Genomic DNA, 131,873 nt, shown 5'->3' on the forward strand with positions numbered 1-131,873 from the left:
TGTGGTCATTTATAAAGCTGTTGGTTGGTTAAACTAATTATCATTATTCATAATAATATACTGGAACAAAAAGTCATAGCTGAAAAAGCGTTTCATTATTCAGTTTTTATTGATGTTAGACGATGATCCGATGCATGTAAAATTAATAAGGTGACGAAACACTCCGGTGGCCCCCCCACCTAGAAAATGAATCCGGCGCCACTGTGTGCAGATGATCTAAGCTATCTAGAGTTTGAATGACAGCAGATAAGTTTAGATAAATATTCAGATGTCAGGACATGGAAAGATTTAAAAACAAACAACAGAATTTTAAAATCCACTTTATAGTTAGTGAAGAGACGCTAACACGGGAGTGATGCTGTCTCTTTTTCTGGTACCAGGTAAACGTCGAGCTGCAGATTTCTGCAGATGAGCCGACACAGACTGGCCGATGCCAAAACAAGAAGAGTTACCAGAGTTCAACTTGCTGCTGAGATAAATGCCTTCATATCATTGTCAGAGTTAATGGATTTGAGCTTGGAAATGTTTCTAAATTGTGGGAAAAAATTTAGACAGTTAATCTGTTTATCAGATTTTAACTTATGGTCAAAAATTACACCTAGATACTTGACATTGGCTTGAAGATCAAATGATAGTGATTGTAGATGGGATGCAAAATTTATAGACATGTTTGAAGGGGCAAAAATAACTATCTCTGCTATCATTTAACTAAAGACTAGCCGTCCAGCATTTCACATTCTAATATAATTTAGGATGGATCTATCAGCTCTTGGGTCAACTGGTCAAAGGCATATAGATTTGTGTATCATCTGCGTAACAGTAAAATTAAATATTGTATTCATGAAAGATATGACCCAAGAAAAGCACGTGCAATGTAAATAGAATTTACCCCAAGATGGATCCTTGAGGAACTCCACAACCAACGCGTATTAAAGCCTCACATTTCTTTCTAAATGTTGTGTATTTAGAAAGTTTCTGGTAACTTCACAATTTGTTGCATTCCAGATTTTGTGCAAACTGTTAAGACGTGATGCAATATTTGTGTTGCAGTTTTCATGGCTAGAGGTCACTTCAGGTTTTCATAATAAAATATAGGTACAACGTCATGGTTTCTCCAATTATACTGTGGTAATTTGCAGAGGCGTTTGCGTTTTATCAAGTAGAAAGAACATACGTGTAATTAAGATGCTGTACATTTACATCAATTCAGACCTTTTAAGTTTTTATAGTTTGGGACTCACTCTTCTCTTTCTTTCTGTCTCTATGAAACAAAATTACTCACACATTGGTGGCAAAAATTAGGACCAGAAGAGTGGGTTGGTGTGAATCTTTCAAACCCCTACGTGTTTTTAACAAGACAATACAATGTGTTTTTTCTTTGAATATGCACATAATGGCAATGTTTCCATCTGTTGGTTTTCCTAGCACGTTTCACAGTCATTTTAGTTTTACACAAACACAAAAGCAACATAGAGTGAAATAAGAAGGAAAAGTGATTTGATCTTGGCTGTAAACTTCAAGTAATTACAGCACGCCTGAGCTCCTGCCTCGTGAACCAGCAAACATGCATCTGTGGGATGGCGGGGTTGTAGAGGAAGGTCACCTTGGACTCGTAGACCTGACTTTGACTCCAGCGTAATACTTTCTTTTTTCACTGTGCTCCACATAACAATTCATCACTGGAGGTTGTCTTCCTCATGAACTCCAGGATCTTATTTGTTTTATTCTGTACAGTGATTCTGACACTCACAAGTCCTAGGTGTCCTTTCGCTTAGGTGCTGGACTTGGGGTGAAATAGTTTCTCATGGATGGATGGATGGATGGATGGACAGCAGCCATCTTGACTCAGCAAATCATCTGGCAATTGTTTAGAATTTTTGAAAACCATTTATGCTGGGTGAAACAATTGTATGTTTTATTCAGTGTTGTTACTTGTGTTTGATCATTGCTTTATGACGACTGTTACAACTGCAGCCTCAGCACCACTGGATATAACAGACTATGTGCAGCACACTACATTTGTGTTGTAACATGAACGTTGTTCAGTTGACAAAAACAGCAACAAAAAAAAACTCACCACAAAAGAAAAAAAAAAGCTGAATCCTCGCAAACGCTGCAAAGTCAAACACATCAGGTCACTGACTTGGGTAAAAAACTCCCTGGAAAAACAGCAGACTTAGATGAGTCCATTTACAGACTTCACTCCAGTCAATAAATTAAATATTGCAAAAAACAAGTGGTTAAACACACTGGTGTTTGATATGTGTCTAATATATCCTATGTACGTTTTGAAGATGATAACTATGTTTGTGTGTGTGTGTGTGTGTGTGTGTATTTATATATTTATATATATGTTTTGACAGTCAAGAAAAATCCTGTAAGACATGCAGCCATCAGGGAGAAGGACAAATGTGTCTCGATGTGACTTCCAGTGATGGCTGGTGGTGACATTGAGTGGGTGGACTGAAAGACTGAGATGTACATTATAAAATTAAGTCCTGCTAGATCTGCAGAGCGTGGAGACAGACATGTGTTGAGGGGCTTGAGCCCTTACAACTGCTTGTAGTGCTAGTATTTTTTAGTATTGCTATTACTCTGTCTTTTCAATATAATCTATTTACTCGGGTGGGTAGTTTGTTCCATTTAAACATATGTTACTGGAACAGCATTTTCCCTTCGGGGTAAGGAAGGTATTTTTTATTTTAAACTTGGCTTCCACATTAAAGAATAAGGAATGGACAGATTTTCTATGGACTGGATTCAGAGGGGAACAGACTGGAAAATAACAATGAGCTTGGTAAGTTAAGTCAACCTTTACCTCTCGACTACATTTGCATTTCGGAAACTACTACACGCTTGAAAATTGAATGAGCAGAGACTAGCACCCCCTGTAATGAAATTCAAGGGTTTCACAGCAACACTCAACTCGAATCGCTTGATGAAGAAGCAGACACTGATGGGGAGGGGAAATAATGAACTCGAATGCCTGAGAGGTATAACCTAATTGGGATGGGCATTTTCAATCAAAACACACTTCCATTCAATTTCCGCTCTTGCTAGCTTACCTCTCTTGTAATTGCTTTGATTGGCAGTGGTCAACAGAAGTGGCGAGTGCACACACTGTTCTCCCCTCGTCGCGGAGTGACGGCCAGTGAGTATCAGCATGAATGTAATTCATCAGAACACTTCGCTCACATCAAAAAGTCATTTCCCGTTTGCTCAACATGTGACTGGTTGAAAATTGCATGTGCTCTTATCTCCTCAGGGGATCGTGTTGAGACATTTAAACTTGCCAGAAGGCATAGCTTCTGCGGGGACGACACAGAATTAGAAAATAAACTATTTGTGTGCGGTGCAGACTGGAGCACAGATTGGGTCGCATCTAAGCTCAACAACACAGACGTTACTGTCTGTAAACCCCCCCACCCACCACCCACCACAGCTTGGGTCAAAACACGGTCATTTTAAAGCAACAGTGCGGCATTTCAGCATTTCTTATCTGGCAACTCTGTTGAGCAGGGATGTCAAACCCAGTGACACAAGGGGGCCAAAATTAAAAATTTGGTCCTAGCCAAGGGCCAATCACGATCAATATTTGTTAAAAATTACATAAATTAACCTTGGTTTTAGATGTATTATGTCAAATCATTTATATAGAAATATCAATGACCTTTTCCCAGTTACAGATTATAAAGAATTTAGAGCAAACATGCTTTAATGAACACAGACAAATAGATCAAACTTCAAAAAGCACATCATTAGCAGTCATTTCTTACGCCTCACTCAGCTTTTAAATGAATTTTTAACATTAAAACAGATTTAAAAAGCCATCAACAAAAACCTGATCATACAGAAATTAAAACTTTATATTGTTGGCTTCTAAGTCACTGTCAAGAGAAAACTTCACTAATTAGGTTTAGTTTTTTTAAGCAAAATAAGAATCAGAGACTGGATCTGTCCCAGACTGGAGGGCCGGACCTGATGAAATCTAAACGTTATCTTGGGGGCCGGATGAAATGTTACAGAGGGCCGGATCTGGCCCGCGGTCTTTGAGTTTGACACGTGTGCTGTTGAGGAATACATTTGATAAATCGATGGACACATCCTTGATTGTTCACTACCTTGTATAAAGGTACGATGTGGTGTTTCTCTCTGAGGTTTGGTGCTGGAGGCACATGCAGAAAACATGTCAGATGAATTGTTTTTCAGAGGATAGACTGAATATATGTCCACTGAGCAGGACTTCCTCCAGAAATCACATGACTTCAGAGAGACGGAGATCAACCTCCTTACATCCCAGTAAAGTCATTAGTGTGAGCTTCTCTTTAAGTTCTTGCATCTTTGTAGCATAAAAACATATAACCCAGCCTTGAAACATGAACCAGGCATCCTTCCAAATAGGCTTCATTTAGGTCATGACTTTGTTCCTCACAAAACAAAACAAAAATTAATACTAGGTATTGATAACATGTAGCCCCACATTTATAGAAATGCTGTTTCAATACAGTTTTCAATGATTTTGGTTTCTAAAAAATAAGTATTTTCAGAGGAAGTGACTGACTAAACATGACACAGAGCTTGAAACAGGCTCTTATTGATGCTTTTATATACAGAAAACTTTTAGACAGTATTGTGTTCTTTATAGTTCTGTAATAACGCTTTCACTTTTGTTAAGCTCGCCGTAAAAAGCAGCTGATGGTGTTTTTTTCTCACTGCAAGTAAAAAGAAATGCTAAGAACAAAAACTGCTCTGACACATTTCTTCCATAGAAACCTGCAACACATTAAATTGGCACTGCTTTACAGCTTTTCATTTTTTTTCCTCAGAGAGCACAACAAAAAATTACAATGGAGAACTAAAGCTGCTTTTTTGACTCATGCCATAAACTCAAATTATGATGAATTTCAAGCTTTTGTAAGAGGCTTTTTTTGAGAAGCAGTGAGGCTCAAGATTTTACTAATTTAAAGTCTTATTTGAAGAAAAAAAAAGATTCCATCCCTTTTTATTACCACGGACAAGGTATTGTGTTAGTCTTCACTAATTGAAGCAAAACAAGAGTGGGTCTGGTCTGATATACGTCATATTGAGCAAGATGTCCGTTTCATGATATGAAATTAATGGAGTGAGGGAACCACCTAGGTTTCCCATTGATTCCAATAAGACAAAGCAGTGAAGTAAGAAGAGCATCACACCTGGCTTCATACAAACACTAAAGAAGTTTCATTCTCCAATGGAGTACACACACTCATAGAAATAAAACAGTGCAGTGGTCAGAGTTGTCGCCTCACAGTGAGAAGGTTGCAGGTTGGCTTCCCGGCTGGAGCCTTTCTGTATGGAGTTTGAATGTTCCTATTAAAAGCCCATGCATCTACGGGCTTTCTTTGTGTACCCTGGTTTCTCAGCATTTTCAGATATTGTCAGGATTTGGAGCAATTTCAGTTTAGACCCCAGAATCCAGACTCAAAGACCTCAGGAACCAAAAACCTTGTCTGTATTCAAACAGGACTTCAGGTAGGCAGGAGCAGAGCCACAGCAATATCACTAACTAAGAGGAGGAACAGGCTAAAGTAAGGGATTTTTTCTTTAAGGGATTTGAATTTTATTGACCCACATTGTATTTGTGATTATCGTTTTCTTTCCTTAAAACAACAATCGTAAATGTTTTATGTCTTAACTGACCGACCATTTTTAATGTAACAATGTTTAGAGTGCAGTGATGCCATCTGACATGAACTTTGCAAGAGAAATCAAAGGGAATCCGGAGATTGAAAGGTTTAGTCAATATAAAGGCTTTTTATGAAACAACCAATGCCAACTGGCAGCAGGCGGATACACAAATTCTGGGATAAAGCTCTGCACTGCCAGATTTATCTTTCTGTAGTTACCGGACAATGAACAGGACACTAAAACCCTTTGGTTCACTGCTGGTCAGTGGCTACATTTTGGAAGTGAGTGAGCTATAATAGCAAACACTAAAATTAACTCATGATTAATTCTGACCACGAGGGTTAAACTCACCCATGATTAGGTTCTGTGATAAAAGGCTCACCATGGGCGCTAAAACAATTTAGGTCATAGACTTGTAGTAGATATATTATATTTATATCAACCATCTTAAGGTCTAACTCATATTGACAATGCTCTAAATTAGGGGTAAGCAATATATCAAATGTAGGCAATGTATTTTGCATTGTATCCACATGAGTTGTCTTAAGTGATTTTCATCAAGTACAAAGTTTCATGGCATGTTTTGACAGCCTGCACTTAATTCGCTAGGGGTTTATTTTCTGTAACATGCTCCGAACACTGCACTTACGCCACACAACACACTCTCCCACCCATCGGAAAAATGTTCTCTGCTAACATGCTGTTTATGTATAAGGAGAAATGGCTGGCAGTTAGATGAAAAGTGCAAGGGGAAAAAAAGTAGACAGCCATAAATGAGCAATTAGATTTTGGATTCTTATCACCTGCTGCCACAAGGTAGCCATGTAATCGCCTGTCTCTGTGTGTAATGTCTGACTGTTAGCAAAATATCTCACTGACATATTGCAATGAAACTCCCTGAAGGTAATCACTGGATGTACATCTACAGAATATTAAAGTGCAAGAGCGGTTTTACAGTGACTTAAAACAAAGGGAAGGATTAAAAATACATGCAATGTTCAAAGCTTCTACTGACTGTCTTTCAGGAACAAAAAGTTTCAAAAGAAATGAGTTTTGGCAACTTTAGATCGGCCTGCAGAGGTTAATTGCCGAGGGGTCAGCAAAGCTGAATGCTGTTTTCTTTAATGCAGTTCTAAAACTAAAGTGTAGCAGTTCCCCAACGCAGAAGCTAGGGCAGCCCCAGAGAACCTCAACCTCCTGGCAGACGTCCCGGAAACCCTCTGGCCAGTTGAGAAGAAGGAGGCGGCCTAGGAGCCCTCAGGAAATGGTGCAAAACAGGCACTGCTCTGGACCTCCTCAGACAAAGGAGGACATGGACGGAGGACCTCCGGCTCTTTGTAACAGAACACAGAAAACTTGGTTGGTCGGAATGACCAGAATTTGGAGAATCGTCTCAGGAGGAATGATGGCCTGGAAGTTCCCAGACAACGAAGACCGAGTCCACTGAAAACTTTGTGGCAGCAAAGCTTTAGAGCGGTCACCGCCAACAGTACTGGACCTGCCTGAATCGCTAGAACTGCTTGACTTGCTGGGCTTGACAACACAACTGCGCTCGCCAGCTCGTTGGGACTCTCAGCACTCTCTGGGCTAGTTGGTACTGTCGGAACACTCTGGGAAGGCAAATGTGGACAAAGTCAATGAGATATGGGTGAACTCACCTTGAGTCTGTCCCTGACCCCCAGTACTCTGGGAACAGGCATGTCCTCCAGCCAGAGGAAAGCAGCTCCTCCATTTTTTGGCAGACCTCTAACTGAAATCTCAGGTCGATGTAGGCCTGGCACAACGCCATCTGCTCTTGACTCAGCTGGTTAAAATCCTTGAGTTCCTCGGGCTTGGCAGAGGCTAGAAGAAGGTCATAATCGGGCGCCGGATTCTTAGAGAGTGGTGGGACCATTCTGTCATGTCCAGGCTCTTGGGAAGATAGACGTATGAAGCGGACCCAGGATCAGAACCAAAAGCGTCTTTAATAAGAGATTCCAGAACTCACAGTGAGGAGAGAAAGCCTAGCCTTGGACTTCACACAAACAGAAAACGTGACTGGTGACATGAAAATAACACACAACGGTCCCACAGGGAAACAGAACACAGACAGGCTTTAAAAAGGCTGAGAACTAATCAACAAAACAGAGAACACCTGAAAACAATTACCAAACCGGTGGAGGACACAGAAGCTGAGAAAAAAAAGAGGAAAACAGGCTGGGAGGAACACAAAAAAACAATGGAAGAAGCTCTGAAGGTAAGTACAAAAATAACACAATGTGGCACAGGCACAGACAGGAAATTATATCAGTGCCTCCCTTTCAATAAAAATGTATGAATGAAACAAACTTTGGTAACTTGTGAATTTGGTTGCTGTTTTTTATCAGACTTTCCTTTCCCACTGCTTCAAAATTAAAAAAATACAACTATTGCACTGAAAATAGCATCATTCCGCTTTAATAATTATAAACGTTTACACTCCAGCAGCTTCAGTACAATGGTCTTTTGTCTTTTTAGGACCGTTTTTTAAATATAAGTTTAATCCAAATAACTTCATAGCTTGAATACCAAGGCTTCGTGGTATTTTATCTTCTAACTGATAGATGGGTCTTTTACCATAGATATAAACAGTCCTCTGTGTCGAGACAAATGAGACACAAGAAAAGAGATAATTCTCTGAATCTAATGCTATTTCAGCTTGCTGATTCGTATGGAGTTGGCGGTGTTGGGTGCCTCAGGTGATAACGTAATCGCTGCTTTGGTTGCCATGGTAAAGAAATGTTCCTGCTATGTTTAGAAAGTAATCAAATTCAGTAAAAAAAAAACAAATTAGACACAATACACAGGAAGCAGTTTTGTTAACTTGTTGGAACTAGGACTTCGCAACTTTTTTTGTCCAAGGTTGTCTTAAAAAAACACTAAATTCACATGTCAAAGTTCAAATTACTGAAAAGACTCTGCAAGCAATATTTTAAAGAGTTTGTGAGAGCTAAATGAGTCAATCTGTATATTCATCTATTTTAAAGTGTTGTATGTTGGCCATGCTTTAAGGCAAACAAAGTTTTAAACAATTATTTTAAATTAAAAAGAGAGACAGACAGAGACCAGATAAACGAAAGACTCGCACACGTGTGCTTTAATTTTAAATTCGGTCAAATGATGGCAGAAATCTGTGCAGCTGGTGGAGAAGCGAGATGAATGAAGTGGGACCTCTGCTGAAGCTGTTTCTAATACTGGTCTGTGGTGTTGTTTGATCACTTTAATGAGCACCTTACATAAAAGAAAAAATGTCTGGACAATAAAATGTGAAGTGTGTGTTTCCAATGTAAGCCAATTTTTCATTCTTAAATACAGTTTGCACAGTAAAAAGTGAAAAAAGCAATACACTTTGGACAACAATAGAATACCTCAATCATAGAACAGTACCATTTTCATTTGATTTTGAAAAAATACCATCTGTAGTGTCTTAGCAATTGTCTGTTAGGCCCTCTTGACACTGTGTGATGACCTCATTATGATGTAAAAAAAAAAAGAGCTAAAATGTGGATGGTCTTTGTAGGGTTTTGATGACGTCTTCAGGGGAGTATTAAGAATGTAATGAGGGGGGTGTATTGATGACATGGGGCTCATGTGGCCTGGGCATTAATAAACAACCTAGTGCAGATCTGAGACCCATGATGGTGGCACCATGACAGCATGGCAGGGTAGTGTGTAGCTGTATCCTAAAGTGGTCCATGGGAGTCGTGCCAGGACAGGGATCGGAGCAACAGTTGGGCGTACATGATTGCACCTTTGTGGGGACAAGCTGCATGCAGTGTGGTGAAGGCGCTGGAGACCGTCTCATGGATAGAGGAATTAGCGTTCAAGTCGTGATTGTAAAAGATGGAGAGTGTTGTGGGTTTGAGCAGAAAAAAAGACAGAAAATAAGGATCATGGCGGGTGCAGATTGAGATCAGCTAGGGTCCAGCATGAAACAGGAAATAACCTTATAGCTCAGTCACCTGAACTCAGAATACAACGGATCCGCTGTGTATTGGTAATTTTTCTCTGCCCCGTTTGCTTTACACCTTGTCTCTTGCAATCACCTTGCGATATACGGTGCATCAAATTGTGGCTTAAGAACATAACAATCACTTATTCATTTTCTGTCATTGATATATAATAAATATATTTACAAACAGGACTGATACTCAAGTCAACACTGCATGTGGTTCTCCATATTATGAGTGTAAAGGTGAATTAGAATTTGAGAAATGTTAACTAAAACATCAAATTTTACACATGTTAAAATCTCCATCAATTGGACAGACTCAGTGGCTATGGAAGTTTCCATCTCTCAGTTTTTTTTGCTGCTGTTTTTTTTTTTCTTGAGGTTGAGAGACAGGAAGGTTCTAGATTGAAGATTGACGATGAAAGATTTGTTTACTTCCTCCACTGTACGATGAGTCATCTTTTTTTATTGTTCTCTAAGCAATTGAAGACTCTGATACTATTAATACAAAAAAACTGTAATTTTTGAAGGACATTTTAGGAAGCATGTTCGACAAAATACGTACAAGAAAAAAACTCACCTAAACATTGTATTTGATTGTATGAGATTTTTGAATCATATTCTTTACCAAACACATTAAGGTTTTATTCTGGTTGTTTCTCACTGCAGTCACAAAAATTCCCCTCACCAGATTCGAAAAGATGAATTTGTCATGGTTTGTTTTGATTATTTTAATCACGAGTTAGACACTTTTGGTGTTTTGTGCTGTTCCAACACTCCTGTCAAACCCTCTTGATGTTCTCAGTCGCTCCTGTTCAACCTCCTCATTTTGCCACCTGTATCTCTAATCAACCCACCTGCTTGCATTTACCAATCACCCCCCAGTTCATTCACTCCATGGTTTTTCTCATTCCTTTGTCAGATCCTCTGTCAGGATCTTGCCAGGTCTGCAGCGTAGGTTGAAACCCAAAGAGCAGGCAGGCTCAAGGATCAAACGTAAATGAATTTTATTAAGGAAAAAGCTGACATGGCAGCAAACAAGAGAACTTACTAAATAGCAGGTCACGAGGAGAGAGAAAACCAGACGTGCCATATAAAGTTGATAATGCCCAACTAAAGAACAACAGGGAAGAACAGAATATAAAGGGAAAACTAATGAACTCGAATGACAATCACCTGGTGAGAGAACAACTTGGGACAGGAGAGACCTGAAACACTCAAACACAAAGGATTACATGAACATGTGACCCAGAAACAAAACCAAACAGAGAACACCACAAAAAGGTCAAAGGATGTAAACATAAATACAGATCCCAACAGATCTGTGTTTGTTTTTTTTATTTTTCTTTAGGCAATCTTTTGTGTTTGGTTTTTTGGTTAGGTTCTCACTTGTGTTTCTGTAATTCTGTTATCCTTGTGTTCAAGTTTCAATATGTTCCTGTATATTAGTGTTCCCTGTGCCTCCCTCTCAGTAATTTTCCTCAGTCAGTCTCTGCTCCTCAGTCCTGCCACGCCTATCCTCCACGCATTTCCCCCACCAGCCCCAGCTTTTATATTCAGTCTTTTCCATCTCTTCCTCAGTGGTTCACTGTCAGCTCATGCTGCAGTCAGGTTATGTTGTGGTGTCTCGCTATGTGATCTTTGTAGTTGTTCCTTGTAGATTTTGCTGCCATGTCAGCCTTTTGTTTTTAATAAGTTTGCTATTCTTTGAAGCTCCTTGAGTTTGCCTGCGTTCCTGATTCAGTCCACTACAAACCTGACATCCTCCAGTTAATTACTTTTGCTCCTGTTGTCAAGTTCACGCTCTTGCCCGTTTTATTAAATCTCAGTTTTGATCCTAAATCTCACCCCTGCTTGCTAGTATTTGGGTCCATTTCGCCACACAACTCGTGACAGACTGAGAAGCGATGGACCCAGCAGGCAAGACTGCGCCTGGCTTCACAGAGAGGGGCGATCTGTCACCCATCTTCTAGCTGGGTGAAGTGCCGATGGAAGCCAGGAAGCCGAGGCATGGCGCTGATGCTTGTTGATGTAGAGTAATGGGAGTCACCATTCTAGGGTACATGACCAGCCAACGAACCACCGTCCCCAAGAAAGTGTGACTCCTAGTGGCTCAACTCCACGCCATGTTCCTCGCTCCAGCAGCAGCTCCGGCCCACGCCATATTTCATGCTGTTGCCACAGCTACAGCTGTCATGTTCACAGCCACAGCCTGAACACTTCAGACCCCTAGAGCACCAATCCATCATGACACCTCCTAATAGCCTCAGCTCTAGCCCATGCTATGCTGCAAGCCACAACCGTGACGTACGCCTAATTGATAGCTCCGTCCACAGCTACAGCACCAGCTGAGCACCACACCACAGTCCAAACCAGCCACAGTTTGAACTGTGCCAACTCCAGTGACATTAGAAGCCCAGTTCAATGTCTGCTGATACCGTGGCTCCCACCCAGGTCTCTGCCAACACCACTACCCTTGCCCAGGAGTCGTCTTCCAGCCATGTCCCTTCCCTTTGGATCCCTGCCTGTTTCATTATTGAAACTCAGTTTTGATCCAGAACCTGCCACCTGCACCTGGGTTCATTCTGCCCCACACCAAATGACAAAATTAGAAACTGTTACATGATATGACAGACATAAACAGTCGTGCTTATACCTTTGTTCAATTTAAAACATCCATTCACTTTAAAATGGCTAACCTAACCTAACATACATGTTAGTAATGCACAGAGGGAACAAACAAACTCCACAGAGAGAGGCCTGCCCATCAATACCATCAATACGTCACACTGTTACTAACATTTTCTCCATCAACACAAACTAGCTGTCAGGTTTGCAGGTGTCCAGCTTGTGGTTGCTACATGTACACAAAGAAGCACCGGGATCTTTTGAGGATAGTGTAGTAGACATTAATGAGTGTTGCTGGCCAGTCAGCAGTTTGTGAATGTGCTATCACTGCACATTAGATTGATCCAAACAAGTCCTTAATACATTGCTTTCTGGTTTGAGGCACACAGAGTGGTCAAGAGGAAATCAATTGGCCTGATGGCGAACTGACAGGAGGGGAAGAGAGTTGGGGCTGAGTTGCTGGAAGAATCCAATAGGATTGGGTGACGATTGCCTGTGTAGTAATCACATTTTTATATGAAGGACCAATGGAAATTGGTGTGCCGGTCAATATCCAAACGAATCCATTTCAAGACTCTTTCCCAAAGCAGCAATTTCTTTAAAAAAAAACAACAACAAAAAAACAGCAAACTGGTTGCACAAAAATGTGTCGATAAAGGAAGAACAAGGCAGAGCTGCTGGTTGTGAATCGTTTTTGCTTTTGTACACTACAGAACAGAATCTGTAAGTACAGCAGGCAATCAACTTTGCAGCAATCAATTCAGATCTCTCTGCTACCAGATCAAATTTATGCTCATCTTTTTTTTTTTTACAAAAGTTGGTAAAATGAGTTTTAAATTGGCTCTTAGAAGTTTGTTTTGTGAAGTTATTGAAGCGTACTTCACTCCCTCTACAGTTATGCAAGTAAAACAGATGGAGACGTCTTGATTAGAATTGGTTCAGATAAAACAGTCCATGTGAATAAATTCAATACAAACAGTGCAAAGCTGATAGTGCCAGAAAGTGTCTGAACTTCACATAAAGCATTAGTGTCACGGGTTACTAGGTTTTTAAAGCAAACGCTCTAACGAAACCTTTTTTAATGTGTGGAAAAACATCTGTGAAAAATTCAGCATGGTCTTTTCTATTTCACGTGTCATTTATAAAGCCACTGTCTGTAATTAGGCAGGTGATCATGTAATTGCACGTATGTGAGTTTGCTTGCCAAAATACTCGTGGACAGGTGCCAAAGTCGCAGACAGTTACAGAAATCACAAGATTGCAGTGATGGGAACATAACATTAATGGTACTTGGTATTTTTGCTGAGTTTCATTAGTTGACATTTAGTCTTTTTTTCTCTTGTAATTGTTACTTTTGTTGGTTTCAAGTTATTTCAGTGACCCTTGGGTTTTCTGTTTGCAAAGTGCGGATCCAAAAGGCTTCTCCTTGCTTCAATAATTTATCTCAGCCACCTCCCTTTCTTGGTTGGGGAGCCATTTCTACTCTCTGAAATCTCAAGAATAAACATCATAATCCACTGTATTAAAATGATTGGCCACAGGAAGTCTCATCATTATTGCAAATATATTCAGAAATCCTTATTTTTAATTAAATTTTGTTTTACCAATATTCCCTAACCCCCACAGGTTTCTCCCTAAATAAACTACATATTTACTTTTTATATGTGATTCTCTGTTTAATAAAGAATTTTCTACCTGTGTGGGGGTGTAAAGAAAAACAACACACCTTGTCTTTAATCATTGCACTGTACTGAACAAAATTAATCCAAGGAAAGTTACACTCAGATACCCGTGACAGAAACGTTGAGGGGGTCTAACAATCAGCTCTAACTAGTGGATCTCCTGGCACATTCATTTACAAAGAGCGCTAACTCCTTTGGAGATGAGCTGGGAAAGTTGAAGACAGATGGTGTCACAGCATCTCTAAGCCGGTCCTGTTAAAGTCCTCTGGCTTGAAATGTTTACGACAGAGCTGAGACGACTCTGTAGCAACAAAACCCTCCCTTCTTACTGCAGCTTCCCATTGCCTCCCTTAATCTGAGTTACTGGGAAACCTTCAAAATGTGAAGAAATAAAACAGACAGAGCTTATGAGAGAGAGAGTTCACCAGTTCCTCCTGTTAGAATTTCATTGATTGCCAAATAACGTTAGCTACGATGACACAATGTTATAAATGGTCCAATAACCAAAATTATTGTTCAATCTGACTTGTGAAAGATAATCTCATGTGATCTATTTTTAATACAGCGCTGGTTATTGCAACCTTAGGCTGCACAAAATATAGTCATCGTTGCTTGCTCTGCATTTACACCCTTTGGCTCTTATGCTGCTGAGAGAGAGGAGAGACCCATCCAATATGGCGGCAATGCAGGATGTGCTCCAGCACGTAATGAGGCGTCCATATATTTATGTCTGTGGCATGACCAGACCTCAGCCAATAAGCCCTATTACTCTGGAATGTAGGCTCCATGATGCTCCACCTGTTGGTTGAGGTAGGCGTGTACCTGATTTATCCTTCTAAAGTAAACAAGACCCAGAGAAGTTAACTACTCTGAAGACGCCATTTTGAATAACTTTTCAGAACAGAAACCCTGCTTTGTTTCTCTCTAGAAACACAACAACTTAATCACGCAAAAGGTAAGGGCAACAACTACAAATTAATCATGAAACATACAAGCATAAAAAGATAAATGAAATGAAACACAATCAAGAAAAATCAGATCTGTTGCTGATTTGAGGTGGTTGGGTCAACGTTGTCAGCTCTGAGTGTCAGGATTTGGGTTTTGTTTGAGTTATTCTTTAAGTTTCTTTTGTATTGGGTTTACTGTCTTGTTTAGTTTTGTCTTTGTTCAGTTTTTGCTCCTTAGGTCTTTTGCATTCCTGTCATCGTTCACCTGTCCTCAGCTTATCACTTGCTTGCCTGTCACGCCCATCTTCACCTGCCCCAAGTTTGCAATCACTCACCTGTGCCCACTTCTCCTAATCTCCTGCAGTCTTTAAAACCTGGTCATTGTTGTCTCTCCAATGTACTGTCTGGTTTTCCTCATGTCTTCGCCAGCCTGTATTTTTGTAAGTTTGTGTTATTTCGTTTTTCTTTTGTTGCTGCCATGTCAGTCTTTTGATTTTGTTTCTTTATTTAAATAAGTTAGTTTTTTTTATTTAAGCTCTCAGTATGAGTCTAGGCGTTGGGTCCGCCTCACTTTCCAAACCCGACACTGAGTTGTCAGCTCATTTGTGAGAAGAGTTAGTGGTACAGCGCTTCACAGCCGAAGATAACCGCATCTGCAGCTCCTATGGGGAGGCTTCTTCAACAATGTTTAGATCAAAACGGCAGCTGCTTGAAAAGTTAAGACTCAATGATTTTTTTTTTTTTTTTTTTACAGAACGCTGCACTGGAATAAGATATTTAATGTTATAATTTTGCCTGTCAGTTGTAGTTTGAGAATAAAGACAGAAGAACAATCAATCCATTGCCTATTGTGTGTTTTTAAAGACGTAAATTAAAAGTTGCTCAGTAAATGTTCCTGTACAACCAGAGCAACCATGTGTTCATGTTCACACAGTGCGCCTCTCGGAGTTTGTTGTCCTAACATAAAAAGCCAGCAAAGTGGAGCATGTATAATCACATTTTCTCCTTGACTTCATCCATAATTGCTTATCAAAGGTTGATTAGTATTAGATGCTGTCGCTGGAGTCACTGAAGGGAATGCGAAAGACAGCAAACATTTTAATTAGTTTGGGCGCGCCGAGAAGTGATGAATGTTTTGTCAGTTTCTCTGTCAGAGAGGGTTCTGAACCAATATTGTGACACAGTGTTTTACAAATGAAAGAGCTGTAGCACAATTAAAAGATTCAACCCTCCGTCAAGAAATTTTTGTCAAACAAGAGTCCTCTTGTTACGGCTACCTGGAGCTGAGTTTCTCCGGTCGCCTCTTTTACTTTTGTAATCTGAATGAACCACAAAGCTCAAGTATTTGAAGCATTCAGTCGTCTTTCTCAACTAAATATTCTTAAGCTTTCTTCTTTTAAACCTAACACAAGTTTTTTTTTTGTTTGTTTGTTTTTTGCTAATCTTTAGTTTATGTCTCTTAAATTTCTCCTTGAGGAGGAAAATCCAGCAGCTAACAATCAGTAGTGATCTGAACTGAGCTGTGGCCTGCAGGAATATTGTACATTTAAAGCTTTATTTTGGCTTAAAATATTCCAACATTTGTGCAAACGCATTGCAGGTGACAATAAATCCACAATGAATAACGAATCATTTAACAAAATGGCAAATAACTTAAAGCAATAGATCAGATTGTTTTGACTTTGGGTTCTTTGGGAGCGTTCATAACTTGTAAAAGTTTAAAATAGTGTTTGCTGTTGTGAAAAAGGTTTTGAACAACCTCAGTTTGTAGAAGTAGTTAGCCAACAGTTAGACCAAGCGTGGCTAAAAAAATCAAGTGAGCTGTTGACGTCTTAAACCAACTTCAGTCTGCAGGTGTAAAAACAGCAGCAGCAGCAGCTGGCTGTGGCACCTTGGTGCAGCATAGAGCACTTCTTGCAGGAATACCATAATGTATCTGCCAGAACAACAGTGTAATGCAGAAATTGACAGCAATTGGAAAAAAAGGGGGTTGTATAAAAAGCTAGGAAATTATGGAGTTATATTAAAATGGCAGCAGTCAACTTTGGCTTTCTTGGTCTCAAACTAGACATTAGCCCATCAGTCTGGTCAAATTACTCACCTCCAGTCTAACTGGAGGTGAGTATTTTTGTGGTAATTGTGCTTGATGTGACTTTACCTGTAATAAAATTTCGATTTTAATGGTTACATGCGTGTTTATTTGCTTGTTTAGTTCCCATTAGCGGACAACGAACATGCAGGACTGGAATGATGCTTCCACCGCATAAACAACGGTACATAAAGCTGATACAGATTCAGGCTTCTTGCCTGTATATACAGTATTCTGCATGTGTGCGTGTTTAGTGAAAACGAAGCATCCAGCTAGAAAATTAAACTTTTTTTGTTTTTAACATTAACCAGCTGGATGCACAGCCGGTCATCAGAGCACTTAGTGAAACACTGAGATCTAGACTGTTTTAGAGAACATGATCTCCATTCTGTGTGCAGCGCCGCAGCCATGTCACACTTCATGGTGAAACGTTCCCAGTGGAGTCATACTCCTGTTTACTGAACAGGCTGAGTTGTGTCTTCATCACTGCAATGTGTTCTCAGCCCACGACACTGTTCTCCCTGCAGGAAAGGTTGAAAGACCAATAAATTTAACAAAAAAATTACAATAATTTAGTACATATTTAAATATACACAATTTAGAATGAAGTATTTGACACACCAGCTAGTTTTTCAATTCACATGTTTCAGTCAGACCCATTTTCAAGTTAACCCGCTGTCCCGAGTCAATTTGAACAACATTATTAACTTTGTGGCAACACTTTAAAGAGGGCCCTGTCATGATCGGATGATACAGAAAAGAACCCAGAGCGCAGACTCATGGCCAGAAAAATAAACTAATTTATTAAATAAAGAAAAACAAAACAAAGGCTGACGTGGCAGCAAAATCTAAACTAAATACAAAACATTAACTAAACAAAACATGAATAGACCTGTGACAAGAGATTAACCAAAGGGAGACGAGGAGGCACGAGCAAACAGGAAGGACGGCACATCAGGGAGGCAAAGAATGACAATGAAACAGCAGAGAGGTAGAGAATGTGACCGGGTATTAAAGGCAGAGGGCGATTAGTGGAAGTGGGCACAGGTGAGATGATTAAGGAGCTAGAGGCAGGTGTAGATGGGGGAGAATGGGGAAGAGAGAGAGAGTGACTGAGGAGAAGTGAATGGTGGCTGAGGCACAGGGAAGAGACAAAACACAAACAATAAACTATAACTGAAACATGAAGACAAAACATAATTCCAAAACTCAGATCCTAACAGGCCCTATTTTCTATTCCAGCATGACTGTGCCCCTAAACACAAAGCAAGGACTACGACGTGGTTGGATGAGTTTGGTGTTGAAGAACTTGACAGAATGGCACAGAGGCTGGACCTCAATTCTATCGAGCACCTTAGGGACTGCAGCAGGGGTCTCCAAATGGCGGTTCACAGTCCAGAGTCAAATAAATAATTAGATATTTATATAATAATTATCTGAACTCAGATCAGATTGTTAAATTTCAATGAAAAATATATATTTTTTACTTACGCGTGTCTTCTAGCGTTTGTGGGAATTAATTTCAAGCTGCGCTGCTTTTCTAGGTTTTACGGTAATTGGTGCCTTGTTCCTGTCCACAGGTTGGCAGCATCTCTGCCAGTCTGCAGAGGTACAAATCTGATAAAACAACACCACAAGCAAAGAAAATCAACAAGGCTGTCACTAAAACAGAAAACTTGAGAGACAGAATATAGGAGTTTCCATGTAGGAAACAGACTCTTGTGTGGTTATTCTTTCTGTGGAGAGTTTTAAACCTGTACGCTTTGGTTTTTAGACACAAAGCTGATTGTTAAAATCTGCTCTGGAAAACTGGAAAATTAAAACACAAATTATTTAAACAACCATGACTACTAAAAATCTGAACCTAGAGAGGTGTGTGTATTTGCTTGAGAAAAACAACTTTAGGCAGACTTTGCTAAATTTTAACTGAAGACCAGTGAACTACAAAATGAATGGGCACAAATGCCCAGAGAAACTCTTCAAAATCTTGTGGAAAGCCTTCCGAGAAGAGTGGAAATTGTGAGAGATACCAAAGGAAAGCAACACCTTACAGCCCCTGCTGGTGTGATGGTCCGGTGCAGCCAAATGCTTTGGTCTATACCGTGTATTTCTTAAAAAGTCTTGTGGTTTCTGATATATAGATAGGCAGAGAACATTCGCTGTGCTGTGTGAACAGTTTGTGCTAATCCACAAATGCCTTTTAATCTCTCAATATACCTCTCAGTCCAAATACTGAAGCCAAAGCTGGTTTTATATTGTTGGGCTCAGCAGACTGCATTGTATGGACGTACTCCGCTCTCCCAACTTCTGCTTTACTGCAGATAGCCTATAAAGACCAACAACAACTTAATCACCATCAGGAGAGAACAGAGAAACTGTTAACATGAGATGATATGCTGCCTTTCAGAGCAGAGGCTCACATTTCATCATGAGGGTGACAAGTTCCTGTTTGTTGGCTTCAGCAGCATGGTCGTTGGATCCAAAAAAACAAGTAGAAATCTGATAACTTCACAGCTTGGCTGTTGCTTTGTAAGTGTGTGTCAGTGTGTGTGTGTGTGGAAGGCGGGAGGGTTGTGATTTTGTTCTCAACAGTCTCCACGTTGCACACTGGTTGCAGGAATCAAACAAATTTTGGGGGGAACATCACGATAATTAAAAACGATGAGCCAACTTATTTACGGTTCCCGAAAAATGAAAAAGATTTACGCAGACAAGTCATTCGTTAATGTAACTCAGCAGAGGCATTACTGTGCTGCGAGAGGAGAAAATGAACCCTTCTCCAATTTAGGGATTCACACACAGGCAGTGGAATGTTTTATTGTTTGACATTAATCACATGTGATATTTGCCGAAAACTGTCTAATCTGACTGCTCCGACTGGTTGCATCACGTTCCCTTTGGTGTTTCTGCCAATAAAAGTCAGGATATGAATTCATAAAAAAATCTTCTGGGACTACAACTAGAACTTCATTATAAGCTGGTGCTGTGAGTTTTTTTTTCTTTTAAACTTTTAGAAATTGATTGATCAAATCATTTGATGTGTTTCCTACGATGGATGCGTTCCGCGTGAAATAAAGGGGGTTATTTTGACCCCCAGCAGGATGGAAAACCCCTACTTGAACCTCTTTAAAAATAGATTTAAATAACATCTGTCAGCCGCGCACATCTTGGAAATCCGCAAAGACGCCCCAGAGAGAAAGAAAAACACACAAGTGTCGACAAGAGAGTTCGCAGGCAACAAGAGCGATCCGCAAATTTCCTGCTTCCAACCTCATTACAGTGACAAATAAGCCCATCAACACATTACACTCACTGTCCCTGAACTAATTTCATCCCGGACAGGCCCAGGGACTGGTTGATGATGAGATTACGTGTATGACAGTGTGTCTCCAGCTTCTGTGAGTATGCCGTGTTTGTCAACACGCCGTTTAGTTATCGAGTTTGTTCTGAGTCAATCACCTGACTGAGGCGGTCCCTGGAGTGTCGCTCGGCCTGACTGACAAATCACATTTAAATGGTCTGTGTGAGCACAAACGCTGAGCCGAACTACAAGAGTTCCCAGAAAGGTTGGGTTAGACAGAGGGGAGAGGTAGTTTACAATATTTGTATGTGTCTGAAAAGCTGTTCTGGGTTATTTGTAATTTGCTTTTCAGCCTGGCCCAGGCTCTCCTCCTCCCTGTTCCTTCCTTCCATGAAGTAGTGGTCGCTGATTTGTGTGTTCGTATTCTCAGTAAGGGTGTAAAAGTACATGTATTCAGAGCAAAGTTGTTATAGTACAGATACAGGTACACTGAAGTACACAACAACTACTTTTCCAAATGCAAATAATATCTAACATTTTGCTGCCACAACAGAAAAAAAGCAGATAACCTATTTAAACACTCTTCATCAAACACAGATCAGCGTTTGGACGAGAGAAGCATGTATGGCAAGCAGTAACGTCATATAATCAGTGCTTTGAAACATCCTGTGTCGGGCCATTTGTACATTTACTGCATATCCCTGTCGTCGAGAGTCATTTTCACACACTAGGGCCCAGTTTACACAACAATGTTTTTAAGTGAAATCAAAACAATTCTGCTGCATTTCGGTTGGTTGTCCCAACCAATGATTCCCAAAGTTGGGGTTGGGACCCCAGACTGGGTCACTCAACTTACAATAAAAAAAAAAAAACGTAGTTTTTATACTATGCTTACACCATATTTGTTACAAAAACTTGAAATACGAGTCCATAAGTTGATTGGATGATGGTATTTAGTTCTGTTTTGCTTTCTATTTTACATCACATTTAGGTTAAACTAACTGAAACAAACACTACTTGTTTGAATGTTTTGTTGTTTAGTAATTCTTCAACAACCCAAGGCAGGGGTACCTGTCTGGAATTTATCAAACTTTCAGCTCAACACATGGCCAGTGGGACACAGTTTACAGTTCAGACTGAATGAAAAGCCAGTATGTTCTGGCTTTTTTATTTTATTTTTATTAATTTATAGTAAAGTTAGTTGACAACTCCTAACCTGTTACACGTGCCATGATACCTTAGATCACACGTGTCAAACTTTGTTCCTCGGGGGCTTGTATGTTTTAGACGTGTCCTTGCTTTGAAACACCTGGTTTAAATGAATGACTTGTGGACATGCTTCTAGAGAACTTGATGATTTAGTGAGGAGGTAATTAAATCGTTTTAATCAGGTGAAAACTTCCAGGACAGCGGCCCTTGAGGCCTGTGGTTTGACACCCCTGCCTTCAATTCTCCCTACTAGCAAGGTTGGTTTGTTTTTCTGTCTCTGCCTCTGGGAGAGTTTTTCTGGAAAAAATAAAATAAAATAAAGCATTCTGCATATTTTCTTTTTCTTTCTTGTTGTACCAAACTGGGATCGTCATATTGAGGTACATACAGGATTGTGACTTAGGCATATGGTTACACTCCTATTTCCTAGTAATCCTAGAGTTTGTGTTTTCTGTGGCTTTTTCCACAGAGAGGATTGACTTCTGTGGAACAAGAAATACACACCTGCTACTCACCTGCCTGCCCACTCTCCATTGTTGTCTCTCTCTCTCCTCTCCTTTCTGGACACCGGGATCTTCGCTCTCCGACTTTGCTGCGAGAAAAAAAGACAAAGATCACCTGAGTATAAACTCATACTCTGGTAAATGTGGAAATTTTCAGATATCAAGTGCAAGAAACTGATACTGAACTGATCCTCTTCTCCATCTACAGTGCGTAATGTAAATAAACGCTTTAAACATTTTCCCTTGTGTCCGTTCTTGTTTCAACACATGTAGTTTATTTTTCTGCCCATCGAAATGACAGCTGGACAATGAAACAACAAATTCTGTTATAAAAAGGTAAATATAACCTAGCTGCAGGTCACTTTCTGCTCAGTGTGAACTAATTTCGTTCTGCAGATTCTGTGTATAAAATCAGAGTTTCAGTTACTGATGTTGGGCCACAAATATCCCCTGCACACAATAACACATTTATCTTTTGTTTTTGTTTCCACTCATTCTGAGTAATGTCACTTACCTCCAAAATTGTGTTGTGCGAGGCAGAAAGTAGTGATTTTTTTTCACCCCCCCCCCCCCCCCCCCCCCCCCCCCCCCCACCCCCCNTGTTTCACCAACCCGAGCTCATTTGTCAAAAAGACGGTGATCTGAGGGCCTTGCCCCAACGCCGTTTGTCTTGTATTGATCGCCTCTTTGTCACACCTGTCTTTCTTGAAGGTGAGAGGCGCTCTCTTTTCTTTCAAGCTTAACGAGTTTGCTTTTTAGAAGCAGTCTGAGGACACATGAGTTGACAGGCACGATTTCTTGAGTTTACTAATTAGTTTGTGATTGACATTTAATATACATACAAGCGCAATTCATTACATGTTAATAAAGCCGCTCGAACACATTATCAATATTTTTAAAGGTTAAGTAAATTCTGTCTTTATTCCCACCTCTTTATCTTAGATATAAATGATCTGTTCTCAGTTGTCGTCATGCATGAAAGAAAGTTGAAAATCTGATTATCGTCTCCAGTAGAATTGTGTATTAGCGGCGGTTTCGCTGATGTTTGTGGCTTCAGTTTGAAGTTAAAGCACTTTTTTTTTTAGCCCATGTAAATACAGTGGTTGGATGATTAGCAGGTACCTCTGTGAAGTCCAATAATACATAAAAATGGTGGAAATAATAATAAAAAAAAAAAATCATTACATGCTTGTTAATTGAGATCTTAAAAAAACTTCAGCATAATTATTCTGCAATGCACAGCAATAAAATCTAAAAGGGATTTGAGAACAAAAGAAAAAACAAGCAAAGACGGTTTTCATACCTCTACCTTCTTTACCAGTCGATGTCTTCTGTCGTTCTTGTTTCCAGCGCCTCACACACCACCTGTTTTTCATTAGTAATCAGCATATCTGGTGACTATCACTATCGCTCCTCCTTCATCTTTACGTCCCTTAGTTTTACTCTTTGTCTGATTAATTTCCCTGTTAGCCTTTGTATCTAGTGAAGGGTGAGCTCTTTCTGGCTCACCTAACGAAGCCCGCTACTCATTTAGTCCCATTCATTGTGTCATTTGCAAACAAACCAGCTCACATGCTAGCTCATATAAGCGAGCTTCGTAAAGCTGACTTATTTATATATATACAGACATATTTATAAATTTAGTTTAAAGTAGACTTTGAATCTCAATTTCAAGACTGGAGTCCAAATGAATCGACAAAGAATTACATCAGTTATTGTTTGCAGAGAGTCTGTCTCCCTTTAATCTTACTGTCAGCAAGTAAAATGCTGTTCACTTATAATCAGGTGATCGACCCTCAAGCAGTGTTTATATACCTTTGAGCAGACAGTACATTTTTTTCTTGAAAACATCAGAATTGTAAGGTAGTGAAGTAAAAGCCGTGGAGGCCGTCACACAGGACCTCCACGTGGTTTACAGATGATTATTTCAATCAGGAGTCACTCCAAGCGTTCTCCAATTAATTTTCTTCCTCTCATTCTGGTGCAGGCTGAACTTAGAGTTTTATGTACGAAAAAATAATGTTTCATTACTGATTTGGCTTACAAAGATGTCTTTTGGCATTGGCTAAGTTGGAAAGGCGTATCAGTGCATTTATCAAATCAAGCTTATTTAAGCCAAGTGTTGCTGCCAAGGTGGGACTTTATCTCCCCCTCAAAAAGCCGTAAAAAAGTTTTTCACTTTTTTATCATGTCTTTGAGAGTCGACTGTAATACATTGTGAGCTAAGATCAGTCTTCTCAATATTATTTGCAGATGGTTCAGGATGCAGCTTCTCAGCTTATAACTGGCATGAAAAAGTGTGTAGTGTGCCATATGCCCACTTCTAAAGCCTTAAATGAAGCCATCTTATTTTGGACTATCTTCACATCCACACCTCCACAAGAAGACTTGTCGTGGTCTTATCAAGTCTTGGGTTTAGATTTTGTTTCTTTTTTGTTGTTCTTCCATTCTAGTATGCCTGATGGTTATACTGTAGAGCAAGTTCAACATTGCTGGATTTCTTTTAGTAAACTGACTTAACAGAGTCGAGAACTCCCCTTACAGATAATGGTTACTCCAACAGTGGTTCTGAACTTACTTATAATAATAATTATACATATAAACACCCAGCTTGCCCTGTTTGTTCCACATGGACAGTTTCACTTTCACTCCAAGTTTGGTCTCAGGTAGAGAGAGCGGCGAACCCAATGCGCAGACTCATCGTGGTTCCAGGAAATAAATCATTTATTTAGAATAAAAAGAAACAAAAAACATACTACAACAAAAATCCAAAATGCAGCACAAGTGACCAGACAAGGCAAGACATGGAAGGAAACCAGACAGAGCGTGAAAGTGACAATGGACCAGCAAGTAAATTGAGGAAATGACCAGGTTTTAAAGCAGACGTTAATTAGGGGAAGTGGGCACAGGTGAGTGAATACAAACTAGGAGCAGGTGGAGATGGGTGTGGCAAGTAAACAAGTGAATAATGACAGGAACACAAGAAGCAGAAACAATGCAAAGACAAAACATGAAAACAATAACCCCAAATACAAAAGAAACCTCAAAGAATAACCAAAATAAAACCGAAATCCTGACCCTTAAGTGCTCTACCAGAGGCCTGGGAGCTTAACGGTTCTCCTCAGTATCTTAGCTGTTCCTAGGACTGTGCTCTTCTGGACAGAGATCTCTGAGGTTGTTCCTGGGATCTGTTGGAGCCACTCTTCCAGTTTGGGGGTCACAGCACCAAGTTTTCCGATGACCACTGGTACAATCGAGGCCTTAATTTTCTCACAACTTTTCTATTTCCTCTTTCAGTCCATGGTATTTCTCCAGCTTTTCATGCTCCTTCTTCCTGATGTTACAGTCGCTTGGGACTGCTACATCTATCACCACCACTCTTTTCTGTATCTTATCTATCACAACAATGTCCAGTTGGTTAGCCATCCCCTGTTTGTTAGTCTGTATCTGGAAGTCCCAAAGTATCTTAGCCCTGCCATTCTCCACCATCTTAGGTGGAGTCTCCCACTTTGACAGTTGGACCTCCATGTGAGGTGCAGAGTGGTACAGTTAAAAAAAGCTCAGTCGCCAAGTCAAAACAGGCCAGTAAAACTGAAAAATACCTTAAAACTAAATGTCTGGCAGGACAAAAAATCCACAAGAACTCAGGTGTATGTCCACAGATTAGAAAACCAAGGCATAAAATGAATGAACAAAAAACAATGATTCAACAAAGAAACGGGCAGAACCATGGGTCCTACATACAAAAACATAATTAACATAATGAGACAGATGTAAACTGAAGCTCAGACATGAAGGAAGCCAAAGAAAACTGTAGTAGAAAATAAAACAGGAAGCAAAGTTGAAGGAGGCAGAATCATAATAGAAATAATAATACATTACAGAAATAAAAATGCAACCTACCTAACCCACAATGAAGGTCCACAAATCTTTGCAGGTTTGAGTTCAACCTCTGTTGCCATGGAGATCTAGTTGGGCTCCAATGAAGTCTCCTTTGTGGCATATGTGTGATCCTCAGTCATCCAGGACTCTGGGTGATAGGATCTCCTTTGTGATACCTAAAACTCAGACTTTCAGCTCAACAAAGCCATCTAAGCTGTTAAATCTCTCTTTGTAGAGCAACTTTCTGATCTAAAAAAATATTCTTTGAGTTTTCTTTTTGGATGAGCTTCCCCCCCCACAGTCTGTGACAGTTGTTGAACCAACCAAATTATTGCTAACAAATGTGAGATTGATAAACAGAGAATACTGAGTTTTTGAGTTTACCTCTCCTTATACAGTTCTCAAGCATATCCATATTTACTTAAGATTGCCTTTTCCCCTTTGGTCTTTGTCTGAAATATGACATTTAATTAGATCATCATCACCCATTGCTGAAGGTACAAGAATTAATTTGTCTGGCATGTTAGCAAAAATCTCATCACCCACTGAAGTAGTTTTACTGAAATTCTCACGCAAAGTAATCACTGAATGCACATCTACAACTTATTAACCTTTGGAGTCAACCCAGTTTAATTTATCCTAATTTATTCTTGATGTATTCTTATTTATTGTCTTTCTATATTGTACCTTTTCTTGCTGTTTTGATGTTTCAGTTGTACATGTAGAGAGCTTCTAACCATTCCAATTTGCCCAGTGGAAAATTTCAACCATGACCTTGACCTAGTGTACTGTGCAACACAGATACGTTTACTTTATGACAGGTCTATTACATTTTATGAAGGCTGTGCATCGCTTTTGCCCAGCCTCACTTTTAAAAAAGAAAGAGACTATTCAAAAAGCACAAAACAGAAATTAATGTTCCAGAAGACGCAGTTTTCTTGCTGTGTTCATCATCATCTCAGGGGAAACCAAAAGGCTAAGAGGCTGACAAGATGATAGAGGGATTGGTGTAAAAACATCAGGGTTTTTTTTTAAGACTTGCCACAAATTCATCAAAACCCGCCAACATGAAGGTCATCAGTCAGTGTAAGGAACATTGAATGCTCCTTAATGCACGTTCGCCTCTAAAGTCCCAAACACAAAAAGCATTAAAGGTTTATCAAAGGTTCACAGAGCCCTGGCCAAACTTATTCTCAATCAGATTACTTTGTTTTGTTTTGGGATGGTATCAACCTCTGCATCAGTGTTTAAATAGTCGCCAGGCTTTCATACAGGGAGGTAAACATGTTTTTTTTGTTTTTGTTTTACAGCCAGCTGAAAGAAACCTAAAGATGGCATCGCCATGGTGACCCTGCATCATCACAGACTCCAGATAAGCCCCGGTCAGAAACAATAAGGTGAGGACACGACCCCCATTAAATTCTCGCCACACATACATGCGGGCAGACACCATTTCCCATGTGGCTGTGCAGCCTCTCACCTCTCAGCGGCTTCACCCTCCCGCTGAAAAGGCCTCGGTTTGCACATGGCGGCACCGGCCGAGTTAAATCTCTCCTAATGTCCTGAAATTACCCACACGCAAAGCTTTAATAGATGTCCTATGTAAAAAGGTCAACCAGCATCAGACCTGACAGCTGTAAAGAGCGTCAACATGACCTGGGTCACATCCGGGTTTGATTCATCCCGGCATTGCTGCAGAGATCAAAGTGTGACATTCAAGCAACATACATGAGTGTCAAATTAAAAAAAAAAAAACATTAGGCAAGAAAATGTGTCTCACTGCTCTCTATGATTTAAAAAGAAAAAAGGCAACCCAGATTTCTGGAATAAAAGCTGCAGCTTCGCAATTTGAAGGTCAAGCCATCATTAAGACGTTCAAAGATATTAAATTTAAGATACGAAAAGAGCAATTCAGGTTCTACTCTGAAGGTGAAAGGGAGGGCCTTTTGAAACAGCCCAAGGGTGTCCAACTCAGGGCCCAATCCGAGGGCCAATCTCGATGAATGTTTACTGAAAAAATATACCAATTAACCCTGGTTTTAGATGTAATTTGTCAAAATATTCGTATAAAAATATCAATTATCTTTTTCCAGTTGCATAACTCGCAGAATTGAGAAGAAACATACTTTAATGAACAAAGAAATATGGATCAAACTTAAAAAGACACATAATTAGCATTCATTTCTACCATCGGCTTTTAAATTAATTTTTCTTAACAAAACATTTCATCACAATCCATTAAAACAGCTAAAAAAAAAGCCACTAATGAAAACCAGAACATACAGCTGCTAAGATTTAACTTTGAAACAAGAAGACGATACAGAAAAAGATAATATACATTAAAGATGAGTCGTCGTTACTCTGATACACATTAACTCAAGTCAGATATCTGATCTCATTTCTTGTCTGCAAGTTTATCAACAACAGCGTGTTCAGTCCCATTTGTTCCTCTCTGTTGCCTTTTCCACGTCTAAATCAAAGATTACTGAAACAAATAAAACTTAATTTCCTTGGCTTCAAAGTCGCTGTCACAGGAAGACGTCACTAAACAGGCTCAGTTTTTTTTAAGAAAAATGAAAAGCTATAGAGACTCGATCTGTCACAAAGTGGAGGACCAAATCTAATAAAATTTAAATGTTATCTTGGGGGCCAGATAAAACGTTACCAAGGGCCGGATCTGGCCTGTGGGCCTTGAGTTTGACACATGTGGCTTAGGCTAATATCTACATGTCGAAATAACACATACATTGAGTCACACTGTATTGGATTAAGAGTTGAATCCACATCGTATCAGTTTTTGTTGCTCATGTATCTAACAAAACAAATCTTTGTCGGTGTAACAATATATAGATCTTATTGGCTACAGCCCAGAGAAGCACAATCCGACTGTGGGGCCATAAGAGGCTCATTTTAAAACACATCTATAGACATGCCTGCGGCTGATTGAGATTCAGCTGAAGATATCACTGTTAATTGATTTTTTTTGGCTGTACTGTCAAACTGATGTACTGACATCTGCTAACTTTATAAACCTCCCAAACTGATTTAACAGCATTCAGTAGGGATGAAAAGTTTCTAAAATAACTGAATCTTTGAAGAGTTCATCGGTGGTGTCCAGTCCTGGTCCTGAAGGGCCACTGTCCTGCATGTTTTAGATGGTTCTTTGCTTTGACATGCCTGATTTGATTGACTGACTAATTAACAGGCCTCGGCAGGACTTGCTGAGGAGCAGGGGAACGTCTAAAACATGCAGGATAGTGACTCTCCAGGGCCAGGATTGGACACCACTAATCTAAGTGCAACAAGAAATGCAGGAAGTGAAGTATTTGAGTTGGTTGAGGTGGATGGTGATCAAACCTAAAGCTAGTTCTGCTAGGTTTCTTACTTTTTCAAAGAAATCATTCCTCTCCGCTCTTACCTGCTGCCCCGTGTTTCATCAGGCTGGAGGATGGCACCAAAGGAACGTTTTACTAACTGCATTTTGTATTCTATTGAATATATTATAGTTTAATTTTATTGGACTGACAGTAATTGGGTTTAATCTGGATTGCATGTTGTGTGCATGCATGTTTGTCTGTTGTGCAAAATGTCTCAACTCTCAAAAAGTAATCATTGGATGTACATCTACGTCTTTTGGAGTCAACCCAATTCAAGATGGCCACCACAACCAAATGACCTCAGCCAACATGAATATGTCTTTAATAAGTTTTACAGATACTGAGCTAAAACCTGGTGTGGTGGTAGCTGAGACTCATTTTTTACCACCTAATAGCAAATAATTACTTTTTAAATTACAATATTTTTTTAATAAAACCTGAGTTCATTTCAATTCAATTCAAATTCAAAAACACTTTATTAATCCCAAAGGTTCCAAAGTTCCAATGAACAAGCAGTATACAACAATGAGACAAAATCCCAAACTACCTGCAGCAGAGAGATTTATTGTTTTCTTTTAATTTATAGTTTTTTATACATTCACTCATTCTAACAAAGCAGCTAAAATATTCATGTGGCACTACTAGGTTGCAAGATCCTCCACGTAATTGATATATCAAAGATTTTCCCAAAACAGTTGTCTATCTTTTTCTTTGACGCTGCTTGCAATGTCCTCTCAGTTATCATCTTTTCAGCCGGGGTTGAAGTTTATTGTTGAGCAGTTTGGGATAAAATGAGACAGACTGAGGGGAAAAGATGTAAAAATAGTTCCATTGTTGTTTCAGTTTCTAGGCCATAAAATAAAAACGAGCATGGGAAAATCAGGCTGCTTTGTCATCTGAAAAACTGTATTTTAGGTCCATATTTTTCTTTAAAACAGTTTTTCTTCCAATCTTAACTTGAGACAGCATTTTTGAAAGTCAGGAGGTGCAAACAGCATAAAAAGTCAGTTTTTAAATATATATATAAATTAAATAGTCGTGTGGACTGGAGCTAAGAACATCAACAAACACAATATTCTCAGCTTTTTCTGTAACTCCCTGCATGTCTTTAAAAATATTATCAGTTTGAGGGCAGCAGAGTCGCTGAAACATAAACTGTGTGTATGTATCTAAAGACTCGCTTCAAGGCATGAAATTAATTACGTGTATAGTCTCTTTTAATGGCAGGTGGGCATAATAGGGACAATTCTGAGTTTTTATCCTGTCTGATAAATGTCGTGAAAATTGTCTCAGGGGGTCTTTGGTTGTGTATTAATCCACAAATCAGGTGTGCTAATTGAAAGAGGAGGAAAGCGAAGTCCTCAAGGCATCCGTACTGATACTTCTCATCGGTTTATGCGATGCAGTAATTCACAGTGTGCGCCACAATCAGGAGTTATTAGGTTAAAGGGCCACTGCATCTGGCACTCCACACTCAGTTTCACACTCATTAGCAGCTCATTAGGAGAGTGGGGCTGGTTCATCAACCGAGCCTGCCCAAATATTATGAAAATACAGCACAGAGGATGCATCTTAAACCCCACTTCACTTCCACTTATTTCATTTATTTGTGCATAAAAAGGAGCTCGTAATTGCCATTCAGGGATAATATTGGCTTTCTGTGACATTCTGACGACTTAACAGCCTGACCTCAGCTCATGTCCAGTTCTTTCGGTGTCTGAAACAGAAATCCGATGAATTAATCACCCAGTAAACCTCCCACTTAACAGGCATTTGTCCTTATTTTAAATTGCTGTGACTCCAGTAGTGATATTATAAGTGTCATATTGTGTCAGGCAAAGAGGGTGTATGGAAGTACGATGCTGCACTCAGTTTAATATAGAGGATTACTGACCTAACTTATGTGGAGATAAATTGTACAGTGAAACACACACTTAATCCCCAAACAAAAGTTTATGAGTAACTGGAGGCTTGGCTAAGTGTTTACACGGCAGCTTTGTGCCATTTTAATGCTTTATAGAGTAAAATTAGCTCAGATAAAACTCGCTATTTAGTTTGAGCTAGTTTGTCCTTAACATAGGATGACATTTACGTTCTCCACAAGTTATATGACTTGTCCGAATGCGGCAGGATATCAGGAACTTCCAGGAACCTTCAGCTTGGAGGCAATCAAGCCGCTGCTATGCTTTTAGTGCTCAATAAATAGTTTGTTTCTAGCTATTATCTACATCCCCGAGACGCTCTCCTGCACCCCTCATCACACCCTGGCACAACTCTCTCAAACCACATCAGGGTGCAGTCATGGGTATCACATCTGCCCAAGGTTGTTTTCATGATCGTGTCACAATAACGGTCATAGCGACAGCCGGCATCAGCAGTCCTGCTTGAAATTCTTCTCAGTTAAGCCACACTGGTGCCACAGTATTCCATCGTACGCGCCCACCCTGACCTCTCAGCTAAAGATCTATACACGCTCAAGAACCCATCAGGCTTAAAAGAGAGACCACTGCATTCCTAATACAAACCTGAAGACCCTACAAAGGTCATGAACATCCTGGCTGGTTCTTGACGCCGCAGCAGGTTAGTCGACGTTTGTGAAGACAATCAAAGAGGTGAGCATGAAAGAGAAAATACTGAAGGGGAATATTTTAAATGCATGTCCCTCAAAGTAAACCACCAGTTCCATCAAACATGTTGGTGGGTCTGGCATTTATGGTAGTTTGCAGAATTATGTTTAACGACGGATTTCGCCGAAGCAGCAGGTTGGATTTAGAGCTCTGCTCAACATGTCCGATCAGCCTAAACTGTCAATGATCTGATCTCGAGTCACTGCTAAATTAAAATAACATTTAATTTAATTTACAATCGGTAACATTTAGAGCAATCTATTAACATAAATTTATTTTCCTACAATATATACAACTACGTCCCCATCCCTCACCCCTCACTACCAGAGATAGATGGCTGCTCTCCTCATGTTTTCAACATTATCACAATTCCTCCCACTGCTCTAAAGTGTTTAATTAGATTGTTTTGTTTTTTTATGGTTAATATGTTCGATAGAGTCACATAAAATGAATATTTTTACAATAAACATTGTCTATCCACTGTGGAAACTAGCTACGGGGCAGACTTTTTCCTATTTACAGCAGCCTCTGTAGTCTGCAGTATTTAGGGACATCACTAAACCCCGCACACTGGCCCTTTAAAGTTTTAGCTGAGGAAAACACTGAATTTTAATTTGCAGTCTTGTTGTATGAGATGAGACGGCTCTGCTGGAGCAGCAGCTTTGATAAAGACATGCAGGACATTTCAGAATCATCACACATCATCGCTGGACTTTTATCTCGCAGTTGTAAGACAGGATCTTTTCTGGAGTGAAACAAAAAAGGGTCAGACTGCAAACTGAAACGCAGACATGTGACAGTCTGTTAGTATTTGCTAACCTTGGACCGCCGGCGCTCTCCCCGGAGGACTCTCCGACTTTCCGTGCTAAAATGAAAGTGCTTCTGAGTGAGTCAGCGCAGTTTTGGCCGCCGTGTTCACCACCTCGGCCCATTACCATAATGATGACTCAGTTCTGTTCTCTCCCACTCCACCCTGTCCAATTTCTGTCTCAGAGATTCATTTTCATGCTCTCTCCTCCCCTCTGCCGCCTTTCTTTCCCACCGCCCCATCCTTCATCACCTCATCCTGCCGTCTTCTATTCTTAGGCTGCTCTGTCATCCCAGCCACCTCTGCTGTCCTCACGTACACTCGCGGCCTCCACCGGCCGACCGTCCTCAGCTGGCTGGAATGTGCTTTTTGTTTTCATTTACAGTCAGGCAAGAGAACACAAATGTTGCATAGAGGAAATACAAAGTCATCTGTCCTTATTAGGAGGCACGGGCTTGTCAAAGTGAGCTGATGGATACCGACCAACTGTGTAACCAAGCTGTTCTACCGTCAGCCTGCTCTGCTTCCTCATCCATGCTACCAATCCGAGCTTGTGTGCAGCGGCCGAAAGCAAGACACGCCGCATCATATTTTCAGGCTTCCGACTGAAGAATAACAACGGCTCAGCACATCCCTGCAACTGCTAGGTACCTAGCTGTTTAAAGATCCATCGAACTGTTACTGAAAAGTTAGTGTGCTTCTGTGTCACAGTCCATGAACACAAGGAGGGTTGAATAAATCCAAGTTATAACACTGAAGTGGTTTGTTTGTTGTTGAAGAAAAACAGCTGCTGCAGTAAACGGGTCTTAATGTCACACAGATTTCAGCTTTTTAAAACTTACAATTAGGCCTGATATCCAGTCGTTTTCACGCAAATCGACACCGTCCCGCCTGTGAACAAAGCGCCTCTCTTGTTTGCTAGGCAAACAAAGACCCTAACGTCTCTCCAGAGGGAGGGGAGTGAGATTAATCTGCATATGATTTAAATCTTGGAACTTCACACTCTCCAGTTTTTAATTGAATAATTTCCCAAGATCAGAAGCAAAATGTCTTCAACTACAGACTAAAAGTCCAGATGTTTTGTTGTTTTTTTATTGTTTTTTTTGGCTTTACCGTATCATGGATGACGCAAAACGCAAACGGCACCTTTATTGGATCATCAAGGCCAGTCAGACCCAATGATTCATGGATCTGATAAATCAATCAATAAGATAGAATTTAATTTTGTAACTATGTCTTAAATTAAAATTTTACATTTGGGTTTAAAATAAAATCCATTTAATGGGAATCAGCCAAAGCCACTGACAAAGCTGCAGATAACAAAGACTACGAAGGTGTTCAGACAAAGAGTGAGTAGGAGCCTGTAAGTGTTTACAATATTCATATTGACAACGAATCCATCAGACATTAATAAAACAAGGCCACATAAATGATTCAGTAAGTTTATTGGTAATGAAATACAACTTTCTGGCATTTTGGCGTCAATAAATCTGCATGAGTCAGGAGGGATTTCTTTGTTATCGTTTGTTTTATTTGCGGAGGGCTTGTGCAGATAAAGGTCAACATCTTTTATGGGTTTTAATTACGCACTGTTGTTCCGCTGTCATCGAGTCAGACATAAACGCTGCAGCGTCAGAGCCAGTGTGAAGCGCGGGCTCTGAGTCGCTTCCTGTTTGAAACGTAATTTATGATGTTGACATTTCGCTCGTTGACAGTAATTGAAGTTTAAAAGGCTGCTGAAGCCAGGTAAGTCTCACTGCGAATGAATTTTCCCAATTATGTGACCAATTTTACAATACAAGGCTCCACTCAGTTCAGCTCAGCTGTTTTAGGTGGAGCACTCTGCGAGTCCATATATTTTATTGAAGCATGCAATCAGATGATAGTGATAATTATTTATAACAATTAAAAAACAAACAAACAAAACGGGTTGTTTATCCATTTGGAGTCATTGGTTTTACTCTTGGTGTGGACATTAAGTTAAGAGTAATTGTCTTGTATTGGAAGGAGGAATGATTCTGCAACTCTATGAGCACAGTTCACACATCTGTTGGCATATTGTAAAACATGAGATGTGCAAAATTGACGTTTAATGCATTTTTCCCCCCTTCTCTAGGTTTGAATGAGCTCTGTAAACATTCAGCTGTCAGTTTATGTAAAACCAATGCAAGGAAGGGTTGAATAGTTGGGTTGAGCCATTCATTTTTGTTAAATCCCCCAAATGGTTGTTAAGAATGTCGCTTTTTGGCTGCTTTTTTCTTTGGGGACAACCTGGACTCAAAGGATTATGAGACCTTGGCACTGACCACCGAGCTACTGCAGCCCTTTAAATGTTGTTTACAATAAAGTTTTCATGTCCTTCCAGTAAAGCATCGAGGTGTTTAAGTAACTTCTGTGGTTTAACTACCAGATTTGTCTCTGCGGGGCAGATACTGACTGAAGTGTCAAGGACATAACCCAGCAAAGAATCACTGTGCAAACTGTGAGAACATTTGTCTTTTGTTGTTTTCTTCTTCTGTGATCATTGTGTTTAGTTTGTTCCTTGTTTTCATGTTAATATATATTGTATAGTTTTTTGTTCCCTATGTTCTAGATCAGGGGTGGCCAATCCTGGTCCTCGAGGGCCACTATCCTGCATGTTTTACTTGTTTTTTCTCTAACACACTTGATTCAGTGGTTAAATTACCTTTTCATGTTCTGCAGAAGCCTGTTAATCACCCGTTGATTTAAACAAGTAAAACCTGCAGGATGGTGGCCCTCGAGGACCAGGGTTGGCCACCCCTGTTCTAGATTATTGTATTGTTTCTTGTGTTCCCTGTGCCACTATCCACCTGCCCCGAGCTCAGTAGTTTTCCAGTCAGCCTGCCACGCCCATCTGCACCTGTCCCCAGTCGGTAATCACTCACCTGCTTCCACTTCCTCATCAGTCCAGCCTTTATATTCACTTCTTTTTCATCATTTCCTTGCTGGTACATTGTTACTATCATAAACTATGTGGTTCTTTTCGTGTCTCCCTCTTTTTTTTTCTGTCACGTCAGCTTTTGTTTTGTTCTTTAATAAATCAGTTTATTTAAGAGCTCCTCTGTGTCCGTCTGCATTCTGGGTTCCAACCTGCAGCAAAACCTGATAGGAAACCTCGTGCCCTGAACAAAATCCTAACTATTACATCCTTGAAACAGGGTGAAGTCTTTTTTTTTTTCCCAGGAACCAACTCCCCAGAAAGAAGAAAATCATCCAGCAATTCATCCTTTTTCTCCCCAGAAATGGCCAGTGATGTTCAAAAACAACACACGCGATGCTGTGTAAGCTACATAGCTCGATTTATACAGCCCACATTTCACCTGCTCAAAGGTCTGACCTGCACAGTTCTCTTATGATCAAAGCTTGTGAGAGTTCACCTTCATCTGGGCCCTCGTCCTTTCCAGGTGGTTCAATAGATCTGCAGAGAAATATATCAGCTGCGGCTCAGGAGAGGAAGGCCGGGTCATCGGCTCACTGGACGGTTTGTGTTTCAGTCTCTTTCTCCTTCAGTCCTCACATCAAAGTGTTGTTGGAATAGTTTTGAGAGTTTGTGTGGAATAAACACGGTATGAACGGGTGGACATGAAGCTAGAATGGAGCCAGTGGAAACTGCCAGAAAACTCATTTGAAATAAAAAAAAAAAAGCTATTCCACAGATTACTTCTTCGTCTCTGTATCCTTCCGTGGTGCTCGCCAGCCTTGTGCAATTATTTGTGCTGAAAAATAAAAATAAATTCTACTTCCTGCATTTATCCCAACAGCAGTGTGTTAGTATTCCTCCCTTCCTTAAACACAGAATATCACTCATTGCAGGGGGAACTTTATCGTCCTGGCAATTAATTACCAATCTCAAAGCAACTTTCTCAACAACACCAACATAAAAGCTACGTAACACACTCTTTAATAATTATCTTGCCTAAATGACTGCCACATGGCAAAAATCAATAAATGGCTCATAAACAATCCTACAAGCCATTACCGTGTTTTTGAAGCAGTGGCTCATGGGAGTTTTAGGGTTAGGGTTGTTCATTCACTGCATTGTGATCACTATATAGTTATAGACTGTAAATTCATTGTTTAGGAACTCATTTTGCATTTTGAACACTACTTGATCGCAGCGTACAGCATTATCATGCTCATAAATAAATGTTAGCAAGATATGCTAGCAAAATGTTTTTATGCATATTTATTACACTTTTTCAGTGTATTGTGTCTTTTTACACAACCACGGACTGCAACTGTAACCACACAACAACCTTCAATAAACTAAAATTTAGAATTAAAACTATCTACAAAACATTTCTGTTCAGTATATCTGATTTTAAAGTTGTAGTGTGTGTGTAAATATTACTAATGAGCCACGCAGCACAATACAGATTAAAATGCGGCTCGATTTAGCCTTAAACGTTTCACACAGAGGTTTGATTTCACATTTTCTCCTCACTCCTTAGGCCCACAGCTCAGACAGAGGCAGAGACGAGCCACTGTATGTCAGAGGCATCTAGATAATTAAAAGTATTTTCAAGGAGGCTGATGAAAATCCCAATAACGAGCTGCCAACGTTAGCATTAGCATCTATTAGCCTGCTGTGTCAGCTCAGGCAGCAATGCATTTTGGACTGTTTACACAATATTTTCAGTGGATGAAAAACTAAAGTTAAAAGTTGAAACAGGGCTAAAAATAGCTGAATAAACACATAAACAAAATATAGCACATAAACAATCAAATAGCCTTAGACCTTTACACAATTTTCCTCACTTCCTGTATCAGGAATGCTAATGCTAATTATTAGCTTGTACAAAAACACGAATGGTGGAGATCTGTGCTTTTGTTAGTATGTCTGCTGATATAAAAATATGTTATTTGGTGCTACTTTTACAAACTTACTAATGGTTTTACATTTAATATTTCTCTTAGAAGGAGGGAAGAACGCCTGGTGACACTTTTACATCTGAAAAAATTTAATAATGACACACTATTCAGGTCTTCAAGGAAAATACAAGGACTTTCACTGTTTACCAGACAAGCACATACAGGCCTGAGAGGGAAGACCTCAACAAACCATGAACTGAGTCAGAATTATATAAGGTCAGAGGAAAATATGAATTAAAAACAATTGTCTACTCAACACTTGAAATAAAATTGCAGAATTAAAGAAAAGAATGCAGTAGTATGTAGTTGCCTAATGTCCAAGGTGATTGGAAATCAGAATAAAATTTAAAAAAAAAAACATCCTCTCACCATCTTCTACAGTCGGTGACTAACTGAAACAGATGCTGGAAACTTCTTCAACAGTTTTAAATGATGCAATTTGTTCCCAAATGCCCAGAGCAGTTTTTGCATGATATATAAGAAGTTACAATTCTCATAATTTTATATTACAAGTTTACTGTCACTTCAAATAAAAACGCAGACCTAATAGAAGAAGCAGCTTAAACAATGGACTTATTAAGTTTTGTTAACTGAACTATATTTCTATTTCACTTTCTCTGTCCTCTGCTGCATCTTGCAGTTTCCAAGGATTATGTTTTTTTTTTTTCCTGCTACGTCTTTTTTAACGTCACCAATTCCTTGGTGAGTAAATCTGAAGTGCTGGTGTCAGGCGAGCAGTGCGCTGTGTAGACGTTCTCCCTCACACACCCTAACCACGGCTAACAGTTTTTATCCTCCCTTCGGTGTTTTAAAGGTTTGCTCTTGAGGTCTTTTTTTTTTTAATTTTTTGCAACCTTTATAGGCAAACAGTATCATAGCAATGCTGAGCTTGTTGACTGTAGGTCACACAGCTTGTGATTTATGACCAATAAGAAACGAATCCTCTGATTGGTTTCTTTAAATCCTGGTTCAATAGTCCTAACTGTTTCTTTTATCATCCAGAAATAGATTTGACTCCTAAAAAGACGAAACGAAGGACATTCCTTATTGATTTAATGTGTTTTATACATTTCAACTGCATCATTTTGTATTTTAAGGGAAAACTGGCAACCCTCCAGCTGCGGCCCTATCCTCTCCGCTCTGCCCTGTGCTGATGTCTCTGATGCGATTTCACGTCTTTTTGTCTCATGCGTCCGTGTTTGTCTGAGCCAGTGGACAATTACCGCTCTGCTGGGTTGAGTGTGAAGCTTTGGAGCCCAGCCGTATACATCTGCCCATGAATACAGATGCTGGCACACGGTGTTTGGGATTCTCTGTGTCACAAGAGCAGCTGCCTGCACAGCTCTCCGGGCGCCGTCCTCCAGTCGACCACAGCTGGTTATCAGAGCAGATAGTCCACGAGCCTCCGGGCTTCAGCACGCTCTGTCTGAAGCCTCAGCGGTCCGAAGCCTGGGGCTTCACAGTTCAAGAGCGCCTTCAGTTTCCCCCTTCTGTTTAAGGCGCTTCAGAGACAAATGCAGTCTAAAGCATTTGTTTTGTTCTTCTTTTATAAGTGATTACAACATGCTGCATAGTAGCTTTACAGCATATTGACTAAATACCCCCTTACGTTTGAGTATTTGCAAGTAATCAGACAAACCCTTTTTTGTTTATTTTTTTGGTGGGAGATGTTTTCTTGCCAAAAGACCATTAAATTGTCTGCACTACAAAGGTTCAATTTCTCGACAATATGGAGCATTAACATCCATCAATAGCCTTTAAAAATAGGTTACATTCATGAACACAACTAACCCTAAATAAGTCTTTTGGAAATGTTTTAGTATCAGCTAAAGATGGCCAATTATTGCTTTGACATAATGGCATACAGTGTTTGTGCTGAAGAGGGAATAACCTGAAGGATGCAGACATCTAAATACAACTGAGGCATAAAATGCTTCTTCTTCTTTTCTTTAGCACATTTCACTTTGTGTACAAGCAGCTCATTCTCCTGACATTTACTTTCAAAGTGATTAAATGAGCCTGCCATGCTTCTTTCTGCGGGGGTTTCTTTAAATTTTCAACATCTTAGACAGCATATGTCAAGGCGTCAAAATGTCAAATCTAACCTTTGAGGGAAATTTACAAATTACGCCCGGCTGCCAGATATTACAAAAGACTCGGCGTGTCATCTGGAGCTGTAGCTTAAAACCCAGACTGTCTGATTTTAATTTGTGAGCGAGAGGAAAAAAAAACGAAACAAACTGACTGTCTGCAACAATCCGCAGTCCTCCCATCCCCCACATTAGGAGTGTCACACTTTTAGTAACTGAACCCGTGATCCATAATTGATGCTAAAAGCAAAACGGGCAGATAAAAATGGAGAAGAAATGGTTCGGGGTAACCTTTTTCCCGTTGCAACCAAACATAAACTGTGGAACTGCTGCACACACGCAGATAAGGGGGATGTTATCTCCAAGAGAAACCTCTCTGTTGGTAATCACTAAACGCATGAAACTGTGATTAAATACAGACAAGTGATCGCACAAAATCACCCAACAGAATACATGTTGTTTGGGCATTTCATCTTGAAGGATTAATATATTTTGCAGAGAGACGAGACAGACTTTAGGATGATGAGCTCTTCATCTTCGAATGTTTTCTGTGTACTAAATGTAAAAAATGGGTGCTGGCAAAACTAAAAATATGGTACACAAAATATTCTTTCTTTCTTTTAGTAATGCAGATGCACCAGATTTATTACAAATCAAAACTGACTTCTTAATCCTCTCTTTTTTTTTTTTACCGTATTTTCTGGACTATAAGGCGCACTTAAAAGCCTTTAATTTTCTCAAAAAATGACAGTGCGCCTTATAATCCGGAGCGCCTTATATATGTAAGAAGTCGTAATGTTTTAGTAAAACTTTGGTACAACTACAAAGCTGCGCCGCTCGCAGCATTAAGGGTCAGTTATAGTCACACACAGCGCATGGACCTGAGCGAGCGGTGGAGGCATTTAGACGTCGGTGCAGTACTCTTCCGTGAGTTTTGAACCATTTGATTATCTTTGTGACCTCTCATAAAAGGATCATATAAATGCTGATACAGGCGAACTAGCTCTGCTAGAGCACTGAAATTGTCCATTGTTTGGATGTCCTGAGCCAATCACAACTACCAGGTCGAAGTAAACAACTGATCAGTTTTGGAATAGCTCCTCTCCAATCTTAGTTTTATGGTTTATGGTTTTCCGTCTTGCGCCATTTTCCCACACAGGCACTGACCTAAGACGTTATATGTGAATGTTTAACATTTTATGTATTTTGTATTTTCACATCAGAAGATGTTTTCCAGTTCATTTTGCACCAACTCTAGGTCAAGTTCCATTATTCTGTGTAAGTGTAAATTGTGTGTGAAGTTGTTGTGTGAAAATGAAAATTTTAGTTAAAAATGCATTAAAAGAATGTTCAGTTCCAATTCCATGTCAGACTAAATTAATCTAAATTAATTAACTTTTGACTTTGGAGATCATTAAGGCTGGTGGTGGGGTGATTAAAACATTGTTTTTGTGTTTATCCTAAATCTAAGATCATCCTCTAAGCTATTTTTCTCTGGATTCGAGAAGGTTTGTGCTTATAAGGTTTTCAGGCAGCTAAAGATTTCATTCTAACAAACTACAGTTATGAAGCAGCTGAGAGATGAGTTGAGTACCGTACTGCTACTTTCTCTTGCACTGACCGTTTTGTTTCCCCACTTTGATTAGTTAATCCATTTTATTCAAATCACCAAAGATTCTTTATTAAACTAAGTAAGTTTGCACATTTAAACAACTACTTTAAGCAGTTCAGTCAGTTAACTCATGCTAATCAACCAAACTAACGCAAATATTTACACAATAAGCAATTTCTTTTTTAAATCAGGATAATGTAAGTTATTAATAGTAGGCCAACCCTGTTATATTTTTGAGTGTATTTTCCTAATACAGGTGAACGGAGCCTCGTATCAGCTCAGTTACTGTGACCTTTCTGATATGTGACCAAAGTTAGAGAAATCTAAAAGACCCCGCTGCTTAAATCCCAGCAGTTAGATCATATCGCTCCAGCCTTCATTGTGGGGTTTTTTTATGCGAGGGCAGATAAGCAAGAATGGTTTGTCCCCCGACTGTCAGAAAATTGTCAAGTGGGGCTTAGTCATCACCCATTCTCATTTACACAGACAGCCACGGTAATGGCCCCATTTGCCTTTTTACTGCCCTCTTCTAAATGTGCCCAAATCTGTAAATTGATTTGAAATCTTTCGGTTTGTAGCTGCCTTTCATTATCAGCCCCGGCGGTTTGCACAGCTGAAGAGACGCTGGCACATTATCTAAGCAAGCAGGCGCTCTCTCAGGCTCCCCTACCCCCTCTGCTAATCTACTTATCAGCCACTGATAGCAGGAGCTTGAATTGGCTCCGCTAATGGAAGCTACTCAAATAATAGTCTTTTCTGAACAGTAAAACCCGACAGTGCGTCGCTCTGAATCAAGCACGTGGAAGGGATGGAGTTGTCCTGTGGGTTTACAACCCCTACAAAAGGAAAAGGATGGAAAAAAAAAGAAGAAGAAGCTCTCAGATAAAGAAGCTATCCCTTCATTTCATTTTGCTCATTCTGGACTCTGCGTCCGTTTACGCCATGCAAACCACGGAGTCGGTATTAACACGTCGCCCTTTTATTTAGTGAATTTCAGAAGTTTTGTGGTCGGTAGAAGATAAAAAACCAAAATTACAGCCATCCTGACAAGCGGACTTTTACCAAGAATCACTCAGAGCCACTGCAGCACGACGCTGTTGTTTCGAAGTGGGTTTTATTTTCCTTCTTTTAACTGGATGCTCATCGAATTTCATCAAACCAGGGACTGGCTGGATTTAATAAGCAGAATGTGGCTCTGAATTAAAGAAAGTCTGAGATAAAATGTGTTCATGAACCTCGCCAGGCAGATAGTAAAATGGCAATATCAAGACTTAACAGATCTAGATCAGTCATTTTAAAACAATCTTTGTGCAAAGAACGTCAACAATCTCTCAGAACACAACTACACTGAAATCTGTGCTACGCTGCAATTAACTCACTGCAAAAACTTTGTCCTCTCCTTCTGTTTTATTACCTAGAAACACAAAAAATGTTCCAACTAATTGATGACTGAAGTACTTACTGCAAGAAAGCAAGGTGAGTGCTAAAATGAATTCCTACTCTTTTATTTTAGAGCTTAAGAATTGTGATGATGTTACATCTTCCCACGCCTCTAACGTCCCTCTGTAGAGGGTTCATGTGTGGAAAACAGCAACAGGGAAGGAAGGAAATGTTTATCTGTCTGACGGTGATGTACGTCCACCGACCTGCTGCCGAGGCTCTTCTTTGTGCCTCTTCCATCTCAAGTATTGAAATCCTGTTCAGCTTTCGTTAGCTTGGATTTGTGTCTCGAAAGTGTAGTGCAAAAGTTTTAACCCACCCCGAGCTTCTTTACACTCTGGTCCAAGCTGCCAGACTTGTTTGTAACTTTTCGGGTGACCTTAAAGACTATTTTTTCATGTTTTTTGGAGCATCTTTCATAGTTTTTCTTAGACTTTGTTGTTGTTGGTTTTTTTTACTCATGCTCAGTTCTTGTGCCTAACCATGACAGCATATTGTGCAGTTTGTGCTTAAAAACAATAAGGAAAGTGGAAAAACAAACAAACAACAACAGTATCCGATAGACTTGTCTTTAAGAAATAGTTAAAAATGCAACAAAGAACGGACACGAGACAAAAGAGAAATGCATGATCACTGACTGCATGTCAAGTTTTCAGCTAATACCTCTTTGAGAATCACTATGTCGTTGCTAAAACACTTTCTTGGCTGCCATTTGTGTTACTGTCAGTATTTTTGTGTATTTTTTGGAAACGAAACAAAGCGTAACAGTTGTGTCTTTGTGATTACCTGCTGGTAACAAACGATCCAATTTAAAACTGGTTCTCTGCTGAGGTGTCTGTTACAGTATGAGTCGACGAAACACTGGTGCATCTCTTTGAGTTTAGGAGCCAGAATAATTTGCCCGAACAAAGAAAGGTTCATCTGTAAATAGTCAGGCCCTGGACTGAAACTGAGAGGGAAAAAAAACAACAAAACAAAATATAAAAAGTTATTTTAAATTTACAACTTTATTACACCAACATGTGCAACTTTTAAGACTGCTGCTGCTTTAAGACGTGGATTGTCTGGTCAGAGTTAAACTTCATTTCTCCAAACTGAAGTGGTTCTCAGAGATATCTTCGACAGATAAGATATTTACTGTTCATAACTTTTCCACAGAACCCTGCTGTACTGCTTTAAATATTGCAAACAAGAAAGTCATGTCATGCAAAGGATAAAGTGTTAGGATTTTGAGTATTTTTGAGTTATTTTTGGAGTTCTTTTGTATTGGGTTTTAATATTTTCTCTTCTTTCTCTAGTTTTATTGTTGTTCTTGTTTAGTTTATTCCCTGTGTTTGGTACTGTGAGTTTTGTGTGGTTGTGCTCCCTCTGCCCTTTGTGTCATTGTTCACATATCCTCAGCTCTGTACCTGTCAGCCTGCCACACCCATCCGCACCTGTCTCTAGTTTGTAATCAGTCACCTGTGTCCACTTACCAATCAGCCTCTGTCCTTATAATCGATTCCTCAGCCTCCATTACTCACTGGTTCGTTGTTGCTGTGATGCGCTATCTGGTTCTCCTCGCGGCTCACGCCTTGTGGATCTGTGGTCTGCCTTTAGTAAGTTTCTGTTTGCTGCCACGTCGAGCCTTTTATTTCCTCCTTATTATAATAAATCGCTTATTTAGTTCTGCAAATATGAGTCTGCATTCTGGGTTCATTTACTACAACCTGATATAAAAGAAGGAAGAGTACATCGTTCCCAGATTTTCCAGCTGGATGTCCTTGAATAGCAGCATTCCAACAGCATCGTAGCCGAGTTGTAACCCTCAGAACCGAAGAGAGGTAGATTTGGGTCCATTTGACCCGAAGGCCACGGGAGGGTTAAGATGTTGAAACGGAGCCGTTGCAAGTTTAAAATTCACAAAAAGGGCTCTTAAATGTCAAAGACCGGTAATCCGGATCTGAGGTCTCGCTGCACCTCGTTTAAATCCAACCCAAAGACGTCTCAGAATCTAATTCTGAGCATAGAGGTGGGAGAAAAAAAAAAACCTGTCACGAACGCCCATTTAAACACAAACTAATCAGCTAATTATCACAAGCAGCACAATCCGTCAACCAAACAGGTAATTAGCTCACGAGTAAGCAGCCATCATCTATCAGTTCATCTCAAGCTTCCTTTTGTAAACTCATGTCTTCTTCTTTCTCTTCTGTTAGGGTCCTTAGTTTAAGTAAAACCACGACGCCAGAGCTCGCCGGGATCTCATTGAAATGCGGGCAGCTGGGTGCCTTTTTCAAAAGAGATGCAGCTCAAAGTCTGTCTCTCAGATAAAGCTATTAGTATATCGCTCTCATTTCATCTCACCTGAAATAGGAATGTGAGGGGAGGAAGAAAAAAGAAAAAGTCTGTGTGAAGTGAATCTTCTGCTTTGTAAATTAAAGAAGACGGGCTTGTGGTGCTCTGCCTTATCAGTGTTCCTTTGTACGTGTTCAGTGTTAGTAAATTCGGACCGGCTCTGAAGGCGTTCGTTCCTGAGTGTGGGTTTTTTTTCTTTCTTTCTGCAAGGCTGTCGCTCTGGTTTTGCAGAATGAGAAAGCTCCCAGAACTGCTGGAAATACTTTGTTAAAGATTTCCTTTATGAGCCGTCTCCAGGCAAAACAGGCCGGAGCAGGTTCTCCCTTCCTCCGGCACAGCGTTTCCACCTTTCAGATGTTTGAGCGAATATGAAGGAAACCTGCAAAGGGGTCACGAGTATTTACGACCCAGAGCCTGAAGAGAGGAGGAGGGGGGGGATGAAGTCCAAGGTAAAATTGGAAAAACTCTTTTAATTTCACCCGGTGCACGACCTCTGCCACCCTGCAGCTTCATCGCCTGTAATTCATTAAGGGGTTTGAGTTGGAGGTAATTACTCCTGCTTCATCTGGGCTGTTTGCTGACGCTGTTGGGAATCGTAGCGTGATTTTATTTTTTTATTTTTTTTTCGCAAGCTGAAAGGCCAGCGTCCACAGACGGGAGCATGATCAGCTGCTGCGGTTTCGCTTCACCAATCGTTTTACAGAAAGAGATAACAGCTTAAACATTATCATTTGCCTCTTTGACGAGAGTAGACTGGAAAAATGTGACGTATGCAGGTGGGGTTGAAGGTGATCAAGTATCGCTTTGTATTTATTAAAACAAAGAAGCAACAAGGAAGGCTGCAGCTCTTATTTTGATATAATTAAACACCTAATGAGAAGGCAGTTTCATAAAGTAGAATATGTAAAGACTATTGTTAAGGGGACAAATGCATGAACATCTAAGCACGGGTTTTGTCCATTTTCACGCTTTGAGAGAAAAAAAAACATGCAAATTACCTATCAGAATGTGTGGCTTGATTGGGAATAGTGTGCCTTACGACGGGAATAAATTTCCCCATAGAAAACAATAGATTTTAGTGAAACACGTGAGAAGAGCCAGCCCTCCTTGGAGCTCCATAACTCTGTCATATTTCACAGTGGAAAAAATCTTTTTAAAGTTTAAACTGTATTAGCTGCTTTGGCACACTTCAAGAGCTCTTCAGAATTTTTTCTAATTTAATATAATTGAGGAGAATTTGTATGAATCTTGTAACATTTCTAGAAAATCTACTAATCCTGAAAGGGCCTCACAAATGCATGTTTCCCATCTAGGTGTATTAGACACCAGGCCACCGCATTTAAATATTTCTCATGAAGCTATGGTTTTATTTATGGGGGCAAATGGAAACATTATTTTAGCTGACCTCCCCTGGCTGCTAAGAAGATTTTTGCCCAATTTGGCCCAAGACCTTAGCCAATCGATTATAAGTAGAGTAAAAAATTTACATCCTCCAACTCTTAAATACAGCACTTGACCAAAAAAAAAGAAAGGAAAGGAAAAAAAAAAAGCCAAATCTCTGAGAGTTGGTCCAATGTGGCTTATCTCTAAAACCTGATTGTTATAATCCCTGTGAGTGAAGATGTCCTCTCTGGAAGGCTTAAGATGAACTAAAAGGCAAACACATCTGCTGCCTCAGAGCTGCACACGTCCTCCACCTAAATACTCATTGGATCGTGTCTAAAGGAGGGAGAGCTGGAGGCCTGGTTTTATTGTTGTGAGAGCGCCACCTACTGATCTGAGTCCTGTTTAACATCCAGCGGACATCTGTGCTGTCAGGGTCTCATAGGTTAAAAACAAAGAAGCAAAGTGTTGAGGCTTGGCAGCAGCTTCAGCTGCTTTTCTGATCCTTTATTAGGATGAAGCTCCAAGTATACTGGAGCCTCTTTCTCATCTGGTAAAGAGAAACTGTAACATGAATGGTAAGTCAGACAACTGATTGTACAACTGAACAATGACTCTTTGACACATATAAACTTAAAGTGTTGGTTGCAACGAGAACCAAAGGATTTGGTAAGTGTAAATGGAGAAAAATACCCCCTTAATATTCAAATTGACTCCGAAAGGCTGCATCTTCTGGAAGTAAATCATCAGACGTGGATTTCGAGAACTATCAGAACCCTTTGGGCTCAGAAGATAATCTCTTATTCTGCTCCGCAGAGGGGGGAAACAGCTGAAGACAGGCCGGTAATTTAACATGAAGGTAATTACACAATTAAATAATTGCAGTTGTGTGTACTGCTTGCGCATGCTATTATCTCTTCCTGCGTCTGATATGGAGGAGCTTCGCTCCTTTTGTTTTCACGAGGATGGGGGTCTGGTTGCTTGGCAACACAGCATGTGTAAAACAAAGTTGACCTATAAAATGAGCCACTTATAATAAACTTTAATATGAAAAAACGCAAAGATTGCAGCTAAGATTTATGTCATTAAGCTGCAGTTTGATGGTTTTTATTGACAGGATAGACATGAAGGCGGGTGATAATGTTTTTGCCTCTGTGTGTGTGTGTGTGTGTGTGTGTGTGTGTGCGCCTGTGTTAATTTGCCTGATTGTTAGCAAAATATTTTATGAAGCACTATTTTAATGAAGCTGTCAGAAGATAATAATTTGATGTACGTCTGCAAATGATTATCTTTCGAAGTCAAACTAACTCAAGATGGCCGCTGCAGCTAATCCACCTTAGCCGACTGAAAAATGGCTAAAACTCGGCCAGTTGTACAGATATCGAGCTACAGTTTGGTGTGGTAGTAGCTGAAAGTCATCCTCAACACAGCCGTCAAGCACGACACAATATGTTACAGATTTCGCCCAATCGGCGATAACTCTGTTATTTCTCAATATAAGAGGAGTTTAGTAAAACCATGGCATTAAAGGCAGCAGGGGATATAAATCCTTTAATGTCTTTTGTTTGTTTCAGTGCTCAAAACTATGCTGGACCTGTAAATATAATAATATATTATAATAAAGCTATTTTAAAAGCAATTTAGGATGTTGACTTGAACTATTTCCTCTGAAAGAGAAAAGTAATAATCCCAAAAGGTGAATTTGATAGTGCCATTTATTAAACTGACACTCAGTCCGGGTTGTTGCAGCTGCTTGTCTCGTTGTGGGGGTTTTGTTTTTAATCCAACGACATGTCACTGAATAAGAAAAGGTCTTCATTAATCCTGTGCCGTTTGCATCTTTCTTTGCTGTAATTTTCGTTTTGGCTCCCGTGTGATTTATGACAGGGATCTGCTTCTGTGAATGTATTCTCGTTGCTCACAGCGCAGGCTAGTCAAGATGTGTCTTTGCCTTCATGCACAGTTAAGTTGCAAAAGTAAGGGAACAAGCAGATCTGCTGCATATAGGCTTCAAATGTAATCTTCCTTTAGCTGTTTCCTTTGAGGTTCAGAGCAAGACATCAGCTCACGTGGGCTAATTCCCACATACCTCGCTTGAAATAACAGCCTCAAACCAACTCTTTTTTTCTTTATCATCAAATTAAAGCATGTGTATCACATATATCCATAACTTAAGACCTGTGTGTGATGCCAATAGCTTAAGAGATGGGGCTGAATGTAACACTGAACATGGCTCAGAAGATCTCAGATACGAAACATTTCTTTTTGTTATAAACGGCTTCCTAACAAATCAGTGATGTGACGCATTAGTGCACACACACTGACCTTATTAATCAACACTTTACACAGGGACGGCTGGTATAAGTGGGCCAGTAGGGCTAAGCCCTCCCTGGTGTTTACAGTAAAAATGTTAAAATACCTGATAAACACAAATTAAAAATATGGTATCATATTTTGTGAAATGTACAACAAAACCGGTGCCAAACTCCAGTCTTTCCAAAGGACTAACTTTTCTCAGCCCCGATCATTTAATGTAATTTCACATTGTCTTGTCCCGCCCCCTCGGTTTGCTGCTTATTTGGGCTAATGTAGTTCAGCCCAGGGCCTCAGGCTTCAGCCAATGAGGGTGGACGGATGATAACGTGCAACGAGTGCGAGTGTACGTGGGTGTGGTTAGGCGCTGACTGAGTAAGTATGATGGCAAGCAAGATAAACATAAACAAGGTAGATTATTTTATTTATTTATTATTTTATTCAATTTCTCACCCATTTTTCTTAATGTCTTTGGGGGTAAAAAGCAGAAGTGAAGAGGTTGGGGGTGGATAGACCAAAGGATATTCAAAAAAGGAAAAACGACACTTTACAATATTGCACATCTTGTTTGATTTCATTTTATCAGTGTGATAAGTAATTGCGTGAAGGAGTGTGGTGCAGTGTTATGTAAAGCTGTTTGACTGGGGGAAAAAAATCATCTAAAATAATTGTAGTTGAAACTCTTAATGCAGGGAAACAACCAACAGAGGCTCTGTGTAAGCTTGGTTTTTGGTGGTGGCTTGTTTAAAGGTTGTCTTTATGCTGAAAAAGGACATAATGTCAATTTATAGCAGGTTTTCTTTATTTCAAATTGGATGCTTCTGTTGTTGGAATCCAAACTGCAGCGTTTTATTATATATATATCTGTTAGCCCACCCTACAAATATCACCACCAGCCGCCACTGAGTTTACACAATATATAGGGTATAACTGAACCATCAGGAGTTGAAACACATCAGACAGTGAAGGTTTGAATTTGATCACTGACCTTTCACAACCAAAGTCAGAACACTTTTATTTCTTCAAATAGTACAATGACATTTATTAAACTTAGCAACACCAATTAATATTAGTTCAAACTAGTTTGTCTAATAAGCACATTGTCATATTCTAAAAACTTTGTATAGGAAGAAACAAGGGCAAGATGCTTGGATGTGTCAGCGTGGGGTGGTTTGGCTGTAGTGTCTCTAACAGGAGTTATTGTAAAGGTTTAATGCGTGGGACTGATTTACGTTTAATGATTGGTGTGTCCTTCAAGTTATACAACTGTCATGGTTTGTGGGCTTTTACAGTAGTTCATGCTGTTCCAGTTCACCCAGGATGTTGGCGCCACGCGGCTGCATCGTGGCAAATTTGGAAAACATCCGGTGCAAAGTCAGTCGTAATGCTGCCACGCTCTCAGTACTTAGGAAAGGAGTTTGTTTTTTTTCTCCTGAAATTCCCTCGGGACTCTCTCCAGCACCCTCACTGCGCTCTATACACCCACCCTGGCATGAGAATCCACAGGACGGGTTTTAATGAAACTCTCAGAAGGTTTTCATCAGATGTTCCCCTACAACTGATTACCTTTTGGAGTCAACCAATTCAAGATGGCCACGATATTAGTCACCATTCAGTCAATATGACAGATATTGAGCTGAAATGTTACTGTGTCTGAGAGTCATTCTCAACACGTACTCTGAGTGAAACATTTCACAGTTCTGCATGAGATTGCAGATGATGTTTTCAAAGTTTGACCAAAACTCTCTCAGTTCTCATAAGATAACATAAGATGACATTAGTCTCCATTTTAAAACGTGTAAAAAAAAAAGAGCTTATTTGCTCTTGACTGTCTGGAAAAGTTGCAGTTGCCAAATACCAATGATGTCAAAGTGCTTAAGAAATTATTTGCTTCTATCGTGACATGATTGACGGGTTCCATAATATGAAAAAGTGAAGATTTACAAAATAGCACACCTTATCTTAAGCTGGTGGTTCAGCTGCATTTGTAGCCCAAAGAGCCGTTCTTCAGGAAGCTTCTCGTAGCAGAAACAGGGTGAAGCACTTTCACGTTTAAACTGATTTCTGCGTCAGTGGGTGGGAAAGTGTGAAAGCTCGATGAAGCCGTGGGCTGCAGATACAACACTCGGGCTCCTCTCAGCCACCTAAAATCTGCTGAGTAGCTGAAAAGCAAGGCGATGATCCGGGGGGATTAATCACATGATGGACTGGAGCTGATATGTTAAGAGAACGTTGAGGGGTCTTGGAGAGCAGTTGTAAATCTTCCTCCTTGCACCAAGCCTCAAACGTATCCGTGTGGCTCCGAAAAATTAGCTGCGAAGTCTAACAAGGGGTAGATGTTTCCAACCCAGGGTTTGTGATCTAGTCTAAGACCTGGTCTGGACCTGGTCTGGACTCTGCAGTGGTAGTTCACGCTCCAACACATCAGCTTTTGTTTGCTTCTACACAAACTCTGAAGCTGAATTACAGACTGACACAGTCACATTGACCTACTGGAAGAGGTGGGTACCAGGGGGAAACATGAGACGTTGTGACTTTTGGCTTTTAAACCGAAAGTTATTCTGACTTTAGCACATTTTTTAAAAACATGAATGTTACCAGTGACCCAAACGAAGCTGCCGCTGTCCAAAGATATTTTGAGTCGGGACATACATACGAGGTGATGCTGGTCATGCTTTCAGGTTCAAAAGCCAAACTTTGCCGTCATCCAATCAGGATGTCATTGTGGTTTTAAATTTGTTGTTGTGTTTAGTGATTTGTTGACGTGGTTTGTACTTCAGGGCCACCACACATGTGTCGGGGGAAAACAACCTAAAAAAAAACCACACTTTTTTATTTCTCAAACTTAATTTGTTTTCCTTATTGTACTACCACTTCACAGTAAGGGCACACTTATGAATTACTAATAAATAGTCAATAATGCAGTGATCATTTCTTCTGTAAACACTTTTTATTCTGTAAAACTCAAAAATAATCAGCAGTAGATAAAACAGAGATTACTGACTTCTTGTTTCATGCTGAATACTGTCAGTGAGTTACCTGCATGCGAGCACTATGAGCATTTGGTAAAACAAAGTTGGTTTTGGCAAATAAAATTATTTAGTTAGAAAAAAAATAAGCTAAGCAGCTTGCAAAAATGACTTTAACCTGAATGAATAAAAGAACGACAAAGGTGAGCCTGCTTCAGTGAGTGAACAGTGTTTTATTAATGCTTTGTAAAGTGTTTATAAAGTCATAAAAACCTGTATGTTTTATTGTAGTACTGCTACTGTCCCATACACGTGTTAAAATATCATCTAGTTTTTTTGGGTTTAATAAGAATCTGACCAACAATCTAAAGCAACTGTACTTTACTTTCATTTGATCTACTTTGTTGTTGTTTTTTTGTTTTACCAATTAGATATGAAGTAACTGCAATAAATGAAGCAAAACAGGCTTAATGAAAATGTCTGCTGTACACATTGTTTGTCTTACACTATTGTGCGTCCTGTAAAAGCACAACTCTGTAATTATGGTATTTTTTTTAGATTTCCTTTCAAAAGGCAGCTCTCCATCCTTCACTGTGAGATCTAACACTATACGGTTTTGAAAGGTTTGTTTTGAGAAGCTGTTGGCCTGAAATAAAGGTCTCTTGCATCGTCTTTACTAATTAGCTCCCCAATCAAAACACATTTTCAAGAGGAAACCTTAAAGACAAGAGCTAAAAGCAAGCTTTTGTGAAGTAAAGCCTTGAATTAAATCTAAGCAGAATAAGAGCTCTTTAACGTATGTCAATCATCACATTGACTTCTAAACAAACAATTTCACTTTCAGTTCAAATGTTATATCTCAGGTTTGTAAAGCACCTGCAAAGACTGCAAGTAATAACATCAGATTACAGTATTTTTATGGAATGGCAGTGTTTTAGAAGAAGAAAAGATTCAAAATGCAGGAGGATAGCTTTCTGTCACATTTGCAGATTGTTGGAGCCAGGATGCAGGCAGACAAAGCAGACTGAACTGAAATAATTTTATTTTAAGAAAAAAAAGGCAGACGTGAAAGCAAACAAGGAGCTTACTTAAACAACAGATCACAAAGAACACGAGGAGCAGGCTTGACTGTGGAAAGAAAGAAACATCAGAGCGGCAATGAACCAGCAGGAATACAATGAAAAGGAACTGAATATGAAGGCTGGGCTGAAGAGGAAGTGGAAACAGGTGAGTGATTAGCAACCAGGCACAGGTGCAGGCTGACTGGAACACTACTGAGCCGAGGGTAGGTGAATATTGGCACAGAGAAACACAGGGAACAAGACAATACCATAATTTAAAAGGCAGGGAGCACAAGGAGCAAAGCTACAGGATAATAAATATCAAGATGAAAACACAAGGAACAAACTTAACACAAGGATCACATGAAAAACCAAATACAGAAGAACAAGAAAAAAAAAACAACTAAAATCTGACAATTTTCTACTTTCTGGACCCACTCGATCTTCAGGGTCAGGTTCAGGGTGGCTCGAAGCTGGTGTCCAGAGGTCAGGCTACCGGTCCGTCACAGGGCCGAAGGGGCAGAGAGACGATCAACCATCACACCTAGTGACAATTTACAGTCGCTAACTAACCTGATATGAATGTTACTGAGGAGGAAACCAAAGTACAGACAGTGAAAACCCACACATAGAGAACAAGGACGTGGCATACTCCATGAGAAGTCAAGAAGTCGGTTCACGGTCACATGGTCACGAGACTTTTGTTTCACACACCTCTCACCTCACTCCAAGGAAGCTCCTCCCTCCTCCAACAGCATTTTTCCAACCGTTTTCTCAACTCTCCTGTCCTTGGACAGATTTTTGCTTCCCTGACCATGACCAGACGTGTTTACAGGACACGCCGTTTGGCATTTGCAGATTTGACGGTGCACAGTAAAGTGCGAAGGAAGGGAACGTGCCCGGCTGAGGCGTACTTCCTCCCGGCCACCACAGCCACAAACATCCACCTGTGTCTCCACAGTCTTTCTTTAAGTTCATAGGTTTCCGAGTTTTGCTGGAACAGTTTTAAAGGCGGATGGATTTTCTAACAGCCTCCAGCTGCTTCTCAGCGGAGCAATGGAAGACAAAATGGCTCCATTAAAGCTCACCGTAAACAACTTCAGACCAATCACACGACACTTGGCGCGAACCCCTGTGAGAAAAAGTGTTTAGGCCATGTGTCACGAAGGGGCGGATGAAGCTGCTACGAGAACAAAATGACAGAATTTTCGTCACGTGAATGAGAGCCGACTTTGTGACTTCTCAAGGCCTTTAGGTTGAACCGACAGCCATCTTGCTGAGAGGCAACACCACCAAGAAAACCTTCATTTTTACAAATGACTTAATTTCAATTTTAATACTTGACAGTATTTTCAGTGTTTGAGACTGATATGCTAAAGAAACATAAGCTCTTTATTTATGCATGCTGTCTTTCGCAGCTAATGCAAACACACACACTCAGACGCACGCATATACTGTATTTCTAGTTTCCAGTGACCTTTACTGCTAAAACATAAATCGCAGTTAGAATTAGAGAATGATGTCCCACATTTTTCAGATGTTCAGGAACATCTGTCTCAGAAAGTTTAAAAACAAAACTCCTCCTTGTTCTGTTCTCACCATGTCTGAAGCATCTGCTTCAAGAGACATTTTTTCACAGATGATTTAAGAAGTCTGTGCGTTGGTGACAGACGTGCCAATCAGGCAAGGGGGAATCAAGAAGAAACAAAACAAAAGGAGTCATAAATGACAGCACAAACATATGAATATGATGTGGTACACGCAGTCTCCAAATGCTCTTTCATTTGTTTCAGAAAAGGGTAGCTGTAAGATAATAAGTGTGTACAAGTAAGCATATTAGTAAACATGCATGTTAGTTGAAATTTGTGATGAACACATCTGCAAACCATTGTTTAGTTCAAATAATTTATAAATTATACCGTATTGCCAAAACTATTCACTCATCTCCCTTCACACAGTTGAGTGACGTCCCATTCTTAATCTATAGGGTTTAATATGATGTTGGACCACGCTTTGCAGATAAAACAGCTTCAACTCTTTTGAGAAGACTTTCCACAGGTTTAGGAGTGTTTATGGGAATTTTTGACCATTTTTCCAGAAGCTCATCTATGAGGTCAGACACTGATGTTGGACAGAAGGCCTGTCTCACAGTCTCTGCTCTGATTCATCCCAAAGGTGTCCTGTCAGGTTGAGGTCAGGACTCAAGTTCTTCCACACCAAACTCCCTCCTCCATGTCTTTATGGACCTTGCTTTGTGCCCTGGTGCAGTCATGTTGGAACAGGAAGAGGTCATCCCCAAACTGTTCTCACAAAGTTGGGAGCATGAAATTGTCCAAAAACGTCTTGGTACGCTGAAGCATTGAGAGTTCCTTTCACTGGAATGAAGTGGCCAAGAACAGTTCCTGAAAAACAAACCTACACCATGATCCCCCCTCCACCAAACTTTACACTTGGAAAAATGCAGTCAGACAAGAACGGTTCTCCTGGCAACTGACAGACAGAGAAGTGTGATTTGTCCCTCCAGAGGACACGTCTCCACTGCTCTACAGTCCAGTGGGGGCGTGTTTTACACCACTGCATCTGACGCTTTGCACTTGGTGATGTAAGGCTTGGATTCAGCTACTCAGCCATGGAAACCCATTTCATGAAGCTCTACGCACTGTTCTTGAGCTAATCTGAGGGCCACATGAAGATTGGAGGTCTGCAGCACGTTGGTGACCTCTGTGCTCTATGAGCCTCAGCATCCACTGAGCCCACTGTGATTTTACATGGCCTCCCTCTTAATTTTATACACCTGTGGCCATGGAAGTGACTGGAATACATGAATTTAATTATTTGGATAGGCGAGTGTATACTGTTGGCAATATAATGTATATAGTGTTTGGGTTTTATTTTTTTATTTTTTCCTGTGAAAATATGATTCAAACCCATGCAACTTTAGGAAATCACAAAGCAGTTATAGTTATCATCAAACAAATATAAGCTGAATCCATATAGTTTACATGTTTTAACGTCATGTTCTCAAAGTGAAAGCACACGTGACAAATTTGATATAGGATTTGAAAGTTTCAAAAGTATACAAAAGCTAATATGCACACTGATACACGCACAGATACATCCCAACATGGCTGGTAGACATTAGTGGTTAAAAACATTTAACATCTCCCACTGAACACACTCATCTACGTGATCATCATTATCTAAATGCACAAACTCTGAACATATTTTTTAAATTAGCAGTACTTTGCACTCCAGCCAACACCTTTCTCAGATCCTTGCATATATCAGGGGTTTATTTCTGTGTAAGTGTTAAATTTTTAGTTTTAATTAACATGCCAACAGAACGCGGCGTGTTCATCTGTCTTTTCCACGGGCCAACTCCTAAAATCCTTTGGTAAATAAACACCTGGCTGGTAAACTGTTGGGTAATTAATGTTACATCTGCTGTCATTTTTCATGCTGTTGTTTCGGTCTGTACATGTTAATTACTTCTGGCCTGCGTAAGGATTCATCTCACAGCAGTTCACTGCTTTGGGAAGATTTGAGAAATTACCCAATTAATGCCAAATTGTTTATTAACTGAGTGTGCAGGAATAAATGGTGGTGTGCCATATGGATTGTAAAGTCCTTTAAGAACAATTTGTGACACTGAGAAATAAAACTTACTTTGAGAGTTTGTTTTGTTCATTTTGCTGTTGGGGTTCATTCTGTGTGATCTGCACTGGAGCTGATTTACATTTCTGAGCAGCTTTGTTTTATTGTCCAAACACAGTTTTGGAAACTTGCTTGTGAATAAGAAGGCTCTCAGTACTATTTCAACTAATTCAAGCATTTTTTGAGAGCACATAATACTTATTCACACTTCACACCTAGATTTGTTTTTTGATTTGAAAAGTAAATTTTGATAGTTTTTAATAGGCTATATAGCATTTCTTTTATTATTATTATTATTATTATTATTATTATTATTATTATTATTATTATATGCATTTTGTGGCTATGTTTTATACAAATAAGTATAAAGTGACATGTTCTTGCTTGCCTTGCGAATGTGAATACAAGTTTCTTATTTAAATCCCATTTCTCTTCAGCGATTCTCTTTTTTTTAAAAACTACAAAAAGTAATGTCTAAAGTGTAGACGACGCTAAAAAATACAGCTAATGGATACTTTTTGCACCATCATGAAAACATATTCCACTTTTCCATGACGGAAAAGAGCTCTTTTTTCCCTGCAAAAAAACATAATTATACTGTTGCTGTGGCCACCATGGCTTTCCAACATTGGTTCTCATTTTCCCTTTGTTATAGCTGCCTCTTCAGCTGGGTTAATCCAGAGTACACTTTATACTTTACCACACTTTACTACACTTTAGCACACTTTGCCCAGCGTGTGCCTCCAGGTTTGCATCCCATGCCGCCGTGTCACTGAACTGATTATGTGGCAGCTTGGTGTGAAAAAAGACCAAACGAGAGAGGGAAAGAGACAAGTGATCACGTTGTGTGACCGAATTCATATTTTATATCAGGACCCATTAATGAAATGGTTTTGATTCTGTCAGTACATGTGACTATTGTAGCAGCTGGGATTATTGAATGATTGTGATTCGTGCAGCATAAAGGGCAGAAAACACACATGCACATAAATTTGCATTTTAAAAAAAAAAGTGAGCTCAAATGTATGTATGTGAGAACTAAGGTATTAATTAAGTTACAAGCCCTACTTGTAACTTAGCATGAATAGGTTTTTTTTAGCTACCATAAAGGTGAATAATACTATACCTAGATAAAAAGTGTTTTATTTAATGCAGCAAAACCACTAAAATAAGGCATTTTACTGTTTTTTCTTGCCAGTAGTAGCATGTTTACGCTAAGCGCACTGAGGGCTTCAACAAATGCAGAGTTACAAGAAACAACTACTACTACCTCCCAGCGTCGAAAAATAAGACCTTTATGGTGAACTCATTAGCCTGGATTGGATTAGGTTCAGAAAACTGCAATTTTAAGTTAAACAAGCTGGCTGATAATGTTTTAGTAAAACGTACTGGAGCGTGGATGCTGGCTACTGTAGCAGCAGGCCTGAGGAAGTGCTGAAAACTGACTGCAACATCTCCTTTTGTCTGTGAGATGTTGCAGTCAGTGTCAGAATCTCCATGTGAGACGTTATGTTGTTTAATCATGTGTTTCAAAAATTAAAAAGAAAAAAAAAAAGTGATACCCTCCCTCTTGCAGCCCTGCGTGCGGCAGCGTCGGTGAAAATTAGCATATGCTCTTTGCGTGTTGTGTTCCAATCAACGCCATTTGAAGCCAGAGCTAATTAATACCCACGACTCCTGCAGGGTAGGTTGTCGCTGGACTGAATTCCAATTAAACCCTTCTACCACTCCGCTCGAAAGGAGGCAGGTGCTGTTCGAGTTTAAAGGGGCTTAGGCCGTGAACAGAGACAGCTAAAGTATTGTTTTACCGGCGTACAAAACAAGAAAACCTGACAAACAGCAATGCCTGCTTAACTGCAGCGAATAAACACCCATATAATTAGCCAGACGTCATGTGACGAGAGTCCCGTACGGCAGGTTTCTGTAACTTAAAAGGTAAAGACAACTCTGCACAGCAGATGCAGCTGTGAGGACGTGCAGCAAACAGCACAGTCATTAGGCGAAGTGTCAGAGAAAAAGACATTAAATAAGAAAGGAAATTCCTCACGTGAGATGATCTAGAGTTCATTAGCTACAAACAAAGACACGTGAAATGATATATGAGGATTCACGAACCCTAAAAAATAGTCAATGCGAACATTATGTGAACCGATACTGTTTGCTAACAATAAAACTGTATTACTAAATATTAAACCTGAGCTGCTGTAAGAGCATTATCTCAATTTTCGTTTTACTTTCAGCGTCTAAAGGGAGGTTAGGTTTTGGCTAAATGTTTACATCCGGGGTCCTAAAACACAAACATTAGTTGCTTTTATATACACTGTATACTTTGTCTGAAAATCAGGCAGCTCGTTCTTTCAAAATGAAATTCTACAATAACAGATATATAGGCCATAGACATACAGTAAATGTTCAGCATTGAGCAGTAAATTAAATCAGGCACATTGGGTTCAGAACTCACACTCCTCGAGTCACGAGTCTAAAATTCTGCCTACAACCTCATCATGACAGTATGACGCCGAAGTGACTGCCATTCCAAGTTAAAGTCCTATATTTCCTCTCAGAGCTCTTGGAGAACGTGACTCTGAGCTACTACCGCACCAAGGTTTAGCTCAATATCTGTAATACTGGTTGAGTTTCAGTCCCCTAATGTCAGCTGGGTGTGGCGGCCATCTTGAACCAGTTGTAAATGTACATCCGTATTTACTTTCTGGGAGTTTCTCTAAAAGCCGTCCAGAGGCTCATGAGGTCATTTGGTGACACACAGACAGGGCTGACGTCAAAGTTTTAAGCAAAGACTTCGCACAACGAGCAGCAGTTTGTGTGTGTATGTGTTGGGAATGATGTTCAGCTACTACTACACCAAAGATTAACTCAATATCTGTAAAATTGGCCCAGTTCTAGACATTTTTCGGTCCCCCTAATGTCAGTTGGCTCTGGCAGCCGTCTTGTGTTGAGTTAACTTTGGAAATTATTCAGATGTAGAAGTACAACCAAGACCGGACTGTCCAAAGAGCTTACCAGGGAAGTAGCCCCAAAAAAGTATAATTTATTCAATGTATTTCATGGATGAATGTTTTACAAACACCTTGTTTTACTTATTTCCAATAAGGCACAAACTCACATCACTGGAAAGAGTTTTAATCTGCTGAAGCAAACATTGATTAACAACTGCTTAATGGGTTGTTTATTTCCTTCAGTTTTCTTTCTCTCTTTTTTTATAGTTTCAAAGTCAATACAGTACTGCTAGTTTAAACAAATGACTTTACTCTGTGTTATCCTGAGCCATAATTGGTTTGGAAATATTCCTTTTGCTTCGTAAGGCCGATGCAGTGTTGCTGTTTTGTGTAATCATTCAGTATTTCCACCTTCAGCTTGAGCTCCACGCATCAACATCTCTTTATGGATGTAAATTATTGCAGACGACTTCTTATTTTTCACAAAGTGAGGTCTGCAATTTTTGTCTCAATTATTTTTTAAAACCAAAACGCTGCACAATCCACTTTGTTTTGTGTAGTCAATACATTAGGATAATGTGTCCATATTGCTTTTTTTTTTTTAATGTTGCAGTGCTGCCTGTTATTTGGCTTGACCCCATTTTGTCTCTTAACCTTTTCTCTCTCACTGACATGTATTGTGATCAATAAAAATGTACTTTTCTTTATTTAAATACAAAAACAGTTCAGATCCACTTGTGGCCTTTGTAGTGAATCATTTTAAAAAGGTAAACAGTGACAGAGCAGAGTTTCTCATAATTTTAAATGGCAGGGCTATAGCTATTCTGTGCTTCATTGTTACATATAGATTTTTTTTAAATGCTTTATTTGGGTAAATGCAGAATACAACTTAATATATAACAGTACAAAGAACATAATAACAGTCAAACAAAAACTGAGACAGCCAGGGGTGATTAAATGAAGATATGCAAAGACTCACATATTGAGATTGTCCTTATAGCCTTTCCATTATTGGAGTCAGTTATAGAATTGAAGTAAAGTTCCATATCTTTAATAAAAAAAGAAAAACAAGGGGTCTTATTAATAAATTTACACTTATGGATATGAAATTTAGCAAAAAGTAGTAGAAGGTTTATTATAAAAAATTGTTTATCGTTTTTTCTATCAAAATTATAAAAGCAAAGTAAAACATTATCCCAGCATAAGGAGAAATTCTTCAATATACGGTTGATGATAAATCCACTGAAATCAGACCAAAATCTTTTTGTAAAGGGGCAGAGCCAAAAGAGATGTGTTACAGTTTCTGGATGTCCCTCACAGAAACTGCAATTAACGTTTATATCTTTTTTAAATTTTAACATATAGTGTTTAGCGGGGTAAATTCTATGGAGAATTTTAAACGATATACATATAGATATTCTATTAAAAGCTATGGCGGCCATCTTGAAAATTGAAAAAAAATAAAAAAAAACATTCATTGTGTGTTGCGGACTGCTCTCGGCTACTACCATACCAAATTTCAGCCTAATGTGTCGAAATATGTTTGAGTTATAGTCATTAAAAAAACAACAACAACAGCTGTATTATTATAACATTTTTGACGGATCGAACACGCTTTTATTCTGAAGGCGCTCAATCCTTCCGGATGACGTCACCGAGGTGAAAGTTTAAACAGCTGTTTGCTGTGTTCGTTTGAGGCATTTGAACGAATCGCGAGGACCTGCTTGTTTCCGGTTGAACCAGCGAGGATGGGTGTCGCCGGGGCTCCAAGGCATTTTGTCTGCCTTGTTTGTTTACTTGTCGTGGCAGTGGTCTGTTTTATTTTTGTCATACTTTCAGCTTATTTTGGCTGCTCAGGTGAGTACAGTTCGTCAACAAAAAAAGTGCACGGAGGCCTTTTTTGGGACATTGTTTACCAGAGGTGGGGACTCGAGTCACATGACTTGGACTCGAGTCAGACTCGAGTCGTTAAAATCACGACTTGAGACTTGACTTGAAAAAATGCTCAAAGACTCAGACTTGACTTTGACTTTCATGCCATTGACTTGGGACTTGACTCGACTTGAAGCTATTTACTTGAAAAGACTTGATATTTTTTACTCAAAGTCTTAAAATTTAAAACACATTATTTATAAAGTGACGTCATTAATTAACTTCACTCATTCCGTATCAATATGCGCAGACCGTCCCTCTGTTTTTCCTCTCTCCTTATGTATGTATGTGTGCGTAGCTGCAGCACAACCAATCAAATTAACAGGATTTGGACATTAAAAAAACGCGGCGACGCTACAGAGCTCAGGGAACGAAAGACGAAATAACCGCTCGAATATGCTTCCGCGAGTAATTTCTTTTGGCTACGTAGGTTATGAACTTTCGAATAAAAAACGAACTGCAACTTGTAAAACATGCAAGAAGAGAATATCGGATGGAGATGCCACAACGTCCAACTTTGTCCGGCATTTGAAGCTTCACAAAGATCGGTAGGTGGCACTTTTCTTTTGCTGTAAGATAGTTGACTTTAGCTGACTTCGTGTTAGCATTTGTACTCCGGGTTAAATTGGTGATGATTTACCATAAATCCGGTCCTTCAAATGCTTCCACAAATAATGTGAACCGTGTTAGCTCAGGAGGCCGGTGGATAGTGAGCGGGGCTCCGGAACAGAAAGCAGATTCTGGACCTGAACTCAGGGAACAGAGTCTCTCTGTCCCATCATAATGATGAGCCGGGTCTAGTATCATCTAAGGATGGTTGGTGTATTTGAAGACATCTACGTTGGGAAATTATATTGACAATATATTGTTTACTGCAGTCAGTGCATTAAGTCAACTGTTTTTGACTTAATGCACTGACCGGCGTGACTGTCACATGTCGCACAGAACCCATTTCCAAGTAGTATAGCTTTGCTGGAAAAACAAATTTAAAAAAATCCCGTTTTTTTTTTTTTTTTGGCCATCTTTCAAAAATTTCTGTAAAAATAAAAATTGTACAATCTCACTGACCCTGAATATAACACTAAGTGGGATAGTTAACTGAGTAAGACATAAAATAATGAGCTCATTATTTTGTGTTTAGTGATTCTGACCAGCTTGATTCACACAACATGTTTTTATCAATATTGAGATGTGAAATTGGCTGTAGATTTAACCCACTTGGCCTGACAGATATTTATTTTACTATCACATCCAAAATCAAAACCACTCCACTTTATTTGCAATGATTTAGATTTTTTCATGTGGTTTATTTGTTAAAACAGAGCAAATACAGTGACTGTCCCAAATAAATTTTGTGTTTAGAATATCTGGCCCATATTTATGGAGGACTGAAACTAACATACTTAGAAATAAAAGCAGAAAAATAAATGCACCAGACCTTCCTGAGTTTACTTGTGATAACTTCATATATACTTATTTCATTTTTTGACAACTATGATTGTTGCAGTGTTAATGTTTATTTATGATTAGAAGGAAGTCAAATGTAATTCATGAATGGCTGTAATTTATTTTCTGACATCTGTTTACTTCTGACAGATTTGAAGAATACCAGATGAATAAGAGGATCACAAATGAACCTCAACAGCCTTCCATATCACAATTTCTGGACACTCGTGCTGGGCAGTACAGTATGAATCATCCACAGCAGAAAGCCATTACAAATGCCTTACTACGTGACTTAATTATTGGTTGTAATCTGCCCCTGTCTATTGTGGAAAACAAGAGTTTTCGACACTTTCTGACAGTAGTCGACAGCAAATACAGCCCAATATGTCGCAGAACAATGACATCAAAAATAGAAGATCTTGCTGCTGAGAAACATTTGATGTTAAAAACCCAGCTGAGCCAGACTGATCATGTTTCAGTAACAGTGGACATTTGGTCAGACCGAAAGATGAGGGGTTTCCTTGGCATCACTGTGCACTGGATACAAAAAGAAATTGAGAGGCTCGAGGTAAAATCAAAACTGTTGGCCTTTGAGCGCTTCAAAGGCTCGCACACAGGTGAAAGAATCTGTGAAAAGTTTGAAGCTGTATGCGATGAATACAACATCAAAGATAAGCTAGATTACATTATAAGTGACAATGCTGCCAATATGCGAAAAGCATTCACTGTATGCTTTCCCTCTGAGCAAGGTGAGGAACCTGATGATAATCATCATCTTGACGACCCAGAGCTCTGGCATGACTTACCCTTGGAAGATCAGGAAACAGTCGGTGCTTCTTTGGGAAAGAAACATCGCCTGCAATGTTTTGCTCACACACTTCAGCTGGTGGTGAGAGATGGCCTGACAGAGACCAAAGTGGCATCTCCTGCCCTTTCAAAGCTATCTAAGCTCAGCTCACTACTGCACACAAGCACAACATTGAAAGATGTGTTTGAAACTGAATTTGGTGAACGGAAAAGCATCCCTGCTTCTGTAATCACAAGATGGAATTCAACAGTGAGACAAGTGAAGGCGGTTCTTCAATGTGAACATCTAAAACTCTGTGCTGTTCTTGAAAAGGCTGGGCACAAGAAGTTGTTATTCACAATACGAGAGTGGAACTTGTTGAAGGAGATGGTGGACATCTTGAAACCGTTTGAAGAAGCAACTGATTTGACACAAGGTGAGAAAATAGTCACGATTAGTGCTGTTTTTCCATCTGTGCTGTCCCTCAATCACCACCTTGAGAAACTGAAGCCGCAAGTCCGTTTCCTGAATGGTCTGGTCAGCAGTCTCCAGGCATCTTTGAACAAAAGATTTCTTGGAATTTTTATCAGTGTGCAAATGGCAAGAGCAGAAGAAGGGATCACTGCACCCTTTTCAGATCCAGTGTACCTCAAAGCAGCTGCTTTGGATCCAGCGTTTTCTCTGTTGTGGGTGGAACACCATGTGTTGGGCAGTCAGGACATGAAGACAGAAGTGACACAAAAAGTTAAAGGTAAAGACTGTATTTGGTGTTCTTTTTCTGTATTATTTATTTATTGTCTAAAATTCTAATACAGGCTCTTTTGCCGCTGTTACTTGGATGTTTTCTCAGATCTGATCCTGGAAAATGCTGCAGATCCTGCAAAGTCGGAGCAACACGTGACTCCTGGTGATAAAGATCAAAAGGACTGTGAAGATGGAGGACTGTTTGCTGCTTATTGTAAGAGGCAGAAGAAGGATGTCCAGACAAGTCCAGCACTACAGCTAAGTCATTACCTCCATATTGCTGATGGACAGAACGCCCTCTTGTTCTGGGCAATGAACATGCACACTCTTCCTTCACTGTTTAATGTGGCCACCAGAGTTTTGGCAGTGCCTGCTTGCAGTGCTCCAGTGGAGCGCGTCTTCAGCTATGGTGGCATCATTTTACGCCCTCATCGTGCACAAATGACAGACAGACTTTTGGCCAGTTTGGTCTTTTGCAAATGCAATGCAGAATAGTTAACTGAAATACAGTATCCTCAATTGCAGATTTCTGTTAATTGTTCAGTTGATATATTTGTTTTGTTTCTTGTGTCACTCAAACATGGACACATAAAAATACATGTTCACTCAGTGACCAGGTCAGAGAAAAGAGGAAAAAACTGCTGTTATGGTTCTTTGTATTGTGCTGTGGAAATGTCAGCATTTTCGTCTTTTTTTATTGAATATCAAGTTTAACAGAACTGCGCAATAAAGAGGTCCAATTTAAAAATGTTTTTTATATTTTGTGTTCAGCTGCACATGTTCTATCATTTGAGATAAATACAGATTTAAAAAAGAACAAATGGTCTATTATTTGAATTTTATGTATAATTGCAAATTATAAAAAAATAAATAAATAAAAACGACTCGAAATGACTTGAAATTAAAGGTTCCTGACTTGAGACTTGACTTGACTTTTGCCTGTCTTGACTTGAGACTTGACTTGACTTGACCGTTTTTACTTGAGACTTGACTCGGACTTGAGGACAGAGACTTGAGACTTACTTGAGACTTGCAACACAGTGACTTGGTCACACCTCTGTTGTTTACATTTAGCCCTGAGCTGGGTGTCATTACTTTAAGTACCTTAACACTAGAAAACAGAACTGAAGGCAACATACATGGTGTTTATACTGGATTTAATTATTATACACAGTGAAGTATTTTGAACTTGCTGTTAAATGAGTGCCAGTAATAATAATAATAATTAAACTGTCTGTGTGGACAGTTGTTGAGGACCTGCGCTTTGCCTCGTATTATGGAGACCACATGGTGCTGCAGAAGGCTCCACAGAGAGCCTCGCTGTGGGGCTTTGGCCCCGAGGGGTCACAGGTCACCATCCACCTGTCAGGCCCATCGACACAGAACATCACATCGGCCCCTGTGACAGAAGGTAAACGCAGCTCTTTCTCTGGCGCCTGCAGGGTTTGACCTGCAGTGACCGCAGGTAGATGAACAGCCATCACCCCTTCAGTGAAGCTTCACTGTTTATCTAAAATCCTAAAAATACTCAGAGTCCAGTCATCTGGGTCACATTTAGATGTGTGACGCTACCAAAAAACCTATTTCCAAAAGCTAATGGTACACTTTGACTAAAACATCAGAAGGTAGAGATGCAGACCAAGAATAAAACCTTTTTCAGCACCATAAAATGAGCACACCTTGACTATAATCGTTCACGCTTCAGGAACAAGCCAGCACACAGAGCTGCATTTGAACTGAAGTAGCCGTAGATGCGTTTTCCGCATAAACCGATGTTCTGACCAATCAGCTGACGCGTAACCCTGGGAGAATAAAGTTCTGCCCACGCCATGTGCACAGAATGGGCTCTCGCAGCGCCTAGGTGAGCAAAATGGCGTAGTTTTCGTCACACAGCCACGTCAGCTGGAGCAGACTTCTTCACTTCTCGCGGCGTATGAACCCAGCACAGTTAAAAAAATCGCTCATAGATGCCGCTGCACCCTCCTCAGCTGAGGGGTTTCAGGCCGTTCCCCAAAGCCACCAATGGTGACCGTCGTCGGTGGACTTTGGGCCTCGACCTGCCTCCACTCCGGGTTCTGCGGAGGTCCAATCAGCCTCTGGAGTCCCTCGGAGAGACGGAGTGACAGCTGGCCGCGCCGCCTCGGGTCTGGCTATGACAACTGATGCAAGCTGATAAACAAATGTTCACTTCTGATCTGATCCTTCCTTAAACTAATCTGGCAGAATTATTAACATTTTTGTGACCTACATTTCAAAGTGAAAGACTTAAAAATGAGCCCAAACTGTCCAAAGTCCAGTGCGCGTGAAGCCTAAACTTCAGATCCTGACCTTAAACATCACGTTCAGAGGTGTCTTTGGTTTTAGACAAATTTAAAAGCAAAGTCAAATCACTTGAATTACTTGATGCCAAAGTTCTTAGCATTAAGTTGATTTTTGTTGTGTTGATTTATTGTCTGATTTTGATTCATTTTACTTAAAAAAAAAAAAAAAAGCAAACTTGGTCTGTTTAATTGTAACATGTTATGATGAATGCTTCCCGTAATGAAGGGATTCAGTTGAAGTTTGATAAATGATAAAGGTGAACAAATCAAGTCCCAGCTGACATGGTTCCTAATGTTTTTATCAGGAGTCGATGGTTTATTTTAGCCGTTCAGCACAGCCCACCTTAGTGATCTGTGGGTGTAGCTCCGAGAGCGTTTTTCTCTCAGATGTAGGGTTTATAGAGGGATGAGTGTGGTGGTCGTACAACACAATCCAGCAAAAGCCGAAATGCTAAACTAGTCGTACAGAAACCGGTTGAATGGTTGAACTGAATGTTCGCGTTCGAAAACAGGTTACTCAGGTTCCCTCAGGTATGCAGCAAACGAAAGGAACGCATGCTAACCCACATTCATCGTACTAATTTTTTGCCATGTTTTCACTGCCTGCGTTTCATTTTATCCAGTTGATTATTTCAGGTGAGTTCGTCAAATCTAGACCGTCACCAGATGTTTTTAATTTTTGTTGCTTTTTGCTGAGCTGCTCTGCTTGTCCTCATTCCGTTGTCGGTGTTACAAAACGCTACGTCCGAAAAAAAGAAATGCACTGAAGTGGCCGCTGACGGCGCTAGGCGAGAGATTCGTGGCCGCCATCTTGCTAGGCATGTTGTAGCATACTGTTTACATGTTGAAGCCCCACATTGTTAATGCATTCTGTATCCTGTGTCAACAGTCCATGTTTGCATTATTTTACTTTGATAAACATCATCTTCTTCTTCCCTCGGCTGTTCCCATTTCAGGTGTCTCTACAGTGGGTCATCCTCCTCCGTCTAACTCTGTCCTCTGTGTCCTCTGTCCTCACTCCAACTCCCTCCATGTCCTCTCTAACTGCATCCATATGTCTCCTCTTTGTCTCTAACATCCTTCTACCAATATACCCACTGTCCCTCCTCTGCACATGTCCAAACCATCTCAGTCTGGCCTCTCTAACTTTATCTCCCAGTGACATATGTTATTTTAATAAACATAAACCATACATACTGTGAAAACAGATCAGAGTATTCTACAATGAGCCTCCCACCAAGCCTGGTCAAGCAGTTATGGGGGCAAAACGCTGATCTGACACTCTAATCAGACCAGTACATAACTGGACTTTACATGTCTACTTAGTCTAACCAGAGCTCTGCTATCAGTGTCTGTAGTTAATTACACTTAAACTTATATAATTCTGTCTTTTTCCTCATAATGCTGGAAATATTTAGGTTTTCTATAACCTGAACTTCAGTATTTAAACATAAACAGGTGAGATTTTTGTCTGTCCTATACAATAATACACTACCCACTACACTACTTACCCACAAAGTAAGTAAAACAGGATTTTAGACTAATGTATATAGTGTTTACGCAAGTATGTTACTAATATTGATGGTATATTTATCAGTTAGCTGGTATATGCCTACCTTCAGCCCCAACTATAATCATACAATGTATTAGAAAAATGTTTCCATTGGTTAAAAACAAAATCTAACACTACATTCTTTGAAGTTCAGGTTCTGATAATAATGATTAAAATTAAAACACTGGGTTTCTTGGCTGAGTTCAGGTGTATTTTGTCTCACAAATCCTTGGTTTGCTGCCATACTGTCAGGAACAATAGAGGCCAAGTAGCACCTTCCAAGATGGCGGCACAAATTCTCCCCTCTTTAGCACTGCGGGTGGCCATTCCAGCATGTCTCTGTTTCAGTGGTAGCTACTTCTTCAATGTTACCATGGGCTTATTGTAGATTAATCCCTTCTAGTTTTGCTGGATGCTTGTTTAACTTGTGTTGCTGTATTTGATCCCTTTTTAATTTAATTAATTAATTTATTTTTTTTATGAGTGTGCATTGGTTGTCACTACTATTTGTAGCAAATGAACTAGTGGCAAAAAAAGTCATGTTGTATGCTTGGTAAATTTGTCTGTTGTATTTTATATTCCCTTTTATTATTTTTATGTATGTGTGCTGGCTTTATCACTACTTGCTGCAAATGAATTGCCCTTCGGGGACCAAATAAAACCAAATAAATTGAATTGAATTCTTTGGTGTTTTTAGAAAGTTGAACCTAAATCTGCATCTTGTTCTTGTAAGGCTGGTAAAAATAAAACATCCAAATTTACAAACTGTTTTGTAATTTTATGTGCGCTACAAACTCTCTAGATTAACATCACTGCATCTTTGCAGAGCTGCTCTGGACTGCTAGAAAACGCCTTTGAATTAACTCCCATTTTTGCTTTAAATCCAAACTCAAAGCACTAAAATGTGGCCTGACTTTCATAGCTATTGCACTAACTCTTCTCCTCAAAGGCATTTGGCTCGTGAGCCTCGACCCCGTCGACGCCGGCGGTCCCTACAATGTGACTGCCGTGTGTCGGGGCAGCAGCCGGACTCTGACAGACGTGCTGTTTGGAGACGTTTGGCTGTGCGGAGGACAGAGCAACATGTACTTCCAAACGTCTCAGGTACAGGGAGCCGCCTCTCTGACACAAGGACTGAAGAAATAAAACGCTAAATACGTCCCATCAAATCACTGAACAGACTTCCAGAGGGAAAGACATTTGTTTTATCTTTCAATATTCATGTTCATTTATTCGCCTGTAGATCTTCAATGCGTCGGAGGAGCTGGCCCTCTCGTCTAAATACCCCCATGTGAGGACTTTTATGGCAGCTTTGGACACGAGTGACACTGAGCTGACTGATCTGATCGGAGTGGAGCTGCCCTGGTCCGTGCCCTCAGCCAGTAAGACCAAGATTTCTCTCATCACTCTTTGAGTTATTTGAAACACTTTAGGTACTGAAATGCAAAAGACACATTCCTAAAGTGAAACACTTTATTATAATCTACCATATTTTCCACACTATAGGACGCACTGTCAATAAATGGTCCATTTTCAAACTTTTGTCATATATAAGGCAACTATAAGGTGCATTAAGTGAAACAAAACAGCCCTCTTCTTTTCAGAGAATACTGCACCAACGTAAGCGTCAAGTATAAACGCTCAGGTCCGAGCACCGTACATGGAGTCCTGCGACTATAACTGAGCCTTAATGCTGCCAGTGGTGCAGCTTTGTAGTTTAACCAAAGGTGTCCTAAAACATCGACTTCTTACATATAAAAGGCGCTCCGGATTATAAGGCGCACTGTTGTTTTTTGAGAAAATTGAAGGCTTATAGTCCGGAAAATACGGTACTCTTACTACAGAGAGCCAATTGGTTGGATTTCTTTTTAGCGAAACATCTTCAGAACCACTGGATGGATTTTAATTCAAGTCTCTGGATGTACATCGACAGCTGGTTAACCTAATTCAAGATGGCCGCCACAGCTAAGCAACCTCGGCAAACGCATTTATAGCTATAACTCAGCCATTGATATATGTGGTGTGGTAGTAGCTGAGAGTCATCCTTAACTCATACCTGAAGCACTAAGAAACCGCACTATATTGCATAAGACTGTGCATAATTTTATTTTTCAAAATAGCTATAATTTCTCATCAAAACATGATCTTAGTCTAAAGTTCGGGCGTTTAGTTATTTCTGCGTTTCCTAACATCAAAGTGTCTGATTGGCGAGCTGCTCTATTTCCAGATGTTGTGTCCCAGTTTTCGGCCGTGTGCTGGCTGTTCGGACGCTACATGTACGACAGGTTGAAGTACCCCGTAGGGCTGGTGGAGTCCTGCTGGGGGGGCACGCCTGTGGAGGCCTGGTCCTCAGGAAGGGCTCTGAAGCTCTGTGGATTGGACGACCCCGAGGACAGGTGAGGGCGTCCAGCCGACCCTGCGGTCCGACGTACGTAACGGGTGTCGACGTGTCTGTGCAGTAACGTCTGCTTCCTGCTTCCCTCAGCCCCCAAACGCAAAACTCGGCTTTGTGGAACGCGATGATCCACCCACTCCTCAACATGACCATCTACGGAGCTATCTGGTATCAAGGTAACACGGGACCTCGCGGGCAGTCCGCGTTCGGAAAGCTCAAGATCACAAAGTCCGTCAGGTTCTTTTTTTTCCTCTCTCCCAGGTGAGGCGAACGCCAACTATCATAAGGACAAGTACAACTGCTCTTTCCCTGCAATGATCGACGACTGGAGGATGGCGTTCCACCAAGGCTCAGGGTGGCAGACGGCTCCCGACTTCCCGTTTGGATTCGTTCAAGTACGCTCAGCATCTGACCGCTTGAAACCTCTCATTCCGTTGTCCCAAAGACGCAGAAAGATTGTATGCTGAAGTCATCTCTCTGAAGGTAGAATAAACAGCACAGACTGCCCTCTTTGCACATTTCTTCCACCAGCTGGCCACTTACAAAGAAAACACGACAGATGACGGCTTTCCGGACATCCGCTGGCACCAGACAGCCGACGTGGGCTTCGTCTCAAATCTCAGGATGAAGAAAACCTTCATGGCCGTGGCGTTCGATTTACCCGATAAAACTTCGCCGTACGGCACGTAAGGATCCACGTTATAGGATGATGGTACAAGGAGCGAGTGAGGGGGGAGGGGTAAATCTAACAAAGACATTTAAACTTCGCTTACACCGCCTGTATGTGAGATTAACGGGTGGAAAATTTAAGGGATTATTGCTAACTCCCTCTAAAATCTGTTTTTTTTTGTTTGTTTTTTTACCAGTGAGTAAGAAATGACAAAGATGTAGTCATTTTAATCAGACCTTATAAATGTTGTGTGATCTACTACCACACCATGTTTTGGCAGCCATTTTGAATTGGATTGACTCCAAAAGTTGATCATTTTAAGACTAGTTTTCTCTGAAATTGCACTTCCAAAGACAGCTGCCTGTAGCTATTTAAGTTTTTTTTTTTTTTTAATCTCGCTACACCTGCAACTTGGTCATAGAGTCAAACAGTTTTGACAAACCACAAACCCATTATTTTGCATGTTTTCCTTGTTTCCCTGCTCCAACACACCTGATTCAGTGGTTAAATTCCCTCTTCATGTTCTGCAGAAGCCCGTTAATCAGCCATTGATTCAAATCAGATGTGTTGGAGCAGAGAAACAAGGAAAACATGCAGGATGGTGGCCCTCGAGTATCAGGACTGGACACCCCTGTTTTAGACCAATTAGTGTTCAAGTGTCTAAAAGTAATTTATACCAAATTTTTGAAGTTTGGGCAAAATATGAGATGAGAAAAAAATCAAACAAAAGGAGAAAATTTAAGAGATATCAAACCAATGAGCTAAAAGAACTTTACCTTGGCTGAATGTTTTTAATGTGAAGCAGCGTCTTTAAGTGTAGGATTACAGGACAAAAAGACAATTGCCTGGTGCATCTTAAATTTTTGCTGTTCTTGTCCTTTAAAAGTACATAAAAGTGGGATTTTTTTTTTTTAGCAATTTGGTTCTAATTAAACGGAGTATAATAACACTTATTGAGCAGACACTTAAAAAGTTTGTTATGATGGCAAATATCAAAACTGACCAAAATCATTGGTCATAAATCTGTACCACAGATGCGTGTGAATCAGTGGGTCACGTCTTTTTTCTTTATTGCTTGTCAGAGCTCATGTTTTGTGAGTTTTTGCAGCTTTTTGTTTGGTTTTGTTTCAGAATCCATCCCAGAGACAAGCAGGATGTAGCTCACAGGCTGACGCTGGGTGCCAGAGCGGTGGCTTATGGCGAGAAGGGCGTAGCCTTCGCCGGCCCTTTCCCGTATCGCATCGTGTCCACTGATGAGTCCGTCAACATCACCTACGACCAGCCAGTCTCTGTTGCGCCATCCAAAAACATCTTTGAGGTGAGCCTGGCACTTCAGCAGCCAAAACAAACAAACAAAAAAAAAGGGGTTAAATTTAAAGGTTAACGGTATCATTTAATGACGTCTCAGATCTGCTGCTCAGAAAGGAAAGCTCCGTGCGGGCCCGGGTCCTCGTGGGTTCCAGCTGCCATCCTGAGCTGGAATCAGACGTCGGTCCAGCTGTCCGCCAGCTCGTGTCCTCGTCCGTCTGAAGCGACAGCTGTTCGGTACGCCTGGAGCGACTGGCCCTGCGGGTTCAAAGCCTGTCCCGTGTACAGCGCCGCCCGGATCCTACCCGCTCCTCCTTTTCTCATCCATAAGTACTCAGGCCCATTAAAACGCCCGGGAACGCCACCGGAGCAGGACCCCAGAGGAGAATAAACAAACTCAAACTCTAAGGGTTGGTTGAAATGTTGCCAATATTTTTTTTTGTGGGGGCTTCTTTTTATTTATTTTTGGATGAATGTAGAATCACTTGAATGAAGTACAACTTGAATTATTTTGTTCAGTCCCTGTTCTGCTGCTGGCTTTCTTGCTGCCAATCTTGGCTCCTGATTCTGAGTTGAAGTTTACCAAGCAGATTAACTCTGTTTTGCGGAGTCTGGAGAAAATTGTGCTCCACTACTGTAATGCACTTTATCCTGGGGGGGGGGTCACTCAGGTTTCTCTTTCTCCTCTCCAAACTTGTCCAAAATGCTGCAGCTCCACTTTCAACAGGAACTCGTTGAACAGGAACTTCTTGAACACGTCTCGCTGAACAGATTTTAAAACCTTCCTGTCGACTCATCTTCACTTCCTGTTTTTTTAAATCATTTTTAAAAACACATCTGCTCTCAATCACGTGTCACTAAGTGGGAGTTGATTTTATTACCGTATTTTCCGGACTATAAGGCGCACTTAAGGGCCTTCAATTTTCTCAAAAAACGACAGCTCGCCTTATAATCCGGAGCAACTTATATATGTAAGAATTTGGTAAACTACAAAGCTACGCCACTTGCAGCATTAAGGCTCAGTTAGTCACGCAGGGCGGTGGAGGCGTTTATACTTGACGCTTACATCGGTGCAGTATTCTTCTGTAAGTTTTGAACTGTTTGATTATCTTTGTGGTCTCTCATAGAGGGATCATAGAAATGCTGATACAGGTGAACCAGCTCCGCTAGAGCACCGAAATCGTCCATTTTGAATGGAGCGTGGTGCACACGGTCCGAGCTAAGTTACAAAAACTGGGAGGCGAGGATAAGCCTTATAGTCCGGTGCGCTTTATATATGACAAAAGTTTGAAAATGGACCATTCATTGACAGTGCGTCTTACAATCCAGAGCACCCTATAGTGCGGAAAATATGGTGTTGTTTTATGTACAAGTTTATTTTCTTCAGAGGTTTTAATTTTTTTCCTTTTTATTGTTGTTCAGCGCGTTGGTTGCCACTCTTTTTTTTTAAACATGCTTTGTAAGAAAAATTGACTTGATTAAATGTCTGATTGATTGAAATAAAAATCTGTTGTTTTTTATGCAGGCCATATCATTTTATATGGCTGCAAGGTAAATGAAGATGACATTAATACGAAGGACAGTTATTTGCAATTAACTTTCTTTAAAAAAAAATGTAGAAACAAGATTCATTAAATGTTTGTTTTATCTTTTAGATATAAAACACCACTTCTCTCTGGGAATTTAAAAAAAAAAACACTGACTTTATGGTTGTTTATTTTTCTACACAATCTGCACATTTGAGCAATTTTGGATAAATAAATGAAATGATATGTTTCCTTTTGATAGAGCTGAATTGTGAGGGTTACAGTTCATTGTGACTAAACATTTTCACAAACTGAGTTTTACAAACACATCGTTTTATGTGTAAAATAAAAAAAACTGGGAATAGCAGTCCAGCGAGGAATGCAGGCGGTGCTAAAATCTGTACAGACACAAAAATTAAACCTTTTTATCTCACATCTCAGTAGTACAACTAAAGATGACTCCACGATGTAGCAGATATGTTTACATACAGAAAGTGCTGGACTTATTGTTATCGGCGTGAAGAACAAATCTGAGTCGTGTACGGCAGCCATTTGTGTGAGGCATTCAGCATAATTAATCTGAGTTGCCTAAATGTTAACAAATGCCTCAGATTTCTGAGTTTCATAGCTAGGAAGAGGAAAAAGAAAAACTGGGGAAGACGATTTGTGTGGTTTTCTGGCAACTGGAGAGAAGCGTCTCAGGAGCTGAAATACGAGGTGGAGGCCTTCATGGTGGGGGAAGTCAGCTGGAGCTGATGAGAGGAACCAGGAGACGGAGGGGTTTGTCCTGAGGAGAGACACAGGAGACGCTGATCATCCTGCCAGTGTCGAAACGTGCCAAGACAAATAAAAACAGCCTGCGGCGACTCCACTTCAGGGTTATTTACAGACGCCAGCAAAGAGCTGCTTTATGTTTCGTCCTGACGTTTTAAACCCCGGATCCTGCATCATAAAACAAAACGCAACTGTTATTGTGTGCCCACCGAACGACTCTGACCGTCTTTGTTTATTCTAAAAGCCACTCCGTCCCTGCAGATGCCATAAACACGCTCCATTTTATCGGGTCCTTACGCTGTGTGAATGTTTACTTTTCTCCTTGGTGCCGCAAAATCTACAAGTAGAAGAAGAGAACTCAAAACGGATAAAAAAAAATAAAAATAAAAGGTGGAGTATTCAGTATTCCCTGAAAGCATACACATCGCCCAGCACCTTTCATGCCAGAGCTTGAAACTGAGCGATGATGGCGCTGCAGCCATTTTGGACAAACCTTTAAAAATATGTCACACTGAAAGTACGCCTCTCGGCTGCGACCACACAGAAGTTTAGCTCAATATCTGTAAAGATGTCCGACTTTTTTTTTAGTTATGTTTGCTAAGGTCAATTAGCTGTGGCGGCCATCTTGAATTGGGTTGACTCTGAAAGTTAAATCTGTTGTAGGTGTAACTACAGTGATTACTTCCTGTTTGTTGTCTCTCGGTCTGCACCAATTTATTCTGTTAGATTTTTATTGCGTTTACTGTTGGTTTTAATTTCAATTTCTGCACGGTGACCTTTAGAGTTCTGATAGGCGCCTATAAATAAAATGTATTATTATGATGATGCTCCGCTGCATCACAACATAAAACAGGGAGCAGCACCAACACCTGCGGCGTGCTCCGTCTTGATGCTCCCGTCGCGGCCCTGGTGTCTCTGGTAGGCTTCGAAGTTGATCGAGGCGTCGTCGTCCGACAAGCTGCGGGGCACCTGGCCGTCGCCGAGGCGGCACACCTCGAAACGAATCCACCTGTAGCTGCGGGAGCCGGGCCGAGCAGAGAAAAAACAAAACAGAATCAGCTTTTCGTACAGAGACCGTGTGAACTCGCTGCAGTTTTAAACTCTGGCAGCGACAGAATAAAAAAAGAGGCAACATCACCAGAAATTTACACATATGGGTCACTTCATGAAATGGGGTCACCGTTACACACCGTCAAAATTACTGATCAGTAAAAACACATCATCCCTGTGAACAGGGGGGGAAAAAACCAAACTGATCGCCTCTATAAAGATTGATTAAATAACTGGGAGAACCTGATGGCTTAATTATCTTAGAAGTCTACTTTTTGGAGATTTTTTTTCTGAAAAGGGGGACAAACACCTACAGTTTTATTTTGATATAAATAAACAAATCGCTTCAACTTATTTGTCTGAATTTACTTCTCATTTCATGGGAATGCATTCATTTTTGGGGGGGCAGGTGCTCAAGTAGAAGAAAAGGGCACTTTGTGTGGCGCACAGAACCGCTCGCTGTCGAAGCAGTGTGAGATTTATTACGGGCAGAGACTGGTTAGCCTGCCGGTTATAAGGGCAGCGTGGAGGTGAGGAGAGAAGCATTGCCCCATTGAGCCCGTCTCTAGCACCACCTAGTGTCTATCTGTGCACATCCCTGCCCGTAGACCAACGTCTTAACCGCTCGGCGCGGCGGCAGAGAGCACGCCAAACATGCTGCGTCAAACAGAACCCGTAGTTAAAACCCACATTTCCAAACTGCTAATTTATTCATTAAATAAAACTCTGATTGTGTCGTTTGAAAGCGCCGCTCTTGCGAGCTTTAAATCCACGGGGAGATCGAATTCAGTTGAACGATGAAGCAACAGTCATCGATCGTTTGCTTCGTGTCCCAACTCAACCAGAGTTACGCTCGAGTCCCAATACAAACGCAAAAAAAGAGCATTCTGTGGCTTTCCCTGCAAGCACCATCCCATAATAATATGAGCAGAAGTCAAATGCGCCGATCAATAAATTGCTGAGTCGTCAAGCTGTGAAAGCTGCCCCGCGAGGAGGAGGAGGAGGAGTCTGAGTCTGTTTCGGGTCACTAAAGTCCTTTTTTTTTTTTTTTTTTTAAATAGTTACGGGATTTATATATTTTTCATTGTACCACGTGATGTAAATTAGTGTTTGTAATTGTAATTTTTTTTTAAAAAAAGCAGTATCTGAGGTGCAAAGAGAAGCAGAAAAAAATCTCCTGTTTGTCAAAAATCCCTGAGCTGAGTGTTGAATATTCCTCGGAAGTAAAAACCGTAAGGAACTCGCACATTTCTGCTTCTGCAGCGCGTGACGGTAATAAAAGAGTCGAGCTACCTTGAGCTGAATATTTGTGATCTCCGAACCCTGAAAGGGTGCTTTATCGGGAAGCGGTTTTTCCATCCGTCGACCCACTGCAGCGTGAACACACAGTGTTGTGTTCCTGACCCCGATGCAGGAAACGTACACAAAGGTTGGCAAGAAAGAAAGAAATTGCCAACAGGTTGCTGTGCATGTGAGCGTCCCAAAAGGGTTGTCACATTGATTTTTCTTTTAGATATTATTAAATAAAAAGAGCAAAACCTAAACTGGAACTGAGACTTCAGTGACTCTTAAAAAAAATGCACACATTACCTCCAGTTTTCATGTGTTTGTTTTTATAGTTCTGTTTACTCCAAGCCCTGAGATGGACCCGCGACCTGTCCAGGGTGTCCCCCGTCTCTCGCTCAGTGACCGCTGGACAAAGACACCGGCTGCTCGCGACCCGGAAAGATGGATGTTTAGTTGAAGCGTTAACGTCAGTAGTTTGGAAACGTCTTCCTGTTCGGCTGAACGTTCCCAGCAGATTACAACTGGATCCGCCTCGAACGGTTGTTTTTAATCGCAGCTTTACAAAACAATGATCCATGTTTTCATGTCCGGCTCCAGGTCAGTGAGTGCTTCGGTTACGTTACGTTTGCTTCCCGGGTCCACAGATGACCCGACCGCATGGGCAACTTTAGGTGACTTTTGTCAGAGTTATATTCAAAAAGCTGAGAAGAAGTTTTAAATCCTGAAGTCCTGAGACGGCGCTGATTTCTCGCTGCAAAGCGAAGATGAAAAGAACCAATCGGAAACGAGTCCAAAGGTCCAGACCCCGCCACAGTTCCAGGTTGGATCCGAGCTGCTGGCAAAGTGCGTTCACGTTTCAGTGACGGCGGCGTTAGCGAATAATTAAAGAATCAGGTTCAGATAAGAGTCAGGACCGCGTCGTTTCCAGTAATGTTGAGATGAAAGAATGAGATCGTTAAGACCTATAAAAAAAAGCTTCATTAAAGCCAAAACCTCGTATGTGTTGAGAAATGTAAATAAAACAATACAAATGACCATCTGTTCATTCTGTCTGCAGTAAGACTACAGGAAGACTTGTTCTGCTTTTAGTTTCCCTTTTTTTTTTACTTTTAAAATAAATCATTTAAGGGGGAAGGGGGAGTTAAAGTCCTCATCTTTAAAGTTCTTTATTTTACCCTCCTGAGACCTGAAGTTAGAATAAAAAGCGTATTTTTAATATGCCTCCAACTGTGTGGATTATTACAACCTCACAGACATCGAAAAACAAACATTTTTTGAACAATTTGTAGCTCGAGGATTTAAATATAAAGTTTTCCGACGCTCCTTTAGTAATAAAACCAGAAACAAAAACAAACAGCCTGTTTTTTAACCTTAAATGAGGATCTGCTGATCAATCAGAAAGATAAATTAAAAAGGGAAGGATAACAGTGTGTGCTGAAGCTGGTGGTATTTCATGTGTGAAACTGAAACTGGAATGTAAACTGAACTTACTTGCTACATTTGCGAGCGCCCGGACAGCTCTGGATCAGATTCTGGATGGTCGGGTGAGAGAAGCCGAAGAAGTCCGCCCCCGATGGCACGATCGGCGCCACAGACTTAGAACTAAGAGAAGAACGTGTTAGAAGAGTTTAAAAAGAAAGAAAAAAAGAGAAAAGTACAAGATATGGCTGAAACAGCTGCAAACATTTTGTGACCATGTTCTTGATCAGGGGTCTCCAATCCTGGTCCTGGAGGGCCACCATCCTGCAGGTTTTCCTTGTTTCTCTGCTCCAACACACCTGATTTCAATCTGTGTGATTAACAGGCTTCTGCAGAACATGAAGAGGTGATTTAACCATCGGATTAGGTGTGTTGGAGCAGAGAAACAGGTAAAACATGGAGGATGGTGGCCCTCCAGGACCAGGATTGGAGACCCCTGTTCTAGATGAAGGCTGGACCTCCGAACCCTGGACCTACTCGTAAATTTAGGAACTAAAAGGAGTCCAGGTCTCGGTGGAGGATGATGTTACCTGTTGGATGCGATGACCTTCAGCAGATTTGAGTGGCACATCAGAGCAGAGGACGCCACGATGGCGTTCTGAGGATCATCTTCGGGCACGATCTCAAACTAAAGATGGACGACAGAGGGGCGTTTGTGAATCTTTTGAACAAACGCGAAATTTATTTTGAACACATTTGTTCAAACTGTCACTGTGTTCTGACAATAAAATGTGAGACAGATAATCTGCGAAAAACAATCCAGCTCCTCTGGCTCAGTGGTCCTGCTGCCATTTGCGGGAATACGCCGCTCCCGGTCAGAAACAACCAATCAGAGCCAGGAGGAGGGTCTTAGCAGTGTCAATCACGCTGCTCACACCCATCCCTCTGCGCAGCGCGTGCCGTCCTTCAAGCTGAAGATTGCCGGCGTGCTGCAGCTGTGCTAATGGCGGAGACACAACCTAACGTTACAGAAAAACTGACAATTTCTCACTTTCACAACAGTCTCCGCTGTGGGGGGGAGGGGCATAGCACAGCTGAGAGCAATTGGGAGGGACCTGTAAGGCGGGCTTGTTCAAATATTCAGTCCAAGTCCACGGTTTTCTCAGAACTCCCTACTGCAGCTTTAATGCTCAGTTGTGATTTTTTTTTTTTTTTTTGCTCAAATCTATTTTTTCCCTGGTCGTTCATGTTATATTTTAAACCAGACCTCCATCAGACTCCGGTGTGAACAGTCCCCAGTTCCTGAAATGACCCGCATGCACAGATGAAGGTATGACGTCACACTCCGCACGCTGAGTTTACAGAATATGGACGCCGCGAGTGTTAGCATGTGTGTACTGATTCTGAAGTTGCTGTCCAATCGGGGCCAACTGTACCTCCAAATGGTAAAAGATCAAAGAAGACAGAGAAAGAAAAAAGAGCACAAATGTAAACGATGACCTTGCTGCCTCTGAGCGGAGGCATGTGTGGAGTCAGAGTCAGAGCCAAGAGTGGTGGGACTTTGACGTGAGGGATCTTAGTCCTTTCAGTCGACCTAAAAATCGGATGAAATGCGCCCTGAACGTTCGCACTGAGGTCGCTTTGAAAAAGACCGGGGTCGGTTATGAAAAGACTGGATTTGTCACGTTCAAATTGCAATAAATACAAGTGTTTGTTCCAAACTATCAGGCGAAGTTTCAACACACTCACCTATCAGGTATTTTGTGTATAATCTGTATAGTTTTTTTTTTTAAATAAACAGGGTGTGTGTGTGTGTTGTACCTGAGGACCTGTCCCTCCATCTTTGATCTGACAGGTGTACAGGCTCTGCTGCTCGGGGCTTTTCATGCTGGCGAAGACTCGCGTGCTGCAGAAGCCCACGGGGTAGATGGCGCACTCGTCGTGGAACAGCATCCTGTCTGTGATGATCTGCGGAGGTTAGAGTTGGACAAAAGGTGTTCAGTGGTCTCGGCCTAATGCAGGTCGGAACCACCGCTCTCCTTTTTCACAAAGTGCTGGCTCTGACCTCTCCCAGACTGTAGACTGTGAGACCACCCAGAACGATGGGGAAGACCGGACGCCCCGACGAGTCCAGAGGGATGGGCTGCACCAGCCTGCGCGACCCGTCTGCCAGCTTCCTCTTCTTAGACATCTTCTTTGGAACTGAAAGCACAAGTTCCAGACTATTGATCCAATGTATTACTAATCCAGTGAACATTACTGCTCTGAGATTTCTGTTTGAAACGCCCCTCAGGCTCTTAAAGTGACGGTTCGGACCTTTTGAAGGAAAGTTTTGTGGAAATGTTCTAAACAATTAATATCTTACCTTTTGAACAACCTAAGTTTGGAGAAAATGGAGTTTTGCTCCGACCAGACTGACGAGCTAACAGCTAGTCGGAGCAGAGTAAAGACCAAAGTGCATTGCCGCCATCATAAAACTCCCCCAACCTCAAACATGTCACAGTGGTTCATGCAAGTAATCATTCATAAACTGTTACACTGCCGCCAATTTCTATGTAATTTTTACGTAGTTATTCATAAAGAGAGATGGTTATTCGCAAACGCAAACAGCGTCAGCAGCAGTTGTAGCACTTCCTGTGCAGTACGAGGTACTTCTGCCAGAACAACCACTGAAGACACAACCGATGGCGGCATTAAGGTTTATAAAATAAAATATGCGTGAATCACCATTAAATTTGGGAATTTGAAGTCAATTTTTAAAAAAAAAAAAAAAAAAAACTAGCCATTAGCTCTTCAGTTCAGACAGAATTAAACTATTTTTCCAAACTGAGGCCGTTCAAAGAGCCATCTACAACAGGGAAGATATTAACGGTCCATGACCACAGAATCCCACTCGAACAGATCCGATTAAAGGAGGACTTCTGAACAGCGAGCAGCAAAAGCGAAGCCGTAAAACGTATGACTGATGGAGTTTACATGTCGCCTTGCATCGTTCGTGTTAAATAAGTGGTGGATGATTGTGGATTTTCGTTTTTAAATTGTATTTAAAAGGACTGATTTATACAGATGTGGAGAAGTTAATTACATCTGTCTGCCATGTGTTGAGTTTAAAGGAGAATTTAGGTTTGGAAAGTGTTTCCTGATGTGGACAGATTTATCGGTGCTTTTTAAGTGTAGAAAGAAAAACCCCACAAAGGTCACCGAAATAACGTGGAAACTGACTAAAGTAATTAAAAGAAAAGATTTACTGAAAATCAGCCATTGCTTTTGAATTTTGTTTTTCAGTCTTCTGGTTCAACAGATTTACAAAAACAAAACAAACAACAACAAAAAAAAGAACTAATGAAACTGGCCCCAACAAAAAGGATGATACCCTTAACTTAGTATTTTGTTGCACCACCTATCGAGGCCATCTTTGTGATCAAGTGATTTCTGTAACTCTTTTCCAGGTTGATCTCTGCCTTCACAGCTCCCTTGTAAAGACGTATCATTTGTCATACTTACGGTCCTCCCTCCCATTCTCCTTCCCTCGCTCTTTCCTTTCCTTCTTGGGCTTCCTGAGCAGTCCTTCCTCTCCCGCTGACGCTGCTGACGTCAGGTTGTGGGGCACAGGGAGGCCAGACGGCCCCGCGGGACCTGAGGTCAGCGCCACTGGCGGCACAGGAGGCAGGGAGCTTGAGCCGGGCGGTGGCAGCACTTCCCCCTCTGAGACAGACTGGTACTGCAGCAGCGTCTTCAATAAGAACCTGAGAAGAAAAGACAAACCCGGCAACTCATGAAAGGGTCTTCAGAAGAGACCAGCACGTTAAAAAAAAACAAACTGTAACTTGGCCTTGATAGCTTTACATCTCCATGATCTGGGATTCTTGTAACCACAGGGTTTATCAGATTTTATTTGGGAGTCACGAGCTCCGCCCCCGTCCCTGTACTCACCTGCGCTCCTCCTTTGCTCTGAGAAACTTCTCTTCTATGTGAGCAACTTCGTCACACAGAGCTGCATTCTCCTGAGGATTAAAACTGAAAACAGTCAGGGTGGATGTCAAGATATTAACATTTCCTCATTACAAATATGCAGATACATGTGTATTTAGTGTCCTTTACTAACTTGTCTTGGCTATATTTGATATTTACTACTTACTATAACCTACACGTGCGTACTTTAGGTCCATTTTGTTTTCAATCAATCAATCAATTCACTTTATTCTGGTGAATTATCAACAGACAATAAACAAACCCATAATTTACCAAAAAAGGAATAGGCTGAAACTAAAGCTTATCCTTGCCTACCCAACTTAAGTGCCTAACAACCCACCAATATATCTTCACAATATATATATATATATATATATATATATATATATATATATAACTAACAGCGTAAGATTTTATCAATTTACATTTTAAAACTCTTTTAAAACTCACCAAAAAAGAACATAACTTAAAATCATCATTCAGGTCATTCCATAGTTTCACACCAATAACTTTTCTATTTGTTCATCTGGATTCACTGTTTTGCGGATCCTCCTTCAGAGTAAATAAAGTTGTGTCTTATCGGGCGAAGAAACAGCTCGGCACGCACGGTTTTACTTACAAATATCATGGCTCGAGCAGCTTTGCGCAGCCTCACGTACTTGAGCCTGTACTTCTCGTTCTGGCTCTTGCGCGAGCCCCTCTTCATCTTCGGCTTCGGCTCAGAGGAGCTGCTGGGACACGGGAAGGCGGGGGCAGCCGAGGCGCCGGAGCCAGAGGCGGCGTTCGGTGGCGGCGGCGGTGAGGCGAGGAAGGCCTGAGCGGTGAAGGCCTGCAGGGCCTGCTGCCGCTCCTCGTCGGTCTGCGAAAACAGACGCGCGAGTTGAAAGTATCCGACGGTGACGCAGCTGTTGCACTCAGGATGGTGAAATGTTGACAGAAAAAAATTAAAAATAAAACAAATGAAAGTTTTCACGTGAAATGCCGCATGACAAACTGATACTAATGTGCACAAATTACTGAAAAAGATGCAACTATAAAACGTTTTGTTCAGCTTTTTAATTAAACCTGATCTGGGACAGTTTACACTTTAAGAAAGAACCACAAAAAAGATACAACTTTGCAAAATATTCATCCCCAGAGTGAAACTGTACTACTTATGTTCTGCAATGTATTACTGTTTGTATGGCAAAAATATATTATAGACTTAATGTAAAACCAACAGTGTCTTTTAGGCACAAATGTTGCGTGAATAACGAGGCCTCAGTAACAGTCAAGTTCAGTAACGTTTTGTTTCAAAGTGCCCGTTAGTATCCCAGAGAACTCACCAGCAATGCAAAGACTCCGTTTCTGTTTTCAATCCTCTTGAAACGCCTGCTGCCTTTTTGTGTCTGAAACACAATGTGAGACTGAGGCCGAACGCACGTGGGGCTGGCAAAAACTATGCTTTTTTTGTTTTTGTCCAAACACCTATGGGGTCAGTTTAGATAATCTCTATAATGATCCAATACAGCAGGATTTTGTGCATTTGATCCAATCACGGCCAAGAAACGTCCGTGTCTTCGTCAGATTTGCACGACGAGGCCAACAAAGCAGGATGGAACAAGCATGGAGAAATTAAAAGACACCGAAACCAATACATGAGTGAGCCGTTTCTACTTCAAGAGCAGGGGTCACGGTCCGGCTGAGACCTGAACCCAGTCCTTACCTCGCGGTACATGACGGCCTCCAGGCTCGATTTTGCACTGTCAAAGAAAGAGGATCGAGGTAAACTGCTACATGTAGATTTGCTAAATCTGGATTACAGTATTCAACATAATTATCAAATAAGGGAGGATTGCTTTACTTTGACTGAACAAGTCCCCTGTCAATGATTCTCTGTTTGATCTCCTTGATGTGCATGGGCCGTCCAGCTTCCTCCAAGACGATCTGGACAAATGAGGGGAGGTGCAGAAACACTTGTTACGAAAGCTGAAAGCACCGAAACAGCAGCAGCGGCTGCAGAGAGCTGTAGACTGGTGCAGATACACTGACGTGTGACGAATATGTTGGGAATACCTGAGCCGCATCGAGCCACGTCAGGTTCGGCTTCTCTGCAATCTCACTGGGCGGTTCGCTACAGAGACAGGAAGCAGAAGAGTTTTAGTGAAAACCTGTGATACAACCGAGACTACATTTATCTATATATCTATATATGTATGTGTGTGTGCGCGCACTCTGAAGATTGAAATGATGGGACCTGGAAAAACATAAAAAGAAAAAGTGACCCAATTTAATTTCACCTCTCCATGTTTGTGGCTGACAATCTTGTTCTAAACCACGATTTCCATTCTTTCTTGTGTTTAGATCTGATTATGTGCAAACCAAAAAAGTAAAACAACTATCACCATTATCTTTGGATCCATTCAGATAGTCTCAGTGGAATTTTCTCTTCCTCTTAAATGTCTAACAGTGACACGAAAACACGGCAAACAAAAAAATAAAAATAAAAATAAAAAGGGATGCGTTTTGAGCCAACCTCTCCAGAGTCTCGGCAGTCCCGGAGAGACTCGCTATGCTGTCCAAAGCAGGAAACAGGGAGTAGCTTCCCTGGCCGTCAGGCTCCATCTCTGAGTCAAAGGTGTTGAGTGACTCCATGAACGGCAGGGAAACAGGAATAATGAGCTCCTGTCCTAAAAGAGAAACACCTAACACATTTATTCTCAACGAACCTTTCGGTCTCTGCAGCGCAAACACTCACCAGATTCATATAAACACACGCCTGCACCTCCTGCTTACATGTACGACTTGATGTGATGGAAAAATAAACGATAATACTTTCAACTTTTTCAGGATAAATACCTGCAGCACTGCAGCAAATCCTTATTTCAGACGGTGTTCCTTGTTGTTAGTGTCCGAGTCGAGCGGAACCTTTGTCTTCTTCATGTTGTTTACACACGGAGCGGCGAAATGATAACATTGACTAATTAAGCACTAATTAATTTAACTTTAGAGATTCGTGATCATTTAGGTTGTGTTAGGAAGACAATTAGAGCCATCTGTTTCCATAAACAGAGAAACTACAAAAAGGAACCCAATATTTTGATAATCCGGGCATTGTAACCGTGAACACATTTACCGGATATCCGGTGTAGCCTTCGTAAAATTAACAAAATCAAACTAATTAATGTATAGGGAAAATTAGAAACTAAATACAGAGTAAAATGGCTGATTTTCTAAAATCAAACTGTTGTGGTGAAAATATGAGACCTATAGACAGAAATGAAGACATTTTATTCCGGAAGTACTGTCTGAGTTTTACTGAAGTTCTCTACAATAAGCTAAAACAAGTATAGTTTAAATCGTCTTTTTCCTACTTAATGTTACTGGGAAAAAAAGCTCATATTAGAAATGCAATTATGTTTTTGATACTGGTTTAAAACCTTTGCAGAAAAATGCTTCCTATTTGCGTATGATGGGTTTCCTTTTAGAAACTCACTTTGAACTGATAGAAATTACCAGCTTATTTGCCTTACACTGAGAAAAGATCATATTTTTAACATAATGAATATGTTAAAGTATGTTTTTTATCATTTCTGATAAAATTTAAATTGTTAATGTTCACTATTTTCTGATGTATTCTTTGTATTCGGCTGCAACCTCCGACCTATACAGCCTGTTGCAGCAATTCTCCAGTACAAAATAAAAAAATAAATAAGTTGTAATATTTTGTAATCTCCATGTTTATGAAAACCGCTGTGACTCCTCAGTGGCCAGATGAGCTTTGTTGCCCTCAATCTAAAAGTTGCTCCATCCAAGCAACAGAAGAACATATTTCACAACAAAACAATTTAGGTGGGATTTAGAACAACGAGTGAATTAAATTGTTGCTAAATTTTTTCTGCACGTGACTCTTGGTGTGCTTTTGCACAAGTCAGCTCTAACATTTCTGTGTAATGCTGGGATGTTTTGACCTTTTGGTCAAAAATGGTGAAATGTGGCAAACATCAGAATTAAACCTGTTAAACTAGAGCCTCTCAAGTTCCACACGGGAAACAAACCAGGTTTACAGAATAATAATTAATAATTTATTTCACCTTTTTTGCCTCAGTTTGATCTTGACATTTAAAATACATTTAGAAATCAGGCCGTCAGAGTGTGGTGTAACAGGATAAGTCAAAGGTTTCCAAGCATTCTGTGAGGATTTAGATTCTTCTTATCCTCCCAGTTTATTGGCCGACAGATGCAAACGTGCAGCAACCCGGCAAAATGGATAGCAAATTGCAGAACGAAATCCAAATGATTAAACATGTCACAAACACATAAATGATGTAAACGTCTAAACACACAAACGCAAAGAAGAAATGCAGTGACAGAAAAATGCTGCAAACACTAAAAACAGCAGCAAAAAAACAAAAAAAAACAAAAACATTTTAAAGGTGAACTCAAATCAAATCTCAAAAAATTGACATTTCATGAACGTAATTTAGTCAAACACATCCACACAACATTGCAGGCACCCATTTTTTCTGACCTAAAACATAAATAACTTGTATTTACATTTTAGTCAGTGGATAGTTAGTGTGTTTTAAAGAATATATTTTTAAGGTTCTCCAGGACTTTATTAACCTTGCACTCCACTATAAGCAGTCTAAAAGCAGCTTAACGTTGTCTGACCTCCACAGCCTAATTCACCCGTGTCAAACTCCATTCCTCGGGGCTCCTGCATGTTTTAGATGTGTTCTTGCTTTAAAACACCTGGTTTAAATGGATGACTTGTGGACAACTTGATGATTTGGTGAGGAGGTAATTAAACCATTTGAATCAGGTGTGTTGGAGCAGAAAAACCTAAAACTTCCAGGACAGCAGCCCTCGAGGCCTGGAGTTTGACACCCTTGGCCTAAGGTCCCCAGGAGAATCTGTCACCGACAGTCATCTTTAGTCCTTTTCCAATGAGTCATTTTCTCCGAGTAGATACAGTCCACATGGGTCCAAGACAAAATGAAAAGAAGGAATCAGAACGTTTTACAGCCTTTAAAGTACCGATATTACATCTGACGTATGTGTGCGTGCCCAAGACACTGGTATATTATTCTGAGAAACTCCCCTCATCAGCATTAAGAATAAAACATTAGAACCATATTGTTCTAAGACGAACCATAACTTGATGTCAAAACCTTTATAAATAAATATGTCTTGTCTGGTGTGAAGAAACAAAACTAACTGATGTTTCTGTACTAATGAATCTTCTTTTCTGTGACATGTTCAGCTTGAATCAGTTCTCAGCCTGACTGTTCGGATTTCTGATTGAAAATAATATCTAGTCATCTCAAGAATATTAGCTCCTTTTAGACACTTTACTCCTACTTTTCTTTTCTTATTTCCATTTTTTATGTATCTCTTTTTTTAGCTGTACTCTATTACTTTGCTGACATGGAGAGATTTTATTGTTCAGGGTATGATGCCAATAAATGTCCATTCTTCTTTTTAGTGAAAAGAAATCAATATATTAACCCATTACTTTGTGAAAATGAGTGTTGTTATCTCAAGGTAGCATCATGAAAGCATATTTCTAAGCATGTCCTCTCCCAGATCCTGTGTATTAAAAAATACACTTTGCTAAAATATTGAGAATGAGGAACAGATACTTTTTTTTAATGCATTACTCTGAAAATAAATTTCCATCTCCTCTTAGGGGGTAAAGGTGAAATGATGCCACAAATAAGCAACAATTAGATATATAAACAAACATATTTTATTGAGTTCAGGTTATTAATCTACATGATGTTGACAATGAATTTAAATTCAGTTTTACAGAAATGACTTTCCTGTTCACTGATGCAGTTTCTAAGTTTTCTTAAGGCTCTATCCTCACAGAGATATGTTTTAGAGCTCATAAAATTAAAAAAATAAAATCTTTCATTCATTCACTCTTGCATTTTTGTGTCGACAGCCGAAACACAGCCTTTTTAACCCTCCTGTGGCCTTTGAGACTACAAGGACTTCTCTACCTCTCTCTTTCTCTCTGTCTTCAGGAGGGTTAAATGATGACGCCGTCGTCTCTAATCACCTCTGATCTGACCTACGAGTCGAGGGCGTCCTCTTCTCCTTGGGTTTTTGTTTCACACCCAGTGTGTGCACTTCATGCTCCACGTCTTGTTTCTTGTTTGTGGTGTACAGTCATGGTGAAGTTACTGCAATAATTACTCCAACGTTTTAGGTCGTTTTCTGTGTTTCTACATGGATGAAAAGTTAAAACTGGTATTTAAATGCGAAAACCCTTTAACAAGCTGAACTGGAAGTGCAAACAATGTCCATAATGTAAAAAATATATTTATTATGAGTTTAAATAAGTCCAAAACACACATGGGGCTGTATATAGGTCATTTCAATCATTTCATTTTAGTTTAACAGCTACGCATGCAGCTGATTTTATCTTTACATTTATATAAAGGATGTATTTTCGGTGAGTCAGCATCCAAGCCAAGCGTTTCCTGCAATTATGTTCACCACCCGCTTCTGTCTGAAGTCATACTGGAAGGAATTTGTGCCACTGAGGAGGAAGATGCTGCCTGTGGAAAAACAAAACAAAAACCGTCTTTAAGATTATGTGATTAGAAATAAACTTCATTGTATTTCCCAAGAGTTTGGAGTCTTTTTGTCCACATGAAATGTATAAAAGTAAAATATGCGCTTCCAGATTAACCCATGATCACAGAGAATAGCTGTGTGTTTTCTAAAACTGGAGCTAAAAGTGTATAAAAAGCATTTCTGGTATGGTAAACTCCACCCATCCACCACCTAAACACAGTTAAAAACAAATAAACCTTCGACATCAATTTGTTTTATTTGTATTCTTCTGCTTGGGTTCACTTCATGCAAAGTTCATGAGTTTGTAAACTGCCTTTTTCTCTGTTTCTTACCGTGCAACTTAAATGCGGCATCGACTCTTGCCGGGACTCCAGGCCAGTCCGTCTGGATGAATCTGGGGAAGCCAGGGTCCATCTGTCTGTTCTGCTCGTCAAACCTGAGTTGGAATTGTGCAAATAAATCATTCTGTTGCTTCATCACAGTGGAGACAGCATGAAGAAATGTTACACATGGGTTTAGAAGTGGTGGGTGTTACACTTCGAGCTGGATGACTTTTTATTTCATTTTATTGCGAGGCTACCTGTTGACAAATCCTACGTTGCTGAACATGACCTGCCATGTTAGAGACTCTTGTTTACAAGGGTGAGTGCTTTTTTTTGGCTCTGCTCCTGGGAGGGTTAGTGTCTGACTGAAATAAGTAAGAAAAAGATCTAGAAATTGTCATTTGTTTCCTTTTCCTGTTGGACCAAACCGTACTGAACACTGACTTCTGCATTTTCTAATGTTGGCGTTTGGAGCTGCTGGAGGACGGCCGAAAACTTTGAGCTGGACCTGCTGTGACTTACTGCTTGAGACACAACTTCTGTCTGATATCTCAAATTGATCATGCTCTGAGGGTTTTCTGCTGCAGGTAAGATATTGATCATTGATAACAACTCCACAGAACACCACTTCAAAAAAAATATTCCTTTTTAAGTTGATGTCATATATTTAGTTTTGTTTTGGGTATTTTGATTATTTTATACAAATCTTAATCCAGATCCAGACTTTTAAATTAAAAAAAAAAAAAAAAAGTTTTGTATATGGAGACTCTTTAAAATCTAGATTAGGACTTTCAGACAAAACAACACAGGTGAAGACATGCCTTCAAGATGATAGGAGTGTTGGTAGCAAATACATATTACAGCCGGGTACGTACTGGGTAAGTACCAGGAACATATCCAAATAAGTACTTGATAGACTGGGTACATACATAATACATATCAGGTACGTACTTATCTGGTACATACAGTATACATACATATGTGGGCACACTTACCTGGTACATACAGGGTACGTACTTACATGGCAAGTATGTACCAAGGAAGTACTCAGTACATACCAGATACATACTCTGTACTCAATTCATAATACAGACCAACCCAGTATCTAATAGGTATTGGTTACATATTAGTATGTACTAATATGTACTGGATAAGTACCCTGTAAGTACAGGGTAATAGGTCACTTCATAATACAGCCCCTGTAAGCACCTGGTAGGTACTGGGTACTTACCTGGTACATTCTTGTATCTGGTACGTACCTGGTACTTATCTGGAGTACTGAGAGAAGTTCTTTCTTTATGTATAAGTACAAGTTTAAAAAACAAACAAACCAGAATTTATTTCCATTGTTTGTCTGTGTAATCAGTCACCTGTAGTAAAACTGTCCCGTGAAGAAGAAGGTTTTTCCATGTTCGGCGACATGAACCGCAGCATCCACCTGCCTGACTCTGGAGGGGAAACCGTACTCGTAGATGCTGCCAGCACGACTTTTTCCCTTTAGCTCTTGAACCGCCCAGTACTTATGACCTGGAAGCAAACACAGGCACGAGTTTTCAGACAGAAACACACACACCAAGAACAAACCACAAACACGGCCGAACTCAGCGAGCCTCTCGCATGAACACTGGAGTTGCAGAAAGCTGTAATTTGGGTTTAACACTGTGTTCTCCTGCTGGAACATCCAGCCCCATCATGCTGACACGACCCAGCACTCTACCTGTGAATATGTACGCCACGCCTGTGGCTGGGATGTCATAAGCAGCGTCGACGGGAGCATTAATGTCGGGTAAGTATGTGCTGATGGGACCTTCTCTCAGGCGATTCCAGTAGGTCGACTTTGTTGTTCTCATCCACATGTTTCTAGGCAAAAATAAACTGTTTCAGTTCAAATATATTCATGATGCTTTTCAGTTGTTATCACAGTGTTTCATTTTGTACCTGGTTTTAAAAAAAACAATCTCATTTTTGATTACTGCTGCCGCGTCGAAAGAAAACACGGGGTCACATTTTTTCGGGGCACTTGGCTTGACTTCGGCCTTTTTGGTAGGTTTACCTGGGAAATGGTCATATAGAGGATATTACGTGAAACAATTTTAAAACCTCAGGTTTTTATGCCCCCACGACCCAGAATGGAGAAGCGGGTAAAGAAAATGCATGGATGGTTTTTATGCCAATCTTACACGTAAAATGCGTTCCTTACCGTACAGCAGTTGGATCCCCCGGACATCATCCGTGGACAGAAAGTACTGTGTCCTGCTGCGGCGCCTGTAATTGGGGTACATGACAGCAGAGGGGTCTGCTGAATGAGTCAAACCCAGTGAGTGACCGAGTTCATGAGCTGCAACAGCAAACAGGCTGTAACCTGAAAGATTAGCAACAAGAAAACATCTGTATTAGCCCCATTAGAAAGCCTTCAAACGATGCTCAGAACTGCAGAGAACTGGACTAATTAGACTAAGTTGACTGTGGCCAGGAGTACAGTACTAACCCACATAGGCAAATATGGTCATGTGGAAGTGACGAGAAAGTAGATTTGGAGGTATGTATTTATTCAAAATGAATCCACCAACAGCATTTTTTTTGCAGAACTACAATCACATTTTTTAGAAAACCAACCTTGCCCTCCTGAAGTCCAGGTTTCGTCCTCATCAAAGTGCACATCTCCACCAATCCCCTCTCCCGGCTGGAAGGCGTGAGCCAGCACGCCGCCGGCGCCGTCAAAGGGAGAGAAATCTCCATGAGCTGCAGTGGCAAAAAAAAATAATGCACAAGTCTTTATCCAGTTAAGGAAAACTGCAGCATGCCTCCAGTTTATATATATATATATATATATATATATATATATATATATATATATATATATATATATATATATATATATATATGTATATATATATATATAACATCAGACATCTCAGTCCAGAAATGTGCAGTTCTAGGCACAGCCAAGATACTGCGCAGAACCCTCAAGCTCCCAGGCCTCTGGTAGAGGACCCGAGCTCAGAGGATGAAACAAAGACCACCCGCGGAGGGTGAGAAGGGATTTTTTTTTTTTTTTATGTCTGCTTTCTCATTTATTTATGTATATATAAATGAGAAAGCAGACATGCTTTTTTTTCTCCTTTTTTCTGATTTACCTCTGCGAGCAAAGGAGAGGATAATATCTGCTTTGCCGTGGTTGACTTCGATGAACCTCAGAGGAGCTGCATCACTCCACATCTTCAGGGCTAAACGGAAGGACCTCTCCACTTCCTCCCTACTCATGTCTGGAGTATATTGTGACACCCTGCATCCCAGGGGTAAAAATGCATTTAAAAAAAAAAAAAACACCAGGCGTCAGGCGCAGCAAACTCTACATCAGCAATTTCACAATGTAAAAATACGATCTTACGTGTATGTGATGGTGTTGTTCTTCCATTTGGGCTTACTGGGGTAAAAGCTGAAGTTGTCCACATCTGGAACACCACACCTGGGCTCCCTCATCACATCCAGTGTGTGAGAGTCCAGGCTTCCAGTTTCTCTCAGACCGAAGAAGTTCTGCATCTTCCTGACCCCCTCCTCCATGGCCGATGTGGACCTGATCCTCCTCGCTCCACCTCTGTGCTCTCTCAGGTCCAGACTGTAGAACCTCCTGAGATATGCCTGTTGAGACGTAGGTATGTTTGAGAACTGTGTCTGAGAGGTGTCTGTAAACTGTTACAATACTTGAAAACAGCATACTGATGTACTGTTCATGAAAGTCATGAAAACAGTTAAATATACAGTGGTAAAGTGTAAACGAACAGTTATAGACGCACCAAGCAGACGTAAATAACTGTAATTATTCTGCATGAAACTTTATTTTTATTTAAATTGGTGAAACTCATCGTGTACTGATAACAATAATAGGTGTGGATGTATTTCACAAATTGCTCTTCAGCAGGTCTTCAAGTTCTGCAAAAGCCTGTTAATCACTCAGTCATTTAAATCTGGTGTCTCAGAGCAGGGAAACAACTAAAACATGCAGGAGAGTGGGCCTCCAGGAGCAGGACTGGACACCACTGGTGTAAAAGAAAACAGTAAAATATTGTCACCATGTATGTCAGAATACATCTACTGATACAGAATGTCCTCTGTAATTTATTTGAATGGTTCATTATTGTAGTTTACATAACTGGTTACTGTCTGTGACTGGAGGGTAACAGTGGATTTACTGTCATCTTTATATTTAAAGGTTAGAGGGGTAATAAAAAAATCTTGTACATATATGTGTGTATACATATTAAATCTATCTATCTATCTATCTATCTATCTATCTATCTATCTATCTATCTATCTATCTATCTATCTATCTATCTATCTATCTATCTATATATCTATCTATCTATCTATCTATCTATCTATCTATCTATCTATCTATCTATCCTTAATATTATCATATGAAGTCCTCATATGAAACTGGTTAAAATTACAATATGCTTTCATATTATTACTTCTTGAATTACCACATTTGGATTGACCTTTGCAAGGGGAGTACAAATAATTATATTATGATGCATCTACAATTGTCAAGGTGAGGGCTTTATGTATTTTTTATACATGTTTTTGTAAATAAATAAATATAGTCTCAATATAGTCCCATACAAAGGTGTTAATCCTTATTTTCAAAGGTTAAGGGAGAAATGAAATAATTTAAATTGTTAACACAAATGATCTTTAAAGAGGAAGCATGGCCATTTGTGGCACAACACACACAAAAAAATAAATCATCACTTCTGATCACTGCCATCTCTAGGTGTAGGATTTTATTGTTTTAAAGTGAAGGGTTTTCCAAGGTTTATTAAATCTAAAACTTAAGTTTTTCTCCACAGTTATCAACCTGTTACTCCTGCCGTTTTAGAGAAACCCATGCCAAAAATATAAAAATTAGGATTGAGCATAGTGAGCTATGACCTTTGGTTGCAACAGTTCCGTCGCAGACAAAATTCACAAAAATAAATAAACAATGTAAAGAATTTCACCATAGACTTTAATGGGATTTTGGTGTGGCGAGTAAGAAAAGCCAGCCCTCTCTGAGGCTTTAAAGTTTGGACATACAGAAACATCATTCAAGGTTCAAACAGGTCATGGAAAGTCAGACAATGTGTGAAGTTAAGTTTTAAGTTGTTATTTTAAGCTTTTATCACAGATTGTTCAACTTACAGTGTGATGTCACACACTAAAGACTGAGATGTTTAAACTTCACAAATTTTATGCAAACTCTTTGTATTTTCTTGGGTTCTACATGTTTTATTCAAACTCTCATTGACTTCCATTATATCTAAGCTCAAAACTTTCTCTTCAAAACTGGAAGTGAAGGATTTTTTTAATTTATTTTTTTTAGGTTGTCCTATCTTCCAAATAAAACACTAGATATGTACTGTAAAAGGTCACACGTAGCTTTACTCACTTATGTTTCAGGATCTTTTCAAAATGACTTAAAGTTTTCACACAGAAACAGTTTTTAGGCTTACTTCTCTGCTTTTCTGTCTGCCTGTCTCCTTAAGAGTGCTGTCAGGGAGTGACATATGTGTGTGGTTACCATGGTGACCCTAATGAGCCACTGGCAGCAGCTTTGACGTTTCATTCTCTTCACATTGTAGTACGGTTTATATATCAAAACAGATTATTAGAAAAGAAAATTCCACCTCTTTGCTTTTTAGAAGAAAGTAGATGTTGCAATTTTAGGCAGAAGCTGCGACGGCACCCTTGCTTCAGTAAGTTTCTAGTTTTAAATAAATAAAAAAAAGGTTGATCCTTGAAATAAAATTCAAACAGCTTTTATTTAAACGACCCCGTTTAACCTAAACAAAGAAAGTGTTCATTTTTATTTGATAAAGTAAAAAATTCCTGTGAAAGCTCCTGCTCATCAATGAATAACAACATATTAACTCTAAAAAAACACCCAACAAGTAAAAAAATTACTTATATTTTACATTTTAAGCATCTCCATGTATATTTGATTAATTTTTGTTAAACTGAGGTTCTCTGAGAACTTTTACCGACACTCAGTCTTCAAATTCATAAAGTGAAAACATCTGTTTTCAGACAAAAATATAGATAAATTAGTATTTATAATGAAAGAAAACACTCGTATTATATTGTAGCTACACTTTTTTATCAACTCAGATATGCATAGATATAAATGTAAGCACAAATATGTTTAGTATTTCCAGTGAGGAAGTCATAATAAAAGACAAAACTCATGCATTGTAAAATTTCTGTAATGAGATCCACGATTATATTTTTCCTCTGCAGCAGCGATTGTTGACCCACAAACCTCAGCCAGCTGCACGTCCTCACGCCTCAGCTGCTGATCCTCGCGAATGGGTCGAGTCCACGACGGCTCCACGAACATCAGTGAGCCCAGGACGGACGCCCACATCCAGAACAACTCCATGTTTCAAATGTTCATTTCCTCCAGGCTTTTTTCACGGGAGTATATATGAAGTTCTTCAGCAGTCATGTGACCTTGAAAGAGTGCGGTCCTGGTAGTTACAGAGGTACCTGCAGTAATTTTCTGGAGGTTTTTGTGGTTAAAACCTCCAGTGAAACAGCTATACATCCGTCTGGGATTTCTGTCTGTAAACACTGTGTTTCATAGTATGGAAATGAATGTTTCTGAGTAAGTCAAGTGCAAACCTGCAGCTGTTTGCGAGGAAAGCCTAAATTAGTCTCTGCCTCGTCTGCACATCAGTCTGCACAGCATGCAGACAAAAAAAAGATTTATATCACACCGACCACAGAGTGGCTGAGGCCATTTTACACCAACATACATTCAAGCAGCACATTTCATCAAGTTTGCATCGCAATTTTTTTATCTCAATAAACCACAACCAACGAGGCCCACAGCAAATATTAACAGGCACTTTCAAGTAACTCCTTGCTGGGTGTATTTCATGAAGTGGTTTCAGCAGCCAAGCCAGGAATTTGCCGTCTCCACTCCGACAACGTGTTTGAGGCTGTAGTCAAACTTGTAGACTTGTTGTCCCACAAAGAAGTAGATGAAGTCTAAAGTAAAAAGAGAAAAAGCAAAGAAACAAAATGAATCTTCAGAAGCTGAACACAACAACAGATCACATCCGCTGCTGATTGTCTTTTGAACTCAAATAGCTCCTTTTGCTCCCAGTTAAATGAGAACGTATGTCATGTGGAGTACCTAAATATCAACTTTTATAGTTTAAATCACAGACTGCAGGCACGTGTGCTGCAAAAATAACCAACTTTGCATGCAAATTAGCATTCCTGTGTTGCTAATAATAAAGCAAATTGTAAAACCCCCTAAAGCCACAGACACAACACTGCACTGGAAATGTCTTCGTAAACTTTGCTGTTTCGTTTTTTCAAAAGTACAAGTAACTGAACCTGTACTGCAAACATACAAGACTCTTTGTTTGTTTGTTTGTTTGTTTGTTTTTTGCTCACTTTCTTTAGAAAAAGCTGCGTTTATTGTGGCGTTGACTCCAGGAAAGTCCTCGCTGATGTACTTCGGGTAACCAAAGTCCATCACCTTTCGGTTTTCATTGTAGCTGAAAATGACACAAAACAAAGACAGTCAGAGGCACAATCACGCGTTTGTCGCTGCTTTGTGAGTTTGTCATCAAATCAGTGGCCGTACACATGCGCTGTGAGAGAGTTCGTTTTGATTTTTTTATATTTGTCCTTCATGTCTCCATTTCCTTGGACTGTGCAGGACTGACAAAAGCTTCATATTTATCAACAGTAGTGCAATTCTGAGGTAAACTTGGCCCCAAGTAACCTCAAACTATTAAAAGAAAAATCACCTGACGCCCCAACATGGAAAGAAAAAGCATCTTAGTTGGAAATACGATCGCAGCACAGTCTTTAAACCGAATTGGTTCCTTTCTCGTCTTACCTCCAGTACATGTTTTGCATGAAGAAGAGGGTACGGCCCGTTTTGACGACGTGCACCGCTGCGTCAACTTCCCGCACCCAAGCTGGAAATCCGAAAAAACTAAGTGCTCTGGCCTTTCCTTTAATAACAGAACCTTTCACTGTCCAGAAGGAAGACTCTGTCAACAGAAACGCATCAGTTCAAACTAATATTACTTAACATGTAAAATTATTAAGTGATTTATAAATGTCATGGCTTAAAAGGTTCAAAGAATGATGCAGGTTAGGACTCCTTCACAGTAGATGATGACCCTGCTACAACTACAACAAAAAAAATTTAAAAATCAGCCGGGCATTGATGGCAAGGAGTGTATTAAGAACACAATGGACTTCCCATTACTTGTAATAGGGTGTGATAAGTCGTGGAGGGTTTTGAGCATACACAAAACTTCCACGGTGAGGCGATCTATCATGGTGGAGGCAGCGTGTTTACATCGTAGGGCCCACATGCACTGGTTGTCCAGAATTTGAAACAAGCTATATGAGCCTCATGCCTGAGCTTTGGATTTGAGTGTGACAAGGTCACAGAAAGTCATGCCAGAGAGTCATGGCAGAGTCATGCCAGGACTGGCACAAAGTTTGTGGTGAGGGGACAGAAGATAGTCTATGTGCGGGGGGGGATAGTCGGGGAAAGAACCCTACTGATAGTGTGGCAGCGTCATGCTCGTCTTCACTCTGAAGGAGGTTTTCCAAAGTACCACCTTCTAACAGGTCATATATGTCGAGAAGAGCATAGCAGGGTCGTCATCTGCTGTGAAGGGGACCTTATAATGGTAGGAATGGCAGCGGGTCGTTACCATGAATAAGGTAAGCTGCTGATCTGCGAGGTATCCAGAAGGCGGCATCGATACTGGTTTTAATCTTAGGCATAAAGTTGCTGATGGGACCTTCTTTGATGTCAGACTGCTCATTGTGTTTTATCCAAAGATATCTTGCAAGATGACAAACAGATTGTTTTAAATCTGTGTGTGCAGTGTGTTTTGCCTAATATCACATTTTTCAAGGAAGACAGGCTGAATATCTGTTTATAAAATGATGATAAGAACAGTTCTGGACATGCCTGTCTCTGAAGAAGAAGGTAGCACGGCCGAGGGTCGTTACTGCGTCGAACGTCAGGTCCGGTGCACATCTGTCCTGCAAGAGTCGGGAGGACAGTGGTCTGGACAGCCAAGGGAAGTTCCTCAAAATATAATTTGTACCAGCTCTGAGAGGACCTGACAGACACCAGGGCAAGGACAAATCAGTGTCTATTTGGAGGGAAATGTTCAAGAGTGAATTACTGGTTTATATTTCCAGCATGTAGACACAGATAAAAACGGCTTACTGTAAAGCGCGTTGATGTTGGCCACATCCTCTCTGGACAGCAGGTTTGAAGGGCGGGACATTTTGTAGGTCGGATACATCACCGATGCTGGGTTTCTGGAGTGCTTGAGGCCTAAAGCGTGGCCAAACTCGTGAGCCGCTACCACAAACAGGTTGAAACCTACAACAGCATGAAGATAAAGAAAAACACCGCATTCGTAATGTTTTTAAAGCCTTTGGTGGTGGTCTGCAGCGAGCTTCCTAAGCGAGTCAGTTCAGGACCTGTTTTTTCTCCTGCCGTCCAACGCTCGTCATCATCAAAGTGCGTGTCCCCTCCAGCGCCCAGCCCCGGACCGAAAGCATGAGCCAGAGTGCCTCGGGGCCCGTCAAATGGATAAAAGTCACCGTGCGCTAAAACCAGGAACCACAGAGAAAACTTTTTTTTTGTCATGCTAATAGAAAATTACAGGCTTCAGTTCAGCTCATCTGAGTGAGTGTGTGACGCTCAGCAGCTGGTGGAAGATGACGCCGTGGCAGATAACATTTAAATTACTACTGTGGCTCCCCACATCTAATGCCACAGAGCTGTAATGCTTTAGCCCAAACTATCAGCTGAGAAATGGTTTTCTGTCATCTCCTGTTTGGTGTTGGCGAAAGACAAGCCTACCATTGGTTGCAAACTCCACCATGATGTCAGCACTGTTGGTGCGTAACCGGACAAACGTCAGGCCGCTGGCTCGGGCCCAAACGTTGAAAGCTGACTGGATTAAAGAGTCCACAGCGCTACGAGGCAAGTCCCTGGTGTATCTGCCGACGCTGTGAGAGAGAAAAGAATGAGAAATGGTGCCAGTTAATGTCATGGTCATGTCAGAAATCTTTCTGTAGGGCTTGTGCAGCTTACATCAGATCTATGTTTGACTCTTATGTTGTACGGAAGGCTTCCTTTATTGTGTGATTCCTGTTAAATTTCTTCTTAATGATCAGCTAAATTCTTCGTTGATTTAAGAAAATCCATCCAGAACAGAAGTCCAAATAAACAGCAGTAAGAGAAAAACGGAAAAATGGGAGTTGGGTATGATGCTACCAATAACTGAATGGTTTAATGAAGACCTCAGATCATCCATGGCCCTCACTAAGAAGACAATAAAACTTGACTAACCACGAGAGGTTAAGTAGTAACAAGGTTTCTGGCACAGTCCCACCCTCCTGTCCAAAACAATCCTCCTCTCCCATCGCCTGGGTCTCTTACATGTCCGCCCCCAGTAGAACGACCGATTGCCTTTTTCAGTGTGTCACCATCTATTCATCCATTTTTTTTCTCCAGCTTCTCCTCTCCGGGTTGCAGGGAGCTGGTGCCTATCTCCAGCAGTCACTGTGCGAAAGGCGTGGGGACACCCTGGACAGGTCGCAAGTCCGTCACAGGGACACATAGAGACAAAGACAAACAACCATTCACTCCTAGGGACAATTTAGAGTTACCAATTAACCTAACATGCATGTTTTTGGTCTGTGGGAGGAAACCAGAGTACTCAGAGTAGCCTCACGTGGAAACGCCACCCAGAAAGGCCCCAGGTCGAGAAGTGATCCTGCGACCTTCTTGATGGGAGAGTGTGTCTCCCTGCTACCTAAATCCGACTCTACTCAAACAACTGAACCATCTCTGACTGCATGACGTTCAACTAATTTCTAGTATTTTGCAAGAGCAGAAGCAGCCCCAAGCTAAGAGTTGGTAAAACAATCATAATAGTTGCTTTTCCTGGATTCTCCCTAAAATACATTTGCTCTGTATGTAATTCATAAGGATTTCTTTAAACACAGCTTACATTTAAGTAGACAGTAAGTGTTACATAAGCTTAAGCATGCAGCGTTATGCTGCTGCTTGAACAAACCCACAAAACCTCCCAGAGGCTGAAAATCTGTTGGCTGCAATGATTTTGTGGCACCAGCTTCTGCCTATTTCTGATGCAGGTCTTCTCGCCTGCTGGATTAAACTGGAAGTTGTGTGGCTCACCTTGTTTAGAACCATCAGACTGCTTTACTTTTTGATATAAGTGCCGTCTTTCATACGAGCGGCGGCATCAGCGTGAACCTCTTTGAAACTCCATACCTGTAAGTCAAGACGTTCTTGTTCCAGCGCGTCCCCTGCGTGTGGCTGTAGTCCTCCACGTCTGGAACGCCACACCGAGGACTCCTCATCACCTCCAGGGTGTCGGAGTCCAACGCTCCTGTTGCGTTGAGCCCAAAGAAAGTCTGCATGTCTTTCACTTTGGAGGCGAAGGAGAGCCCGCTCCTCCTCATGCGTCCCAACGGATCTGTTTGCAAGTTGTAGAACTGATGGAGGTAGTTCTAGCAGATACAGCAGATAAATAAATATGGGAATTTGGAAATCCTTTTTTCCCAGCATTAAAGTGCACAACTTTAAAGCTGTGTTAGATCCATTGATTTAATTATCTGTTGAATGTGTCTTCGTAATGATTAAAACAAATGTAATTCACAGTAATAAACTGAATAAAATCTAAGGTAGCAGCTTGCTTAGAAGGGTAAATATAAGCTAAAATGGCATGAGGAAGGAGAAAATGAAGATGCTCAATAAAATCTGCACAATTTCTGCAGCAAAACTGGTGGTTAGTCACCTCTGCAAGAAAACTAATGTAATAACTTGTTAAATGTCAACACACACAGGCCAAATGTGCGGCCTTGCAATATGTTTAACGCGTCTCGGCACAGATTTTCCGCAGAATCCCATGCAGTCAGCTCGCAAGCATTTGCAGTGACGTGAATGCAGTCATGCACTTACTGTGGCCAGCTGCAAGTCAGACTGTGGCTCCAGTGAACGGGCGCTCTCCTCCTCCGGCGTAAGTGTCGGCGCTGTGAGACCCGGGTCCAGCACCAGCAAGACCAGGACACAGGCAGGGAGCAGCGTGACCCGCATGTCGCACACTTTGACGCCACATGAAGCTGGAAGGTTGGGTTAATGAGGAAGGCCCTTTTAAACGGTTCTTGTGACTCATAACACTTTGCAAATCCTCAACAACAAAAAAAAAACAACTCACACAGTGGTGGCTATGGATTTAGGGAGGGGTTTGTGGAGAGTTAAGGACAGTAAAAGACAAAAAAAAAAGGTAATTTGAAGATTTATTTTTATCATGAGACCTATTAGAGGGCATGGGGAATTTAAATAGATCCAGTGCTCTCTGCACAATATCAACTTCTTGATCTAGTGTTTAAATTCAGCGGAAAGGTCTGACTGAAACGGAACAAAAACAAGTGATAAAACTGGTGTTGAAACCAGAGCTTGACTCAACATGTAATTCATCTGTAATTCTCCTTACTGTCCCAGGAGGCTACAGGCAAAAACATGTGGCTATTTACACCGTTAAAAAAAAAAAAAAAGAACACCCAGATCTCATTTGCAATCAAATATTTCCTCAGCAGAGCCTCTGCAGAGGAACCTCCCTTCAGACTGATGCAACGCAGTGACCTGAAAGGCACCGCTCGGTCCCACAGCGTTCCGCAGAGTAGCGCCGTAAAAAAGCCCAATCTCGCCCCGCTTTTAAATGCGTGCGAGACCCAGTGCGGTGGATTTACGGCCTTCGCCAAACAAAATGGCCACCAACCAGGAGGCCCGGACTGGCGAGGTGGCGCTGCGATAAATTCAGACTACAATTAGAGCTGATCGGTCACCGCCAGGCTCTGTAGGATTAAAAGCTTCCCTCGGTAGACTTTGTGATGTTGTGTCGCTGTAACTTTGTGGTCCGAGCACAGACAAGGTGATGCTGTCAACTTTAGCAGGAGACCGCACGGTGAAGCAAATAGGCAGGCTTCTGTAAACCTCTAAAACAACCATTACCAATCTTTCTCAGTTTTCTTTAGGACCTTTAAAAGTTTTTCCTTCGTATAAGTGACTTTTCCCTCCCATTATTCTCAGTCCAGTCCCTGTACAAAACCACTTTTTGTTGCGAAGACATTTGTTTCCTTTTGTTGTGTGAATTTCAGTTTGACAGACCAAAAAATGTAAAAGCAACAACAACAAAAACGTGATGGGTCCAACAGCTCTGAGTCTGTTCTCAAAGAGTCGGCTCTTCACAAGCGGTACTCAAATAAAAGCCAGTTTTCTTTGAAGGGGTGTGGTTGGGACTGAGCCGGTCACAAGAAAAGAGATGATTTTTTTTTTAAACTGAAACTTCTGATAAAAAGCAGAGAGCAGCAATAGCAATAATGCAAAAACAGGAGCAAAACAAGAACCAGAGCAATAAATGAGGAGCAGTGACTGAGACACAAGCATTAACATGTGAAGAGTACGCAGAGAAGCTGAGGACTGTTTAAATAGGGAGGGTGATTACTGAGTGAGGAGATAACAGGTGACAGGTGAGTGGAGCTGAAAAAACAAGGAAGACTGATGGAAACGGTGGTGGATGACTGGGAAACTAAATTCATTTAGAATACAATGAAAATCAGGACTAACAATACACAGCATGTGGCAGTCAGAGAGCGCAAACCTCCACCAAGGCCACAGTGTGAATAAAAAATAACTCAATCATGATCTGGATCAGCACCAAAATGTAATCATTTGTTTCTTGTACTATATTTGATGTTTCCCGAAAATTTCATGAAAATCTGTTCATAACGTTCTGAGTAATCTTGTACACAGACAGACAGAGGTAATGAACAAACAAACAAAAACCTCACAAACCTGACAAAGAGTTAATGACTAGATTAAAGGCCTACTATTCCTTGAAGATATGCACATCGCCCGCCACCTTTTAATTTGGCTACATGTTAGTGACAGGCGGGCGAAGTCTCATGACACTCTGAGGCTTCAGTCTGACTAAAAACAGCGACACCTTGTGGCCAATAGAAGCCACAGCAAGAGCACGACTAAATGTCAGCAATAAAAAGTTCAGAAAAGACTGTGTGGTCGTTTTAATCTGATCATTTCTGTTCATTTATACTGCTCTGCTCTGCGTTGCGCTCAAAGGACGTGCTGGAGACGGTGCTCAGCTACTACCACACCCAACGTCAGCCAAATATCTGTAAAACTGGCTGAGTTGTAGCCATTTGTGTATTTTCTAAGGCCACTTAGCTGTGGCGGCCATCTTGAATTGGGCTGACTCCAAAACACAATAAGCTGTAGATGTGCACCAAGTGGTTGCTTTTCTGAAATTTTCATTAAACTCTGCCATGTGGTTCATGAGGTATTTCGCCAAAGGTACAAACAAATGGACTCACACACACAGAAACGGGCAAAAACATTCTCGCTCCGCCTTCGCCTTTCGGCAGCGGGCGATAATTAATCCGTCACAGGTGTTGCTTCACAGGTAACATGTTTACTGTGCTGTTAGAAATTTTGTATTTTTACCTGGCATGGTAACTTTGATCATCTTATGGTAAACAAAAACAGCCCTGAAAGAATACATATATTTAGAGAGAGAGAAATGCTAGCTTTAACAAATCAATCCTTTAATTGCGTATTTTTGCAGATGATGTGGTGTTGTATGTGATAAACACAGGTAGCGTAGTGAGCCCATTTATCACTTTGATTTATGGCCTTTCATTTTCATTAACTAAGTCAAAGGGGCAAAAAATGATAATAGTAAAAAAAGGTTGCCCACCTGTGCCTTAGGAGCTATGTGCTTAAACTTGCAAAACCCTTGCATGAACTGTAGTGTGTTCATACAAAAACAGAGAGAAGAAAAACTCAACAAAAGAAGCTGCGAAAGGCCTACCAGTGTTTACAGAAAAATCATGTTTTTAAGTTAAAAGGGGGGAAAAAGTCAGTGAAACCTGAAAGACTCATCATTAATTAGTTGATCATCCTCCTCATCTGAAACTGTATCAGAGGAAGAGGGCTACAATAAAGAGATATGCCAAGAGTCACAGAAGAACCAGCCTGAAACTTGGTGGTAAAGGGCTGCAAAACAAGCTTGAGGCTCTGTCGTGATTTAAAGCTGGTTTTCGTTTCTCATCCACAAAGTAGCAAACAATTTTTGGCCTATCTAACTGAAATAGGTTGAAAAAGAAATCAAACCCATTGTGTTTCTTTATGCTATCTGAGACAAAAGGCCATTCATGAACAATTACAAACAAATAAAAAATAAACTAGGAGTTGGAGATACTGTTAATGATGGAAACTTTACATTCGAAGAGATGTATTTATTCACAGGTCAAAGAACAAGTGTTTGTAGACTTCCACAAGTCAGCCAGTCAATATCAATAAGAGATAAAACCACCTGACTTATAACAGCAAAACACTCAACACAACAATGTGAAATAATTAGGTTACAAAATCAAAATGAACTAAACAGTAACAAGTCATTGCATGTTTTCCAGTCGGTATGTACACTTAAAAACCTGCTTCTAGCTCCCCTTAGTGGGGATTTCTAGTACTGCAGCATGAAGCTTTTTCTCCCTGCAGTGAAGGCTGAATTGAATGAAAACTACAGGTTTGTTCATTGCTCTGGAGGATTCAGATATCGCTTAAAATAAGCTCATTATTTTTATTAATCAAAAATATTCTGCAGTAAAACTCACATTCATTTCTTGATTAAATCAAGAGGTAAAATGGAGGGACTGAGGAGATATTTACTGCCAGACTAGACGACAAATATCCAAAGTTTTTTCAGAGTCACTGCTGCCCTCCTGTGTTGACCTTTCATGATGCTGAGTGAGTCCGACCCATCAACAAGAAGAAAGTAGACAGGATCAGAACCTGAAAGCTGAAGCCACAAAGGACGAGCGCTCCCTCTAGTGGCAGACAGTGGTAAATCTAGTCCTGTCCCTTCATTTAAACAAATAGGATGTTTTCCTGACTAAAACGTAAAAAATACACTGTGCGACAGGGAAGGGGGCAGGTGGAGCAGTTAGGCTACAAGGAGGTCAGAGGTCACAAAGGTGCAGGACTTCAAATACTTTGGGTCGACTGTCCAGGAAAACGGAGCATGTGGTAAAGAGGTGAAGAAGAGAGTCCAGGCAGGATGAAGAAAAGTTTCAGGAGTGATTTGTGACAAAAGGGTGGCAGCAAAGGTCAAAGGAAAGGTTTACAAGAAAGTGGTGAGAGCAGCCATGTTGTTTGGTTTGGAGACAGTGGGACGGACAAAAAGACAGGAGACAGAACAGGAAGTGGCAGAGCTGAAGATGTTGAGGTTCTCCTTGGGAGGGACGAGGATGGACAGGATTAGGAATGAGGTCATCAGAGGTCCAGCACAGGTTGAAGGACTGGGAGATAAAGTTAGAGAAGACAGACTGAGATAGTTTGGACATGTGCAGAGGAGGGACAGTAGGTATATTGGTAGAAGGATGTTAGAGATGCAGCTGCCAGGAAAAAGACAAAGAGGAGATATATGGATGCAGTTAGAGAGGACATGGAGGTAGCTGGAGTGAGGACAGAGGACACAGAAGACGGACTTAGACAGTGGAGGATGACTCACTGTGGCGACCCCTGAAAAGGGAACAGCTGAAAGAAAAAGAAGAAGAAGATATTTTTGTTGATTCTTGCAGCTCTTGTCGTGCTGCAGTTTGTTCAAATATGCGTCTCTTTTCAAGATGTTTAGCTTCAATTAGCATCAGTTAATTGGAGGCTTAAAAACGTGTCATGTTACACTGTGGTTGACAATGTGGTAGCTTGTTAATGAGCTGGAAGGTTGCCAGACCCTGGCTCCAAATAAACAACACACCAGCGCTCTTAACATGGACACTTCGACCTCAGTTTTGGACAGTGGAAGTTAATGGAGTCGATTTTGCCCAGCTTTTTTTATGCTGAAGTCCGATCAAACACCTCAGTGGTTTCAGCATTTCTTCCATTTAAAATTGCTCAGCCTGTTGTCTTCATGTTTTTAGCTTAGTTTCTTGCCGTTCTGTGCCACTTAATCTCAAAAAGCACCTTAAAAACAACAAGGCTGACCAACAAAAACGGAACAGAGCAGACAAACTCGGGCCGGAGAATAAAAGGTACTCAGACACACAAGGTTTGCAAAAATGATTATAATACAAAAAAAACAAAAAAAAAAACAGGTACAACAACAAATAAAATAAAAATGAGGAGTAAAATGTGTTTTTAATTAAAATTTTTAATTTAAAACAGCAAGCAAAAGAGCAAAGGCAGAGCATTTCCATGTTTTATCTCCCCCCCGGCTCTGCCTCTCATCTGAGGAACAACTAAAAGCATCTGGTCCACCGATCCACAGGGGTGAGATGGGACATAAGGGTGCAGCAGTTTGGGCAAACAAGATGGAGCCTGATTAAAAACAAACAAAGGGATTTCAAAATGGATTTCAAAATGAACAGGAAGCCAAAACTGGAGAGATGGGATCATGTTTCCTAGAACCTGTTGTACTCATTACGGTAACCCAGACAGGTTAAGAAAAAAAAGAATTACTGTCTCCTGGTTGCTTTTGGACAGGATAGGCTTTATTTTTGACAACTTCCTCAGCAGGATTTAACCACCACTTTAATCTGATGGTCAAATTTAAGGGTACAGGATCTAATCTCATTCCTGAATTTGTGATAAGAGATTGCTCATGAGAGGCGGAGGAGGAAAAGATTGGGAACCCTCTACTAGTCTCTGGGGCTCGTGTGAAACCTAAAACCAATGGAGGTGCTTCAAATGTGCTTCTGCCAGACGAGATGTCCACCTCCAGGTGTTCAGGTGATCAGGGACACCGCGGTGAGCCGGACCAGGAAGAATCAACGTAAATGAACTGAGACGCCAATTTGATCATAGTTCACAAAAACAGGAGGCACTGATACGCCACCATGTTTCTTCATGGCCTGCAGCAACAGAGTTAACAAGCAGCTATAGATGCTAATATTTTCTATCGGAGGCCTTTTCTACAGGAAAGATATGATCTATGTATCTCATCTGAAAAGTAACAGGTGATCTGGGAGGTTTACTACTGACTGGAAGTTGTGTCTATAATTCTTGAGTTCTGAGAAATGTTTGCAGTTTTTTTGCAAGTAATCTCGGGATTCACTCGGTCCTCACTTTGATGGCTAGACATGACTGCGTGTTTGACTGTGTTTGTTTGAGGACAGCGTTTTAAAATAACAGCCAAAATCCCCTGATGTCAGACTTCCTCCTGCATGAATCAGAAGCACCGAATCAAAGACCGCCTGAACACCGAGGGCATTCCAAAAATATTTACCTCCGCCGGATGTTGCGGTGTGTTATACACACATCAGGGTACAAGTAGGAAACATACAAGGATTTTTTTTGTTTTTTTTTACTATTTCAGGTGTTTTATTTGTCATGTACACAGTAAATATAACCTTGTGGTTTATTTAGGAAGAGCGTCATTGGTTTGTTTTAAAATCCCAAGTTATTACTTTCCCGGTCGCAATCTAAGGTTTGTGTAAAAACAACAAGGCAAAAAATATTTGCAGTCTTCTAATTCCAAAACATCTTGAAAAAAAAAAATGTAGCCATGATTGTTCAGTGGATTCTCAAAACGGTGAATCAGATTTTGTTTATTTGATCGTTCAGGTGAAACAGAAAACAACACTTTTTCAAATGATTACTGATCGATTTTTAGTTTTTACTCTGAAGACTTTGTTCACTTTTTTAAAATTACTTATTTATTGACCTCGTCTTCACAATTTGGGCTAATTCGTCACCTTGTATTGTATTCAGACACTCTTATGTTCTTGTTAAAGCATTTTTATGAACTTTGGTTGGAGAAATGTTCATTTTTTTCTTCCTCGCAGAAATAATCTGGGCATTGTCGCCACCTAGTGGCACAACATGGGTATTTTAGCTGTTTTGTTAGAAAGTGAGACGTAGATTTTTTTTAAAAACAGAAAATAATATCCAAAGTAGCGTAGACGGGCCGTAGTTTCGTCCACTAACTGACCTTAGATAATAACTTAAGTTGGACCTTAAACCTTTTAGCATTATTAATAAAACAGTTCTCTTTGCCTTCTTGTTTTTTGTTGTTGTTTCATTTAAGATAAAATTGGATTGTTTAATTACTTCTTTTCTTTTGTCCCTTTTATAGCTGCCAAATGAATGCACTAGTGGCTTTGACCACTACTTAAAAGCATGTTGATATTGTGTTTAATGTTATTAAAGTGAGTTTTCTGAGTTCGTGTGGTGAATCGGGGGGTTCAGGGGGCTGCATTCAGACCTGAGACTGTCTCTCAGGGAGGTTATTGCTGCGTTCACCCCTCCTGTGCTACCATTTTTTTATCACTTGTTTCAATAAAATAAATAAAACTAAGTAGTTTATGACTCTTAAACATTATGTTTGGGGTTACAAATCTTATGTGCACAATATATAATATGATTATTGTTTTACGTTTGGTTTCTTTGTTGTGACCGAACACCCTGCGGTTCTCAGAAGTGCGTGCAAACATACAGGACGTTTTGCTGACTGATTCATTACTTACGTTTAGTGTAACAGTGGTGGGTTTGAAAGGCAAAACACTGTAAATGAAAACATGTGAAACACCAGCATCAGGAAGTGAGTTATGAATTGTTTCCAAGTAAATCTAATGCAATCCACAGGATGCAAATCAGCAAGCCACCAACTCAGTCTTTTTTTTTTTTTTTTATGGGCTTGATGGCGTTTACCCTGTCCAAAACTTTAGTATTAAAGCCCAACGTTTTAAATCTGTTGCTTAAAAGTTAAAAGTCTCTTTTTTCTGCTGTGTGTTTGTTAGTCATGTGTCTCACGAGATCTTCTGCTAAAATAAGAGACACACAAGACTCAAGACTGTCACAAGACCAGAAGCATAAAAGCAAAATGTCCTGATTTTCTGGTATAAAGGTGAACAGCAGAACACAACTGACGATCTTAACAAAACGAGGCTCAAATTGCGTTTTTCTTTCATTGACGATTGTTCTGCTTAAATTGGCAAAATAAGGAAGGGTAACACGAGGGAGTCAATTTCCTCTGAAGACATCTGCTGTCCAACTGTGACATGGACACAAGCTGCGAGGACGGGGGCCGTGATTTATCTAAACATTTCAGCCGGTCTTCAAGCAGTTTGCTGAAAGCCCAGTCAGTGTTTATTTACAGATGCGAGCACATTCCCAAATTATGAAAAAGGAAGTGGCTAGGTACTTTTTTGACATGAATCACCGGGCGCCCTTAAAAAAATAAAAAAAAGCAGCCCCGGACCCTTTAAATACTCTCGGTGACTGGTTTGTACCACAAAGAGTCAACGACAATGATAGCTTCCCTGCTGCTGCTGGTGCTGGTGCCCCAGACCCTCGCTCTGCCTCTGCCGTCTGAGGAGCGGTGGCTTTTAGCAGAGGTGAGCTCCTTCGTCTTCAAACTGTTTTATTCTTTAGACTGTTCAGTTTTCGGGTGCGCAGTGGAAGTCGTAACGTAATCGTTCTTTGTTCTCTTTCAAACAGAAGTACCTCCGCCGCTTCTACCATCTGCCAAATGGTCTCCAAGGGGGACAAACGTCCTCAGGTGACTTCCAGAACAAACTGAAGGAAATGCAGAGATTCTTCAACCTTGAGGTGAGCAGATATTGTTTTTTTTTCCTTTATAGCTCATTTTTGTTAATCATGCATAAAAAAGCAAAAAAAAAAACAGCCCAGATGTCTCGAAGCCCTGTTTTCCCTCTGTGCTGTGACACCAAAACCCTTTTAATCCTGTCTCCGCCTCTGAAGGTGACTGGGAATCTTGACGACAACACTCTGGCTCTGATGAAGGAGGCCAGATGCGGCGTGCCAGACGTCGCAGAGTACAACCACTTTCCTCGAGACCTCAAGTGGCAAACCAACGACGTCACATTCAGGTGAGCATCGGGCTGATAAATGCGGACAAAACCAATGTCGGACGTGTTTCCCGTAGACATCTGTTTGGGTGTAAATTACTCACATCATCATATCTTTGTTTTGTTTTTTTATGTCAGGATATTGAACTACACGCCGGATCTGAAGAAGTCCGATGTGGACAGAGCCATCCGCACAGCGCTGAACGTCTGGGCCGACGTCACCCCTCTGAAGTTTAAAAAGCTGTACGAGGGCGACGCTGACATAATGATCAGCTTTGGAACGAGAGGTATGAGGATGGGGCAGGAGAGCCAGTATTTTCCGATAAAATGCGCAGTGTTCAGCACGGTGTCTGTTTGGTAACTGAGTACTTTGCCCGCCTTTGATCCTGAAGAACACGGGGACCACAACCCCTTTGACGGGCCCGACGGGCTGCTGGCGCACGCCTACCCTCCGGGCCAGGGCATCGGAGGAGACACTCACTTCGACGAGGACGAACACTGGACCAGAGACGCGTCAAGTAGGCCTCATTGTCGAACGCTCGACAAGCAGCTGAACTCCTGTTCATCTAATCGGACGCCATTTTTCTCTCGCAGCTTACAACCTGTTCATAGTGGCCGCCCACGAGCTGGGCCACGCCCTCGGCATGTCCCACTCGTCCGACCCCGGCGCCCTGATGTACCCCGTTTACTCCTATGCCACCGGCTACCCGCTGTCTTTAGACGACATCAAAGGCATTCAAGCTCTGTACGGTGAGCGGACGCCTGATCTGTATTTGGACCTGATGTAGATTACAGATTACACAACTTGCAGCGTTTGGCTGGATGAGTTTCGGTTGGTTTAACGGCAGGAGTCGCTTGCAGGTCCCAACCCAAACCAGAGGAAGGTGAAGCCGAAGCCTGACGCGCCCAGCAAATGCGACCCCACGTTGAGCTTTGATGCCGTCACAGAGCTGAGAGGGGAAACCATCATCTTCAAAGACGAGTACAGTAAAAATCTACCTTCCTTAAGTTGTAGCAGTGCTGTGTGAATATGAATCTTTCATCTTTAAAGAGGAGACGACTTGTTTTAAACTCGGAACTTTAGCGTCTCTGAACAAAAAAGAAGCTCTCTCTGATCATCATTGCCCAAAATCCGCTTGAATAACTCGCAGTCATCGGTCACTGTCGCTTTTATGGTCACTCCCGATTATTACCGTTCTGCTCCTCCTGCAGGTTCTACTGGCGCCTCCACCCTCAGATGCCCGAGCCTGAGCAAACCCTGATCAAGTCCACGTGGCCCTCCATCTCGAAGAAGGTGGACGCAGCCTACGAAAACCCGGAGAAGGATTTAGTCATCATCTTTAGCGGTGGGTTTTAAACACTTGAAGCACTTTTGTTTTGCCTTCTTCTCAAGCGCTGCATCTCAAATACACCCTGGGCGTCTGCTGTGTGTTTGCAAAGGGATCCGAATGTGGGCGCTGAACGGATACAACCTCGTGGATGGTTACCCGAAGTACATCCACAAGCTCGGCCTTCCTAAGACTGTGAGGAAGGTAGATGCGGCCGTGCACATCAAAGACACGGGCAAAACCCTGCTCTTCACCGACGAGGAGTACTGGAGGTATGCTGGAGTCTTCCTTTCAAACCGGCGGAACGTAAATTCCTCGCGGCTCGTTCAGTGCCTCGGATTTGATCTTTGGAGTTTTTGTCTTGCCGGTAACGAGCAGCTACGACGAGGCAGCCGGCGCCATGGACAGCGGCTGCCCGCGATCGATCGAGGAAGACTTTCCAGGGATGGACGACGAAGTCGACGCCGCTGTTTACCACTACGGTAATTCGAAAAAACGGTTCAGTACAGTTCAAGGTCTCGTCGAATCAGGGTCTGTTTACAACTACCTGATGAGGCATTCACCGCTTTATTCAGGGCGGAGTTTCACCTAAACAAGAATCCTAGTGTTTCTGATATTTACAGACAAACCTCTGCCTCGTGGAGGACCAAATTCCACAAAAAAATGTGTTTTTGTGAGCCCAAAGTAGACAAAACAAACACAGCAGAGAAGGCCTTTGTGAGCTTGTTTTTAGGTTTTTGCTGCGGCTAAATTCAACACATTTCAGGAGTAGGATTTATTTCGGCCACGTTTGCTCTAACGTTCATCCCCGCCTCCGTTCTCTTCCAGGATACTTGTATTTCTTCCACGACCATCTGCAGTACGAGTACAGCTACACCTCAAGGAAGGTCATTCGCATCATGAGGGCCAACTCCATCCTCAACTGCTGATGAGGCCGACACCCCCCCCCCGTATGATCGCAGTCGGCTGTAATTTATAGACATGTAGAGGTTTTGGAATCGGACGTTTGAATTGTTGCCAGTGCTGGACACTTTGGAAATATTTCAAGTCAAGACAAAAAAATTCATTTGACTTCCTTCGCAGGCTGCGAATAACTTATCACTTTGTTAATTTATTTTAGACCTTTGAATATAATGTTTTGTACGTTTAGAGAGCTGTGACGTCAGGGATCAGACGGCTGGATTTCAGAAGTGATATTTTCATCAATGAATCAAGTAATAAAACAAGAAATTAATGTCAAAATGAGCTCCGAGGCAAATATGTTCACCGTGCCGCATCGTTGCACTCTGTTCTGGAGGCTAACTTATTGAATAAAGTTTCTTCACAGGATAAAGACGTAATGAGTGTTTTTCTTTAACTCTAACTGTATGTTTTACTTTATATCAGGTTTTGGTTTTTGTGTGCAGAGCCACTAACAGAGTAAATGTCTGCACTTACTGTGGACATGCTTAGTGAAATGAAACACACACATAAAAAAATGGACATGGGTTTAAAAGTAACACCTGCAGTATTACCACAATAAAAATCTGTACTTTTCAAGGTTCAAATCTTCAGAAATTCAGCAAGGATTCAAGCCTTTTCTGACATTGAAGCATCTGCCAACATATTGGGAATGTTTATATGGTGGCGCTGATGAAAATCTTTGCATGTTTTAGAGCTGGGTGACCTTGTGACAGACATGTTGGATGCTGTATTTGTGGTTAATGATCTATAGTCGTACAGCCATATATCCCACAAAACGTCCCAGTCTTGTCTGCATGCAACTTGTTTTATTTTTTTATTTTTTTACAATTTTGACTTTAATCTTTCAGAAAATGCGATTAGTGGAAACACTAATGTTTCTCCATACTTTGTTTTCTTTTTTTCCCCAAACTTATCCACATAATAAAACTAAACTCCACAGTTTTCAAAAGTGCACCGGAACCTTGAGAACCACGTTTAGACACACAACAATAATAAGAGGCAGGTCAAAAGGTCAAGGTAACATTAAAATGTAAGATAAAAACAACACAGCAGGTAAGAAGCTTAAACAAAACAAATGACGGGGAACCCACAAACGGGAACTGAAAACCAGAGACCATAATTGTACTATACACCGAGAAATATCGAACACAGCTGCAGAGGAGATGAAGAGAAACCAGAGCCAAGTGTGAAAACAGAGCAGAAATGAAAATGGACACAAGGGAACGAACAGGGGGGAATGCAGGCACAAATAAGGACCCGACTGATAACGTAAACCCACTGAAACACACAGGGAACAAAACAAAATTCATATAACCACAAAGCCACAAAGACGAGGAAGTTGTCTTTAGTGTGTATTTTCAGTTTGATGCAATTTCTTCATTCTACCACCAGAGGGCAGTCTTATCAACACTTTGACTGCAGTCACTGTCTGCTGAAAATTCCTGGGATCCTCAAAAAACAAATTTGGTGGCAATTTAATTGATTGTAATGCAGGTTAACCAGCAATATTTCACACTTTGAGCTCAGTTTCTATGATACAAAGTGTCCCGGTGCAAACGCCATTTAAAATGATGTTCCTATTAGTTTATAAAATTCTCTTAAAGCTTCATATTTTAAAACCTAAACACAAACCACTTCAGTAACTGGCCTCTGTGTGGTGAGTCAGTTCAGTATAAAGTGTTAGAGTACTGTAGCTGAGGTGTGATTTAAAGGGATAGTCTGGTCATTTTCTGAAGTGATGTCCTGACAAACAGTCATCAGTAGTTAGAACCTTATTGGCCGTAACATCAGTCACAGAGCACGGAGTTTGGAGTTTCTCCAACACTGCCGTTGCTGAGCATAGATAGGCCGTTACATGCCTACGGTGCTGAGACTGGAAACGTCTCAGTCCACCTGATCAGCCCGTCCATAGTCAGTCCAAAGGCTTGATCAACTCCCAGCGGACTGATGCATTCCCGGCCTCAGCAGCATCAGCGTAAACCAGTGGCGTCCATTCCTGGTCCTCGAGGGCCGCTGTCCTGCACGTTTTAGTTGTTTCCCTGCTCCTCAGCAGGTCTTCAAGTTCTGCAGAAGCCTACTAATCACTCAGTCATTCAAATCAGGTGTGTGGCAGCAGAGAAACATCTCAAACATGCAGGATAGTGGCCCCCCCAGGACCAGGATTGGACACCACTGGCGTAAACACTATCACATGCATATCTGTGTAGGAACACCGACACTGAAACAGGAACAAACTCAACAATCAGTGTCAAGGTTTAATATTAGCTGATGCAGCATTCTTTCACAACGGTATGTTGTTTTTGAGAGCAAATTTATTTATAAGCCTGGAAAATGATTTAAAACAACAAAACCAATGGCACTCATTCGGCCCAGCCCGGATGACGACTTCTGCCTCTTTCTCCACACTCCGCGCCCTACGGCCGATGTCGCGGCTGACAACGTCGCCTCAATGGCGACTTGGCTGCCCCTTTAAGAGCGTGCGTCCAGTTCGTAAAAGTTGGAAAAGAGCAGACCTTGTGAAAGTTTGCGGAGGCCGTGTCGTGTGAAGCGTAAAGCCTAATCTCCGGGCTCGTGGGGGAGGGGGGGGATGCGATCAGGGTGCAGTGAAGCAGTCGTTCTATTTCATCCTTTCTGAGGCTTGTCTGGTTTGAGCTGCATCCTCGGATCAGAACGGCTGTTTGTTCATCACTTCTATTGGCTTTGGCGGGAAAAAAATGTGCTATCAGAAACACAGATAGGATAAAAAACAAAAAAAACAAAACATAATTTATGTTTTAATCAAATGTGTGTCGTAATTACACCCATATTTGTCAAACATATTATCCCTCTGGTTCACCACTTAAAGGATTGTGTTTTAAAGAGCAATAACAAAAAGACAATCGCAGCAATAATAAGCAATAAACTCTGAAATGAGCCTTTCGAAACGAGGGCAGAGACGTGATGAGGGAAAGAAATCAAACCAGCTTTAGTGACTGAAGGCGAATGGCTGAGAAATGGACTGAAGTCAGTTTGTTCTTTAAACTTTCCCTTTGTGTTAAGATCCAGTTAAAGATGCAGCACACACCGAGAAAAACTATGGGTTGACTTTTATAGAGTCAGGCAAGATAAGAAAAAAATAAACATAATAATAACAAAAAATGAAGCCACTTTTAGCCCCTTCAGATTTAAAAGTCGGGTAAGTTTCCTTCATTATGTTATTGCAAAATAGGCAAAAGGTGGGCGGTAATGTTTGTGTGACTGTTAGCTAAATAACTCAAAAGAACTTGAACAAAGTAATCACCGGATGTACATTTATTTACCAAGGACTAATCTTTAGAGCCAGCCTCAAGGCCAACTCACCTCACAAAACATCACCAATGTTGCGCTAAAGGTTGGTGTGGTTGTAGCTGAGAGTCATACCCAACAAATACCCCAAATGCCCCTCATTTTTGTTTTAAAATCTTTACCCTTAACTTTTTAAAGTCAAGTCCGTCTGTCTGTTAGCAAAATATCTCGTGAGCCACTGGACGGATTTTAATGAAACTTTCAACAAGTGAACATCCAAAGCACGTCTACAAGTCATTAGCTTTTGTAATCAATCCAATTCAAGATGGCTGCCACAGCAAATCCACCTTAGCCAGCACAGAAATGGATCTAACTCAGCCGGTTTTGCAAATATTGAGCTAAAATGTGACGCGGTAGTAGCTGAGAGTTGTTCGCAACAAATACTCTGAGCGTGACCTCTTGCAATATCGCATGAGATTGTGCACGTTATTTTTTCAAGTTTTCACCAACAAAGCTCCGACGCCATCGTTTCTCATCATAAGATGATCTGAGGCTAAATCTCTGGCGTTCCTTCAGGGAAAGGTAGGCCCTTAATCTTATTACAGTCACTGCTGGACCCCTCAGCCTGAACGCTGTGACCCAAAAAAAGAAAGAAAGAAAAAGGCGAGGACTTGAACCGGAGCACCAGGAGAAGACCACAGACACTGAGTCGGAAGGTTTTACTGCAGCTTAGGATCATAATGTACAGCCACAACAGGAGGAGAAAGTTTCAAATCCTCGTGAATACTGCGCCACCACGACCTAATCCAAGGTGGGAACAGATTTCTAGAGCCGCCGATCGGGCCCGTGAGCCGCCACCACAGTCACTATAACAAGCTGAGAAAACACGACTCGCAGACCTATTGCATTTAATCTTGTATAATTAAAACGATTTGTTTAATGGTTAAAACAAAGTAGTTTACAGGCATACAGGCCTACCAGGTCCAGACCGACATGAGCTCCAAACAGATAGGCCAGAAAAGTAAACATAACAGTGTGGCATGTTATTTAATATTAAAGTTAACTTCTTCATAAAATGCTTCTCTATTTTTCTTTTTGCAGAGGCAAACTGGCCTAAATAAATAAATAACTGAGCGGATGAATGAAGATGAGACTAAATGCGAGTGGAGGGGAAAGAGAGATCTGCCTTTTATTCTCCGGGGGAAACCTTCGCAGCAGCAGCAGCAGCTCCTGATGGAAACCAGATGGAGGAGAATGACAGGAAGGGCAGCGGTCTCGGGACAGATCCCGTTTCTTCTGGGAAACTCCATATACAGCACACAACTACAGGAAAGCAAAAAAAGAAAAGGTGATGCAAGACCTCTGCTGCCCCTGCACTGAGCCGATTATTCACAGTGGGAGCAGAGGGGCTCATTTTTGAACAAAACCCCAAAACTTTTTTTTTTTTTTTTCAGTATTGTTTTCCTGATTTTTATTATTCTGTATGCTTTGTACAATCTAACTACTCCTGCATACTTTGTGCTACTTCAGCCCTTTGCCTATGAACACATTCAGCTCATTCAGGAGATGGGTGCTAAGACTTTCGGGTCTTTATAAATGGTATCCTTTTTGTAATAATTAAATTTATTTACAAATATTTTCACCATGGTAACACATGGAGATCTCTTCAGATCCTTGAAAAGCATTGTTCTCTTTGAAATCTGCTTCAGATCATTGACTTCTTATGCTGCTTTTAGCTTTCAGCTACTGTTTTGCCACTTTTAACCAGCTTGTTGCTACTGTTAGCTTCTAGCTTGCCTTTTGATACTTTTAGCTTGCCTTAAACTACTTTTAACTTTTAACTATTTGCTCCTTTTAGTTTTTGTTTTGCTTGTTTAAGAGTTTAGCTAGCATTTTGCTCCTTTTAGCTTCTTGCTAGCATTTTTCTATTTTTAGCCTTTACCCAGCCTTTTGCTCCTTTTAGCTTCAAGCTAGCGTTTTGCTACTTTTAGCTACCATTCTGAATGTTTAAGGTTTTAGCTAGCCTTTTGTTCCTTTTAGCTTCAAGCTAGCCTTTTAATACTTGTAGCTTGCCTTTTGGCACTTTTAGGTTTAAGATAACTTTTTGCAATCTTTGCTAACCTTTTGCTGCTTATAGCTCGTGTTTGTTTTGCTATTTGTTTTTCTAGCTTTTTGCTACTTTTAGCTCTCAGCTAGTGTCCTGCTCCTTTTACCTTTCACAACTCGGCTACATTTTCTTCAAGTAAATGTCAGCAGGCATTCAGTGCTTTCAGCAGAAAACAGTTTCTGTCGATGCGATCTGGAAATGTAAAGGGTCAAAGGTCAGCAGTTTGCTGGTTCTTTTTCATTGTACCTGAGTGAAAGAGTAAAGCCGGTGTGTGCTCACGTTGTTCTCGAAGCTTTGTTTGACTGAAAAGGCCCGGCCTGTGAGCTCCCTCACCTTTGATACCGGAACGTGATGAAACGCTGACTCAGCGGTTATTGATCAGCACGCGACGATCCAGAGCAGGCCCATAAAGTCCAGAAACCGGCTGACTGGAGTCTAAGAACGCCGTTATCTAATCAAGGGTTTAAAAACGGCACCGTCCAACTGAGCAGTAAAGCTGAGCCAGATCAATATCGTAAATAATGATATTAGAACTGGTTTTAGTGTAACTTGGTGTTAATGTTTAAATGTTCTGAAGGGGGCCAAAGCAGCAGCTGTCTGAAGGTCCAGAATTCTTCGATCCTGCAGTAACGTGGGACTTACTTTTGTAATATTCTACATTAAAGTAACCAGGATCAGACGAAATGTTAAAGCTGCTGCAAGTGACTCATTAGGGTCTCTGCGGTAACCACACACCTGTGTCTGTCACTCCCTGACACGGTGGTGGAAGTGTCTGGTCATCACGCGTGTGAGTTTTTACATTTCTGCAGAGTTTTAAGTAAAGTTAAAATTCTGAGCTTCAAATATAATGAAACTCGTTGGGGCCTTAGGTGTACACACTCTGCATTTTAGGAGGATTTAAGAGAAAACCGTAAGTCTCGAAGCAGTAAGAGACACATCGAGTTAAAGAAGACAATAAAAAAATACCTAGGTTTGGATGCACAAACTGGATAAGAAGGGTGAAGTTTTTGGAAGGGAAGAAGAGTTTGTTTGCACTAGTTTAGAAACCTCAAAAGTTAGAGTGTGTTAAATCATCACACTGAGACGAAACGCTCCAGTAATCAAAAAAACCTAAACTGATTGTTTAAAAGAATAAAAGGTGTTTAATTTCAGTTGTGTAAATTCTGGGTGCATTCACACCTGATAGTCCCGTAGACTCGGTTCCATTCGGGACCAAAATGTCAACATCTGTTCCATTTTCAGCTGCTGTGGTTTCCATGTCTCATCAAGAGCCATTTCTCCCTCTAGTGGTAGAAAGGTGTTGGATTTGGTCGTATTTACCCAGAAGGCCCTGTGCTGTAGTCCACTTCCTGCTTTTGGAATGGTCTCCGGTCCGCTTGCATTCACATATGCATCCGAACTGCGCCTGAGTTCACTTCAACCGAACCGAGACCGAGGTTTTTAGGCGGACCAGAGTTTGCTTTTTTGGTTCACATCAGAGTTGGATTGAAGCGTTCACACCTCCCCAAACGAACGACTTAATTGACAACAACTTTTTGTTGTTGATGATGATGTCTCTGCTCTGAGCTTTCTGACTAATGTCAGTAATGAATTCTTTTGCACGTGCAAAGCTTTCGCCTTTCTTTGCAAATTTTTGCCTACGCCGCACAGAGCACCGCTACCTGAAGTCATAGCGCGCTTTTCTTGATTAAACCTCAACTTCTGATGTAATTTTTGTTGTTGTTGTTGTTGTTGTTGTTGTCTGGATTAATGGAGACGCTTCAGTCCTTAGGTTCACGCCCTGGACTTGTATAGAGCAGAATGGCTCACTGTTGCTCTGAATTCTGATTTCTAGAGACCTTGAAGAAAGCGCAGTTTGCTTCCAAGCCATAAAGCGGCGTCCCTGCCTTCTGTGTCTCCGGGTAGCCTCTCCTTCTGCGAAAACCAGGAGGAAAACCCCCGAGCTCCTTCGCACAGACATTACAGATCGTCCTCCTCTGCTGCTCTCGGTTTGTCCCTCAAAGATAATCAAACTTTCAAGACAGCTTTGTTTGTTTGTTTTTTTCCCCTCCTGATAATTCGTATTCACCAGATTTCCAAAGAAAGCAGAACTCCCAGGTTGTTATTTTTGGCAGCCAGAACTGTGCGTGGCATCATCCGGTGACTCATTTCTGTTTATTTGACTAAATAACGCTGTCGGCAGTGGGGAGCGATGAAGTTGCTCCTTGGGCGAGAACGATTGTTTTTTTGTTTCCTTTTAATTGAAACGATGCTAGATAAAGAAACTGGGCTGTTCAGATACTGTTCCCAGACTCCTTGAAGGCAAAACAGGAACTAAGGTTTGCGTGTCTGTGGAGCCGTGTGAGGGGATTTTATACTTTTTGTGTTTTTGCTGATATTTGAGAGGAATTAGTGAAATTAATGTTGCTTTCCGGTCTGGCTGAACAAGACCCACGTGGACGTGTTTTTTGTGAAATGACTTCAAAAGTGACTCACAGAGGTGAAGTCTGATGATGAGAACAGTCATTTCCTCGGAAACACACAGGATGGTCTCAACGCGTGAACACACATCGCTGTTCCAACCGCGAGGGTTTTAGAGTTTATTACAATATTTGTTTTTGCCCATGTGTGTCTGTCTGTGTGTGTGTGTGTGTGTGTGGGTGTGTGTGTGTGTGTGTGTGTGTGTGTGCCGGCTGAACTTAGAAAACCCCAAAATGGCTACATGTCAGGCAGTTTTACAGACATCGAGCTAGAGTTCGGTGTGGTAGTAGCTGAGAGTCTTTCCCAACACACACTCAGACCGCTAACAGATCGCATGAGGCTGAGTATAACTTTATTTTCAAGGTGTGACCAAAACGGCAACAACTTTGTCATTTCTCTACGTAAGGTGATCTCCGCTCTGGCCTGAAAGGCGGCGGGCGATAAGCATTTCTTTAGGAAAGGTTAGACTCTTAATTATAGCTGTTATGTCTCAGCTGGCCAATTGTTTGATAAGGCAGAGGCTAACAATCCATGAGAGGCGGGTTGGGGTAAGAAAGGTCGCCTTGTTTCACATGAACCTGTTTAGTTGCTTTTTAACAAGCTGAGAAAACAGGACCCATAGACCTATTGCATTTAATTTTGTATGATTAAAGCGATTTGTTTAATGGCTAAAAACAAAGTAGGGCACAGGCATACAGGCCTACCAGGTCCACTGTCCATGGATCGGATCGAGTACACTCCAAAGTACTTTTTAGCTAAAGGCTTGTTGGCTTTGCTTCATATTTTGGTGCCAAAACTGCATGTGTAATATAAATCTTCCTTACATATTAAATTCTGGGAATTGGAGCTAGAAAGCAAAAAAAAAGTATTTTGTAAACCTTCAGTGTTTCCTCCTCCCACCTGAACCTGCTGCTGGGGAGACTTTGTTGTTTTTTCATTCATTCTAAGCGAGTGAATCTTCTAGTCTGTCGTTTACTGTCAATACTCCATCCACCTCTTTTTTATTCTGCTTATTTGTGCTCAGGTCATGGAAACCTGGACCTCCCTCTACCCAGAGACACTGCCCAGCTCCTCCTGGGGAATCCCAAGGCGTTCCCAGGTCTGCCCCAGCGGGATGTGCCCAGGAAAACCTCCACAAGTAGGCGCCCAGGAGGCCTCCTAGTCAGCTGACTCCCTTCGATACGGAAGTGTGGCGGCTCGACTCTGAGCTCCTCACTTTACCTCTGAGGCTGGGCCCGGCGACCCTGTGAAGGAAGCTCATTTCAGCCGCTTGTATCTGGGATCTCGTTCTTTCGGTCGTGATCACATGACCACAGGTGAGGGTTGGAACGAAGAGGGGGCCAGCAAATCGAGAGCGTTGCCATTCGGGTCAGCTCATTCTTCACCAGCAGCAACGGCCTCATCCATTGACTCCATCCTACTGTCACTCGTGCATAAGACTCACCTTGAAGGCAGAGACTCACCCCTTGGGTTTTCGTGTTGAGAACCACAGCCTCAATCTTAGAGGAGCTGACCCTCGTCGCGGTTGCTTCACACTCGGCTGTGCACGCTGAAGGTCATGACCTGTAGGCGCCAACAGAACCATATCCCCCTCATGAAGCAAAGGCGAGACTCTAAGGTTCCGAAACCAGACCCCCCCCTCTTTGAGATCCTGTCCATGAACCATGAACACCAGAAACAGGATAGGAGACAAGGGACTGCCCTGGCAGAGTCCAAGGCTCCATCTTGTTTTGAGGATGGGCACACAGCTGTTGCTTTGGTTATACAGAGGGACCCGAGGGTCTTGAACAGCGGCCTTGACACCCCCAACAAAATGCCTCGGGGAACACGGCCATACCTTCTCCAGATTCACTGGAGAGACTGGACCTCGACTCCTTTAGCGACTCTGCAAGGGCAAAAATGTGTATCACTCCATCTTCATTTCAGTTTTGGTGCTGTAATTTCAAAGACATGTACCACATACTGTATATTCATCTAGCCTAAACTACGTACGGCATCACATTTTTTTTCTGTGTGCAGGACATCTGCAATAAACGTTGCTGTTCAAACTTAAATAAAGATCCAAAGTCCAGATGCGGAAAGACGGGCTTCAATCCGTACAGAGGGGCTTTCAGATGACGAGCGAACCGCTACAGCCTGAGACCAACCAAGCTGATTTTTTTCTTTCCTTTTTTTGTGTTTGTTCGTCTGAAAAACAAAACCTCTGTGCTGAGCTGCAGTTTGCTGACACCGTGCCTGGTGTCCTTTGTCACGGCAGCACAACACAACCCAGAGGGCATTCAGAGCGTCGGACGTCTCGGCGGCCAAAGCCACCTGAAGGACTAACTCCGCCACGAAACTCAGAAACCGCGGGAGCTACAGCAAATCCTGCGATTCTGCAGGAATGAAGACCTTAAAACCCTCCCAGCGTTCGGTCGGAGCAGGGGCGAGGGGATTTATTCGCTCGAGCAGGCTCTGATCTCCAGAGGATCTCGCCGGGAAGGTCACATTACGTTTGTTTGACAGCTGCTCGAGCAAGAGCGGAGCGTTTAATAAAGAGACACCCCGGTTCTGCTTGCCTGAATAAATTACGCACAGTTCAAAGCTTCCTTCCACTTTGAAATAATTGCATCTCACTGCCAGATCACCGCAGAGAAGCAAGTCATTACCTTCTCATTTCTTCACACTGCAACTATGCAAACTGCATGCTTAACTTGCTGTTTTGAAGATAAAGCTTAATTTAAAAAAAGGATTTTCGACACAAATACAAGACAAGAAAAAAAAAACTGCATTTTCTTTAGCTTTTAGGGTAAAAGGGGGAAAAATGTCAAATATTTAGACTGAAAACATGCACCTAAGATATGCAAGCTGGCTTTTTTTTCTTCTTTTTTTTTGCCTGAGAGTGGTTTTAGATTGCGAGGCATCTAAACTATGACATTGCTTGAGAACCGAAGAGCGAGATGATGAGATAAAACATGTTGGAATATGTCTGTTTCTTTTATGCGATGGGAAAGTAACTATCCATCTCGGCGGCGTCAGCAGTTTGGCAAACACAGCCCGATTAAAAGTCGCAGCCTGTCTTAGCAAGACAGATAAAACACGTGCCAAAACGTCTTCTTTATTTATTTATTTTTTTTATAAACTCGACAGGATACATGTTTCCTTTCACTACTTGGCTTAAAAAAAAAGAAAAAATAGTGTTTTATTGCATGTCTAGTCTGGGGATACACGTGCACAGATTATACATGTTTGGAGCCCGGCAGCGCTGTATTAAATTACGCTGGCTGAACTGTACAGATGTTGGAGTATAAGAAACCAACACACAAACAGGGGAAGTTTTCAAACGGGTGTCCAGATGGCACCAAACCCAAAAGCATGTCAGGAAATCATGTCAGGACAAAAGCATGTCAGGAGTTTTATTATGCTGTTGTCTTATACATGCTGTAAATGCTGAAAATTACTGCAATACGGAAGAGAAGGAGCCATCTTTTGATAGTGGCCTACTGAAATGTCTCACTTTATGTCACTAACTGAGGGCAGCACAGTCGCAGTTCAGCTTTTTGTTGTTAACAGGAAGTTTGTCCTCTACGTGGTTCACAGATATCATCGTGTTGAAAATAATGTTTAAGCAATAGTTAAACAAGGGGTTCTGTAGAAATGTTATGAAGATTTAATATCTTACGTGTTGTAGATAGCTCTTTGTTTAAAGGGATGATCTGGTCAGTTTAGAAGTGATGGTGTGTCAAAAAGTTATCAGTAGTTAGCACCTTATCAGTGAGCATGGAAGATAGAGACGATGGCAGGCTAGTGTTAGATATGTCCTAAAGTAAGATTAAGTCTTAAAGAGAGGTAAATCAGTTACTCGGCAGCTTTCTGCCGCTGTTTTAAAGATTTTAACCATATTAAAAGCTATCTTCCATTAGCTGCCACATGCTTACACGTCAAGGTTGCATTACACCTACAGAACCACTCGTTTGAACCTGTTAAAGCCAGTTTTTTGGCTACACATAGTACGATTACTGCTCCTTCTACTCCTGCCCTCTGTGACGAGCAGAGCCTATTGCCCTTTTACACGGGCTCTAAAGGTCCCGGCTCCACTCTACTCGGCTTGCTTTGCGAGCGTTTCCACCGGCATGTTTTCGAGGTTGGCCCTGCTTCTTTGGTCCCTGCTTCAGAGTAGGGCCAGCCGGGCCGGCCCTGCTTTCGTGGGCGGCGCAAGCTTAGCTCCTGTTCACTCATTGGTCATGGGTGTGACCAGATGCAAGCATAAAGAGCGAAGGTAGGAATATAAACAACAGCGTTAGCTTACCCTGCAACGTTTATGCCGTCTGTCCCCCAGCTGAAGGTGCTGTAAAGCCTGAAATCTCCGGCGGATAACAGCCATCCTACTCTGCGCAACAATTGCGGCATCCAGAGCATTTCTTCCACTGCGCCTCTCTTCCTGAAGTCTCAGGAGAATCCGACCAAACTGGCCAGTGTAGACACGATGCATTCTTTATCGAGCCGAGCCGAGTAGAGTGGAGTAGAGCCGGACTTCTGAATTAGGGCCCGTGTAAAAGAGGCCATATATGAGTCGACGATTATTTTGTTCTGGGTTTCTGCCTCTGGATTCATCTTTAAGATGTTGTAGATCGAAGTCCAAGCGCTGGCCTTGTACTAATTATCTGCCTTATGAGAATAAATACTTAAACTCAAGCTCTTTTGTCCTTAAAGAGTAAATTTTCAGAGTTCTCCCTCGCCTGGGGTAAAAGGAGCCGAGGGTGGTGACACTTTTTATTATCGTTTCTCAGGCTTACAAAACAAGTTTTTTCAAAAAAGTACTACTGGTGTAAAAGAACGCTACATTAGCCGATATTAAACCTCCGCACTATTGCATGACATTAAGCGTTTAGTTTGTCCTCCGCGTTTCTCCCAAGGCTGCTGAATGTAGGCTGTCAGTTCACCTGATCAGCATGTCGGCTTACTCACCTCCAAATAAACTATGTCAGATGAAAGTGTAGAGGTTTAATATTAGCTAATGTAGCGTTCCTTCACACCAGTATTTCACTTTTGATTAAAGGTTGTTTTAAAAACCCGAAAAACTATATAAAGTGGGCCAGTGTTTGGCTAACTATTAGCATAGCCAGGAGGAAGATGTCTGCCATTTTCTCCAAACTCTGAGCTCCATGACTGATTTTTTGACGCTTTTATTGTACCTGGGACACAATACTGTCAGGAAATGCAAAAACATAATTATTAAGGAAGTCACTGTGTTTAAATATCACGTATTTATCTCTGAAAATAAGGACTTTTGACTGTAATTTTAGCGCTGCACTCTCTGGCCTTCCCGGCTGTTGGTTTTCCAACGTGACCTGTCGGATTTTCTCCACATGCATTTTTTTTTTTTCCTTTTCTTTTCTTTTTTGGCAGGAACATCTGAACCTTTCAGTGGAGGTCAACCCAGAGAGGTTCAGGTGGCATGACTGATGGGCCCTATTGCTTCTCATTCTTCTCTAAGTAGTTTTTCGAAGCCCGGAGGTGTGCTTGGGGTCGGCGTCTTGCTGCACGACAAAGTTAAAACCACTCCAAGAGCTCCTAATGCCCTGCGAGATGGAGTGATATCCATGTTTGTTTAAGCTCACCAACTTTTCCCGCAGCAAATTCCCCCAAACCCTCACTGATCCTCCCCCGGGCTTCACAGCAGTCATCACACAAGCAGAGGAAAAAATGCTTATGTCAAGAATTTGGAGAAAACTTTGCAAAATTTTGACCTGAGGATCAGCACACTCTACTCTTGTCATCCTAAGCATAACGATAATATCCTTTAACCAGATTTGGTCTGTTTTTACTTGTTTTTAGGATGTAGTTGCGGTTTCATCTTAGAATCACACTACAGTGTGTTTTTTTTGGGAAAAAAAAAAACAATAATCCATGATTGATCCTGTAAAGTGTTAGTTCAGAGCTAAACAACAAACTCCAGTAAAGGCCTATGAAGGAATGCATATCATCCACTGACCTTTTATGCCAGAGTTTTAGACTAAGGTGAGAAATGATGGAGTTGTAGCTATAGTCTCGGGTTCAGGAGACATTTTGGACACCCGGACAAGGACAAAATCATAAACATCCACCTTCGACTTTCAACGGTAGTCAACAAAGTGGGGTCCAAGTTGTGGATTCTGTTCATATTGCGAAACGGATACTGGAGAACTGTGTAATATTAAAACTATAAATAATCATGCATCTTTAAAGCCTATCCTAATAACATCAATGTCAGGATTTGGGTTTTCTTTGTGTTTTTGTATTCAGTTTATTGCTTTTATTGTTTTCTTGTTTCAGTTTGAGTTTATTGTTCAGTCATTTTTGTTTAGTCTTAGTTCAGTTCTTGTTCCTTGTGTCTTTGTTTCCTGTCATCATTCACTTCTCCTCAGTCAGTCTCTTGTTTTCCTGCCACGCCCATCTCCACCTGATCCTAGTTGTTATCACTCACCTGTGCCCACTTCACTTAATTACCCTTTGTTTTAAAACCCAGTCATCTCCTCCACTCACTGCTCGTTCATTGTCACTTCGTGCGCTGTCTGGTTGTCCCTCTCGTTTTCTGTCTTAGGTTTGCTTGTGTCTCAGTTTTGGATTTACTTATGTTTGGTTTTGCTGCCACGTCAGCCTTTGTTTTTGATAATCTTTTATTTTAATAAATTAGTTTCTTTTTGAAAGATGAGTCAGCGCACTGGGTTCGCCTCCTTCTCCACCCCCCATCATGACAATCAAAAGTGGAAAGCCAACAGAACCATAAGAAATGTTGAGTCAGGCGGGGCTCTTTTTACGTTTCCAACAAAGTACGTAAATAACTCGACGTATACTTTAAGAAATACTCTTTTCATCAAAAGCTGCATCTATTTTTTTGTTTATACAATAAAGACAGGAATTCTGTTGTGTTGTTTAAGACTAAAGAACAGCGGATGTGACAGATGTTTGTTTGTTTTTATCTCCAGAGTGGAGAGGTCTGCTTGGGTCAGTGTCTTGATGGATGACAAATTTGGAACAAGGGCACAACGAGAACGCCAAATTCTCAGAATACCACTCTGGTGACTGCAGCTGCAGAGGTTTATGATGGATGGTTGGATTTTTTTTTTTTTTTGCTTGTTTTTTTTATTTGGTGGTGGTGGTGGGGGGAGTCTAAACACACCATTGTTTTACACGAGAGAGAAAAAAAAAAAACTCAACCCACCCACACATCTGGAAGTGTTTTCTGCAGTGGGGGTCTGCGTACCGAAGGCTTTCTGTTTCAGCCCTCAGACTCTCAATGGGAAGAGCAAGTTTGACTCACGCAGACTTCCAGATCCTCCAGGAAACTGCAAAAGGTTTAGGTTGGGTTAATGACTCGCTGAAAACTCCGGTTTATTCTGGAGCTGCCTTCAGGAACACACACACACACACCTCTGATGCAACAGCTGAAAACCCTCTTGTGGTAGAGTGTTTTCCTGGAGATTAAAAGATGTGTCACAGAAAACAGGGCTCATTGTGAAGGTTTTATTTATCTTACAAAGCCAATACTGTACTCAGTGCCAGACGTGCACAAGATGTCTTTTGGCCGTTGTGTCCGATATCCACTTTTCTCCCCCGTTTTTTTCTCTTTTTCCTCCCTTCTCAGCTGGTTCTTCTTCCCTCTCAGCTCGTTGGCAGGCTACCAGCCCAGCGTAGCGCGGGAACCACTCTTCCCACTTGACAGCATTTTTTTTTAAATTTTAAACACCACTGCAAAAGTTTGAGTTCTATAAAAAAACAAAACAAAAGCTAAACATAAATACGTTCTGCACACCATCTGCTACTGATCTACATGGAAAAAAAAAGAGAAAAGACATGACTGTGAGGATAAACCAGTCACATCTAAGCCTCCTTTCCTCGTGTCCCGGAGAAGAACCACACCCTGCTATGATTCAGATGATTCAGTCCTCTGCAGACACAAAAAGCCCACAGTGAAAGCGCAGACACTACGTGTGCTCGTCTTTCTACATCGGTTTTTTTTACAGGAATCACGAACAACACTCAAAACATGTGAGAAAGGTCCATTTATTACAGGATTCACACACACATATAAAGTTATTTACAGTGTAGTTACATTCATACAAATATAGACCTCTGAACCCAAAAACGTGAGAAAATAAAAAGATTCCCAACAAATCCCAAACCGGATTACAATCACAAACCCCCGTCTTTTATAGAGCTGATTGTCCCCTAAATACTAAAATAATGCCATGAAGGTTTCCACGTGTGCTTTAAAGGCATCCCAGGAGCAGTTGTACTAAATATGCAATAAGTTATCAGTCTTTTTTTTTTGTTTTGTTTTTGGTCCAAACGTTATATTTAAAAACAACACAAAACAACTTGTTCAACTAGAAAGCGAGAGAGTGGATTAAAGAGGACTTTTGGTCACAGTTTGTTTACTGGTGCTGTGTGAAGTCGTTAAGAGACAAGGACTGAGCGTGGCGTAAAAAGGGCTGGTCAAAGTGATGAAGCGGTCGTTCTGTCGGAGTCATAAAACTCTACTTCATTGGAGGAAAACGACAAACAAAACAAAACCAGACAGAAATCTTATCTTTGGAATTTACGGTTGAACATTCTTGGGAAATACTTGTGTTTGCTAGCAGCCGTTCGGTTTAGTTTCTCCTTAAAAGAGCCGCGTGTGTGGGATTTAGGTCAACCTAGTGGTGAAGCTGCAAACTGCAGCCTTTTTTTCTTTTTTTATTACATTCAGTACTTTACATTCATTTACGAAACCCCCAACAAGGGGGGCGAGCGGGTTGAGGGGCAAATCTGGGGTTCGGGGTTTGGTCTGAGAAAAGCTCCACGTAGAAACAATCAGCTGATGGATAAAAACTCAACCTCTCCATCGTCAGCTGTCATACACAACCGTTTAACCACTCTTCTACGTTTGGAGCACGTCGGCAGACTCTGTGTTTGAGGACTTGCTTTGTCAGGTAAAAAAAAAAAAAAAAAAACTGCTGGTAGCTGTAATAAAAATACTGATCAAATGCTTCTCTGCCAACATGTTGCCCCTGAATGCTGCACACTGCTGATTTAAGACTGGAACCAGGGGGACATTAGTTACAGAATCCGCCTGGATCCCCCCCTACCATGACCATGCCAGTGAGCAGGAGAGTCCACATTAACAATAAACCCAGAGCAGCGCCTCGCAGCCTTGTTGCTTGAGTTGTGTCTGAAAACATCCGAGGTTACAGCCCTGAGCGTCCACGTCTAAGGACCACAATGTTGTTAGGTACGAATTATTTTAAAATCTGGTCCAAATCTTCATTTCAAAAACGTAATCCGGTAGATTAAATCATAAATGGCGGCGGCGGCTGCCAAGGTGGGTAAAAAAGTGCGCCAACGCAGGTTCGTTGTGGGAATTGAGCAAAGATAAGAATAGAAATTTATGAGCTGCGCGCACGAAAATAGGCCTCGATTTGAAAGCACTGTCCACTCAAAATGAAGCCGTACGGCTCGCTGGTCACTTAGCTGAATTCAGCGAGACTGCAGCTGAGAATTTAACTATTTTTATTGCAATGTTGAGCCACCAACTATTCTCCAACAGTCTGAGCCCAGTGAGATACTACCCCCGGAGAGAGGTGGATGTAGAAAATCCTGTGAAAACAGCACCATCGTTGTTTTGGTTTCTAGGACACACCGAAACTGGAGGGTTTTCTTTAAATATCTCCACTTTAGAAAGTGTTATTTTGATGGTTCTTGCTTTCCTACCCAAACAGTTTGAATGTGAACTGGAGGAGCAAACACAGCAAAAAAAAAAAAAAATCTTTTTTTTTTAAATATCCGGAGTAGTATAGATGATGGTTTCCCCATGGGTCCAGTCTTTGTACTAAACTAAGCTGAATAGCTTGTGGCCGTAGCTTCAAAAACAATTAAATAAATAAACAGAGTGGTATAAGTCCTGTTAAAATGCTTCTCAGAATAGTCCTTTAGTCTTTTCCATCAGGCATCACATTCAAAGTCAAATGAGAACTTAGTGGTCAAGTAGTGATACTATCCATCAGTGCGGATAAGGTGGGGAGGATTCGGAATACTCTCATTAAGATTTTCTCGCACCAGACGAAGTGCATTATTAAAGAAAACACCGGATATGGGAAAAGTGCAAGTAGATCCTTAACTGTTCCTATGGACTGACCGACATGAAGCCAACATTTTAAGTAACGTAACAGGATGGGTTCATGGAAGGTTAGTAAGTTTAATATGCTCGGACATGAAAGAGGTTGTTCTGTAGATTAATGAAATAGCAATACGTAGGCTGATTTGGCCAAGAGTTTTTGAATGCTACAATAAAAACCTTAGGAGATAATGCACAGTGTCACCCTGGACTGAGTGAGAGCAACTAAAAAAACCAAATAAAAACAAATCTGTTTTGCATATCAAAGCAGACGAGCCGCAGTCCTGCAATCAGGACTGAAGGCCTTCGGGGATCAGATACAGTCTTACAACACAACGCCCTCCGTGTTACAGAGCAGCACCTCGTTATGTTGGACCTGTCCCATCTGCCGATGGAACTGCCCCTGCTTCTGGGTCTTCCAGCAGTGGACGCCTTGACCAAGGGTGATGCTCTTAATGCTGGGAAGGTGGGTCAGCATGTTGGTTGGCAGAGACGCTACGCTGGAGCCAGATAAGTTCAGCTCCTGCAGGGAGCCGAGTCCACTGAAGACCGCGGGGTTTAGGCTCCTGAGCTCGGGGTTGTTGGACAGATCCAGAACTTGCAGGTTCTGGAGACCTTTAAAGCTGTTCGGCTCGACTTCCCGCAGCTCGCGAAGGCCGCTGAGGGATAAGTAGGCCAAGTCTTTCAGGTGAGCGAAGGCCCCCTCCCTGATCTTGGCGATGGGGTTGGCGTCCAGATTGAGGTACCTCAGCGGAAGTCCTGCTATGCTGGGTACGTTCACCAGATGGTTGGCCGACAGATTCACACTCTGGATGTGTAAAACTCTTCCGTGCAAGGTGGTGGAGACTGACACCAGCTTGTTGTGGGACAGATCCACGACGAGGGGCTCGCCATTCACCTTGGAAGCGAACGCGCCCATGTCGAAGTCCTGGAAGCTGTTGTAGCTGAGGTCCACCTCGGCCAGAGGGAGCCCTGAGAAGCAGCTCGGCGACAGGCTCTCCAGGTTGTTGTGGCTCAGGTCCAGGCTCTCCAGGTAACGTAGCTTGGACAACGAATTGGGGCTTATCTGCAAAATCAGACAGCAGGGAAGGAATGGTTATGGGTAAACAGAAGGGGCTTTAATGTATCTAAATATCTTATTTCTTTACAAGTCAATCAGCATTTTTGACTGCTGATTGGTATTCAGAAACGGCCATGCATAAAGAATTTA

At 41.1% G+C, this 131,873-nt stretch overlaps 6 protein-coding genes across 12 annotated transcripts in view; 2 read left to right on the forward strand and 4 right to left on the reverse strand.

Annotated features, from left to right (window-relative positions):
* The first annotated feature begins 61,075 nt into the window (after positions 1-61,075).
* Positions 61,076-72,959, forward strand: siae (sialic acid acetylesterase). 4 transcript variants are annotated; one of them, XM_017420099.3, is made up of 10 exons: positions 61,076-61,253; positions 65,552-65,716; positions 69,128-69,282; positions 69,422-69,560; positions 70,406-70,574; positions 70,664-70,749; positions 70,835-70,968; positions 71,105-71,259; positions 72,375-72,561; positions 72,652-72,959. In XM_017420099.3, exons 1-10 carry the CDS (start codon positions 61,145-61,147, stop codon positions 72,940-72,942), a joined length of 1,590 nt encoding a protein of 529 aa, XP_017275588.1. In that variant the 5' UTR covers positions 61,076-61,144; the 3' UTR covers positions 72,943-72,959. The 4 variants fall into 4 exon arrangements, with proteins under 4 accessions (XP_017275588.1, XP_017275587.1, XP_017275589.1 ...); XM_017420100.2 differs by lacking the exons at positions 61,076-61,253; positions 65,552-65,716; positions 69,128-69,282; ... (5 more) ...; positions 72,375-72,561; positions 72,652-72,959 and adding exons at positions 61,260-61,876; positions 62,925-63,997; positions 64,152-64,312; positions 64,412-65,053; XM_017420098.3 differs by lacking the exons at positions 65,552-65,716; positions 69,128-69,282; positions 69,422-69,560; ... (4 more) ...; positions 72,375-72,561; positions 72,652-72,959 and adding exons at positions 62,925-64,312; positions 64,412-65,053 and having other exon boundaries at positions 61,120-61,253.
* A 1,291-nt stretch (positions 72,960-74,250) lies between these two features.
* On the reverse strand, positions 74,251-85,681 carry tbrg1 (transforming growth factor beta regulator 1). Of its 4 annotated transcripts, none has more exons than XM_017420138.3 (15): positions 85,418-85,679; positions 85,095-85,248; positions 84,635-84,692; positions 84,423-84,505; positions 84,285-84,321; positions 83,905-83,967; positions 83,199-83,438; positions 82,541-82,611; positions 82,112-82,353; positions 80,673-80,809; positions 80,429-80,575; positions 79,198-79,295; positions 78,680-78,790; positions 75,721-75,866; positions 74,251-74,864 (listed from the first exon to the last, which is right to left on the reverse strand). In XM_017420138.3, exons 2-15 carry the CDS (start codon positions 85,211-85,213, stop codon positions 74,776-74,778), a joined length of 1,641 nt encoding a protein of 546 aa, XP_017275627.1. In that variant the 5' UTR covers positions 85,214-85,248; positions 85,418-85,679; the 3' UTR covers positions 74,251-74,775. The 4 variants fall into 4 exon arrangements, 3 of the variants coding, with proteins under 3 accessions (XP_017275627.1, XP_017275628.1, XP_024862557.1); XM_017420139.3 differs by having other exon boundaries at positions 85,095-85,263; XM_025006789.2 differs by having other exon boundaries at positions 85,317-85,679.
* Positions 85,682-88,872: 3,191 nt separating this feature from the next.
* mmp20a (matrix metallopeptidase 20a (enamelysin)) lies at positions 88,873-96,126 on the reverse strand. Its single transcript, XM_017420022.3, has 10 exons — positions 95,768-96,126; positions 92,861-93,111; positions 92,607-92,755; positions 92,086-92,211; positions 91,670-91,831; positions 91,408-91,522; positions 91,187-91,329; positions 90,840-90,996; positions 89,479-89,582; positions 88,873-89,127 (listed from the first exon to the last, which is right to left on the reverse strand). Exons 1-10 carry the CDS (start codon positions 95,885-95,887, stop codon positions 89,027-89,029), a joined length of 1,428 nt encoding a protein of 475 aa, XP_017275511.1. The 5' UTR covers positions 95,888-96,126; the 3' UTR covers positions 88,873-89,026.
* A 156-nt stretch (positions 96,127-96,282) lies between these two features.
* On the reverse strand, positions 96,283-101,672 carry mmp20b (matrix metallopeptidase 20b (enamelysin)). The gene is made up of 10 exons (XM_017420023.3): positions 101,501-101,672; positions 100,811-101,049; positions 99,371-99,519; positions 98,986-99,114; positions 98,726-98,884; positions 98,462-98,615; positions 98,199-98,332; positions 97,364-97,520; positions 96,913-97,016; positions 96,283-96,498 (listed from the first exon to the last, which is right to left on the reverse strand). The coding sequence occupies exons 1-10, from the start codon at positions 101,633-101,635 to the stop codon at positions 96,398-96,400; spliced, it is 1,461 nt and encodes a 486-aa protein (XP_017275512.1). The 5' UTR covers positions 101,636-101,672; the 3' UTR covers positions 96,283-96,397.
* Positions 101,673-109,842: 8,170 nt separating this feature from the next.
* Positions 109,843-113,073, forward strand: mmp13b (matrix metallopeptidase 13b). The gene is made up of 11 exons (XM_017420024.3): positions 109,843-109,953; positions 110,057-110,167; positions 110,321-110,448; positions 110,566-110,714; positions 110,820-110,945; positions 111,022-111,177; positions 111,289-111,409; positions 111,640-111,773; positions 111,868-112,027; positions 112,134-112,237; positions 112,584-113,073. The coding sequence occupies exons 1-11, from the start codon at positions 109,867-109,869 to the stop codon at positions 112,682-112,684; spliced, it is 1,377 nt and encodes a 458-aa protein (XP_017275513.1). The 5' UTR covers positions 109,843-109,866; the 3' UTR covers positions 112,685-113,073.
* Positions 113,074-128,558: 15,485 nt separating this feature from the next.
* The window catches only part of tsku (tsukushi small leucine rich proteoglycan homolog (Xenopus laevis)), a 12,495-nt gene continuing 9,180 nt past the window's right edge, over positions 128,559-131,873 (reverse strand). The window contains exon 3 of the mRNA XM_017419980.3: positions 128,559-131,729. Within this exon, the coding sequence (XP_017275469.1) occupies positions 130,989-131,729 (741 nt within the window). The 3' untranslated portion in view covers positions 128,559-130,988. The remainder of the gene's footprint in view (positions 131,730-131,873) is intronic.

Source organism: Kryptolebias marmoratus, linkage group LG2, assembly GCF_001649575.2.
Source record: "Kryptolebias marmoratus isolate JLee-2015 linkage group LG2, ASM164957v2, whole genome shotgun sequence".
NCBI lineage: Eukaryota > Metazoa > Chordata > Actinopteri > Cyprinodontiformes > Rivulidae > Kryptolebias > Kryptolebias marmoratus.

Bases quoted from the DNA above. Each gene is read 5' to 3' on its own strand.
- mmp20b (XM_017420023.3), bottom strand. From the start codon at position 101,635: ATGCGGGTCACGCTGCTCCCTGCCTGTGTCCTGGTCTTGCTGGTGCTG. The intron at 101,050-101,500 runs GTAAGTGCATGA...TGTATCTGCTAG, and splicing joins CTGACTTGCAGCTGGCCACA to AACTACCTCCATCAGTTCTA. The intron at 99,115-99,370 runs GTAGGCTTGTCT...TCCTGGTTTTAG, and splicing joins GGTGGAGTTTGCAACCAATG to CGCACGGTGACTTTTATCCA.
- mmp20a (XM_017420022.3), bottom strand. From the start codon at position 95,887: ATGGAGTTGTTCTGGATGTGGGCGTCCGTCCTGGGCTCACTGATGTTC. The intron at 93,112-95,767 runs GTTTGTGGGTCA...ACGTCTCAACAG, and splicing joins AGGACGTGCAGCTGGCTGAG to GCATATCTCAGGAGGTTCTA. The intron at 92,756-92,860 runs GTAAGATCGTAT...CCTGGGATGCAG, and splicing joins AACAACACCATCACATACAC to GGTGTCACAATATACTCCAG.
- siae (XM_017420097.2), top strand. From the start codon at position 61,725: ATGCTTCCGCGAGTAATTTCTTTTGGCTACGTAGGTTATGAACTTTCG. The intron at 61,877-62,924 runs GTAGGTGGCACT...TACTTCTGACAG, and splicing joins TTGAAGCTTCACAAAGATCG to ATTTGAAGAATACCAGATGA. The intron at 64,313-64,411 runs GTAAAGACTGTA...ATGTTTTCTCAG, and splicing joins AGTGACACAAAAAGTTAAAG to ATCTGATCCTGGAAAATGCT.
- tbrg1 (XM_017420138.3), bottom strand. From the start codon at position 85,213: ATGGAGTCACTCAACACCTTTGACTCAGAGATGGAGCCTGACGGCCAG. The intron at 82,354-82,540 runs GTGAGTACAGGG...TTTTCTTCTCAG, and splicing joins AGAGCAAAGGAGGAGCGCAG to GTTCTTATTGAAGACGCTGC. The intron at 80,810-82,111 runs GTAAGTATGACA...TTGTGCTTTCAG, and splicing joins GGAGAATGGGAGGGAGGACC to TTCCAAAGAAGATGTCTAAG.
- mmp13b (XM_017420024.3), top strand. From the start codon at position 109,867: ATGATAGCTTCCCTGCTGCTGCTGGTGCTGGTGCCCCAGACCCTCGCT. The intron at 110,946-111,021 runs GTAGGCCTCATT...TTTCTCTCGCAG, and splicing joins CTGGACCAGAGACGCGTCAA to CTTACAACCTGTTCATAGTG. The intron at 111,410-111,639 runs GTACAGTAAAAA...CTCCTCCTGCAG, and splicing joins ACCATCATCTTCAAAGACGA to GTTCTACTGGCGCCTCCACC.